Source organism: Coptis chinensis, chromosome 2, assembly GCF_015680905.1.
Source record: "Coptis chinensis isolate HL-2020 chromosome 2, ASM1568090v1, whole genome shotgun sequence".
Lineage (NCBI taxonomy): Eukaryota > Viridiplantae > Streptophyta > Magnoliopsida > Ranunculales > Ranunculaceae > Coptis > Coptis chinensis.
In genome coordinates this window covers 91,061,210-91,205,388 of record NC_141457.1, presented here as the reverse complement: position 1 = coordinate 91,205,388, position 144,179 = coordinate 91,061,210, and the positions used below count along the sequence as shown (strand labels likewise).

The 144,179-nt window shown below is 36.3% G+C and overlaps 5 protein-coding genes, 5 long non-coding RNA genes and 1 pseudogene across 17 annotated transcripts; 5 read left to right on the top strand and 6 right to left on the bottom strand.

Moving 5' to 3' along the window:
- Nucleotides 1-14,189: 14,189 nt before the first annotated feature.
- Nucleotides 14,190-14,798, bottom strand: LOC147518889 (uncharacterized). Its single transcript, XR_015214150.1, has 3 exons — nucleotides 14,702-14,798; nucleotides 14,403-14,486; nucleotides 14,190-14,267 (listed from the first exon to the last, which is right to left on the bottom strand). It is a non-coding gene; the product is annotated as an uncharacterized LOC147518889 (long non-coding RNA).
- A 15,579-nt stretch (nucleotides 14,799-30,377) lies between these two features.
- On the top strand, nucleotides 30,378-35,773 carry LOC147518888 (uncharacterized). Its single transcript, XR_015214149.1, has 6 exons — nucleotides 30,378-30,429; nucleotides 31,536-31,620; nucleotides 32,257-32,300; nucleotides 34,047-34,142; nucleotides 35,121-35,377; nucleotides 35,538-35,773. It is a non-coding gene; the product is annotated as an uncharacterized LOC147518888 (long non-coding RNA).
- A 7,729-nt stretch (nucleotides 35,774-43,502) lies between these two features.
- On the top strand, nucleotides 43,503-44,773 carry LOC147518887 (uncharacterized). The gene is made up of 3 exons (XR_015214148.1): nucleotides 43,503-43,643; nucleotides 43,734-43,927; nucleotides 44,623-44,773. It is a non-coding gene; the product is annotated as an uncharacterized LOC147518887 (long non-coding RNA).
- A 16,003-nt stretch (nucleotides 44,774-60,776) lies between these two features.
- On the top strand, nucleotides 60,777-62,448 carry LOC147518886 (uncharacterized). Its single transcript, XR_015214147.1, has 3 exons — nucleotides 60,777-61,146; nucleotides 61,306-61,383; nucleotides 62,237-62,448. It is a non-coding gene; the product is annotated as an uncharacterized LOC147518886 (long non-coding RNA).
- Nucleotides 62,449-67,596: 5,148 nt separating this feature from the next.
- On the top strand, nucleotides 67,597-68,359 carry LOC147518885 (uncharacterized). The gene is made up of 2 exons (XM_086594034.1): nucleotides 67,597-67,883; nucleotides 67,969-68,359. Exons 1-2 carry the CDS (start codon nucleotides 67,597-67,599, stop codon nucleotides 68,357-68,359), a joined length of 678 nt encoding a protein of 225 aa, XP_086450160.1.
- A 12,238-nt stretch (nucleotides 68,360-80,597) lies between these two features.
- On the bottom strand, nucleotides 80,598-81,383 carry LOC147518884 (protein PHR1-LIKE 3-like). Its single transcript, XM_086594033.1, has 2 exons — nucleotides 81,345-81,383; nucleotides 80,598-80,981 (listed from the first exon to the last, which is right to left on the bottom strand). Exons 1-2 carry the CDS (start codon nucleotides 81,381-81,383, stop codon nucleotides 80,598-80,600), a joined length of 423 nt encoding a protein of 140 aa, XP_086450159.1.
- Nucleotides 81,384-81,700: 317 nt separating this feature from the next.
- On the top strand, nucleotides 81,701-82,017 carry LOC147518883 (small ribosomal subunit protein eS27y pseudogene; annotated as a pseudogene).
- Nucleotides 82,018-89,020: 7,003 nt separating this feature from the next.
- Nucleotides 89,021-90,512, bottom strand: LOC147518882 (uncharacterized). 2 transcript variants are annotated; one of them, XR_015214146.1, is made up of 7 exons: nucleotides 90,419-90,512; nucleotides 90,232-90,340; nucleotides 90,036-90,138; nucleotides 89,738-89,888; nucleotides 89,523-89,654; nucleotides 89,180-89,250; nucleotides 89,021-89,063 (listed from the first exon to the last, which is right to left on the bottom strand). It is a non-coding gene; the product is annotated as an uncharacterized LOC147518882 (long non-coding RNA). The 2 variants fall into 2 exon arrangements; XR_015214145.1 differs by lacking the exon at nucleotides 89,021-89,063 and having other exon boundaries at nucleotides 89,124-89,250.
- Nucleotides 90,513-110,108: 19,596 nt separating this feature from the next.
- Nucleotides 110,109-113,574, bottom strand: LOC147518881 (galactinol--sucrose galactosyltransferase-like). The gene is made up of 5 exons (XM_086590597.1): nucleotides 112,946-113,574; nucleotides 112,067-112,843; nucleotides 111,537-111,714; nucleotides 111,069-111,436; nucleotides 110,109-110,794 (listed from the first exon to the last, which is right to left on the bottom strand). The coding sequence occupies exons 1-5, from the start codon at nucleotides 113,444-113,446 to the stop codon at nucleotides 110,231-110,233; spliced, it is 2,388 nt and encodes a 795-aa protein (XP_086446723.1). The 5' UTR covers nucleotides 113,447-113,574; the 3' UTR covers nucleotides 110,109-110,230.
- A 1,972-nt stretch (nucleotides 113,575-115,546) lies between these two features.
- On the bottom strand, nucleotides 115,547-130,401 carry LOC147518880 (alpha,alpha-trehalose-phosphate synthase [UDP-forming] 1-like). Of its 3 annotated transcripts, none has more exons than XM_086590594.1 (19): nucleotides 130,262-130,401; nucleotides 130,064-130,135; nucleotides 125,920-126,357; nucleotides 125,730-125,827; nucleotides 125,268-125,656; nucleotides 124,405-124,519; nucleotides 124,117-124,218; nucleotides 123,500-123,650; nucleotides 123,277-123,365; nucleotides 122,618-122,666; nucleotides 121,068-121,168; nucleotides 120,122-120,309; nucleotides 119,349-119,466; nucleotides 117,937-118,116; nucleotides 117,659-117,781; nucleotides 117,389-117,512; nucleotides 117,163-117,293; nucleotides 116,958-117,056; nucleotides 115,547-116,082 (listed from the first exon to the last, which is right to left on the bottom strand). In XM_086590594.1, the coding sequence occupies exons 3-19, from the start codon at nucleotides 126,290-126,292 to the stop codon at nucleotides 115,681-115,683; spliced, it is 2,832 nt and encodes a 943-aa protein (XP_086446720.1). In that variant the 5' UTR covers nucleotides 126,293-126,357; nucleotides 130,064-130,135; nucleotides 130,262-130,401; the 3' UTR covers nucleotides 115,547-115,680. The 3 variants fall into 3 exon arrangements, with proteins under 3 accessions (XP_086446720.1, XP_086446722.1, XP_086446721.1); XM_086590596.1 differs by having other exon boundaries at nucleotides 117,389-117,476; XM_086590595.1 differs by lacking the exons at nucleotides 130,064-130,135; nucleotides 130,262-130,401 and adding an exon at nucleotides 128,978-129,303.
- A 2,623-nt stretch (nucleotides 130,402-133,024) lies between these two features.
- LOC147518879 (agamous-like MADS-box protein MADS1) lies at nucleotides 133,025-142,178 on the bottom strand. 5 transcript variants are annotated; one of them, XM_086590589.1, is made up of 9 exons: nucleotides 141,760-142,178; nucleotides 141,150-141,386; nucleotides 135,479-135,560; nucleotides 135,103-135,164; nucleotides 134,908-135,013; nucleotides 134,764-134,805; nucleotides 134,312-134,353; nucleotides 133,570-133,736; nucleotides 133,025-133,365 (listed from the first exon to the last, which is right to left on the bottom strand). In XM_086590589.1, exons 1-9 carry the CDS (start codon nucleotides 141,789-141,791, stop codon nucleotides 133,362-133,364), a joined length of 774 nt encoding a protein of 257 aa, XP_086446715.1. In that variant the 5' UTR covers nucleotides 141,792-142,178; the 3' UTR covers nucleotides 133,025-133,361. The 5 variants fall into 5 exon arrangements, with proteins under 5 accessions (XP_086446715.1, XP_086446716.1, XP_086446718.1 ...); XM_086590590.1 differs by having other exon boundaries at nucleotides 134,908-135,007; nucleotides 141,760-141,935; XM_086590592.1 differs by having other exon boundaries at nucleotides 141,671-141,773.
- Nucleotides 142,179-144,179: the final 2,001 nt, after the last annotated feature.

The following is a 144,179-nucleotide window of genomic DNA, read 5'->3' as shown; positions in this document are numbered from 1 at the left end:
AAATTCGCTACCATCATTTACGTTTTTCACAGAGATAGCCCCATAAGGGGTGACAGCAGAGACAGTGAAAGGACCAGACCATCGAGTTTTTAATTTTCCTGGAAAAATGTGTAATCTTGAGTTGTACATCAAAACTTTTTGACCGACTTTGAATTCTTTTCTCAATATGTGCTTGTCATGCACTTTTTTCATGTTAGTTTTATAGGATTTCGAGAGATCATAGGCATCACTCCGAATTTCCTCAAGCTCATTTAACTGCAATTTTCTCTTTTCGCTTGCCACGTTAGTGTTATAATTGAGGCTTTTGATGGCCCATAGAGCACGGTGCTCAAGTTCAACCGGCAGATGACAAGGTTTTCCAAAAACGAGGCGATACGGAGACATCCCTATAGGTGTCTTAAAAGCTGTTCTGTATGCCCACAAGGCATCAGATAATCGTAGAGACCAGTCTTTCCTAGATGGATTGACAGTTTTTTCTAAAATGGATTTGATTTCTCGATTAGAGACTTCTACTTGACCACTGGTTTAAGGATGATACGGAGTTGCCACTTTGTGCGTGACTCCATATTTCTTTACTAATGATTCAAAAATTTTATTGCAGAAATGTTTTCCCCCGTCACTAATTATAGCTTTTGGAACACCAAATCGAGAGAAAATATTTTCTTTTACGAACAAAACGACCGTTTTATGATCGTTAGCACGACATGCCAATGCCTCAATCCATTTTGACACATAGTCAACTGCTACAAGTATGTATAGGAAGCCATGAGAATTTGGAAATGGACCCATGAAGTCGATGCCCCATACATTAAAGATTTCCACAATTAGAATGGGATTTAAGGGCATCATATTGCGTTGAGTAATGCGACCTAACTGCTGGCAGCGATTGCATGCTTTGCAATGCTCATGTGCATCTCTAAACAGTGTTGGCCAATAAAAACCACATTGTAGAACCTTGGCCGCAGTTTTCTTACCACTAAAATGACCACCACAAGATTGTTCATGGTAGAAGGATAACACATCGTTGTGTTCCCGGTCGAGGAATGCTGGCGGATTAGTTGGTCTAAACAATACTTGAAAAGGTAGGGATCATCGAAATAGAATTTCACAGTGGATAAAACTTTTTCCGGTCATTACGAGACCAAGATAAAGGGACTTCCTCGGTAACTAAGTAATTTACTATGTCGGTAGCCAAGGGGCGAAAAATAGAATACAAGTGTTCATCCGGAAAGGAATCACAGATAGGTTCGGTATCGATATCAACATCACGACAAGTCTTGATAAATGGTGCGCAACCACATTTTTGCTACCTTTTTATCTCTAATTTCGAGAGTAAACTCTTGCAAAAGGAGAATCCATCGGATCAACCTTTGTTTTGCATCTTTTTCGCTAATAGATAACGAAGCGCCGCATGGTCGATTGTAGACAATAGTTGGAGAACCCACTAGGTAAGGACGAAACTTATCTAACGCATATACAACGGCGAGAAACTCTTTCTCAGTGGTGGTATAGTTACGTTGAGCTTCATTAAGGGTTTTACTCGCATAGTAAATGACAACCGGCTTATCTTCTCGGCGTTGCCCTAGTACAGCTCCTATAGCATAGTCGCTCGCATCACACATTAATTCAAAAGGTTTAGACCAATCAGGTGGTTGAATTATGGGAGCGGTAGTTAATGCGGTTTTTAATATCTCAAAGGCTTGTTTGCAACTGAAACTGAAATAAAAAACGGCATCTTTAAGCAGGAGATTGGTTAAAGGTCTAGCAACCTTTGAGAAATCTTGAATAAATCTCCTATAGAAACCTGCGTGTCCTAAGAATGCGCGAATGTCTCGAACTGTTTTTGGTATAGGAAGTGAAGCAATTTTTTCTATCTTAGCTTTGTCGACTTCGATTCCGTCCTTTGAAACGATGTGTCCTAAAACTATTCCTTTAGTAACCATGAAATGGCATTTTTCCCAATTAAGAACAAGGTTTTTCTCTTCACTGGCGTGTAAAGACCTTTTCAAGATTTGATAGACGACTATCGAAAAAATCCTCCATAAATTGAGAAGTCGTCCATGAATACTTCCATAAACCGTTCAACCATATCACTGAAAATATGAAGCATGCAGCGTTGGAAAGTACCGGTGCATTGCAAAGGCCCGAAAGCCATTGGTCTATATGCAAATGTACCAAATGGACAGGTGAACGTTGTCTTTTCTTGATCGGCCAGGTCTATGACTATCTGAAAATAACCCGAATAACCATCAAGAAAAGTAATAGGCATGACCGGCTAAACGCGTTCAAGCATCCGATCGATGAATGGAAGTGGAAAGTGATCCTTACGAGTGACGGCATTAAGTTTGCGATAGTCAATGCATATTCGCCATTTTACTGGGATACGAGCGGAAATGCATTCATCTTTATCATTTCGCACAACTGTAATGCCAGATTTCTTTGGAACTACGTGTACAGGACTCACCTAAACACTATCAGAGATATGGTAAATAATACCCGCATCTAGTAATTTTAACACTTCCTCTCGGACCACATCTTTCATGGTAAGGTTTAGGCGACGCTGTGGTTCACGCGATATCTTAGCATTTTCTTCCAAGTGTATGCGATGGGTGCACACATTAGGTTCAATGCCTTTAATGTCATCAAGGGACCATCCAATAGCAGAACGATGTTGTTGAATGACATTAATTAAACGAGCTTCCTGATCGTCAGTCAATTGTGAAGAAATAATAACTGGGTGACGACCATCGGCATCAAGACGTATTTTAATTCCGAAGGAAGAGGTTTTAATTCAGGGGTGGGCGGAGTGGGTATTAAAGATTCTTGAGGAAGGTCATCATCCATATAGTAAACATATTAATGATCATCCAAGTTACTTGACATCACTGTTGTAGGGTCAAATAGTGGTACTAACTCTAATAACTCATTTACTTCTTGTGTATAATCATCATCCTCAAACTCGGATTCACTAAAGGAAAGAAATTGGTACACTTCATCTTCAGGAAAAGAGTTTGTGAAATACTCTTTCGGAATGCTGTCAACCCTGTTGACCTCACCATCAATGTCAGGCTTTGGAAGTTGTTTCATCAACTTGAACACATTTACTTCGACCGAAAGATTTCCGAAGGACATGGTCATGGAACCATCTCTACAGTTAATAAGAGCATTAGCAGTGGCGAGGAACGGACGTCCTAAGATGATAGGAATGGAATCACATGCAACTTCGTCAGATCCAAAATAACAAAGTCTACGGGATAGAAGAAATCTTGGACTTTTACAAGGACGTTAACCACAATTCCTTTTGGATACTTTATGGAACGATCTGCTAACTGTAGAGTCATGGTGGTAGGTTTTAGCTCATGAAGACCTAGTTGTTTAAATAAATAATATGGAAGTAAGTTCACACTAGCTCCTAGGTCTAGTAGTAAAGAGTAGCGTGTATTTGTCACCTAAGGTGCATGGAACCGTTGGTCTACCAGGGTCCTTGTATTTTACTATACCATTGTGTTCGGTGATGGAGGGAAACTGTTCAGTGAGGAACGCTTGTTGAGGAACATTAGTTCTCCTTTTTGTGGTGCACATATCTTTTAGAAATTTTGCATGTTTTGGTAATAGTTTGAAGGCAGCATCGAGAAAAGGTAAGTTGATTGTTAAATTTTGAAAAGTCTCTCGAATTTTAGCAAAATTCTCATCAGGTTTATTCTTTGCCAAGTGTGCAGGAAACGGTGCCTTAATGGAATTTGGCAAAGGGATCTACTTGCTTGTTTCCTACATTGAGGAGGTGTTGACTTTGTTGAATCACGGGGAATCTTCCGTAGGTTCATTATTAGAAATAGATTCCTTGGAACCCTCTCTTTTCCTTTGGTTGATCATCCGCATAATGATTTGATTGTTTACAGTTTTTCGGTTAGTAGAGTAGTGATTGCATGCACCTCACCTTGGTTGGGGGTGCTTGTACCAAGGGCATTGGTGAGTTCAAAGGTCGTGGTTTTCTTTGGTTTAGGGTTTGGAACGCTTGTGCGAGGAAACACGCTTTCTCGACTCTTTTCTTTGCGCCAATTGTTGAAGTGATTGTTGGATAGACGCGTTAAAATTTTGAGACTGTTGGTTCATGTAAGCTAAGAAAGTCTCGTTTGTCCTATTCGAAATGGGTTGCGCAGGTTGTGCACTTGTGTAGTAGTTCAGCGCGATTATTCTTTGAGAAGTTGTTGATTATAGTTGGGATCCGGATTAAAATTTGGAACAAGGCTGCGGTTGGTTTGATAATTAGCATTGGAATTATTTTGAAATTGACCTTGTTGGTATTGTTGATTATTTCCTTGGCGGTATGGAATAAAATTGTTGGTAGGTCAAACAGGTGGATTAGCGAAACCAGGAGGAGCCCCCATTTGTTGGTTATTTTGGCGCCAAGCGAAATTCGGATGTTGTCTCCACGGTGCATTGGGAATGTTGAATGCACATGCCTCCTCCGATTGTTGAGTAGGGGAAGCATATAACAAGGGACAATATGCATCAGGATGGTCAGGACTAAGACAAAGGACACAAGGGGCGGTGTCAACGTTCATGACTGGTTTTGGTAGTTGATCGTTTACTTGAACCGCAAGGGCATCTACTTTTTAGTTAGGGATTCTATCAAATTTTTATTTCGGGATCGGGTTTTACTCAAAAATAGATGTGGCCTTTGTAACATTGTCCTTTGATGACCGAGGCGACTTCGGTGTTACCCCAAGTGTGTACCTTTTTTCGCTTGTTTTTCAAGAAAAGTATAAGCTTCGTAGCTCCTTTGTCCATGAAGCAACCGCCGTTCATTATATCAAGAGTTTCTTTTGATGATCGAAAGACCATTAAAGAATGAGCGAACAAGGACGACTTTGTCGGTTGGTGATGAGGACATTCTAACGTAAGATCGAAAAAACGACTCCATGCTTACGTAAAAAGGATTCATGAGGATTTTGACGAAAGAACTGAATTTTCTCAAGCATTTGGTTGTTTTCTTCGAGTGTAAAATTGAAGCATGAAAGCTTGAACTAGTTTATTCCATGTATCTATGGACTATGGCTGTTGTCCCCGCTAGCCGATTGACGCTTTTTCCGCTAAAAGTGAATGGAAACAGTCGAAGCAAGAGTTGTTCCTTAGAGACTGCTGGATGGTGAAATGTTGTTGCCACTTGTTGAAGCATACGAAGATGATTGTAAGGTTTTTCGTACTCCAAACCATGATATATAGGTAACAAACTGAAAACGTTTGGTGGCATACGAAAATCACCGACAATGTCCTCAAGTTTGATGCAGGAGGAAGGTCCTTCCTGTAATGCAGTATAGAAATCCGAGAGGGGCTTCTCTGCTGGTGGAGGATCGTCGGCCATAATGACAGAAGTTGATGGCAACGAAGGATTGTGATGAAGGTAATTAGCAGTAGAAGAACAATTTCTAGGTGAGAACTTACGCAATTGCTTATCGTATTTTTTTCGACGATAGGTATGTTCAAATTCTTTAGTGGAACCAGACCTTAATCTCATGCAAGCATAAAATTAGATCTAACTTACAGAAGGAATTTAGTAGGACTCGAATTTTATTATTATCTTAAGCATTAGAGTTTAACAACATATGCCTAAGCTGCTGCTAACGTAGCAGTGAAGCTAGGAATATGTGTGCATAAACCAACAGCCAGGTCACAAGAGAGATATGAGGGAGGCTTACCGTGCTTTCTAATTAAGTAACCTCAATCTTTCAAGTTTCCTAGACACCATTGGAATATGATTAAGATTTATGGAATTAAAATTTATGCAAAGGCGGTATTAATTTTAATTTAATTTAATTAATTAATTTATTTATTTTTTAAGATTAATGCAAGGGTTAAACTACAAACATGCAAATACGATCTACTCAGACAATACTTGGTGTAGTAGCATGTGAAGATACTCTACTCATACGTATAGTTATACGAATAGGCAAGCTTGTGTCATCGATAAATATTTCCATACGTATAGGCAAATATACATCAAGAATAATGATATGTACGCTAATTTGTAAATTGATATTACGTAAACGATATCAACAAGAATGAGCAAATTTGAATCACTCATACTTATCTAAATACATTAGCATGCGTAGATAGTATACATACGCAGATAAATACGACAAAACTAAACATGCAAGGTATTATACATAAACTAAAATACGACTCTTGTATTGCATAATAATTCGATTTCGACAATACTCATTGAGATTGCGATTGTCATATAGAGAGCAGCTTTACCCCGTAGGGTTTAGAAACGACTTACCCAACTCAGATTTTAACCCTCGTTGGAATGTTCTCCTCTTTCTTGACAAAATCGACTTATTAGACAATACCGTGTACGTATACGTAGAGAAATATTAAACATGTAACAAGAAACATTTATACATAGAAAGACATATACCCATGCAAAACAGTACCATTAATATGTAAATATACATTAATATGCAATTCATGTCCGTGTAATCGTATATAAATATTTATCGGTGTACGAACTTGATTCATGCATAATTCTAGGCTAAAACGTAAATAATAATCCATAAATTTTTCCTATTACTATATACATGGCATACATGCAGAAAAAAACATAAAAAAAATTACAATAATAATGAAAATTTGGAACCTGTAGCTTCCCGCTTTTCCGCCCTTGAACTGAAACAAACGTTTCAATTCGTCGACGCTATTAATCCCAAAGGATTATCGAATTTTTCAGGTATAGGGCCAGATATTTAGGCCTGGAAATGGATCAAGGTAGATCAGGAGATGCTGGTGGTTGAACAGGAGCATCAAACAAGAAAATGACTCGCGGACGCGGGTCACACCTGCGCGAGCGACTCGACAAAGCGCACACGCGTGTCACTTAATTCAGAATGATTTCAAATTTTTACAGCACTCTTATAATCGCCTGCAGTGATGTTTCCCAGTCCTAACTTTTGGTACCTGGAAGTGGAACGAAAAATTTGTGAGTTTAACAGGTCTATTCATGAGGTAAAAATACGAATTTGAACAAAAAAAAACGTAAACGAACGAAAAGGAAAGGAAGGAAGAGAATGGGGGTTCCCCCTTGATGCAACTTCCGATCTGTAGCACAAGGTCTATGGCTTTAGAACAGCAGCGGCGCCATTTGATATAAGCTTCTTTACTACTACTTAGAGGTTTGAACTCTCTAAATTGATGCAAAAGCAACTCAAAGTCCTTACTCACGATCTTCGATTTCGTAGAGTTGGAATAAGGATTCGAACCAACCTAAAGTCTAGGACAACTACAAATTGGTTGTTACAATAAAGGGAACTAAGGAGTAAGGTTATAATACTAATGCTAGGTTTTCTTTCCTACACAACATTTAGAAAAACATTAAAGTTTGAAATTATGCACTTAAACAAAATACAAATTACTAAGAAAAAGGTGGAGAGTTAATCCTCCTCATGTGAAACTAACATTTAGTTGTTGATTTGAAAAGGTTTATTGATTCTTCCTAGACTCATAGACAAGTCCCTAATGAAAAAAAAGATTTGATCCCTAGCATGTATGGCTCACTAAAGAGCTCATACATGCTAGCAAGTGAAACCAAGCAATGACTTATCTCTAAGCTCATTGTTTGATTCCTAACTAGACTCTACACCAACTATCATTTTGGGATAGGATGTAGAGTTAGTTGTTCATCCTAAAAACCTACTAAACCAACAACAATTGTTTTTCCCTCACATGAGTTGGATTAACTCCCCAAAAGGGAAGTTAGCTCATGATCCTTGAGACAAGGAATTTAAACTAGAGAAACAAAGAAAGAGAGAAAAAGGAAGAAGATAAACAATCAAACTCACTTCTATTTATTTTCTAGAAGAAAACAAGTGTTTCCTCCATTAAAACTATTACAAGCTTCTTACCAAAACTAAAAACTAACTTATGTTTTTTTTCACTAAGGAACTAAAATAATGCCATGTGAGGAAAATAAATCAAGGGAGTAAATGGAGTGTCCCCCACCCTTGTCTAATTTCTTCTCCATTTGAGAGAAATCTCATTTCCTCCCACGTGAATCATCAAACCACATTAATTCATTTTTATCCACCACATTAAAACAAAGTGACACCTTGCCTTTTTTTTTCACTATTAACACCTAATCTAATTTATTACATGCAAGGTGTCAACTTTGCACCAATAATTTGTTATTTTTGTCTTGACATGCTCCATGATTGATGACTCATCCAATCTTGTGGCCCCAAGATAGTGGGTCCATGTGATCCATGGCGGTCCGTATTTTGGCAGTTTTACAACTTCCGGCTATCGCGTAGAGTTCATCATACGATTGTCCGAGCAGCTCTCTTGTCGATTCGAGTCCCGGGTTCGAGAGGTAGGAGCTTTGGAAGTTTGATGCTTCGTATGGCGGATTTGGAAGAATTCATATATACTGTTCCTCGTGCTTTATTGCAGGTTTAACCAATATTTCCATGTTTACTGCAAATACCTGCAAAAGTATGAAAACATATTTATTTCATGATTATTACATAATTAACCAAATTTATATGTCTCAGTGGGGTTTCATAATACACTTTTGGGTGCTTATCAACCACTATAAGAATGTTTCTATAACCACCATGGAAATATAGCCAACATAGAATATGATATGTTCATTGAACAGCCGACTAAAAGACTCCAGTGAAATTGACTACCAACATATATTGCATATTGGAAAGACAATTGACAAAGTATGTTTGTTGCAGTAAGCTTCATCACAAATAGTTTAAATGAAAAACAATGACCAAAGAGTGAGCTTAATGTAGGTATATTATCCCTTGGAATAACAAAAATATTTAATAAAAGTAACTTTCAACATATAACTTGAGCATTTTTTTTGTATGTCTACAACGTAAATTTTTTGGCGCACTTCGTTGTATATGTCAGGAGTCCATTGATGAGTCAATCGCAATCTGTCCTGCAATAAGAATAATTTTAAGTGTCAATTATTTATTATTTCAATATTTTATTTATGACTATTATTGAATGAGTAAATTACCTGAATTCCTAGACATTATTTCTTGGCATTTGGTTCTTCATCCTCTTGTTTGATTTTAATGCGTTGTTTTTCAAGATAATAATAGAATATGTGAGATGTGTACCAAAACGTAGCAAAAACATTTTACAGGCAAAACTAAGATAAACCTATGCAAATGTTCCCTGATAGATACATATATTAATATAAAAGAATAATACTACAACCTTAACACAACAATATCAAGAGGCGAGTATGAATTTAAACTAACTAATATAAGAATGTTTTCTACTATGTATTTTATTTTCCCCAAGCAATGTGTTCATTCCACTTCTTTCTTTATAGTTGAATGTGTTCCGCAGTTGTTGGCTTGTTGGCTTCAGTACTGCCAAAGAAACTTGAAGTTTCCTTCAATGTCATGTCTTGCAGCAATCAGTGGCCAATACCACCCGTATCTGGTTTCAACTTCTCTCCATTTTGAAGGGAAATCGATCAATTACAGAGTATCTCCAACATGCCAAGTCCTTGGATGATTCCCACTTCGAATCAACCAACCAAAGCAATTGACTTTGAAAAAAGGCAACTATGATAAAATCCCCCACATTCAAATTTTCTTCAAATAGACCTAATAGAAAAACAAAGCAATTAAAAAAATTCATTGTAGATCTATATACCATCGAGTCACTACCAACAATGCACATCAATCTTCACATCTCTTTTATAAAGAAGCAAGTTCAACACTACCACACAACATGTACATATAACCGTAAAAATCCATGTGAGAAAACTATAAGTTGAAGAGATTGCCTATACCATGTTAGAATATAATACAACATAAAAATGTGAATAATCTAGGAACAATGCTAAGCAAGTGCACACACCTGCTCGATATATTATCATCCTCATGCATCATCAGTATCTTGTTTTTCCTTCAATATTGTAGACTGACTATCTTTGTCAAGCTCTTGTGTGTAACAAAAATGATTCCAATTTAGATTTAAATGAGAAGTCATAAACTAATTAATATAAGGGATATGCAAAAATCAAAATATAGACTATGCATACATTAAAGAAAGAAACACAAATGTCTATATATGTCTATATTTGGCAAGTAAATATAGACAAAACATTGTATATATGTAAACCAAATAAATTATGTTACGTTGTAATTCACTAGGATAGATTTCATATTGGGAAATTCCATTGTAAATGATGTTCATAACTACATATGTTTAGACACTAAATTTTGCTATTGCCCAAAATAATTCAATGAATGCATCAATGCATCATGCACTTGAAGCGACTTAGAAAAATACTGCAAAACCATATGTCATTCTGGGATATGACATGCAATACAACCACTACTAATAATGCCATGATTTACATACTAATTGTCCAGTTTGTTTGTTTTTTTTTTTCTTTTTTTTTTCCTTTTCCTTCTTTTTAATCAATTTGAAGAAATAAAATAGAATAATGTCATAGCAAATGTTCCTCCCTTTGAAATCCTAACAAAACTTTTTGACACAATTGTATGAAGACTTCATATATATCACTAAATAGTGGAGTTTTAAAATGGTCTCAATTACAAAAGAATAAGATAATAATAATAATATCATTCTAGAAAGATTTGATATGTGATATAATTCCAATGGTCGCGAACTTGAAAATATAGTGATTACTGATGGCATGTCAAGTATTTCTTAGCGTTACAGACTCTCAATTGCTAGACAACAACTCTTCATAAAAACAGTTTGAGTGGTCTTTGTTGGCCAAAAATTCCTCAACTTTAAAGTCAGCAGGATCCATCTCATATATTTGACTTGGAAATTTATAGTTGAAGAAATCAATAATTTGAGTTTTTCATCGCTTTGAGGGTATCAATGTATCATCTCAACATTAACAAAAAGTAATATAAAATAGAAGAACAAAGAGCTGAAACCCTATTACAGAGACAAAATTTTGGAAAAAGATATATGACAACCAAATAGGGAAAAAAAAAGCAAAAGAAAAAAAAGTTTAAGAAAAAGTAAAAGAATAGGGAACCAGGTGGTAGCCCCTCATCTTCAATGCTAAGCAAAGATAAAATATCATGATACTGTTGAAAGGACCATCGGTCTAACAAATTCAACAAATGTTGTTATTCTATATTTTACCTATTTGTCAAACATTTGTTAGCTTTTACCTTTCTTCAAACATGGAGAGAAATCATGAAAAACCATCAGATAAGGTTTTGCAATAGTGATTGTTCAGCTTAAATACTATAAAGTAATGTTAGATTAACATAGATAGGTTCAAGTACCTCAAACTGGTGCAATTATGAAATTCTTAGTGTGATGATGTTCTTTTGCATAATGGAGTCATGATGGTTAAAACAAAAGCACATTCTTGTGTGACCGCTGAAGTACTTCCCATGAGATATCTTTTGGTGAGAACCATGCATGTTCTTTTCCATTGTACGGTGTCGCTTGCGTTATTAGGTAAAAATGAACATGCATTGAGCTATTTTGAGCAGACCTGAGGACACAGGACCATTAAAACAAAGAAACGTATTCAGATAGACTTGAGGACACATGACCATCGAAACAAAGAAACGTTTTCAGATAGACCTTTGCAGAAAAGGTGTCAATCCACAAAAGTTCTTCAGTATATATATAAAGTCACTCGGTAGAGTGAGTAAATAGAAGTTTAACAATAAAAAAAGAGTAGAAATGGAATGAGCAGTTTATAGAATCCCCCGTGAACCAATTTGCAATATAATCACTCAAAAACTTTAGCCAATATACCTCATCACCAAAACATATAGGAACTTTGGACATTAAATGTGCCAAAATATAGGTAGAGAGGAACACCTTGTCAGCTGCATTCAATGACTTGTATCATGCATAAATACCCCAGAGAGTTTTTCCACTATACATTCAGTGGAGGGGCAAAGTTCAAAATAACATCATCAACCACATTCAAAAACATTGCTAGCAAGTCTAGCTACTGCTTGATTCGTTACCCCCTAACCCATGATGAATCATGTAACTCCTATCTTCCTACTTATATATTTTACCATATTAAGACAATACCAAGGTGCATGTCATCTGCCATCAACTATGTCATGCCCTAAATTTTATAATGACTGATTACCAAAGACACATGGCATCTTCAGTCATTATGAAACTCGAGACGTGATCGGACCAACTAAGCAAAACCCAAACTAAACAAAGACAGAATAATCTTACAAAAATTTCGGCAGTCTCCTCTATATTTTCAACACTTCATAAACTTAAATCCTGTCATAACCTGAAAATCATAGCAATATAGATATCTCATTGTTTAATCCAGTTACTTATCCGTCTCGACGAATGCCAGAACAGTTAAATAACCATTACGCCTCGAAACAATTTAGTTCCTTCCCTAAGAAGGCATTAGTTTCTCTAGCGTGTCTAAAATGTACTAAAAACATTGTATAATTTACATCATGACTGTTAGTTCCTCTTTACATTGTGAGGCGTCCTTTTATCAAAGTTATTCAACAAATAAAATAGATTTACCTTGTCCAAAAATCTTTATATGGTAATCCACTCCTACAAAAAGGTTAGTATACTTACCATCCTGCAAAGCATATTTATATTGAGTCTGAACTAACCTCCACATTAGTGCAAATCACCTTCAAACAACCATTAGTGCCTGCTTCCCTTGCTTATAGTTCTCCAAGTGAAAGCATGAATTTCATGAATCCTTGTCAATCTGAAGAAGCCTATATACTTAAGGTCATAGGATCAAAATCACAACCATCTACATGTATGCAATTTCAAATTGGAACCAAAATAAATGTAAATGATCGAAATAGCAGATGAAAATGGTGAAGGAAAATTATCACAGGAAAATATTTAGAAAGGTAACTTTCAAGCGAAAGCAAAGTACTTAAACATTTAAGTTAAAGAAATTAAAGTTGGTGTGAAGAATTCAACCCCAATGACAATTAAACAAAACTTCTTGTTCCATGATAGCTATATACATTCCAAATAAAAAAAAACCATGTGTTCAAAAATGCAAGTGCTACTTTCTTCTTGGATACACGGTGCATATCTAGCACATTGGGAAATAATTAGTTGTCATTATTTAAGTCCAAGAATCCAACACTGTAAAAGGCCTTATATGAAGCACCAATGGATATACTTAGCAGAGTAGCTATGTTCACTTTTCATCATAATGATAGAATTCAAGTTTAACATAATTATATTAACAGAATAAAATATAATAAGAAAATAAATTAAAACTTTGCTTAAAACTATCATCTCAACGTCAATAAGAAGAAAACAATTACTTAGATAAGTACATTTAAAAAATAAAAATAAAAGGATGATACGATTCCATTGTCTGATATGATGGGTGCTACTATTGGATACTAATGGAGAATTTAGAAATGATGTAGCGAGATATGGAGGACTAATTTGGTACTACATTGTTTAAATTTACATGCCTATTGTGCTGGTTCTTTCAAGCATTTTAGTTCTTACAACAAAACAAAGTGAGATTGCAAATACATAGTGATTATATTGCGATAACAGATAGTAAGGCTTTGATTTTTTTTTTCCTCATTTGACAGTATATTCATGATCCAAAAAATTTTAATCAGCATCCATTCTTAAAATTGAAGGGCAGGCATTGTAATACTTTTACTGAGTAAGTAAATGTGTACATGTAAAATCATTGGCGGAGCCAGGAATTCCCATAATGTGGGACACTTGCATGAACCAAATTTTTTTTCCCAAAACAATTAGTTAATCAAAAATTGAAGTAAGTAAGAAAACTCATTGAAAGGGTTGCCTAACAGAGAGATAAACACGTTGAGTAGCATGTATTAATGGGTCAATAGTGACATGAAATATGCAACTAATTGTAGCCATGAAAAACTTTTCTGCACATGAATATCCCACCCTCAAAAGTTCTCTAGAAGATGAGTTGATATGACCGCCTAGATTGATTATGTCGTTTACAGTATCTGAATAATCTGTTCATCTTCATAATGTTGGTTAATGTTTTCTTAAGCTGATTACTTGGTGTTCCTTAGATTTTGCAATAAACTATGGTCTATGGGAAGCATCTTATTTGCATAGTGATAAGGTCTTTGTATTTATAGGCAAAATCACATTTTTCTTAATCAAACATGGCTATTACGGCAAATACAGCACTAACCTGATATTTGCTGGCTCATCGGCCCTATAACTGCCTTGAGTAGCAACTGTGCCAGAGGACTCACACTCTTTTAAACCTGTAAACAAAAGTAGTGGTGGTTATAACTATCTGGAAGAATGGAGGCCAAGGGGGTATCTCATGCACCTGAGTGAGGAATTGAGACTGTATCTAGACTTAGAGCAAGAAGTGAAAAAGTGAGATTCAATCCGGCCTCAGGCTAGCGATTGATAATGCAGCCATCGATTAAACATTAATTGAAAATTTGTTGTCCATATACACAGCGATGCTGTGCTGCCTGACATTAAATACACAGCAGATGATTTAACCGATTTGTGGAAGATCAACAGTGTAAATATATGGGATTTCAGGCATATGGTGGGAAGCGTTGTGTTCAACTTCTTTAAATAAATGAGTATTTTTCTAGCTGCTTTAGCACCATATAATGACGTAACTAATATATGTCTATGCATATGTGTCCACATGGTTTCCTCAACGAATAGTAGACAATACCTTTAAAGTTCATATGAACCAAATCGATCTCCACAATCTCGGAATTTATCTCAACCCACCAGCAAGAAAATCTGAGTAATGCATTGTCACCAAGAGCTAGAAAATGAAAGACAAATTGTTTGAATAAGGTTTATATTTAACACCACATAAAAGACTATGTATTATCAAAACAACCATATATAGTGCACCAAATATAAAGCTTAGTTCGATAAAAAAAAAACGTTAGCACCTCGCCTATCTATCTATTATATATATATATATATAAAGCTCACGCACATTCTCTCTCCTCACCATATCGCTCTATTTTACACCCCGAGCAATATTAGTGGCTCCTAAAAAAGAGGAGGTGCTAATAATTAGAAACACCTCCCCATATTTGTTTAAATCTCCCTCATCTATTCTCAAATTATAATCACTTCCCCCAACGTGGTTAAAAGTGGAAATTTCGCTAAAACTAATTTGTTTTTACATAAACTCTTACGTCTAGAAAAAAAAAAGGGTTGATTTCTCCTAATTCACTTCTTCCCCTCCGCCACTCCAAACCCTTTTTCATTATGTAGGAAAAAAAAATTAAAAATCTGTAAAGGGGCGTTTTGGTTTTCCTTTACATACAAGGGAGGAAGGAGAATGGGATTGGATTTGGGAAAGACCGAGTTCACTGATGAGCGAGCTGCCTACGTATCTTCTTTTGATTATGGGGGGAGAGAAGAATCAGGTCTCACGTAGTTCATGTAGGTGGTATTTATAGACATTGGGAGGTGTACATCCACGAGACACGTGAACTGACACATACATATGTAGAGTGGAGATTTAGAATGAGTGTTAGGTTGGTTTTGGTAGGAATTGTGTGATAATTGAGAGTGAGTGTAGTAGTTCATATATCACGGTGATTGGAAGTACATGTATGGCTTTAGTGATGATTATATCTAGATAAGGGATGGTGTAATCACTCGAAGTGTTCTGCCTGAGGTCGTCTATACGACTTGAAGTACTCTAGAGCGAGCTTACGTGTACCACCTACATTAAGCGAGCTGCTTGCAAATCGATCTTGGCGGACAATGATATGAGTTCGCTGCAATCTTTGCTTATGCTCAATGCGTGCTTAATATTCCTTAATGAGAATATTACTCCCTTACACAGCCCCCTCTCAGTAGATTGTGTTGTTCATAGAAGCGATCTGCTGAGAGAAAACGGTAATACGTGTTGAGCATGAGTGGAAGAGCGGGCTAGTGTGAACAGATCTAACTGTCAGACCGTAAGGCTCGAGTTGTGTTGTACGACGACTTGATGGGAAGTGAAAGTTGGCACGTGGGTGGCACGTGACAGAATCATAGCAGTTGGTAAGGAAACGTGTTGCCGCATTTTCTGAAAACTTGAAAAGACAGGTCCTTAAGACACATTAATGCGGCTAGGGAGCGGGGTCATAATCATAACTCCTTGGTAACTGAACGGGCGGTTGCACAAAATCAAATTTGGGACAACTGAAAAGTTATTTCCTATTTTCTTCTTCAGCAAAACCGTAAGCTAGGGTTTCTCAGGTGAGTGTTTCTGCTGCCGCTGCCTTTCCATTTTCAGTTTTCTTTCTTCTTGTTCTAGTGTTGTGTGTTTAGTAGGTAGGTCGGTGTTAGGTTTTATCGCTTAGGCTTGTGTATTTGATAAGAAGAAAATACAACAATGTCTGATTATGACGATACTCGATCTGAAGAGGTTCGGGAGGTATCTTTAAGTTGTGGTGAGTATGAGGAAGATAAGGAAAAGTCGGTGAGTCTTGGCAGTCATTCTGAGCATGGTGAGGTTGAAGTTAAGGAAGATGAGGGTAGTATAGGATCTGGCTCTAGCACGTCAGGTCGTGATGAGGGGTCGTCTTCAAGTGGGTTGCCCCCTAGGACGGTGGATCGTCTTGCAGCGAGTGCATTCCCCGAACTGAGGGCAGCTTACAGGATAGATATACCCGACCTGGAGATATACGAACCAGGGACGCGTGAAAATGTGCGGAGTGAGGAATACAACCCTCCAAACGGTGGGGTTATAATCTGCGAGGGTTAGCTGAGAGCGCATATGCGAATACCATTCTCGAAGCTGGTTTGTGATTTTTTAGCTGAATGTTGGAAATCCCCTTGTCAGTTTATTGGTAACACCTAGCGGCTATTTAGGGTGTTCGATTTACTGAATGCTAGTGGTGAGTACCATATAGGGGTATCTGATATTATGGAACATTTCGTTGTAAAACGATCTCGCAATTTCAACTTTAGCTTGCAAACTATGACTGGGCATTCTAGTGTGATGGATGGTGTAAGCAATGAGGCTTGGAAGAAGAGGTCGTTGCTGTTATTTGGAAACTACTGTGCTGGAGGATGTAGGTTGCAAACTAGGATTTGCAACATCTCCGGTGGGTGGAGTGCGTTCGTTTATAATTTTGATAACTCGGTTATTGTTATTCTGATTGACATGAGTTTTTGTTGTGCTTGCAGATTACGCTGCCAAGAAGCAAACTAATCGGAAGGAAATAGAGAAGTTTGCGAGGTTGACTCGGTCTGAGAAACGAGCGAAACTGCCTGAAGTTGCTCATTTCTTTGCGGAAAAAGGAGGTCCGGTGATCAGGGAGAAGAGGAGAGTTCAGAAGAAAAGGGCTCAGGGTCAAGCTAGTGAAGAAGTGATGGAGAAACGAACGAGCGACTTGGTAACCATGGAAGAAAGGAACTGAAGCCGCGCTGCTGATAAACGACCCTTCGGAGGTGCTGGTGGGTCGGGTTAGCGACCTGAAGGGGGGTCGATTGACGCGCCTGTGGAACTAGAGAGGGTGGTCTTCAACCCTCGTGTGCAGAGCAGCTCGCTGAAGAGGACAACCGACTCGTCCGGGCAGGACGTAGCCAGGCCTGCCAAAGCTGCGAAGCATGTACTTGGGGAGAGTTCCAGTACGGGGGGCGGGTCTGGTGATGGTCGAGTTCGGGTAAAGCCACTCGCAGTACCCGGACGAGGTCGGAAGCAGTTATGGACTTGGCAACTTTTGGGGCTAGACAAAGCTCGTCTCTTGTGCTTCGAGAACCTACTCCGCTGGCTATGGCGAAGGGTCCAAGTAAGGCTAGTAGGAAGTCGACTGTGGCTGCTGATAACTTGGAGTCGCAACTAGTGTACTTGGATGAGCAGAGGGTGCAGCAGACTGTGAAGCGAACTGATGTCAGCTTCAAGTCGAGTAAGGTATCGGGCTGCTTGAATGAACATATAGCTCTGGACGGCAACAGTAAGGAGTTGGATGCCAAAGGGCTGGCTGATAACCTGAAGCAAATGGAGATAGTGCAATGCCTGGTAAGTAAAATTGTCCAGAGTTGGTTTGCTTGTTCATTTCTTAGAATTGTTGCGAACTGATTGCTATTGTATGTGTGTGATTGTAGCTTGTGAGTGGATTTCATAAGCTAAAGGAGATCGCCCAGTTCGCTGAATCGGATAGAGAAACTGTGATGAAGTTGAAAGAAGAGTTGAAGAATGTTCAGGATGCCTCAAGCATGGAACGCAAGGAGTTTGAGGAGTTGAAGAAAATGCATCAGGTTCTTATTTTGGCAAAGATGCTGAAGGATACTGAGGCAGATGAACTGAGGCTAAAACTGCAGGATGCTGAAAAGAACGTTGACGCTGCTACTGTAGAAATTGGTAGGTTGAATGACTACGCCAAGAACTGCAGGGGAGTTGCTCAGGACGCTACTAAAGCTTATGACGTTTTGGATGCTGATTTTGTTGAGCTGGAGGCCGCTTATAATGCCTTGAAAGAGGAGCATGAACTCGGGGCTCCTCGTCCCTCTGTGGTACAGGTACATGAAAATGCAAGTGATGCTCTTACTCCTGCGGTCGTTGCACAAGAGGTTGCTGAACCTCGAACTGAAGCTGTTATGTCAGATGTATTTGTGAATCTAGATGTGGACGGTGTGTCAATTGTGGTCGAGGGGAGGGATGCCGAAGTTGAGGACTCGCTGGCAGCTGAAAATTTGGTTGTTCTACCTGGAGCTGGCGAGTTGTGAGAGTGATTTGTTGATTTTGATGTTTGTAAGATGTGATACAATAGAGATGGTTTCCTGGGGTAACCTGGGCAGTTCGTCTTTCTTTTTGTTTGTGATACTGATAAACGACTTGGCCTCCTTAAATGTGTTAGGGAGTTCAAGTAGTGATGACTGGTGGCTAACTGGGCTGGATTTCCTGAGTAGACTCAGCAGCTCGGTTAGTCTGTGACCTACGGCTTTACTATGGTCGTCAGTTCGCTCATTTGCTTGTATGGAAAGCATGACGCTTTACTTTGTTCAATTAGCATGGCACTTTACTTTGTTCAATTAGCATTGCGTATGATATGTCTGATTGCATTTTGTAAGCGTGTGAATGTTGTTGCAAGCTGTGGTAAGAATGATACAGGCTAAATGACCTGTGAGCTTGTTGACATGCCATGCTTGTTATTCGATTTTAGCGTTGTAGGTTGCCCATATCTTGAGGACGCATGAAGCGTTCTGCACTGTGGAGTCAACCGGGCTACAGTACGTGCGTGGCACGTGTAGGAATATGAGCGGTCGGGAGATATGAAATGATGGCTGCCAGGTGGCCTGCCGTTTGGCGTCTCGATGCCATTATGACGTGCCTTGGGAAGGTACGTTACTTGGGCATAAATAGAACTGTTTCGAGAATCTGAAGAGCATTTGCTCATCTTCTTCTTCAAGTTGCTCTGTTCTTTTAGATAGTGTTTGCATTCTTCCCTCTGCGGATCACCTCAGGTATGTGCTTTTGCTGCTTGGTAGTTTGTTTGATCTAAAAAGTTTTGTCCGAGTAGTAGCTCGCTGATCATTGGCTTTGTTTGTAGATTTAATAATGGATGGACGACGTGAAAACACTGCTGGTGATGAAGGGGAGAGGGAACCCTCTCTCCTTGTGATGGAGGAGATGGCATTTAGACCCCATCCTTATGGGAATCATGGTAAGCGCAAAGCTTCTGATTCTGGTTCGAAAAAAGGCAAGCATGCCAAGGTGGATGGGTGTGGGCAACCTGGGGGAATCGTGTTCCAGTCTCCGAGTCGTGGAGGGGGTGACAATCTGGATCAAGAAGAACATGGCAACCTGGAGCGAGGTCACAATGCGGCAGCTGGCAGCTCGTCCCCGCGTCCTGGTGATGTGGGGCACGACTTCTTCTATATTGGGAAGACGGGGAAGAAGCGCATGGTGAAGCGTTCTGATTGTAGCTTCCATTCGGCCTCTATAGAGAGCTGCCTCCTGGAAGGAATAGTGCTAGATGGTGATAAAGACGAGCTGGAGAATGAAAGTTTGGAAACGACTCTGAAGACCACAGACGCGGCTTGTTGTTTGGTGAGTTTTCTAGTTGTATTGATTTATTGTGACATGAGTGAGGACTATTAACAGTAGCATTCTCATTGCAGTTTTTGGCGGGGTACGATAGATTGAAGCGAACTGTGCAGCGTCATGGTAGTGGTGATGGTGGTGTGGTTGAGCTGGCTAGGATGCGTACTGCTTGGGTAGCGGATAAGAAGAAGATGAGGGCCCTGAGGAAAAAGCATCAGGACGTACTGGACGAGAAGGCGGTATTGGTGAAGTCAATGATGGACCTACAGAAATAGCTGGCGTCCGTGACTGAGTACGCCAAGCAGCGTCAAGTGGTGGCGCGCAAAGCACAAAGGGAGTATGATCGAACTTGTGAAGATCATCTTTGTCCGGGCGAATCGACACGTTGAGCTACCGGAGAAGCGAGGATCGAAGTCGGAAGAAAACGGCAAGACTCGTCGATCACGCGACGCGAAGTCGTCTCCCTTCTACGGTAGCGGCTCCCTCTACGATAAGCATGTGGTTGGTGATGATTGACTTGTTTACTTGAAAGTGAAGAGAAATTTTTGAATGTTCGACTAGTTGTTCTCTCTGTGAGAAAGTTTAAACAATAGAACTGGTTTCTCAGACTTGCCTGAGCAGTTCGCTTTTTGATACTGATACTCAACGAGTTGGTTTCCACGAAAGTGGTAGTTCGATACTTTTGCACCACTTGTACGAAATACCAATCTGGATTTCCTGGGTAAACCCAGCAGGTCGGTGAATTCGTGAACTGGTGTCCTGGCCTTGGGACGGCAGTTCTATTGATGAATGTCTATGGAGTGTATGTTTTTGCTTGTGTCTGATTGCTTGTAGCTAGTGTTTTGGTTATGATGTTTGTGGTGTATAGTGACTAGGGAACCTGAGATTTTAGCTTAAGAAAGCATTTTTCTCGTTAAGTATTGCTCAAGGGAGCGTTCTGCGCACGGAGAGTGTATATAGCTTATTAAAGCGTACTGCTCACTAAGAGTGTTCTCCCTGAGTTGATCTTAGGTTTATAGGTCCTCGACTAATGAGAATTAGAGAGGCGCTGGGGCCTGTGAGCTCAAGAGAGCGTGCTGCTCGCGAAGAGCGTGGTGGCTTATGAAAGCGTATGGCTCACGCAGAGCGTTCTCACAGAGTTGATCTTAGGTTTATAGGTTCTCAACTGATGAGAATCGGAGAGGCGCTGGGGCCTGTGAGCTCAAGAGAGTGTTCTGCTCGCGGAGAACGTATTTAGCTTATGAAAGCGTACTGCTCACTGAGAGCGTTGAAGCTGATGACATCACTGGCAGTGCGCGAATACAGGTGAATCTTTTGGTGCAAGTTCGGAGTGTTGTTAATGAGATTTCGCGGATTAAGTAGTAATTCAACATAATTATACTAACTTTGCATTTATAGTTAATAAAACATGGCATGTACAATAAGGCATTTTTATTGGTAAAATTTCTTTAACAAAAAAGTGTTCCATGGTCGTGGCAACGGTTTCCCCTCTTGGGTCTTGATCCAATACGCTCCATTGCCTACAACTCGTTCCACTATGTATGGTCCTTCCCATGTCGGTGCCAGCTTGGAGTCATCCTGGGTCTTCTTCAGAACTAGATCACCAGGTTGGAAAGATCGAGGATGTACTCGTTTGTTGTAGGACTTCTTCAGAGTTTGATGATATGATGCCACTCTGATGGCGGCTAGGTCGCGTTTTTCTTCTAGTAAGTCGACCTCTCGGGCTAGGATGGAATCATTGTGTCCCGACTCGATGAGTTCTGAGCGAGTCGTAGTGACTGTCAGCTCGGTGGGGATAACTGCTTATGTGCCATAGCATAAGGAGAATGGTGACTCGCCTGTGCTGGAATGAGCTGTGGTATGGTGGGCCCATAGAATGTTCTCTAACTGATTTGGCCATTGGTTCTTGTTCTTTTCAATCTTTTTCTTCAAATTTTCCAATATTGCTTTGTTGCTAGCTTCTGCTTGGCCATTGCTTTGAGCGTACTGAGGAGTGGAAAATGCATGAACGATCTTCCACTTGGCCAGAAACTCATTGACTATTTTTCCCTTGAATTGGGAACCATTATCCATCACCAATGTGTGTGGTAAGCCAAATCGGGTGATGATGTGAGTCCAGATGAAGTTTCTGACGTTTGATTCCTTAACATGTGCTAACGGAATTGCTTCGACCCACTTAGTGAAGTAATCAGTTGCAGCTAAGACGAAGCGAAAACCGGTACTTTTTTATGGGATGAACGGTCCCATGATGTCCATGCCCCACATGTGGAATGGTAAGGGCTGGCAATGTTGATTAATTCGCGAGCTGGTTGGATGATGTTGTGGCCAAAGGTCTGGCACTTGATGCACTTGAGGACATATGTTTTGGGAGATCGCTTTGTGAGCCAAAGAGCGACCTCCAGCATGGTTTCCACATTCTCCTTCATGAATCTCAGCAAAAATCAATTGACCTTGTTCTGGGCTTATGCACCTCAAGTGAGGTCCGCCAGCGGATTTTCTAAATAACTTGGTATTGACCAAGCAGTAACGGCGTGCCTGATATGGGATTTGTCTGGCCTTGGTACGCTCTTCTGGGAGTGTGCCGTGTTGGATGTATTCTATGATGGGTTGCATCCATGTTTGACTCATTTGATTGTCAAAGAGTGGGCACAGGTCGCTGATTTCTAGGAGGTGTTCCACTTGGTAGGCAGGTTGGTCAACTACCTCAATAAGTAATTGTCTAGAGGTGCAGCTCGGTGTTTGAGTGGCTAAGTAAGCTAAACTGTCTGCGTGACGAGAATCGTCACACAAGAAATGGTGTATGGTGGCTTTCTTAAAAGAGGGCAGTAAATGATAAACGACTTCGAGGTACTTAGAAAGGTTACCTTCATGGGTAGTGTACTCTTTTGCAATCTGGCGAACAACCAGTTGCGAGTCACTAAAGACTTGAAGTTCTTTTACACCGAGCTGTAGCGCCATTTGAAGTCCCATGATTAATGACTCATACTCTGCCTCGTTGTTGGAGGTCGCAAAGTCGATATGAACTGATTTCTCTACCATAGCTCTATCTGGGGACACTAAGACGACTCCGATGCCACTTCCTCCCGGGTTACTAGAACCGTTGACGAAGAGAGACCAGACTGACTTGATGCTTTCCTTTGTGGGTGTGACTTCTGTTTCTGCTTCCCAATTTGGGTCGTCGACAGGGAAATCTGCTAGGAAATCTGCAACGACCTGACCCTTTTGAGAGGTTCGAGGGGCGAACTCCATGTGGTGTTCTCCGAGTTCTTCAGCCCATACTGCCATGCGAGTTGTCTTGTTCTCCTTACGATGGATTTTCTTCAATGGGAGGTCGGTGAGTACCTTGATTGGATGTGCTTGAAAGTAAGGCCTGAACTTCCTTGCAGAATATAATAATGCAAGTACTACTCTTTCAATGTAAGAGTAGTTCTTCTCAGCTGGCGTCAGCGTCTTACTTGTAAAGTAGATCGGTTTCTCTGAGTTGGAGTCTTCTTTGAAGAGAACCGAACTGATAGCAAAGTCTGATATTGTTAGATAAAGCCCCAGCGTTTCTCTATCGGTTGGTTTTGCCAGAATGGGAGGTGTTGTCAGATATTCTTTGAGGGTTGAGAACGCTTGGTGGCACTGGTCGTTCCAAGAGAACTGCTCACCATTTTTGAGGAGTTGTAGGAACGGTCGACACTTGTCTGATGCCCTTGATATGAATCAGTTGAGTGCTGCGACCATTCCTGACAACTTCTGTATTTGCTTCTTTGTCTGTGGATCGGGCATGTCCAAGAACGCTCGAATTTGGTCTGGGTTAGCTTCGATCCCGCGTTGTGATACTTGGTATCCAAGGAACTTCCCGGAAGACGCTCTAAAAAGGCACTTTTCTGGATTTAGTTTCATTCGAGTTCGGCGTAATCTGGAGAACGCTTGTTCCAGATAGGTGAGGTGGTCCCCTGCTTTCTTGCTCTTGACTACCATATCATCGATGTAGATTTCCATGGTGTCACCCAACATGTCCTGGAACATGTCAGTAACGAGCCGCTGATAAGTTGCTCCAGCGTTCTTAAGGCCGAACGGGAGAACGTTGTAACAATAGATTCCTTGCTCGGTGATGAATGATGTTTTCTCTTGATCTTCTTCAGTGAGTGGGATTTGGTTGTACCCACTATACGTATCCATGAAGGAGAGGAGCTCGTGGCCACAGGTCTGGTCCACAAGTCGATCGATGCGTGGTAAAGGGAAGCTATCCTTCAGAGTTTCTTGATTGACATTCGTGAAGTCGACACAAAGGCAAACTGTGCCATTTTTCTTTGGAATTGCTACGATGTTAGCGATCCAGTCTGGATAGTCTACTTTTCTGATGAAACCGACTTGCTTGAGTTTATCGACCTCATCATTGATGGCTTTCTGAAATCGCAAGGATAACCTTCGAGGTCGCTGACAAACTGGCCTAGCGCTAGGGTTCACATTGAGTTTATGACACGCTACACTAGGATCTATTCTGGGCACATCGACATACGACCAAGCGAAAACATCTTTATTCATGGACAAAAAGTTTACAAGATGGGCCCTGAGTGTAGGGTTAAGGTTCGTCCCAACATAGACAAATTTAGGTTTTCAGTTCCAAAGTTCACTCGCACTTTTTCTACAGGTGGGGGTGCTGCTTCTGAAGATGATGCGTCCTCAGGTGGATTGATCTCTGGAGATGCTTTGTCGACCTAAGAGGGAGTTGAGTTGGCAGCAGGAGTTGGAGCGATCTCTGTGGTTATGACAACAGGGGCTGATGTGGCCTCTGTGGTTATGACAACAGGAGCTGGTGTGATCTCTGGAATCTGTGTTGGCTGTCTGACATATGCTGGAGCGGTCTTTGAAGTGCTGATGAGTGGAGCAGCAAATACTGGATTGACCTCTAGGGCTGATTGGTGGAGCAACAACGGCTTGAGTGACCTTTGGGGTCTGAATAGATGAATAGACCTTCTTGTTGGAGCCCCCAGCATTCTGTGTTGGTGCTTTGACTCTGACTTCAGCGACCAAATCTTTCGCCATTGTAAAGCTAGTAGGCTCGTTCCTTGTGTGGACAAGTAGGTCAGTGGTCTTGTTCACTGAGAGAATTTGATTACAATGATAAGCCTCGAGCTGATTGCTTCAAAGCTCCATCATGCCTCTAGGGCCTGGAAAGTAGAGAATTTGATGCAATGTTGATGGTATAGCTTGCATTTGATGAATCCACCGTCGTCCTAGTATGGCGTTGTAAAATGACTTGATGTCTAGGATGTTGAAGCGCGTGTTGACACTTACTTTATCTTCGCGTGATCCCACAGAAACTGGGAGTACGATTTAACAATTGGGTCGGCTCTGGAGCCATTGAACTCGTAAAGAGGAGCAATCGGATCTATAAAGACTGACTTAGGTAACTTCATCTCTTGGATGGTATGGTAGAACAAAATGTCGCACAAACTACCAGGGTCTATCAGAACGCGTTTGATTGTCCAGTCACTGATCTTGACGTGAACTACTAGTGCATCGTTGTGTGGGAGGCAGACCTTGTTGAGGTCGGCCTCTGTGAAAGTGATATCCCCTGTATTGGGACCTAAACTTAGCGGGGCATGTGCTGCCTGTGAAGAAAAATGATAAACTTCTTGAAGGGCGCCGACACGCATTCGTTTCTCTCTGGATGATGTCACGGAATCATCTGGGAAGGTGATCATGTGAATGGTTCTGGCATTGTCGCGATCTGATGAGTGCTGACGTCGCTCATGGCGAGAACTGTCTCTGGGACGTCCTCTGCTGCGGGAGCGAGCTCGAACATTGTGGCGGTCATGGCGAGGTGGAGATCTACTGCGCACTCTGCGAGCCATGAGTTTATGGTGCAAATCGCCATCAGCAATGTTGGTGTACTGTTTAATATGTCCTGCTTTAATGAGGTCCTGGAAGTAGTGTTTTAGCCGCCAGCATGCGTCGGTCTCGTGACATTTGGCTCGGTGGAATGCACAGTACGGTTTGTCAGGTCGATCTGCTGGTTGCCGCACATCAGGTCATAAATATGAAGCTCGTTTGATTTTCTCCAATATGTAACTGGGAGAGCATATCAGAATAGCGAACTCGCGATTGTTGTTTATTCTATTCCTCGACTTTCGTTCTTGCTATCGAGGATGTTTCTTGGAAGGTGGGCCATCATTGGATACTGCGGCGACCTCTTGCTCTTCTAATAGGTGTTGACACTTCTGGCCTTCCTGCAGCTTGATGTACTTGTCAACGCGAGTGTACAGCTCAGACAATGTTTCAAGACGTTCCTTCATCAACGACCTGGAGAGATCTATGTTGCGCACTCGGCAGGCGTTGGAGAAGGCCAACGTGGCAAAAGATTCTTTTAGACCGCTCTCCATGCCTAGCAGTTCGGCTTTGAATCGTCCTAAGAATTGGCGAATGGTTTCGTCCTCGCTAAAGGAAAGTTGGAAGGGTGAGTCTAGGTCAGCTTTTTTACGTCTGTTGTGGACGTACTGACTAGCGAATAGGTCGGTGAGTTGCTCGAAGTTTTTTATCAAGTCTGACTAGAGTGAAAAGAACCAATCTAATGAGCCATCCTTGAGACTGGCAGGAAACAAGCGGCAATGGAGATGGTCAAACTCTGGGGCACTGTAAAGCGCGAGACTTTGGATGTAGCGGGCTACATGCTGGCCAGGACATGTACTGCCGTCGTACATCAGGAATCATGGCTGGATGAAATCTGGAGGAGAAGCTTTGTTAAGTACTTCAGTAGCGAACGGGGATGCACGGTATGTCTTCAGCATCTTCTAAACGATCTGAGATGCGTCCTTTTTCACAGCACTTTGGTCGATCTGTTGGGACAGTTCGTTAATCTGTTGATTAACCTCGTTGATGTCGTCCTCTCCTAAAGCAACTGGTAAAGTTTTTCTTGTCTACTTGCGTACGCAAAGCCACATTCTCCTGCCTGAGCAGGGTAATGTGTTCATTCATCATTCCTAGCTGACCTGCTAGGCTATGGATTTGAACTTTGAGGCTTGCCATGCTTCGTGGGCTTGAGGATTTTTCTTTTGGTTTGGGATTTGTTAAGTGTATCTCAAGAAATCGAGACCACAGACGGCGCCAATATAAAGGGGCGTTTTGGTTTTCCTTTACATACAAGGGAGGAAGGAGAATGGGATTGGATTTGGGAAAGACCGAGTTCGCTGATGAGCGAGCTGCCTACGTATCTTCTCTTGATTCTGGGGGGGAGAGAAGAATAAGGTCTCACGTAGTTCATGTAGGTGCTATTTATAGACATTGGGAGGTGTACATCCACGAGACACGTGTACTGACGCGTACATATGTAGGGTGGAGATTTAGAATGAGTGTTAGGTTGGTTTTGGTAGGAATTGTGTGATGATTGAGAGTGAGTGTAGTAGTTCATATATCACGGTGATTGGAAGTACTGGTATGGCTTTAGTGATGATTATATCTGGATAAGGGATGGTGTAATCACTCGAAACGTTCTGCATGAGGTTGTCTATACGACTTGAAGTACTCTAGAGCGAGCTTACGTGTACCACCTACATTAAGCGAGCTGCTTGCGAATCGATCTTGGCGGACAATGATATGAGTTCGCTGCAATCTCTGCTTATGCTCAATGCGTGCTTAATATTTCTTAATGAGAATATTACTCCCTTACAAAATCCCAACAAGCAAATAAAACAATTCTACAGGGAGCAAAAGCAAACATACTTTCACCAATCAGGCAAATGAAAATGTAAGTTATTTCTATTCGGTTTAAATACAGAAATATGCAACGTACTTAGGTCCTATTAACACTTGTATCAACATAGAATTTTTTTTCACAAACGATACAATGTACTATGCCCGATTTCACAAAAATAGCAATCTGTTAGGTTTCGTCAGTTAAGTGATAATGTGTCATTGTTTTTTCATTTTCGTTTTATTTGTATTTTCCACTTGGCATGCCACATCAGCATTTTCTACCAACTCAACATTTCCACATCAAAGCATTTTTTTTTTTTTTTTTTTTTTTTTTTTTTTTCAAGTTTTGAAAAATAAATTAATAATTTTTTGAATTAATAAATATATAAAAAGAATAAATTAATAATTATATAATAATAATAAAATAATTATAAAAAAAATAAATATATAAAAAATATATTATTTTATTTATTATATATATTTGAAAATTATCAAAAACTATAAATAATAATAAAAAATATATAAAAAATATATGATTTTATTTATTATATATATTTGAAAATTATAAAAAAATATTATAATATAAAAAAAAATAAATAAAAAATATAAATAAAAAAAAAAAATATAAATAAAAAATATATAAACAATTTTATTTTATTTATTATATATATTTGAAAATTATAAAAAAAAACTATAAATAAAAAAAAAATTGTAATATAAAAAATATATATATTTGTATATATATATATAAAAAAAAAAAAAAAAATATTATTTATATATTTCTTTATTTATATATTTTTTTTATATTATAATATTTTTTTATAATTTATAGTTTTTTTTATAATTTTCAAATATATATAATAAATAAAATATATATATATATATATATATATATATATATATATATATATATATATATATTTATATATATATATTATATTTGAAAAAAAAATAAATATTCAAAAATATATAAAAAAAAAATATATTATTTTTTTATTATTATATAAATAAAAAATAATTTTCAAATATATATTTTTATATTAAAATATTTTTTTATTATTTATATTTTTTTTTTTATTAATTTTCAAATATATATAAAATAAAAAATAATATATTTTTTATATTTTTTTTATATTATAATTTTTTTTTATAATTTTCAAATATATATAATAAATAAAATCATATATTTTTTATATATTTTTTTATTATAAAATAATATATTTTTTTTATTATTATTTATAGTTTTTTGATAATTTTCAAATATATATAATAAATAAAATAATATATTTTTATATATTTATTTATTTTTTATATAATTATTTTATTATTATTATATAATTATTAATTTATTCTTTTTTATATATTTATTAATTCAAAAAAAATTATTAATTTATTTTTCAGTCACTTGAAAAAAAAAAAAGGAAACGAAAATGTTGAGTTGGCAGTGCTGAGTTGGCAATGCTGATGTGGAAATGCTGAGTTGGTAGAAAATGCTGATGTGGCATGCCAAGTGGAAAATACAAATAAAACGAAAATGAAAAAACAATGACACGTCATCACTTAACTGACGGAACCTAACAGATTGCTATTTTTGTGAAATCGGACATAGTACATTGTATCGTTTGTGAAAAAAAATTCTATGTTGATACAAGTGTTAATAGGACCTAAGTACGTTGCATATTTCTGTATTTAAACATTTCTATTCCTATTTATCTTTTGCTCATATTCCTTAAGAGCCTTTTATCTTAGTATTTTCTCATTTGGACATGGCAATTAAGGGGCGGAGTTTACTGTATGAGTTTGAAAAGTGTAAGTGAACCAAAAAACGTCCACTACTCTTTCAATCAAATAATCAATCGTTATCAAAATTTTGTTTTCTTATTACTACTACGTCACTTTATTATGATTTATTGGGGTAAATTATTACGAATATCTTGATATTATGTTTTGGTCTGATTGACTTGGGGTGTTTATGTCCCTTTTGTTTATTATTATTATTTTGTGTTTGTTTGAATGTTGTGATATAGTTTTTATGATGGATATTGATCCGGATACTTACAACTCAACTGTCAAAGAACCTGTCGTTATGCAAATGGACTTGCCATAATCCTCAAACACCCAGGTATACATACACATATTTTTTTTCCATCTTTTTTTTTCGTTTATTTTTTTGTTAGTATATTTACTTTGGTTTTTTTGTAGTCTAAAGATAAGGAAGGGGATCTTGCTACGTCAATGGAAAATCTACATATGGGGAGGCGTCTAAGTTTAAGATAAAACCTGTGATTATTATTGTCGTTGGAATGGCAGGTGTGTTAATAGCCTTATATTATAGTGTGTTTACTTATGTTTTATAACTTCGTAGTTGTAACTTTGTGTGTTTCTTTTAGGTTGTGGAAAAACAACTTTTCTTCATAGGTTGGTATGTCATACGCAAGCTTCAAACATTCGGGGATATGTGGTTAATCTCGACCCGGCGGTTATGACCCTTCCATTTGGTTCCAACATTGGCATAAGAGACACTGTTCGCTATAAAGAAGTAATGAAAGAGTTCAATCTTGGACCCAATGGTGGACTTTGGTAATTATTTAAGGTTGGTATATTTGCATTTGATATCGACATAATTTTGCGATATGATTTTTTTCCCCTTGCTTTGATAAACAGGAATGGTTACTGTATCATGGTCATTCCAATCTAGAACTTCTAATTAGCAGGTATGTACTGATCATTGTATAATTTTATCATCATTGAGATCATTTTTAGCTTTAATATTTGTATAGTTTTTTTTCTTTGATTTTTTCCCATTAACACTACTTACTGTGATTATGCCAAGGTTTAATAGATTTTTCATGTTTGACAACTTTCGTTGATTTGATAACATCATATCAAGAGGGTTACATTCTAACAAGGATAATCGTTGTAAAATTCATTTTTGCCTAAGCTGATTGGTGGGCATATGCCAAACGATAGTTAAATTAGGTAAATAATTATGTTAGAAATTGATGTTTAGCATACACTATCATGCAAAATTTGTATTCATCAGCTTATGTGTTTTGCTAAAGAGCATTATGGATATGTCTACCTCTAAGATTTGGACTTTGTTTGCTTCGTGAGAGATAAAGAAGGTGCAATGGCAATACAAATTTATGCAGGTATATGGTATTGACTTCATTTTGTGTTTTGTGAGGTTGTTCATGTTATTATTCATATCAAGCTTTCACAATTTTTTTATTCTTTGCATTTTAGGCAAATATGAGTACAAAGAGTAAAATAGAAAGAGTCAGTTTTACCAAGTATGAGTACAGGGGGCCTTTTTTAAAAGAAAAAAAAATCTACAAGCTTTTGCTGAAACTGACTCCAAGAAATGTGAGATATTTATCATTCATCACTATCTCTTACTGGAAAGTATTCCAAGAGGATGTGACTTTTGTTAAAGATGGGTATTTGTTTTTCAATAATGGTGGGGAAGCGAGTACCAAAACTGCATCCGGAGTAATTGGTTTGAAAGAAATTTTAGTTTTATAGATATGTAAGGGTTTAGTGGTAACTTTGTAATCCCTTGATTTTCACTTTCATGCCCGTTTAAGTGTTGTTGATTTCGACGTGAAGTGTTGTTGATTCGGCTATAAAGCCCTTTTGGTCATATAATTAATTACTATAGCGACGTCTTCCCATATATATATATTGCTTCGTACTATTTTGTAGCATATGTAATTGTTTGCAGGTTTGCAGTTTCTACTATTTCTAATAAGTCAGTAAGAGTAGTATATATGATATAATTATCGGGCTTGAAAACACTTATTTTGTAGTTCTTTTTCAGGATCTAGAGTGTCTCTAGATTGAAAGACTCTTCTCCACCAATAGCCAGTTTAGTGCACCTCACACAAAGCTCATAGCACTGATAGGTAACTTACACATCCTCTCCATCTTCCCTCTATCTAATAATATCATTAAACTTTTATCAAGCCGGTGTGATACTAACCAACAAAAAAATTACTAACTGAACTTTTCGGATCCAAGCAATTTAATTAGTAATTTGGAGGAAGTGGAGGTTTATGAGTTGTACGCTATTTTAGGCACTTTTGGTAGTCTTTAGCATGAGATTGTACGAATATGAACAAAGAATTTCAAAAATACAATCTATTAGTCTTGGGTAGTCTTTAGCATGAGATTGTACGAATATGAACAAAGAATTTCAAAAATACAATCTATTAGTCTTAGGTAGTCTTGGGTACCAATAGTACAATATGCGCTTTCTTTGATGAACAAGTACACTCTTTATAGGAGAGTCATGAAATAGGGGGACAGCATGTTGCCCACCCTATACCAAAATCCTTTTGTATTTCCGTTAAAGTTTTAATATATTCAAACTTATCAAAGAAAAAAAAAAATACACTCTTTATTCGATCTATTTCTTCACTCGATCTATTAGATCCATATTGTTTTAAATAAAAATCAGTGACAATAATGGTGTGAACTAGAAATGATTAATTAATTAAATAATTTGTTTATTTTGTTTTTTGGTTGGTTTGTGCAGGTAGTGGATTATGGTGTTCATAAGCTATGGGAGCACAACAATATCGGGGTATTAATTCTACTATAATTTAGTTTGTTTGTTTATCAAATCATATAGCTCGCACTTTTAAGAACAATTTAACCATGATATCCTCGACCACCCAAACTTAGGTTTGCAAGCAATTACTTGCTAACGAGTAAGAATGTTTGTTCTTCTATTTAGTAAGACTTACTAGGAGTACCTTACAATGTGAAGTTATGATGATTTTTTGCACTTAGTAGGAAGCATGTGGACTAGACCAAAATTTGGATCATACAATAATTAAAAAAAGGTTTGGTATTTGTATTCAAGCCAATAAATATGGTGAATGTTCTTTAGTAACATTGCAATATAGTTGTTCAATCTATGTCTCTATAGATGTTAAAGCAGAAATATGTGTGGGATATGTGTGGGTCGACTGTTTTTCACCTCGAAGTTTTAAGTCGTTTGTTAAAGAGCAAGTTGAAAGAGTCCCAATAAAATATGGGAAACTAGAATTTATTTTAAATTAGTAACAAATTTTCTTTTTCCACATTGTTTGCATAATGAAATCATTGGGTCAAAGGTCTAAGAATAGGTGTTTTTTTTATTTTATTTTTTTTTTTAAAAAAATATATTATCATTTGTAATTGTTATTATCATAGTTTAGTGCTTCAGTTACTTGAAAGTAAACAAAGTATCTAACACTGAATATCCAGTGTTTGATCCTTCTAACCATGTATTCCAAGACTATTCCCATAAGAGACCTCAAGTTTATAGAAAACCTGCGGATTTGCAATACTTGCGAGCAAGGAATAGTGAGAGTTTCGATTACAGAAAACGAAAGAGTGAATCCCCCAATTTTTTAAGTTGGATCAGGAAGGACTCTTGGCCAACGAAAATTTGTTTATCTTAGTGCCTAACTATTCACTGATCTCTGAACTTCATGCTTTAATTAACGTGTAATGATTTCAAAATGGTGACGATATGTCCACAAGAGAATGTTCCGTGGGGTTGTCATTCCGAAAAAGATCCTTCAGTAAATTTTACTCTGTTCAGTTAAGCATTTTTGATAATTTGGTTCATTATCATTTTTTTTTCTTTTTTTTTAGTGAAGGTAAACCAGCTTTCTTAATTGTAAGAAGAATGCGACTTCCCATTTCCCAACTGATGCAAGAAAAGGAAAAATATGGAGTTTCAAACCATAAATCAAGGTGACGAAACAAATCAGCATCTGTAGTAAGTTTTCATGAAGTCCACCTTTTCCAGCGTCTCCAAGGCAGCCTTGGGCTGGCCCATTTGGACCTGTTTGTAGTCACACAAATTAGTATCATAATATTGCCTATATTAAGGGAAATACGTTAGGAAAAATGCGAGTAGTAATAGCTAAGATTTTAAGGGTAAAATGTGGAACTTTAGGAAACTGACAGGAGTTTTGCTTTTCAACTGTCCGGCTTCGCACCATGAACTAGAATTGGAATAGAGTGATCCGTAAAAAAACTCTTTCGATTAGACTATACATGATGCATCTGAATAAATTAGATAATCAATCGAGGAGCCAACCTTGGGCCGAAGAAAAAATCTTACCAAGCCGAGTTGCATATGTGCTAATACTCTCAAAGATATAGGAACATTTTGATTCCATTCTCAAGGAGGCGGGGGATCCCGACTTCTAGATTCCTCTTCCTGTACATCATCATGGTTTCATAGTTTAAGTTTATGCACAGTAGGGGTACAAGATATGAAATCTACTCCATTAGCATATATTGATGGATTTTTATTTGTTTGTTAATTAAGGTTTCTCGATTGTTCGGATTTGAAGAGGTTGATTTCCCTGTACTTGAATCTGAGGCGCTTTTTATTCGCAAAGTCTGGGAAGAGATTAGAGACCAGGTATGCATTCTTCTTTTGTAGTAATGCAGTTTGTACTTATATATGTATATGAGTTCTGGGGTTGAATTAAAGAGATTGTAAATTCTTGACTGAATTAAAGAGATTGTGAACTCGCAAAGTGAAAAATACCACGTTGTTACTTGGAAACATAATTATCTTAATAAGCTTTACCGATTATTGAGTTCTTCTCAACTGGTTGAAATTTGTCTTTTTCTCGGCATTGATGAACTTTTACCCTTAACAGATATCTCATGTCATGTATTGTAGGTGGGGATCTCAGTATACTCTTACTTCATTTTGTTCTTCCAAATCTTTCATTTTAAAAAGTGTATTTAGCATCTGAAACTTTTAGAACTCCCAAGATCACGACTCATGGTTTCTTGGGCTGGGTCGTAAACTATCATGCAGCATACCTTTTTTTTTTTAATAAATAAGCAAGGGTTAGATAGACCCCTACCTGTATTCATTAAGATAATTTTACATATTGAGTCCCAATTGCATCCTCCTCTATTAGTACATCGAGATCACTATCTAGAAGAGGACCAAAAAGCAACAAAGATGGAACATATTATATCACAAGGTCTATCTAACCCTTGCTTATTTCTGATAAATTGACCACCCTGCTGATCTTTCAAAGTGTTTATATCATTTAAGGAGAAGTTCATCTTCTTCCAGCTCAAAATTTCAGTGAGTCGGGTATTTAGGGGACTTCATTTAAGGAGGGTATTTTGCCAATGAGGAAGCTCTTTTCAGTAGATGCTGCTGCAGCTCATGGTATTTAGGGGACACTAGCATACATTTTTATTCATACCATATTACCATGAGACAAGCCAACTACAACTTATTTTTAATCGACAGGTTTTGGTGTTTCTCTTTTTCATTTTAGTTCTAATCAATTGAATCCCGATGTTTTGTTTTGTTTTATTAGGTTCCATTATGATAAGTTTCTTTCACTAATTAATCTCTTTATCAAATCAGAATGAAGAAGCCCAAAATCAGCTGGCACGTAGCCATTTGGTGCAAGTACATACTACATTACTACATACACCCTAAGGTATCAGCTATATCCCAGAAACAATAACATGGATGTACCGCAACAGATTACATGATCAAGAGAAGGGTCTTAGGTTGGCTGCTGGCATCTAAGTTTGTTGTGTGTGGTGAAAACAAAGAAAACTTGCACCACCTTCTTTGGGAGGGTAGATTCACAAGGTCTGTTTCGAACTGGTTGGCAGGTAAGTTCAAGTTCAGACTTGATTTCCACATGTCGAGATATGCTCTTAAGCTCTCCCAGTGAAGCTGACCACTAACTTTGGGGCGGTTGTTGTTGGCACCATTAAACGTAATGTATTAGCAGCAGAAAACTCTCTGAAGCTACTTCCTACCGATCGCGAGGCATGAAGATGAGATCTCAGTTCTTGGGGCATTAGTTCTAGATATGCTCAGCCCAAACCACCTTTTCAGGGAACTTGGCTACCTTCCACAACCCAACAAGTAAAGATAAATACTTATGGTTGCAGGGAAAGGACTAGGCTATGGAAATTTGCAACAAATCACCGGCAGAATGTTTTGCTATTTTGGAAAGTGTTGAACATGCAGTGACTCATGGATGGCTACACTTATGGGTGGAGCCCGATCTTTGCCACAGCATCCTTCGCTTTCAAAACACAATCAGTACCTTGGAAGCTACAGGGCAGATGGAATTTTTTCTAACAAAAGATGCAAACTGTTTGCATTACCCACATTTGGAGGGAAGCAAATATATTTGCAGAGATTGTCGTTAATCTGAGTTACAAACTCTAATGATACTCCATCCAGAAAAAAATACTAACTTATTGTATCTTATTTTATAAATATGGGCAACTGTGCACATTTAGTATATGAGGTACAATACTGATTTGCAGATATAGATTTAGAACAAAACAAACAGTAAAACGACACCTAAACAGAAGTTTCAAAGACAAAAACATGCTAGGTTACCTTAGTGAAATAGATAAATTTTGTATTCAAACAATTTGTTTCATTCAATTTGAGCCCTCTTTTTAGTTCTTACTTTTGTTATTTGCCTACTTTTTATTCTATTGAGAGCGTGTCAATGTTTGGTCGCTGATTATATTATTCCCAAGATACAAATATGTTGGATAACGCATTCAAGTGTTGTTATTAGGGGGACATTGTGCATTAAGGATTCGAAAAGAGAACAACAGTATGTTGCTTTAAGTAATTGTGTGTATAGGTAGTGGATTCACTTAAGTCGCTTGCATCCATATCCAATATATCTACTGGGTTGAACATGGAATTGAAATAAAGTTGTTTCGAATTTTGTCAAACTGATAAATTTTGGTCATTTGATTTGTTTGATATATATATATATATATTTCAAATGTTCATATATTACAATAATAGTCTTTGTGGATTTTTTTTTGCATAATCATACCATCAATTGCTTCTATGCAGGCCATTTGTACATTGCATTCTTTTAGAAATAGATTTCATTTAGAAATGAAGTCTTAGTACTTAAACCTACCAAATCTTATGGGCAAAAAAAAATAAAAAATCACTAAACCCATATTTCTTCTCTTTGAAAAAAGAGTTTTCTTTCTCATGCTCTACAACCAAAACCCACAAAAACTCCATTTGCCAACCAAAAAACAAACAACGAAGCCATTCTTTTCAGTCCCTCGGTCTCCATTCTCAAGCCAATCTCTTTCACTTTACGTCGAATATATATGGGTATTTTTTTTTTAATCTCCTTCACTTGATTTACTACAGTTCTGAGTTTCAACTAACAGCAGCTATCTTCTCTCTTGATCACAACTTTAAGAACTAACAAGAGGAAAGATTCGCCAGGTGTGAAATCTCATTGTATTCGAAAATAGTTTGGACTTTTGACAGCCTTGATTCGAGATTTTGTAATGATATGATGACTGTAATCGATGATATCTCATCATGATTTTTATTTTTTGTGTTGTTTCAGTGATTTTTTATTTGGTTTTCGTAGAAAAAGGGATTATTATACATTAATCAATTCGTTCAAGAGGTGGGTTTTCTTGGTCTGATTTTTCTGGGAAGCTCAGCCTCTTCTTCGTCACCAGGTATTCATGCATATCAACCTATCATGTCTTCCTATTCTATCAAGTAAGATGTCTTCATTGTCTTCTTATCTCTTCATGGTTGATAAGCTTTTTTGCACGAAATGTTCATTGTTTTCTTATCTATTTTGTTTAAATAATTTTATTTATTTTTTGATAATATATGGGGGTTCTTATTTTCTGAATTTGTTGAACTGAGTTATTTTCAACATGATGAAAATAAGTATGTGAATGGTGAAGAAATTTACTAGCCCGTCCAAGTGATTGATGGTAAGGACTCAATTGTTTGTTGGATTATTTACGTTGGTGCAAGAAGAAAAAGGGAAAAACAACATCACTATCAGTTTTGTTGGTCGTTGGTATTGTTGTACTTATTTAAGCTTAACTCGAGTGATGGAAAAAGCTTTGTATTATTTTTCAGTTTCAAAATTGAATATCCAATGCTAGAACCACTAATGGCTTCTAGCGCATGTAATTTTGGTTTGCGCCAGGGCATTTGTGTACCTTGATTAATTTCAGTGATTGTCAGGTATAGGCAAAAAATCGAAAGTGGGTAACGTAGTAAAAGCCACTTTAAATGGATATGTATGACAAATCAAGATTAAGTTTTTTTCTGTACAAATGATTCCTTCTTTTTGATATTAGGTTTTACATGCAATCATGTTGTAATTGAATGACACCCATTTTAATAACTGTTGAGAATGTATGTCAGATCCAAGTGAAACTCTTATTAGTTTTGTGTTTTTATGTTTCACTGTTTAGAATTTTTATGATTGGAGCTTACCTAAATCACGTGTAACCAAAATCATGTGTAGTATAATCACTTAGAATTATATGTTGATTTCTTCAACGGTCACTTATTTTATTCTCTTTACTGTTCTTCTTATCTTTCATTTGTTAAGCTTAGATTAAAAATTATTTTGCTTTCTGCCTGGGTAGGGGAATTCCTTTGCAATGGATAGTAAGATCTTTCAATCTAAGCATGACCAAGTTGAGAGTAGCTTAGTGTTGGTCAGTAATTATCATTGTTGATCAATAATTTTTGAAGGGTCACAAGAAGTATGTAATCCCTTTCGACGGATTGGTTTTACTTTGTAATAAGGTTATTTGGTTTCATCTCAATCGACACTATGCTAAGTTGACGCTGAAAGTGTAACACTATGCTTCTTTCTTCTTTTAGGCATGTGTTCAACTGTTATTTGCTGCTTTCCCTTTTAGGCATTATGTTCTGTGGGAAAAGATATCGTGGTGCATATCCATCTATTAGTGTTCTCAAATTCAGGGGAATACTGTGTGGTGCATATCTATGTAATAGGGAAATTATCACTCACACATGTTAGTATATCATTTGTTGTCCTAGACGTACTCTTTGATAAGTGATACCTCTTCTGCAAATAATGATACTGATAGATTAGATTTGACAGTGCTACTCATACATGGAAACAGGTTTTGGTTGTCTTGATTTCTATATATTTGAATAGGCCATTGATTGTATTGTGGCCGGGCTCTTATTTGGAGGAACCATTTTTTTATTTAAGAAGGTTCATTTGATTTAAGGTTTTATTTATTTTTTTGTTTCCAGTTAAAGATGTGCCTTTGCAGAGTTATTCAAATGTGAAGGATCAATGGCATCCACTATTGTTTAGGTATTTTCTCACTTATTGCATACATAACTACACCAGTTTTTCTTTTTTCGTAGTCAAGAAGAAAACTGAAAAACAAAAACAAAAAAAACAAAAATCTCAACTCACGATTATTGCTTCTTTCTCCTATTCATTCCATGTACCGGCCATTTTTTTTTTCTATATATCTTATTTTTAATATTACTAAAACTCTTAATGGTACTAGCTAAGCTAGGTTTTTTTTTTTTAAATAAGAAAAGGCACTAATAGCCACTTATATCAATTTTAATAGCCATATATTAAACTATTATCTATGAATTTATTGTCGCCCTAAGTGAGATTTGAACAACTTTCAGAAAAGTAGAACTTCATTGTAATTTTTTATCTCTGCAAAATCAAGTATAATTGAAATCAGGTTGTTAAATTTGTTTTTCCTTCTTTTTGGTAAATCAATAATGCCCAGTTTGGAAATTTTGAGAAGTTTCTCATATTTAGTCAAAGAAAACACCTATGCAGGAGAGGAGTCCTTCGCTGATTATCAAAATTTAAATTGTATGCTGGGGGTAAATAGGTAATTAAAAACCCAAAGAAGAAACAAAACCTCAACCATGGCGGCAATATCATATCTATCAAATCTATCTGAAGAAGAATAATTTCCAATAACCGAAACACCTCGCTCACTGCTCTAAACATTTTATTTTGATCGAATGTTTCTTGGGTTTAGGAGCATTACAAAAATAAGTTTTGGAGCTAATACTGAATGCAAAGGATGTAACAATAACTCATGAAGAGCCACTGCTAGGTTCGTTCTTAGCTTCGAAGAAACCTTCTTATGAACAAGTTATTTGTTATGTTATGTCCTCTTATATGACATTATTAAGTTGATGTTGACGCCTACTGATTAAATGACACAAAGACAATTGATTTTATAAGGTCTTCGAAGTGAGGATAAGGTAGTTAGGTGCCTGATTGTTGTATGACATGTTGCAAAAAGAGGTGATTGCTTTGAGAAAATCCAAGCACAAAAAAGACCAAAGCCTTGAAGACAATATTATCATTCAACCTACTCATTTTAAGTTATAACTTCACTGTACTTCCTAATTATAACTATACCTTGCAACTCATGGTGTTATAGATGTTAGCCAAGAAGGTAGAGAGTACAATAACAAAAGCAATGGACGTTGAAACTAAGAAGATGAGATTGGAAGTAGCTGCTATGGAGAAGAAGGTAGCTTCCATACGTGTGGAGAAAGACGATGAAAAGAGAGCTATACGACTAGGTAGTTTGAAGCGGCCTACAAACAGTTCTCACTTGCTTCCAGTAAGAGGTAGGATATATAATATATATGCATTATTTCTTTTTGGTTAGTCTTCCTTTAGTTGTCTCTTTCTAGCATTAATTAGTTTCTTTAGTTGTCTCTACCTTTAGCATCAATTAGTTGAAGGATATTGTGATTATTGTCATATGTTTGAATTCTGATAATATGCATGGAACTCGAATTATGATCCAATAAACATATTGTAATCCAATGATCCATAATATGTAGTTATCCTGTATTCATTTGCCAAGATTTTAGAAATCAATTGAAGTGGAAATATTTGAATATAGATGTCCATTATATATAGACAATATAGTTTGAATCCAGTGTAAACTACATATATAGTTCATAGGCTTTCGAATGATATTGAGTTGTAAATTTGAATTGTTGAGGCAAAGTCAGATTAGGTTGAGATTTTGTTAGAGGGGAGACAAGTGTACGTTGAGTATTGAAACACCTTTGCGGAGTCGAGCACATTAAAACCAAAATAATGGAGGTGTTCCATTTCACTTTGTGACTCTTGGTCTACTAAACATCTTATTATTCTTGCCAAATGTATGTATTAATATTTAGTTGCTCTTTGATATTGAATTTTGTCCAAGAGCTCTTATCTTGCTAGGAAATACAAAGACTCCACCTTCCGTTGAAGATCCCCTTCTACACAAAAGCTTATCTTTAGTCAGTCTCACATGCATGCTTTTGTTGTTTTGCCAAATCAAAAGTTCGTTTATAAAGTGTTCCCTTTCTCTTCATTTTTTTCCTTTTTCTTTCTTTCTTTCTTTCTTTAGTTTTCCCCAGGACCAAGGATTATATATTAAACAAATGGATTTAGTATCTGCATTAAAACTGCATTATATGTGGGCATCAAAGTTCAGACACAATTTAAAAAAACCGCAACTTTCTAGATTACACCCACTTCTCTCCGCGACTCTTACATTTTCATTTTTTCCAAAAAAGATGAACTGATAACTCCCATCTCTTTCCATTGCTGCAATGATTTTAATATTCTCTCCCCAAACAGGTTTGACTACTTCACTAGACCTCTTATTTTGGTCTTCTACTCTGACTCTCTATTTCCTTTATTGAATATATGGTTAATCACTTCAACGCTACCTGCCTACTTTTGTTGTTTAATATATGTTTATGTGTTTATTTCTTGGTTTTGTTGATTTCTCAATTTTCAACCATTATTTATTTTTGAGTGTTGGAAATTGATGTGAACAAGTTATTCTATTTGCAAATTGTTGTTTTCCTCATAGACTCATAGTCTTATTTTGGATGATGATGGATAATAATAATATTAGACTCTTTCTTGAACTAACCCTCTCTGTCTCATGAATGCATCTATTTTGTTCGATTGAGTCATTAAGTAACTTAACTGTTTTTAGTAAGGTTTTGTTCCACACTAATGAAAATAATTAGTCATTTCATGTGATTTGTTGGTTAACGAGTAAATGGTCCATTTGCATTTCGTATTATTTGACCTATAGATTGGACTTATACATATCAAAGTTTAGTCGTTGGGTTGTTGTTCGCCTATTTGCTAGCCTATTTGATTTTTGTGTGTAGTGAAACATTGCAGGGGGAAAATGTTTCTAAAGTGATTTTTGGCTTTAGTACTTTAAGATTTAGGATTTATTACCTAATAATTGTCTACCCTTTTTGCAGAGAGAGAATGACGAGTACTTTATGCTAGCATTATCAAACTCCAAGACGCGATCTCCTTACTTCTCTTAGAGGCTTTAGGTATTAGTCGTGATTATCTTTGATCACATTGAATGGATGAAAAGTGGGTCATTGCTTGGTAACTACTATATATCCTGCACGCTCAGAGCATGATCCTACATTAATCACTATTCTTCTACAGTTCTACAAATTCATCATTAAAGTCAATCGGTGGATGTTCCTCCTAGGTAAGGAACTCTAATAGTGAATATTGGGGATCTTCTACAGGTATATGATTGTACATAGATTCCTGGAACCTTTACATTCCAAAACTTACCTGTTTGTTGTTTGTGAATTATGTACTTAATTAAAAATGACAAGTTCAAAAGTGTGGAGCATAGAGTAGTAGTTGGATACTTTGTTCAAGGTTTTTAGTGACATCTTTTTCTTTCCAATGGCACTTGAATCACATTATGGGGATATATATGGGCAGCAGGCCAATAAAGGAATCTCTTTCATAATATAATCCATCAGAATTTATCACCTCCTATATTTTTATTGAATACCTATTGCCTATTGTAAAAGTGTGCAGTGTTTATGTTCCTTGCTTGATATGTTGCTTTGTTTATTTCCTTAATACATTTTGTTTTTGTTTTTTGTTGTTCATAGTGCTACCGAATAAAATGCGGAGAGCTTCCATTGGTCAAATAACTGGATTGAAGAGGTGATCAAGTAAGCTTTCTCCTTGGATATGTTACTGGAATGTTGTTGATCATGTTAGTATTTTTTTAGATGTTCTTTTGATCCATATTTAATTGGGTTTTAATGATTGGGTCATTTTTTAAAGATAACACATTAGTTACCACATATTTTATTAATTATATAATTCATAATTATGATATGGATTGCCTAACTAAAGGACTGGCCAACATGGTCGTATGCTTTTCATGTTGTAAATGTTTTTCTTTAAGTTGGAGAGTTATTATTCAAGTTGTATGTACCAAATTTCTGGAAAAGCCTTATATGCTTCAGGGTACTACTGCAATATAATTATATATGAATTTGTAGAAATTTTGGCGTTCGTGACATGTCGGCTGCGCATTGGCATACTTAGTACACCCATAAAGAGTTGTATTCAGTGAACGTTACATAACCATGTGATGGCCTTGATTGGGTGGGCAGTCCTTGGTTAAAACCAATTTAGGGTATCATTGTACTCCCTTGCATTTTTAAGTTTTCGTTGACATGACTTTTTAAGTTTTTCAATAGGATTAATTTTTCACTTTTCACATCTGGTTATTATAGTATATGACTTCTACGTGAATTTTAAATTGTAATTGGATTAAGCATGTTAATTTTTATAGCCAGTAGCCCAGTAACCCATGAGTTTTTTTTACCACCTAATAACAATGTTTGTTAAAAAACACACACACACACATGCTTCAAGTTGAGTTTGTGAATGTGTTCCTACCTAAGAGACTTCTAAGCAGTGAGTGTTAACTTTTTATTTTTATGATTCCTTCATCTCTATTTATTTATTTTATTTTATTAAAAAAAAAATCATTCAAGTGTTAAGTTGGAACTCGATGTCACTAAACGACTTCTTTTCAAATGCAGTTGTAAGAACTCATATGGAAAGTTATTATATTTTGATATGTGGGTAAACACTCTACCTTATTTACTTAAGTGTCATTTTACTTGACTGATTAAAATTAATAAAGTGTTTCTTCTTATGTAGCGTCACAACTGCTCTGAGGAAGCTGAGGAGGAGGATTTCGCTTCTTTGTAGTTGATAAAATCTTGGTACCTAGATACTATTGATCCTCTTTTATTAATTTAACTAATTATTGTTGAATTGTTTTGGAGTTTAATGTGTAGTGTATTTATGCACAGAATGGCAGACTTGGCAAATATGGACAGAATCATTGCATCTAGATTTTACGTCAAGATCTGTTGAACAAGCTTTTGATCTCTGTTTTTGGAAGTTCCGCAATTTTTTTTTAGGAAAGTACAGACCTCCGCGAATGAAATTGTCAAAGGAAGCTATTGCCCTGTCACCCAAGCTAAAAACAAAAATGGCTAAGCAGGTAAACCCGTATGAATTATAAATAAACAAATTCCTTTTTTATATAAGAGACACCACTTTGAGCTTTTGTTCCTTTATTGATACGATTTGATAGTAAAGATTTTAGTTACATAAGTGTAGTAGAAGTATATGAATAGGTTTTCATCCGCGCTTCCCAATATCACATCAGTGAAAACAACTCCTATAACACTGGAAACTGTTGGTGGATTTCAAAGGTCACCGATGGTGAAGCCTCCACTTGATATTCTTTATTAAGTGGTATATATGCAACTAGAAAATCAATTGCCTAATTTGCACAACTCTGCCTAATTCATAAGATGGTTAGTAGATAAACCAATAGCTTTTCAAGTGGTGGTAGGAGTTACCAACACTTTGGCATGCCATGGCTGTCCATGCACGTGCAAATTGCATTGTGAAGGCCATTGCATAACTGAGAAGGCAAAGAGCTCTCCTACAAAGGTCCTCATCAACATGTTATGGAAATACTAATAGCCAATTCTCCCTTTTGTTGTTTGTGTGATTGTTTGGTTTGTATTACAAAGTGTGTTCCTTGGGTGGCCCAAAAGTTTAACCAACGGATCTCTGACAATCTACTGATAGTGATAAGTTAATTAAAGGGATTGAAGCTTCACTAAAAGCTATATTGTTTTAACTATGAGTTGGTTTACACACCAACAAATTCTTTTTTTGATGCAGGAGGTTTTGAAGGGAATACATGGAAGGAACACGAGCCAGTAGACTTAAGACGACACCAAGTACGCTTAAAGGATTAAGAATCAATAGAGATGGTGATCATAGAGATAATAAAGCAAATGATATGGTGCATAATTATTATTTTTTAAATGAGGGGGCTGGCCGCTAATTAGAATTCAAGTTGGAATTGTAAAATTAAATATTATAGTAGTGTAGTATATATTGTAGTCCATTATGTTGTATCGAAGGCAGCTGTAATGATATTGATTTTGTTGGAAGAGGTTAAATGTGGATACCTGAAGTCATGAACTATAAGTCCGTATAATTTTTTCTTAATCTTGTTTTTTTCTTCTTTATGCTAAGTGAGCCAACCAAGATATCAAGTAGTGCGTATTTCATTGACACAACAATTTTCAAACATCTACAGAACTAATGTTATTCATTTAATTACAAATAGGTACAAGTCTTTTAACAAAAAAAAAAAATTATTCATTTAACGGCACCCTTCCAAGTATGAGAACACATCATTAATGAATAGTAGAAAAATAAACAAACACTCAAGAAACCCCTCAGAATACGTCAATACTTTGACAGATTTAACTCTTTGCGTAGCCATTCCCAGCGCAAATGCTTTAGAAATCAATCAAGAGATGAAAAACCTATAAATTTACTCACCAACAATCTATAAATTTCAACATTGGATTTCCATTTCGTGACAGATGAAAAACCTTATTTTACACATTACATGTACATCAGTAAGCTTATCATGAACTTGGCAATGAACTAACGATAGAAAATTAGGAAACTATAAAAAATGAGAGCGAGTTCAAGGGATATTGGGAAAAATAAAGTATCTTTAAGAGCGACTAAATTTACTTCTTCGCTAAAGTCAACTGAAGATAGACACTTGAGAGAGATTAACCCATTTGCTTTCTTAAAAAAATGAGAGTGAGAATACACGTGTGGAAATTAGAGATACAAGTGGTGAAAGTGAGACCACGTGTTAAAGATACTAATGGGCTAAGAATTAAGCCAACATTTATCATAAAACTCATTTAAAAAAATGAAAATTAAAAGACAATCCAAAATTTGGATATTTTAATACACTATAAGGCCCATTGATACAAAAAAGAAAATCCTTTTCGTCTAACAAAGTATTGGCGCTCGGAACTTTGATCAATTAATTTACTTTCTAAGTTTCAATATAGTTTGAAAGTAAGATTTTTGATACATAATAATAAAATTAAATAAAGGTCCCCGTTCATTGAACGGGTCCAAAAATCTAGTCTATATATATATATATATATATATATAAAAGCTCGCGCACATTCTCTCTCCTCACTATATCACTGCATTTTGCACTTCAATCAATATGATTGGTTCCTAAAAAATTGGATGGAATAATAATTAGTCACACCTCCCTAGATTTGTTTAAATCTCCTTTGTCTATTCTCAAATTATATTTACCTCCCTATCCCATAGAAATTTCGCCCAATTTCAAAACAATAATATTAAAAGCACCAAATTTTTGGAAAAACAAAAACCCTACGATCCTACATCTCACTTTTATCTTCTTCCCTACCAAGCCAGAGTTCTATCCAAATAAAAATAAAAATAAAAAACTAAAGCTTTAAAACCCCCAATTACAACGAAGATAAAAAGACACCAATGCCGTTCCAGGCAGTTCAATCAATTACACATTTTTTTAATCTTCAATTTCGGTGGTTGTATGTTACAATTTAAGTTTGAAGGTTGTCCTTATCATACTTAACATGTTTGCACTTCTGTAAAATGTTAGTGCATAAGTGTGGAAGATACAAAGTGGTAATTAAATTGATGTATTTTGGATTTTAAACAACATAGAATGTGCTGCGAACGGTTTACTTCAGTTGGAAGGGTAGCACCGGTGCAACCCTTTAAAACCCATCGATCATATGTGTCCCTCTGCCTGTCTGTTGGGTTTGTTTAGGGCTCAGTTTCACATTTTTAGAGAGGATTATGAAGAACAGGCATGAATGGAAACCTATTCTGTAAGTGTCAACTAAACTTACTTTTATACAATGTTCCATCAATTTCATTATGTATGCAGAAATATTGTTAGAGATTCAAGACCGAAAGTTAGCCATTGTTTGTATTTGTTCCAAAAACCATCACCATTCAGATTCCCAAAACCCAATGATGAGGAGGAGAAAGCAAGTTTCACAGTAGATTACCTCATAAATAAGTGTGGGTTAACCTTAGAATCAGCTCTCAAAGCTTCCAAAAAAGTTGTTATCAAGAAATCCACAATTACTAAACCTAACTTTGTTCTGTCTCTCTTCAAATCCTATGGTTTCATTGATGCCCACATCTCAAAACTCATTGCCTACCACCCTCGACTCCTCCTAGCCTCTCCCGAGAAAACGTTGAAACCCAAGCTTGAATGTTACAGTAACATTGGCATTTCAGGACCCAATCTGGGTAAACTCCTATCCACGGACTCAAATTTGTTGACATCAAGCTTACAGAAGAGAATTGTCCCATCTGTCGATTTCTTTAAGAGCCTCACACCCACAGATGATAGATTCACCATCATTCTTAGTCGGGTTGCTCGGGTGCTCTATAATATAGAAAGGGTATTGGGACCGAACATCGCCATCCTGCGATACCATGGTGTCCCTAAGTCCAATATCTCAATGTCCTTGATGACAAGCCCTCGAGCTTTGTGTAATAAATCTGCCCATTTTCATGAATTGTTGTTAGAGATAAAGAAAATGGGATTTAGTCCCTCCACTAAATTTTTCCTGAAAAGCCTAAGTATCCATTTGCAAATGAGTTTTTGAGAACCATTTGAAAATTCTGGTGGCATATCTAGGTATATGAGTGACGAAAAGTCACTAATTTCAAAAGTTGTGTATTATGTTAACGAAACAATTTTTCAAGTCCAAATCACCGTTTAAAAGCTAAATGAGATCGAGACATGGTATTTCTCCCCTTTCCCGCCAAAAAACAATGATCGACTCTCTAAAGTTGTATTTCTGTGAATTTTTTTCTCAATTTCATGAAGCGCCCCTTAAAGTTTGGCAGGTTTTGTGATTTTCAACCACGGTTTGCTTGAAATGATATAGTGTGTGGATCTCTAAAACTTAAAGCAGGTTCATTACACAAAGAACAAGGTGTATGGCCAGAATATGTGTTGTTTGGCAAAATTGTTTCTTGATCACAAGACTCTTTATTATGATGTCGATTTGTTTCTCCTTAATGTTTTATGTGAATGTGATGAGCGAGGATGCCACATAGTTGGATACTTTTCCAAGGTAATACATTGTGTTTTAAGTTAGTCGCCTGCTAAATAAATGAAAAAATATACATCAGGCCCTGCTGTATGTTTATCTTTATTTTATTTTCCCAGGTGTTTGCAGTATATATAATCTCAGTACATGATTTGATGAAAAATAGGTTGAACAAGCTACTAGAGAAGCAATGTATATACTTAAGATGATCTAACTCTAATTATTTTTTTGATCTCTTTATAAATGTTATAGTTGTTTTTGTTTGGTAATGATGCTTCAATATGTGGTGATGATAAACAGAAACAACAAGGGATAAAACATTTATCAATTGTTAATACTGTGTTAGGTACCTCACAGGCTCACACCCCTGAATTCATCCACAGACAATACCAAACCGAAAACCTATCCGCTATAGTTTCATTTAATGGTTATTGAGTTCGCGGAACACAAACTGAACCTTAATAACAAAAATTGGTATATTGAAGTAGGTTTAGCTTTGGTTTCTGTTTGTTTGGTTGAAATTGGTGTTTTTTTGTTTGATTTCAGTGTTAGAGATTCTTTTTTTTTCGTGCTGGAATTCCTAATATTTGCTCAATCTCTTGCACCAATATCGGATGCAGTGACTTGCTTCCACTTCTCTCCTTCTTCAATCGCTCTATTGCAAGGTATGCTTTTCTTGCAATAGTTTTTTTTCAATCGCTCAACTGTTTTTATATGATTTTTCATGAAATTATTACCCCACTGTTGTTCCTATGTTCAGCAACAAACTGACGTGAAAGTGCGTCAGTGTCAGGACCAGGGTTTTGTTGTTGAGCACCAACCTGTGGGGTGGTTATTTCGGATGCAGATACACTATTATGGTCAATCTGTCGTAGAGCATTCACCAGGATGTCATATTCCTCATTATCAACATCTGCAACAGTTGCACATACTTGCAGGTATGATTTTAATCCGATGTTCTAATTACAACCACCCCTGTAAATCAGATTCTATCTCCTTCACGATCGATGCATCCGATGCTAGCTTATGATAAGGCATCATGACTCCATTGTGGACTATTAGATTTTGATGCATCATGTAAAACTTTTCACTTTGAAAATAAAATGTGTGTTTATTTTGTGAACTATTTACAAGTTCTTAACTCCAAGCGTGGGAAACATCTTTCTGCAGCCTGATAGACCAGATGAAATGGAAGGAGTAGAAGCCGCTGGTGGAAGAGTCATAAATTGGAATGGTTATAGAGTACTAGGAATGCTTGCTACTTCTCGATCCATAGGTATGTCCAATGATTTATCCTTTAAGAAATGGAATTAGTCTTACTTCCTGCTGTTTATGCTATCTTCTGAACGTAACTAAGATCTAAATATGATGAATGTTGGCGATCAGTACCTTAAATTGTATGTGATTTCTGTACCAGAGATCAGTGTAACAGAGCATACGGAGAAAGACGAGTTTGTCATATTAGCAAGCGACGGTTTATGGGATGCTATGTCAAATGAGATGGCTTGCCAGGTTGTAAGGCGTTGTCTAAATAGTCAAATTGGGAGAACATTTGCAAATTCCACCAAGGGAAGTGATGCTGCTGAAGCAGCAGTCCTGGCTAAGTAGGTCTCTTTAAATAGATGAGAATACGTCCAAGAATATCACTAATTTCATTCACATACGCATAGCAGCAGACTTCAATTCTGAAGAACCATTGCCTACACAACAAAATTAAGCAGGCTCATTGTTCCGCATCCAGTGCAGCTAATCTATGGGCTCATACATCGTGAGCTCCCCTATTAGAGATATGCCAGGGCCTAGAATGTATACCGCAGAGGCACAGAGTTGCTACAAAATGTTCAATTAAGATTTCAGTAACTTCCTATCACCACGAGACCAGACCAAAAATTAATATGCATACCATTGAGTAGTTAATCATGTATATGCTTTCACCCCCTCATGAAGGCAAACATAGGTAGACATGGGCTGCTCGGACAAAACCTGTTACTGCCGAGATAACAAAGGTTCAGTTTGCTCATCTCAATGTTCGTCAAAACATATGTTATTTTCTATGGGCATCGAGAAAATTAAAGTGTATGATATATCTGTGCCCATGAAAAACTTGATCAAGATTACCTTCTCTTATAGTCAATATATAGCTATCAATTCTAAAATCTATAAAAGAATGTATGGTTTACGTCCATTGCTCATTTAAAATTTATTTTTACGAGTTGTATATAGTTACTAACTTACTATAGTTGCTCTATACCCAATGAAAATTATATATAGACCAAGAAGTGGCCTCCTTTTGGAATACAATAACTTCTAGCTAATTGAAAAAAAAAAATCTAATTTAAGATATATACAAATCACTTAATAATTGAGCCTCCTACGAAATCATACCTTATCTCCTATCTATATACAAATCACGTAGTAATTGAACGACTCCTAAAAAAAATGCTAATTATAAATGCCTCCCTAGATTTGCTTAATCTCCCTAATCTAATATTCATTTATACACATTCAACCAAAACACCTCCTTACCGTCTCTATACTCAACCAAAACCTGTACATTGTTCACCAAATCAGGTTCTCTTCTTACTGTTTATATTATGTTTGATTCGATTTTTTTTTTGCTTGGAGATGGGGACTTAGAAATGCCACAATGCCGTCCTACTACCATCGCTCCAGCTCAAAAACCGTAGTTTCACAATTTTGAAGGAGATTCGCTTACAAAGCATGCTCTTCTAAATTAGAAATCGCGCTCTACTATTTTCCAAACTGCATTCTGTCATTATCAAATCGCAATCCAATAGTTTGTACTTGAATTTTGATTCTAATTGGTACCAAGATTGTCACAATATTGATAATCGGATTAAAAGTGAACCACAATCGAACAATTCAAACATTTTCTAACAGCAAGATTTTAGTTTTCAGAGAGAAACAAGAGACACTCTTTGTTCTTTGAATGTATCCCATTACTGATTGTGATATGCCATCAAGGGTAGATAGTAGGACTAAAGCCTCTTTGCCATTATTTTGTTGCTTTGGGTCAGATATAACATAGCCTGTTCAACATGTACAAACATACAAAACTAATAGATAATGCTTTTATTGATAGCTATTATATTTGGTTTAGTAAATTTTAGTAGTTCTTATAATAATTTTATGTCTTATGCAACTTACAGTTCTAATATGGTTGCAAGAGGGACAACAAAGCGTACTACAAATAGTGTCAAAGCAGCACATAGTACAACTAAACCTAGAGCTGCAAGAAGATCAAGAACAAATGTATTTGACCCTGAAAATTGTTCGGCAAAAAAACCAATTCTTAGTACTCCAGTACTAAGTAAAGAAGAATGTAAATTTAATCGATCTAATCGGATGTCTTCTTTAGCAAAAAAGAGGAATAGACCTCTAGGTGTTGGTGATTTGCAAAATCAACTAAAGAAGGATTTAATGAAAGAAATTCCAATTAAAAAAAAAAAAAACAGACCTCAAGAGAAAAAGAAATTGTTTTGATTCTCTTAGAGATGATGATTACTATTCACAAATCAGTGGATGTGAATCAGATGGTGATGAAGATAGCAATTCATATGAAGACATGATGCTTGGAGAAAGTGAACATACAAGTAAGAATCTAAATATATGTTATTTTGATATTTAGAATGTAAAAATTTTAATTGTGTGTTATTTTGTTATTTTTTCACACAGAAAATTTTCAAGAAGCATGGAATTTTGGAGAACCAAACTGTGTGTGTTCGTTTTGTGGAGCAATATTATGGTATGAAGAAAGGGTTGGGCGAACAAGACAAACCAAAAAACCAAAGTTTGGAATATGTTGCCTACATGGAAAAGTTCAACTTCCTGTTCTGGCTGATGCACCTCCATTCCTAAACCAACTACTAGATTATGAAAATGGTACAAGATCAGTAAATTATAGAGAAAATATACGGGTGTATAACTCGATGTTTGCTTTCACATCAACTGGAGGAGTGGTTGATAAAAAAATAAACAACGGAAAGGGGCCATATGTTTATAAGATCAGTGGGCAGAATCATCACAAAATTGGAACCTTGCTACCAATTCCAGGTTAGCCTTTTAAATTTGGTCAGTTATACATGTATACAACAAATAAAGTGCAAAATATTATATTGTTTTAGTATGTATAATTTTCTTTAATGAACAATGGAGAAAATAATTTGACATTTGATTTTTCTTAATAATTTTGTCATTACATGTCCTTTACGTGTTTATTTCGTTTTTCTTCTTTATGCCAGGTCAGATTCCTAAATTTGGCCAATTATACGTATATGATACATCCAATGAAGTGCAAAACAGATTGAACTCTTTTAGTAAAAAGATTGAAAAGAAAAAACCGTTGGATCCAAACATTATAGCATGACTCATTGAAATGTTAAATGAAAACAACAGAATAGCTAAGAGTTACAGAATGGCCAGAGATAGATTTACAGAATCTGAAATCGCTGATGTTAGTATAAGACTGATTAGTACAAGACAGACTGATGGAAGAGTATACAACTTGCCAACTTCTAATGAGGTAGCTGGTCTCATTGTTGGTAATGGAGATGAATCTCAAGGTCACCGTGACGTTGTTGTTGACAAGAAAGGATACGGCTTGAAGAGAATCAATGAGACTTTTCCAAGTTTTATGTCAATGCAATACCCTCTCTTATTTCCTGATGGAGCTGATGGGTATAAGCCTGAAATCAAATACAGAAATGGTAGTAAAGTTGGTAATAGACAACATGTTACCATGAGAGAGTATTATGCTTTTAGAATGCAAATGAGAGCAAATGAAGGACTAACAATATTTATAGGTGGTTGATTGAAGCAACAATTTTGGGTTGATGCATACACTGCTGCTGAGGAAATAAGGCTTTCGTGGGTTAGAAATAACCAACATACGATTCGTGCTGAACTATACCAAGGGTTGGTTGATCTTTGTTGTTTCGGGGACACTAAACGCGCGATCTGTTGGTAGGCGATTAGTTTTACCATCATCTTTTACAGGTAAGTTAAATTAAATCCCAAATACTCACTTGCAACCTTTGAAAATGAATATATAATGACAAATTATTAGTTTTACCATCATCTATAGGTGGTCCAAGATATATGGTTCAAAATTATCAGGATGCCATAGCCATTTCCAGATGGGCTAGAACTCCTTATATTTTCACCACATTTACTTGCAACCCCAAGTGGCCTGAAATTCAAATTGCATTGGACAAGGTTTCTAAGGGACTAAAACTTGTGTTTATAAGATCAATAACAATTTTATTGTTCAACTTTCGATGTTGATTATGACCGCTGTCACTCTTTTTTTTTTTTTTTTTTTTTTTTGAAATAAGTTGTTGATTATATTTGATTGTTGGAATTTTTGGTTGAATATGATTTGGAGTCACTGCAGTTATCTTCTTCATCGCCATAGATCGAGATCACACGGCATATGCAATCGGCGGCATGGGTAATCTCCATTTTGTCATTGTTTGTGTTTCTCTTTATATACACTTAAGTTGCAGTGTTAAGTGTATAAAATGTTAACTAATCTCTAGATTTTTTTTTAAATAAAAAATATAAATCGACGAAAGGTCGAATATGAGGATTCTCTACTCATATAATCTTTTTCTTAACCACGTGTGTATGGAAACATTGTGTCACGAATCTGATTATCTAATATGTAGATGATGATCATCTATTGGCTTTGATATATTATATGAATATAATGTTAATTATTAAGTGTGTCCATGCATATGCATCTAATTGTTACTAACACCCCCTTTTTTTTTTTACAATATAATGTAACACTATAATGGGATGCTTCTGCATGAAATAAGAATTTTGTTATCTGATGAATATATTTGTAACTCAAATTGTAAGTGTTGATTCCTATTGTTCGTTATCGTGGTTGCAAAATTTTTGGAGCAGTTCAAACTGATGGAAATCATATTTGCAATCCTACCAGGCCATTACAAATGTAAGCATTCTACATTTATCGTGTATAATAAATGAAATATCGGTATATGGTTTTTATGAACCTTCTTACAAATGGTTTCACCTTCTATATCTGGAAGTGAGTATTGACAAAACCATATTTTGAAGTGGTTCAATATTTTGGATGCTACTGACTTAATTACCCAAGGAAATTAAAGATAAAACACAACTGAGTCATTTGTTAGGTTTAATGGTTTTACTTCTTGAGAGTGAAATTAACTTATGACCGTTGTAACTCAAATTCACAATGTTTTAGTTAACCCACTTGGTCAAAGGTGTTGTAGTTGTAAGAAAGGGATCCTTATATAGGGTGCTTTTATAGTATGTTACACAATTTGATAAAATTGTGATAATCATGACCAGTCTTATCAAATAAAAAAAATGTAAAAAGAGTCTCTTCGATATAAACTTCATTTTCAGGCAAGTTTTGTTCTTATGAATTTATTGTTTCTCATGGTTTTGATCTATGTGTCGATTGAATTGATTTAATTGTTTAATTAAAAAAATCAATTTTAATGTTAGTTTAGTTACTGCTTACCCTTCCTTAATCATGCACATCATGTAAGTGAGATGAAGAACGTCCACTAGCAGGATTGAATGGGAGATAGATGTTATGCTTCCAAAAAGAGAGCACATAATGGAATATTGGATTCTCACACTTCATCTCCATGAGGATTTTAAACTTTGTACTACGTACTTCAGCGTTGCCTCTTAATTCACTTTGTGGATAATCTCAAGTAGTATCCATTTATAAAGTTCCTGGGATAAAGAATACTATATACATACCAGATATTCGCAAATATCATCGGAATAAACTATTTAAGTTGTGAAGGACCTGAGGTAGTTAAGGAATACATGTGGAGTTTAAACCGAACTCTTAATTGAAGCTTATTGATAAGCTAGATATGGTTATGGGTTAGTAAATTGCTTACTGACGTGAACATATTTATTATCAAAATGTTTATAGGAATGTCGCGTGGTATGTCAGGCTCTGTGGAGAATTAACACATGCATAACATTGTAAAGGCTATCGTATATAGATCACTATAGCATCTCAGCAAAATGGCCATCCAAACACTGTTTGATTAAGGTACATAAAAATGGCATTAGTATTCTTTCCTTCACTTTTTCTTTGTGGTTCAGGCCACATTCCTCATATTTGTCTTTGACGGACTTCAAATATAAGTCCATTAGTGGAGTTCCTGAATTCTTTGGGAAAATGGATCTTTGAACAATCTTGATTTATTAAGGTACTATTCATATTGAATGTCATTATGATCTTAAAATTTTTTATATGAACTAATCATGCTTCAATTATCACTTGCATCATCATTGTTAAGCTGTTAAAAGGCTCTACTTGTCTACCCCTCTTCTCAATGTTCTCACGGCGTGCCAAGTCCTTTCTGGACCTATTGTGTGTCAATGCATACCATTCACTAATTAAATTCTTTGGTGATGCAGGAAGATTCAATTCACTTCAGGGGGAACATTGAGAAGTGTGGAGCAAGGTTGCATATTGATTTTTAGAGCAATGAATTCAACAACCATAGCATAAGAGTGATATATAGGGCGGCCTTTAGATATTTGTTTTATACTATGTTGGCATTTAGTATGTTTGTTTTTCTTTCTAAACTACAATAACTACTATCACAACATAGCTCATTGCACAAAACTACGTGCACCTTTCAGTTGAAGCAATGCAGTGCAACGTTCGACAAGTACCCATGCCATCGAGCAAGTTCTTTGGTTGGAATTGTCTGCAAAGTTCAAACATAAAAGAATAGTTGGTCTTTACATATACTTGAGGCCTTCAGGTGAGTAATTCATTTTTAATAGGCTAAATGTGACTTTCTTTAAATATTAATTTGCATGTCCGTAGGTCAATGAGATTGGAGAACTATACGTCTTTGATACCAATTTAAGTGATTATATATACATTTTTCCCCCAATAATTAGTGATTATATATGACTTTCTCATATTTTTATTTTATGATTCCATAGGTATGGTATTCCTTTTTGTATATCTATTGATCGGAGGAAATATTTTCCTTTTGTAGTAAATTGCTTATGTTTTAAGTGATTTGATCATCTCAACTTTTCAATCTACAGTTGAACTTGAGATTTTTCGCTAACGACACTGTGCACAGTCAACATGTCAATAAATCATGAGCGAAAGATATTTTTTACACACATGAGGGTCAAAGAGATGAGTATTGTACCAGGAACTCAAAACAATGGAGATAGGACTTAATATCTATGTGGGTAGCAAAGCATCAATAAAGTCTCTGTCTATTCAAACACTTTTAAGAAAATTCAAAATCTCAAAGGGCTTAGAGGACGCACCATGGCATTGCAGAAACTTGCTTGCAGCCATAAAAATATCTACAGGGATCAAACTCTCAACTACAACCATGTGTGCCAAGAAGTAAATAGTGCACCCGATGTAATGGCTAGCTTATCTCATTCCATAAAGGTTCTCATGTATGTACTATTCTTCCACTAGATAAAAGTCTAATTGATATTGTAACAAACAAGTTTATCGAATGATTTACATAAGGTTCTTCCACTATTATCTTTGTTTTTTTTTCTTCCTGTTTTAGTTAGTTGGTATAAAATTGGATAATACAAAATGAGATGTATATAATTGATTAGCACAGATCCAATTGGAGAAAGCCGAAAGGGCTATATAATAATCAACATAGATGACAACTTGATCAAGGTAGATGACTATATTTGAAGTCATTGGACTTCAATGTACTTGCAAAAAATTGCTTTTAGTGTTATTAATCTTAATTGTTGGTTTAGGTTTTTATTTCCTACTTTTATTGAAAGTGTATGTCATTCTGTTGTAGTTAGTGGCATTCTGTTGTAGTTAGAGAAGTTTGCACCTGTAAATCATCTCTTACTTTTCACAAATATGTGAAAGTATATCAAATTTTTAACTCTCTCGAATCATTTCATTGAGCGTGGCCTAAGCTTCGTGCACTGACTTCATAATGAAACTTATGTTGAGTAAGTAGATATTGACTCAAGATTTTTAGAGTTCATGCAAGCCATGTATAGACTGTAAATTGTTTATGATTTCGTAAATAAATGAAATTTTTATTAAAGGAAAAGTATATAATCTACTGATTAATGGCTAATGTATCATGTTTATAGCTTAACTACAAATACTTGCAAGTCTTTTAACAAATACTTGCAAAAAATTATTTCATTTAATGGCACCCGTTCAGTAAATTCCAAGAGAACTTATAAAACAATAAATAAATAAAAATACATATAAGACATAGGAAAAAACTTTACTAAAATTTGACAAAAAGACCTTCAAACAAAACATTCTTCAAATGTAAAGATATCTCTAATAACTAGAAACAATTAGTATATCAAAAACACTAAGAATATGATATGATTTAAATATCCAAGTACACTACAGCTATATGGTATACAAACTTTCACTAAATGAAGAAAGCATAGGATGTTTAAGTAGCCGTTTCTTATCTACAAAACCTTCATGATCAATTCCCAATTTACCCACCAACAACCTATATGTTTCAGCATTGAATTTCTTTTTCGTGACAGATGAAAAAAGGAAAGCTTCACATACACATTCTATGTACAGCAGCAAGTTTATCATGAACTTGGCAACGAATAACTAATGATAAGATCTTCGTTTTATGAGCACCACAAATGTCTATAAAATCCAGGGTTTTCATTTCCAAAAACATGATCAAGCCTTGAGCACAAAAGACATGGAATTTTCAATTGACATAAATGAGCAAATTTTGTAACCAAGTATGAGAACACAACATTAATTAATAGTAGAAAAATAAACAACTACTTAAGGACACCAGCAGATAAACCAGCCATAAACCCCTTATAAATCGTCAATACTTTGACAGATTTAACTCTTCGTGATAGCCATTCCCACAATAAAATGCTTTAGAAACCAATCAAGAGATAAAAAACTTATAAATTTACCCACCAACAACTTATAAATTTTAGCATTGGATTTCTTTTTAAAGTGACGGATGAAAAACCTTACTTTACACATTATGTGTACATCGGTAAGCTTATCATGAACTTGGCAACAAACTAACGATAGAAAATTATGAAACTATAAAAAGCGAGAGCGAAGTTCAAAGGATATTGGGAAAAATAAAAGTACATTTAAGAGCGATGAATTTACTTCATCGCTAAAGTCAACTGAAGATAGATACTCGAGAGATAGGTTAACCCATTTCCTTTCTTAAAAAAATGAGAGTGAGAATACACGTGTGGAAATTAGACATACAAGTAGTGAAAGTGAGACCACGTGCTAATTAAGTATACTAATGGGCTAAGAAGTAAGCCAACATTTATCATAAAACCCATTAAAAAAATGAAAATTAAAAGACAGCCCAAAATTTGGATATCTTAATACACTATAAGGCCTATTGATAAAAAAAAAAAAGTCATTTAGTCTAACAAATTATTGGCGCTGGAAACTTCGATCAATTAATTTACTTTCCGAGTTTTAATATAGTTTGGAAATAAGATTTTTGATACATAATAAATAAAATAAAATAAAAAATAAAATAATATATATATATATATATATATATATATATATATATATATAAACGGTCCCCGTTCGTTGAACGGGTCCAAAAATCTAGTCTTATATATAAAACGGATACCAGATTTCCCAATTAGTTCCCGTATTTCCGGTTTTACACCAAAGTTTTTAATGGGAAGGGTACCGGAAAGTTGGACAATCACTTTCTTTTTTCTTCACGCTGAAAGGGTAAATTGGTAATGTAAAGCATTCCCAGGACTATAAAACTCAACGTCTTCAAAAAGAGACCGTTTTTCCCAATTAAAAAAAAAGTAAACCGTTCGTTCTTCTTCTCCGTTCCTGAAACAATAACTCGACGCACCGTTTCGCTAATTTTTTCATGAATAAACGATAATTCACTTTCTTTTCGTCTCTCTTCATCCATAACACTACCGGTGAAGAAACAAATACTCTATTCAAATTTTCTGATTTTGATTTGCAAGCAATCGCAAAAAAAAAACATTTCTTTTTCGCGGAGAGGTTCTTTCCTCCCGTTTCTCTGTGCCTTCTTCACCACCTTCATCTTCTAAATGATTTTTTGTTGTTTGAGAAAAGCTTGATAAGATTTAACTGCCTTAACATATAAGATTTACTATTTTTGTTTTTTTGGGTCTAATGATTTTGTCAAACACAGGTTGGCAAAAGGAATAATGCTTCATTACAATGTCAATCGAATTGGGTTTATGGGCTTCTTTAAGGTATGCTTAGAAGAACTCGCTTTGGTAGGTTTCGTTCCTTTATGTACTTTTGTTTGAGAGTACTCATGCTTTAGATTCTTGTGTTTCCACAGTTTACAACTTTGGTTTGGTACAATTTATTTCTCCTTTTTCCAAGGCTTATTTAAGTGCTTTTTACTTTTACAGTCTACACTTCGTTATATGTTGTCTTGCAATAGGGTGACTTTATAACTTAAACACGTTATAACTTAGACATTTCTTTGCTTATTGTTTTTTTCCTTTCATTGTTGACTCATCAGATGGTTACTAATAACTAATTAAGTTATTAAGTTATATAATAATGCATTCTTGTGTTGTTGATGGTACAAAGCCTAGATAAAGGAGGATGGAAAGAGTTATACTGATGTTGTATAACGTACTATATTATATTACTATTCCGCCGCAGCTTTCACGAGGTCTACTAACTTAGGAAAATATGCCCTTTTACAGGTGTTTAGTAATTGTTAGGAATGTATTTATCATATTTGTTATTATGGGGAATGTATTTATCATATTTGTACATATTAATGTACATAGGGTATAAATGAGTTATTCAATGAATCTAATATTTGTTTATCCTAACACTGGAAAATGCCCAGTTCTTTTCATCCCACGAAGCGCTTTTAATAGATCTCATGAGTAGAACCATGTTTATATCCATGTGTTCCTGCAATAGTTGTTTACATGTTTGTAGTAGTCAAGTTCCGTTTAGAGTTTAGGTGACTAACTTCATTTAACATATTGACTTTGAATGCCTCCAAACTAATGTTATGGCTGTGAATGGTCTGCGCTTGGGGCATGTATATATTCCAGAATAGAAACTCCATCTTTTCTGAGTCCCCTGTGATCTTATGCCGTCAAAGAAACTTATTGAAAGGTCCAGGACCTGCTTATGATACGCATGTTACATTGGGCTTTTAATGCCTGACACAAATCTTATAAAAACTTGTTGAAGGAGAGAAAACTGGCTAATGATTTTTGAGAAAATCAATGGCAGAGAATCGTACCTTGCAAAGCAACCATTAGGATTCCTTCTTGCTTTAATCCTTTTCATTTCCACACAATAGCTCACGAATCGATAGTAGTCCCCCCGCTACTCGAGGTAAAAGTCGTGAAGTGTGAGGAGCTACCTATTTCGTACTTACTATTTACTACTTAGAGATGTTTTGCAAATTACTTTAGCCTGGTGTTGGTTGGGCAATCTGTATGAAGGCTTGATACACTTTCCTTTGTTGTCAATTGTCATTTGATGTAGTATTTTGTTCGTTTTATCTCCAAAAAACTCACATGGTCTTTTCCACTGCATTGTTTTCATGCACTAGACTCCCAATGAAAAGCCTATATGGTTCAAGTCCTCAACTGCGATAAAAAAAAAAAGGGTGTTGACATTGAACTCGAGTAACATGTCTCTGGTAGAGCATTTTAGTAGCTCCCTAAGACAGTGATCTCTGAAGCGGGTCATGCCTCATTCATAAATCAATGGAGCACTCATCCATGTTGTAGGACTTACCATACGCTGAATTTTGAATGTTTTTTGGTGTTATGGGTAATCAATTAGCATCTTTTTAATAACAAAAAAAATATTGTCGTACTCTTATTATAGTATAAAATAGTATAAAAGCTCCTCCATGTCAGGCACTAGATCTTTGTGCCTAGGAGGATTATATCTAGCGGAAGAGCTTTGGTGGAAATGATTGAAGTCGACAAAACAGTTAAATTAGGCAGAGCATTTCAATTGCAATTGCTTATGTGTTTTGCAAGCATGGACTTATGGAGAAAGCCTCCAAGGTATTCAAGGAAGGGGACTACCATATCTACAAACCGAATGCAATAACTCATTGTCATTTCACATGAAACGGGGTGAATGGATGAAACCTTGATGACATGGAAGGTGGGGATGGATCAGAATATTACAACCATTGTTAACATCTTAATAGATCTACACAAGGTTGGTTCACTAGGAAGAGGTTTCTTCAATTTTCCTCTTTCTAATTTCACTATTTTATCTAAGTGATTACAGATAACATGACTTATTTTTAGTACATTTACTTTCTATTAGTTTGGTAGCATTCTATCGTTCTACTTATAAATTTCTTTATTTCTACAGTGATAGCAATCATTGTACATTTGCGCGCCATATCAATTACTAATAGTGTTCTCCTTAGTTCAGCGATCATTTACCAAGGTATGTATGACACAATTCAGAATTTATGTTTAATTTCATTTTTAGTTTCTTCCTTTTGTTGTGAATGATTTTATTGCGCTAGCTCCATGAAAATTTTCGTCTCTGGGAATCTACCAGTCTTTTGTGGGTCTGTGTTTCGCGTTCATGTTTCATGTTGTCATAAGACATCTCTTTCCATCTCCAAAAAAAAAAAAAAAAAAAAAAAAAAAAAAAATCCTCTTGCACTATGGATGCATTCCATTGAAGGGTCAGATTAGTGTTCATACTATCAGATATTAGTGTTTAATTTACTTTTTCAGTTTAACCTATGGACAAATGGTGTTATGTAAATCTTACAAATTTTCAGATATCCAATTGTTGTTTCATTTCAATTAGCTTCAAAGTTTAATCCACTTTCAGTCGCCCTCTTTTAGTTTTTTCCTACCATTCTTATGTGGATTTGCATGACCATTTGACTAGGAACAAACTTAAAATTTATCAACTTCTGATCTCGGTTAAGTGTTTTCATTTCCTGTATTGACTGCATTCTTTTTTGGTTTTGTCCGTTATGGTTCCTGTTGCGTATAATGCAATTCTAAGGATGACTTTTCTTCTTCCTAGAACAATCGTTCCAATGTATTTTTTTAGTTAAAGTCACTGATTCTCTAGGTATCAAGATGATGTAGAATGGACAAGAGGATCAGAGTTAATGTTATAATTACCATCTGTTTATTGAGAATTTTTAGTTTTATTTACTCCTCAGTATGTGGTATTTTCCCAACATAAGTTGCCGTCTGAAATCTGAATGCATTCAAATTCATACCTGTCAAGATAATTTCTCAAGTTTTAAATGTATGCTATTATCTTATTTCAGTTTTAAATGTATGCTATTCTCTCATCAATCATATCCTGTCGTTACACCGTTCTGTAAAGAGGTATCATTCTTTTCCCATCTACCCTTTTCCTTAACAGTTTCATTGCTTCCTAATCCCCGATGTACATCGCCATTGAAATCAGCATTTTTGTGGACGTAAATTAGTTCTAATATGGCTCTTCTTTTTAAAGGATTATTATAGTTTTTTTTTTTTTTTTCCTCTCTAATATGCATTTTATGTTTAATGCATCATTATAGATGTAAACTAATAACCATGGATAGCCTTGGACAAAATGTAAACTTGGATAGCATAAATTGACAGCACAGATATAAAATTAATGTTTGTTGCTGGCCGGGCTTCAATACTTCTGTAGAAAAAAATTAGTAGTGATCCTTTTGATGTTGGATTTGATGTGACCGTACGGAAAGTATTTTTGGGGGTTCATAGTCACTTACTGAACCTGTATATAGAGACTAATAAGACGTCTATATTGTAACTAAACAAGAAGTATAGTCCATAGCAAATAAAGTAACGTACTAATGTTTCCCACTCTTTTTGACCCTTATACACAAGTTTAGTTTTCCTCCATTGCTTTCGTTTTAATATATGTACATCCTTGAGAGTAATATGTTGATTTTGTACTCTTATTTGTATTATGGTTATTGTTGACAGTATTATCATAATAATCTGTGTCGGCTTCCTTTCAAAGAACTTCACTAGACTCTTTACAGGTCACCCTGACAGGACCTTTAAGGCTTATTGTTGATAATGATAGTGCCAAAGTAATGGTAGCCCTATATGAGATCGAACTCATTGGTTACCAACTGCCCTGAGGGTGAGAACATATGTTGTATTATGTCCAACGGCCATGTTGTACGAAGTCTTAAGAAGCTTTGCATTGTTCAGGAGATATCTGCTAAGAAGGTTATAACTGGCAATGTTGCATTTGAACTCTACGAAGGTTTCAATTGTGGCAAGTGTGGTGTTGCAATCTTTGTGCAGAACAAGTCCCTCTAGATTTTAGGCTCTCAGAACATCTCCGAGATGGAAAATGTTTGAAAATTGATTCAGCGTATGTCTAGATTGAATTGTATAATTGATTTACTTGGCATTTAAGACTGTTTTTGTTTCATTTGGTCAGGGGAAAAGGGAAATCCACTAACTCTGATAACAAGTACCTTCTGTGAATATGCAAGACTTAATTTCATATTACAATATGGAAAGAACAAGTTTACAATTACACATTTACACATATTTCTCCCATATTTCTTTGCTGTTTTTGTATAATTGTAAATTATGCTACATTTATTTAGGAACTATTAATTAGTAAAGGCTTTGATTTATGCTCTTACTGTTAGCATTAAAAGTCTCCAACACCTTTGAAATATTGTGGATCCTGTGATTCCTGGCATGGGGTTCAGTGGTAAATTGACAATAAAACTAGGAAGAACATTGTCGTGCATGGTTGTTATTGATGCCAGGTATCGATTAATGGTTAGATCGAAGAGACATTACTTCTAACTAGCAATTGTCTTCGTTCATATCCATAGTAGTTTAATTGTTTGCAATCTAAGAGTGATGCGGAGACTGAAGAAAATTTATGTTTCTGAGCTGGAGCAAACGAGGGTATGTCAGATCATGTAGCCTTCATAGAGCTCATGTCAAGGCCAAAACTATTGCTCAGGAGCTCCTGAGGAAAATGCTTCTTGGAGGAGTCTAGCCATTTGCTGGGACATACATTCTCATGAAACTTGCTAGCAGAGTAGTTTTCGACTTGGCCTATGTTTTGGAGTTTTACAAAATCAAGTTACCTGCTCGTGATAGAGAAAACGCCTAACAATAATGCATGAAAATTGAAGATTAGTTACATGTAATTTGTTGCACATTGTCAGCATTATATCTACATTGTTAATATATTATTACGTTTACATGCCATGAATCCTATGTCTATTTATTTTCTTCTCTTACAAACCATGTTACTCAATGCGATTAAACCTGTACTAGATTTAGCATATAGCAAAGTTGTGTACCTTAAATATTTTTGAAACTAGAACAAGTAACTAAAAAGCTATCAACTAACAAAAAACTTGAAAACGAATAGTACGATATTTTAGGAAATTGATAGGACAATTCAATTTTCATCAGAAGAACTTTAATCAAATCAAATGGCTATCACGTGCATTACACGTGCCCGTTTGCTAGTTATTTATAAAAGAACTATAGGTGCCCGCTTATAAAGAAGCGATAGGCACCCTGCCTGTCAAATGCCAATAAACCATAGGCGCCCACCTATATTGCATCACTCCCCCCACCAAGAGATGATTGATATGAGAATAAAACTTCGAGGTTTTACTGTCGATAAATTAACTAATTGGAGGAGTGTTATCTGCCAACTCAATGAGTTGCATACATTTCACCTGAGTAATTTTCATCATGAGATTCCAATAAATTACATAGTATTTCGAATTTCAAGACAAAAAAGTGTCCTTTACTTAAGGTATGTAACTCACAAAGTGGGTTGTCAAGTTTTCTAGGACGCTTGTCGGTAAAAAGTTTAAGCAAGATTAAGATTTTGCACCTATAGTAACACACTAAAATAGAATTTACAATAGAACAAATAACAAACAATGGAATGCAGAACAATATCCTTACGCCACAAATAGGTTGGTGACTCAATAAACATATATAACTCAACTACGTAAGATCTAACGTGCAACTTAGTATGTTAAAATATTAAATTATCTAATTTGCTTAGGTCCGCTGAGCTAGATATATTGTCAAGTTGCATACTTTAGGCTCTTTTGGAATAGAAGCAGCTTGTAACAAAGACTTGCAAGAAAACAGTATCCAAACATTTGACGTAATCAAAATATGAAAGCAAACTGAGACAGTAATTCCTTTATGCTAAAAATGTGAATTACCTTAATGTTGTCTTCCACATTTCTCATCCTCTTCTCAATTAGATTGGCAAACTGTAGATAAACATCAATAAATTAGAGTCTCAAACTCTCGACTATACATTGAGATGACCAAAACGGCAAAAACTAATAAAAACACAACCGGCATCAAACCAATCTCGCAATATCTGCCACCTTTCTAAATTCTTAGTTAGTTTGTTTGTTTGCTTGCTGGAAATTCTTTTTGACTTCCTCATCAATCTAATAACACACAAACTGATTATGTTATTGTTATCTACCAATAATGAGTTAGCTCTCTATAGAATTAGCTGGGCCTCAACTTCGTGGATGAAGGTTTGGGAGGGGGATTTGGAACCCTAGCCACTTTCGGTTAGTTGAACGAAACTTATTAATAATAACAAAAGTGTTAAAAAAAAAAAAAAAAAAAAAAAAAAAAAAAAAAAAAAGAAAGAAATAGTAGGTACCTCAGAAATACCAGTGACGACAAAGTGGAGAACATTGGAAGTGAGAGCAGTTTGAATGAGTTGAGGAGCTACATTGTAGACTCTTGAGTCCGGAAGGTGACCGTGTGAGTCTAACAGAACGAAGGGTTTTTTTGATGAAGCGTATGATTTAGATTAGGAAACCTTTAGGGTTTAACTTTCGTGGGTTATTACTTTTGTCTAATATTGCAGCTTTCCTTTTTTTTTTTTCTCCTAACTTTTTGTAACACCCGTGGGACTTAATCAATTGGCCAGTTTTTTCTCCTATTTTCATCCTTGCTATCCTCCAATTCCCTTTCCTCTCTATCATCAAGGGAATCTGTGTCAAACGGATACTTGAGGTCTGTGTTGTCACTCCTAGTAGAGCACCTACCCTTACTATCCTCTTCCTCACGTGCCTTCTTTACTCTTCAAGTAGATACATAATTTTTGAGAATGTTCACTTTTCTCATACCAGCTTTAAGAGCCAAAAGTTTATCTTTCTCTGATGAGAGCGCTTCTGACCTGGGAGATATTGGAATTAGTGATACTACTCTCTGCACTGTCTCAGAATTTTCTTGTGTGGTTCTTAGTTCCAATAACCTGAAAATAACTGCCAAAAAATAAAGCACAATGTCATAACAGAAAACTCAAGAAACGCAGTCATGAAAAAAAAACAATAAATATATCAGGAGGAGTCACATACGCATATAGAAGGATGAGGTTCAGCGTCACCACTCGCGACTCAGAGGCACGCTAACTTCAAATTCATCTTTCCCAGCTTTTGATGCATATTCTGCAATATGTAACAGTGCTATTCTAAAAATTGTTGTCTTAATTTTTGTCCCTGGCTCAAGACCTGAATAATAACGAAAAATAGATAGAGAAGTTGAATAACTTTAAAAAGAAGAAAACACCATAATATAAGAACCAAATTGATAGTAACCTGAGATATACACATAAAACACCAATTATTAATTAAAATAGAAAGGAACGCCTAATATAAACATAAAACACAATATTCCCATGAATTACATATCAATGTTTAAAATAGTTGTGACTTTGGATATAAAGTTCATGTTGGTAGAGCTCTAAAATTTCAACACATCACTCATCACAATTACTCAACGGGAATCAACCATTCCCTATTAGAATTGTTGGAGGATACAGAATATACTCATGTTGATTTCTTTCCATATGCAAATTATATGATTTTGTATTGTAGGAAAGTGTAATCTCTATGAATCAATAAATATGGCTACTGTCTATTAACAAGACAAGCCTTTCTACCAAATCTAATTGGTATCAGAGTCATCTCTATTCCAAAACACAGCCGCCACCACCACCATTTCCTTCCTTAACACACCACCTCCATTTCCTAACCACAACACATCAACCACTTTTCCATTTTTTTTGCTTCGACAGTTTTTTTTGGTGTTCGGTTCTTTGTAATGTGTTAGGCGAGTTTTCTATTTAAACTCGTTCTATTCTATGTTGGGGCTACTGTGGTGATCCAAAAGCGTGTTTTTTTTTGTGGCTGGATTTGTTTTCCGTCCCGCCGGTTCTTCGTGCAGCACTATTTTTGGGCATCTTGTTTCAAGATAGTCTTATTTCGGGTTCCTCCCTCTTATTGTATTTTTTGGTTGTTGCACAGTTTTTCGCCTTTGGTAATACAGTAGCTTCTTTCGGTGGCTAATCTTCTTACTGATTCTTAGTACAGCAGGATTCATATTTTTTCGGTTCATAATGGCCGGTGAGACTGTATCTGGATGGTCTAATTCGTCAATGCATCATCGCATTACTAATCCATTGCTTAGTGGCAGTAATTTTCCTGCTTGGTCACGCTCAGTTAATTTATTCCTTGGTGCTCGAGGGAAGACTGGTTGATTGCAAGGGAAGGTACCAAAACCAACAAAGGCTACCAAATTGGCAAAATGGGACACTGACCGATGTAAGATCTTAACCTGGTTATTTAATTCTATGGAGCCTGATGTTTATGAATTATTTATGTTTTATGATACGGTTGATGGGTTATGGACTGGGTTGAATGAGATGTATGCACATTCTCGTAACCAAATCCGTAAGTACGAAATTTGTGGGCATGTCACTCATGCTAGTCAAAAGAATGACTCGGTGAAGGTTTATTATGGAAATTTGAAGAAGGGATGGGACGAGTTAGCTCATTACAAGTCTCAATTTCTGGCCAGTATTTCTGGTATGACTCCTGCTATTGCTAGGAACTCCACAAAGCGTTGGAAGATGAGCAGGTATACCAATTTCTTTTGGTCTTCGAGATGAGTATGAGACCCTTCACTGTCAGATTTTGGGTACGTTTTCACTACCTTCTCCGAGTGAGGCTTATGCTATGGTAGAAAGTGATGAATGTCGCCGATGTTTAAAAGTCACACCATCTTCAGAGACACCTACTCCCATTGATCAGATGGCATTTGCTGTTAATTATGGATCTCGGTTTCAGGCTTCTTTTGCTGGAACTCGCAAAAAGGAGCCATTCGTTTGTAATCACTGTGGGAATACGGGACACACTAAAGACCGTTGTTTTAAACTGTATCCAGAGTTGAGATTTAAGACTAGTTCTCAGAACTATTCTAAGAACCATGCTCCTTGTACTGTTGTAGTGGCTGAAGCATCTTTTGAGACTCCATCAGATGCACCTGCAGACATTAATCAGCTGAGTTCTAGGATTGATCAGCTTTTCACTATAGTTCAGAATTCTCGTGTCTAGAATTCTACTATCCCTACAGCTATGACTGCCTCAGGTACTCCTACTGCTCTTCATGTTAGATTGGATCCTGCTAAACCCATATAGGTTCTTGATTCAGGGGCTAATGACCATATGACTAGTGAGTCTAATCTTTTTACATCCACTATATCTACTATCCATCAGTCTGTATGCCTTGCTGATGGGTCATCTACCCCTATTCTAAGTAAGGGGGAGGTTTGTCTTTCACCATCTATTACGCTTCAGTCTGTCATGCATGTGCCAAACCTTTCCCTTAATTTGTTATCTGTTAGTCAGTTAGCCAAAAATCTCAATTGTGCTGTCATTTTTCTTTCTGACCGATGTTTTATCCAGGACTGGAGTACGAGGATGATTTTTGGCATGGGGTATGAGCATGATGAACTTTACTATTTTGGGGATTTTGGGGAACCTCCACCGGTCACTGCCTTGCAAGGCTCTGTGTTGCCAACTTCTGGCTCTTATGTTTTCTCTTTACAGTCTTTGAACTTATGGCATGCTCGCTTAGGACATGTTAACTTCTAGTATCTTTGTTTGTTATTTCCCGAATTAATAAAAGCTTGCAAGTCTCATAAGTTTCATTGTCACATTTGTGCTTTGTCTAAGCATACTCGTTCTAGTTATATTTCTAGAATGCATCGTACTCCGTGTGCATTTGATCTTGTTCATTCTAATGTTTGGGGACCGTCTCCAGTAACATCCTGGTCAGGACACCGCTACTATGTCACTTTTATTGATGATCATACTAGGTTTCCTTGGGTTTATCTGCTCAAGCAAAAATCTGAGGTTCTCTCTTCATTTACCAATTTTCTCAGAATGGTTAAGACCCAGTATAATGTTACCGTTAGGGGTATTCGATCTGACAATGCCAAAGAGTATGTTTCAAATGCCTTTGTGTCTCAACTTAATCAACAAGGCATTCTTCAACAACTTTCCAACACCTACACACCTGAACAAAATGGGGTTGTTGAAAGACAAAATCAGAGTCTTATGGCAATCGTTCGCTGCCTTTTACGAGGAATGAATGTTCCAAATATTATTGGCATATGGCTGTTTTGACTGCTGGTTATCTTCTTAACTGTACACCGAGTCGTGTTTTGCATAATAAAACCCCCTTCCGTCTTCTTCATCTGGATAGTCTTATTCTCGATAGCTCCCAAGGTGTTTGGATGTACTTGCTATGTCCAAAATTGTAGTCCAAGTCGAACAAAGTTGGATGATAAAGCAATTAGGTGTATATTTCTGGGATATGCTGTCTTCTCAAAAGGATATCGTTGTTATGATCCCCACACTCGTAAGTTGTATCAAACCATGGATGTGACTTTTTTGGAGGATACACCATTCTTTGTTCAAAAACTCTATTTTCAAGAACAAGATACCTTTATGGACTCTTCTTTTCCACTTGGAAATGAAAACTCTATCCCTATTTGTCCTTTACCAGTTTTTTATACTAATTCACAGGTACTTGAGTAGCCTTTACAGGAGGATGTTCGTCATTCCCATGTTCCATCCCTGCCAAACTCCTCTGCTCCTGGTGCCTCTTTCCCAGGTAACTCTAGTCCTGTTTCTGAGTTTATTACATTATCTGGTCCACATGTTACTCCACCACCACCACTTCGTAAGTCTTCATAGGATAGGCATCCAACTGACCGTCTCATTGTTACCTGTTGCACTCACCATCATATTAGCAAGTTTGTTTCTTACCAGGGACTATCTGGCTCTTATCGGGCTTTTCTGGCTGCAACGTCTTCGGTTTCAATTTCGAGATCAGTTTCTGAGGCCTTGTGTGATCCCCACTGGATTACTGCAATGCACTGTGAAATGGAGGCCATGGAACGGAGCCATACATGGGATATGGTTTTCCTGCCACTTGGTGAGAAAACAGTTCAATGCAAATGGGTGTTTTCTATTAAGTATTTGGCAGACGGTACTGTGGATCGTTACAAGGCTTGATTAGTTGCCAAGGGGTTTACCCAGGTTCCTGGCCAAGATTTCGGTGATACATTTGCTCCAGTGGCAAAACTCTCTTCTGTACGGCTTTTGATCTCATTAGTATCTTCGTATTCTTGGCCTCTATATCAATTGGATATCAAGAATTCTTTCCTTCATGGTGATCTAACAGAAACTATTTATATGGATCCTCCACCTAGTTTTCGCGGTGAGGGGGCATTTGCTAGGAAAGTGTGTTGTCTTCGGAAATCTCTATATGGTTTGAAACAGTCACCGCGTGCCTGGTTTTCTAGTTTTAGCCAGGTGGTGTTGTCTCTTGGTTTCCGCCGCTGCCAATCTGATCACACTTGCTTCATTCGAATGAACAAGTTTGGCCATCGTGTCCTCCTTCTTGTGTATGTTGATGATATTATAGTTACAGGTGATGATATATCTGGTATTGCTCAGGTAAAATCTGATTTGAGTAAGGCATTTGATGTGAAAGATTTGGGGCTCCTTCGCTACTTCTTAGGTATTGAGGTAGCACGTTCCCGACATGGGATTTCTCTATCTCAGAGGAAGTATATTCTAGACTTGCTGAAGGATACAAGCATGTTAGGATGTAGGCCAGCTTTGTCACCTATGGATCCTAATGTAAAACTCTCTTCTGAGTCTGGAGAATTACTTTCTGATCCATCTCAGTAACAGCGTTTGGTTGGGAGATTGATTTACTTGACTAACACCAGGCTTGATGTAGCCTTTGCGGTTAGTGTTGTTAGTCAATTTATGCATGCTCCCCGTACATCTCACATAGATGTTGTTTATCATATCCTGAGGTATCTCAAGTCATGCCCAGGACTTGGTTTGTTCTAGGCATCAGGTAGACAATCAGGACTGTCTTGTTATACAGATACAGATTATGCTGGTTCCAAGACAGATAGAAGGTCAACATCTGGTTTATGTACTTTCTTTGGGTCACACCTAATATCTTGGAAAAGTAAGAAACAAAATGTTACCTCCAAATCTTCTTGGCTCAGGGAACTTGTGAGCTTCTTTGGTTACGTTCTCTGTATGATGAGTTAGGATTTCCAGTGGGGCCTTCTTTGAAGTTGTTTTGCGATAACAACTCAGCTATCATGCTTGCTTCCGATTCCGTACTTCATGAGCGGATGAAACATATTGAGGTAGATATATATTTCATACGAGAGAAGGTCAAAGCTGCTATTATCGTTCCAGTGTTTGTTCGATCTGTAGAACAAACGGCTGATATGTTCACCAAGCCAGTTGGACCCTCATTGCTCAAGAGTCCCATTGTCAAGCTGGGCTTGATAGATATCTTCGCTCCAGCTTGAGGGGTCGTGTTGGAAGATACAGAATATACTCATGTTGATTTCTTTCCATATGCAGATTATATGATTTTGTATTGTAGGAAAGTGTAATCTCTATGAATCAATAAATATGGCTACTGTCTATTAACAAGACAAGCCTTTCTACCAAATCTACTAGAATAAATCCTAATGGTAAAAGCTTAATCAACCCAATAGACAGTTATGTAATTGAAATCATAGTCATGGATGGTCAAACTCACACTTCAGCACATGTGCTATATCAATACCAGGAAGGTAAAAGCTAAAAGAAAAGGGGGTTGAGTGCATTCAAAATAATGAACATACAATAGCTGAGTAAGTTGACGGCTTTCATGATTGCCACGCAAAAAGAGTTATATTCGCCCATGATATGTATTAACAGTTAAAACACCGTGGATCAACATCTTACAAAGATTACCAAGCAAAAAAAAAAACATCTTACAAAGATTCAATAGAAAAAAAAAAAAAAAAAAAAAAAAAAAAAAAAAAAAAAAAAGGATTACTGTAAATACCTTGCTTTAAGAAGTAAAAGAATTGTAAAAACTTCAAGACAATTGTATCCACGATTGACAAAATCACCCTTTGACATATTAAGGAAGAATTATTAATTTGAGGAATAAAAGAAAGACATAGAGATAGCACAATAAGAGATATACCATAAAAATGTAATTTGTCTCTGGTACATGTCTACCTGTTTGAAAGAGCTTGATAAGATCATTAAACTGGCCATGGATGTCACCGCAAACAGCGACTGGACTGTGGACAGGTTGCACATTTGACTCTTCAATGAGAATCTCTTTCACCTGAGAAATTAGGGTTTGGGGATTATTATTATTACTATTAACGAAATTGGAGAAGATAATAAATTGGAGATTATTATTACGTATTCGCAGAGAAGCTGGAGCTCATCTTCCATTAGATGCTGGGCCTCTTTACCCTTTGAAATCCATAGATCTAGATCCATTAAATTGCCCCGGAGACCAATGACGATGACAGATAGATACTACTTCTGATGAAAGAAGCGATTTGGAGTTTTAAGGAAGGGCTTTGTTGAGAATGGAAGCGGACTCAGGAGGTTTTGCTAAGATTTCACTTGATTGATTTTTTTTATAGGAGATTTAGATTTAAATCTCAACTCTTAAATAATCTGAAGAGTTAAGATTTTACCTGATTCCCCTCAGATATCTGTGCGGAGACCATTTTAGATTATGTTTTTTTCGTGAAGGTATATCTGTTCTCTTTCTCGGGGTTTTGTTTTTTTATCTTTTTGTTTGTTTGGGTTACGAACAATTGAAACTAGGAAAAATAATTGGGAAAAAAGGCATAGATTTACCTTTTTTATGCCGAATTATTGTAAAATCTGATGTGTCAGTCTCAGAGAAAAAAGGGGGGCTGACGTGGGTTCCTGGGAGCATTCTTAACTACTCAATATTCATGGTCTTTGATTAGTATTCTTCCCTCAAATTTACTAAATTTTAAATCCTAAGCTGCTATAAGTTGTCCCCAGGACACTACAGGTCGCTGCAGGCCAATACAGGTTAGGCCGCCACAGGCTGTTCCTCAGGCTGTTGCAGGACACTAATAGGTCGTCCCCAGGCCATTGTAGGCTGTCACCATGCCATCACAAGGCCGTTACAGGTCACTTCCAGACCATTTTCAGTTCTAACATATATCAATCAACAATAGTTTGTGTTATTCTCTTCCTATACATCAAACAACCATATACAACTGTCCAACAATAACTTAAGCACCACAACCCTTAGTAATTCAAATTCTCATATTTGATCAAATGAAAGGTTTACATGTTTCACTTCAAATAAGGAAACATGTTAGACAATGACCACTTGACAACTTCAAATATTCAACTGATTAATTCAAAATTGGGTGAAAACCATATAACTAATTAAGTGTATAGTAGTTATTTCTCTACATAAAGAAGAAGTAAAATAACACAACTCTTATTTTATAATAAAATGATGTCAGATCCTCCAAGAGTGCTCCTGAATTTCTACCCAATCGATACTTAGCTTCAAACACGATATCGTCATTGACCTATTATCCTCTTCTAAAAGATTTCCAGCACACATGCAGGCTATGATTTGGTACCAATGGTATAAGAGAAATAAGCGAAGGGTTATAGTTCCCAGGGCCCTCATTTTAAATTTCAAAGTTTATCTTATTAGTGACTAGTTACTTTAAGTATTGTGTCTTTTTATCATTAGTTCTGTCGAGTAGATATTGTTTCATGTTTAGTTTATGCTTATTTTTTTTGTTCAGTTATGATCAGATCAATGTTTGTTATGTGTGAATCTTCCTTATTTGATGTTTATGTAACGTGGATGAAAACAGGAATAAGATTTTAACTACGGCAAAATCTGGAGAATCTTTTCAAAGTGAGCATTTGGTGGAATGGGCCGGCAAAGACAGACAATCGTTGATTCCTACATGCTGTGTATCGAGTGTTTACTAATTTATCATTATTGTGTTTTTGTTATAGGTATTGAATGTCAAGCTAATCAAGCTAGTGCTACAACTTATGAGTGCACTTGTCACACCCCTAAATTTCCAGACAATATTTAAAACAATTATATTCAATTATCTGGAAATCCAGGGTTAAACAAAACCCAAAACCCTGTTATCAAACACGATATATACAAAACGAAAATCAAAAGAAAACTAAAAGGAATAATCCTTAAATCACATTATTAAACTACAAAGAAACTAACCAACTCTATTACATCTGTATCAAAACAAAACCGTACCATTCAGAAAATCTTAAACCAGAAGACTCCAAGAGCAACTCCAAATCACGTGTCCTTATCCACTGCACTCCACCATCTATGTTCCCAAGAACACACCCACGTTGCAAAACAAAACAAACATGGGGCAGCAAATTGAATTTGCTGGTATGAGTAGACTAACAACAAAATATATATAATAATCTTTCAAATTAATAAATATAACATTACCAACCATTTCAACTTAGAAGACAATATAGTTCCGTTTTCCAAAACGGCGTGTAGTTTCTTCCCAAGTAAGATTTCATCCCCAATATACAAATTCTAAGAATCTCATATAATAGTATTCAGCATTCCCACTTTCCAAAACAACTCACAACATAAATACCACTTACATTCCATTTATTAAATGCACATATGATAACCTAATTAAATATGAGTTTGGTATACCTTACCTTTAAGCCAAAACGTAGTCTTAGGGTAGGATATTTATGTCCCTGCAGAAAAGATTAATAGATCCTACCCTCCTGCAAAACAGAGTTAGACATCACAATAAAATGATTTATCTCAGTCAGTCAAATTTCCATTCATAACCAAACCTCATTTAAGACATTTAAGTATAATTGATATAACCTGGTTCGTCCCGCATATTCGGGGAATACCACTTATCATAATACCTATATCAAGGGTAGTCATTCATATGACATCATAAAGTTTCTGCATGCATAACCATAGATCTCAGACTATCACAAGTCATTAATTAATATTTTTGTAATAACATATCACGTTATAGTCATTTCGCAGTCATATAGATACCACAATCATTTGCTAATATTATTCACAGTCACACTTCACATTCATAACATCACACAATTCATATACTTTTACTTAAAACCCACTCGTCTACTTATGAGAACGGGAAAATATCATACCCAAGGAGTACATTGACCCTTGTGAGTATCAACTCATACAAACCACATAACCATTTCTCATAAGAAATCATATACATCATATGCAATAACTCCATCACACGTAAAATCAATATTTTACTTTGCTTATTAATTATCTCGTTGACTCATTTATTAAAAGACACAGCCCAACCTTTAGTTCCTACTCCACGATTTGCACTACACACATTTGCCAAATCACACATATCCGTGTGCCTCACTCACACCGAGTACCACTACAAAACATATGTCCCAAACGGGATATCGCCTCCAGAAAACATACTTTTATCTTGTAAACTCGTAACTTGTGAGTCACAGCCATCTCTGGGCTTTCCATACACATAATCACCAAGCCTCCTTTGGGCATAACAAAATATCAGGTCATTCATGGCACATTCAATGAATACTTTGGGTCTTTCCCGCCACATTCAAGGAATACCCATCATAACACTAACAAGTCATTCATGGCACATTCAATGAATACCTTGGGTTATCCCGCCACATTCAAGGAATACCCACCTGCATTCCCGTACATTCAAGGAATACAGCCAACATGCAAGGCGAATGCCGTAGTTCCTCTCTAAGGCAGCTTTTCACATGACATCATTAGTCATAAATATTTTATTTCATTTTTTTTTCATCAAAGAAGCGTGGAGAGATCTAAAGATGTGGGCGACATATTAAATTTTCACCGGACACTTTTACACCGAATTTTAACACTCAAGTGTTCTCATTTATTATAATATTTTCATTACAAAACAAACATCGTTTCAAGCAATATAATCATTACTAAATATTCCAAATACAATAACTAATCAACTCACCTCATTATCAATTATATAAATCATAGATATCAAAAGGTTCAATCAGGAATAACACATTAGTTAAATGTCTCGTGAATACATTTTAAACAACCACAATCACGTACACAATTAAGTACTAACATTGTTCACATATAGTTATCACAATAACTAATAACTAATATATAATATATAATATAGTGTAGTGGCTGCACTTTTGGTCAAAGATGCCTACGTATCCAAATCTTTCAAGATTGGAATCAAGCCTTCGTAGTTCTTATCAGCCACATAGTCAATGCTATAGTTTTTCTTACATTCATCCCAATGACATGTAACTTAAATATTTAGAAACTAGGGTATGTAGACATACTTTTTCATGTAGAACTCGAAGTCCCAACCTCAGCCCATCTAGAAGAAAACTTAAGTTGAAAACGGTAAAATCCTAATTTCAGCAAATTGGATTTCTGACGGACTATCTTCCGAATGACACAACTCTTTCCACAGGTATCCAAATACATCGAGGCTTTTTGTTTTGAAAAGCTAACACACAGAACTTACTTTTTTTATGTTTTACAAAAATACTCAATCTCATTCTAAGTGTACGAAAACTAGGTTAGAACACAGTGCACAGAAACTGATTTCTGATGCACAGTTTTCTACTAGTCAAACTTCCAAACGTCATAATTAATTCCACGGGCCTTCGAATGCGATGAGGCCAATTGGAATAGAAAGCAGACTTCCAGATCTTATTATTTTATGTTTTATAAAAATTCTAACTCTCACTCTAACTATTTTAAAACTGGACTTGAACACAGTGCACAGAAACTGATTTCTGACGCACTGTTTTCTGTCAACCAAACTTCCAGACCTTATATCTATCTCCACAGACCTCGGAATGCAACGAGGACAATTGGGTTGGAAAGCAGACACATAAAACTTATTTTTTCATGTTTTGACGAGAGTTTGAATCTGACTCTAACTATGTGAAAACTCGATTCCAAACCAGGCACAGACCGGATTTCTGCAGTCATAAAATTCTAACATGCTAACTTCCGAACACCGTAACAATATCCACAAACCTCGGAATGCAACTAGGTCAATTGGTTTGGAAACCAGACTTTCAGACTTTACTTTTTCATGTTTAGAGGAAAATCTAACTTAAACTCGAAGTATAAGAAAATCAGCTCCAAAACAGGACATAAGTATAAGTGTTCTAGTTTTCAGTTTCATGAAATCAATATATGTATGAACCCCAACAATTAAACCCACTAAGCAATATTCATTGATTCAAATACCATCTCCACCTCAGTCCACGTTTCAGTACGACAGTAACCATATATAAGTAAAGGCAAATGATATATGTAAACCCAAAATTTCAAATTTCAAAATCCACAAGAAATTGGTAAAATGATTACTCACAACTTCACCAGCGCCATTCTACCATATGGTGTGTCAAAACAAAAGAGACAACATTGAATAAATTCATGGAACGGGATAAAATACATGTACATCAGTAAATCATTTATACTCATGATCACATATCATTAATTGAAATAGTATTCGGTAAGGTTTGCACCTGTAGCCATCTCATGCATAGCATTCATATCAATCATTACCACTTATACAATTCATTAATAGTTCCAAGTTCCAACAGTAGCTATAGTCGAAGCCTTACAAAAGAAATCTAAACTTCTCACATATATAATGAAATACTTAAAAGCAACCAATAGCCTACAGAACACCCATGGCTACAACAACATACCCAAGAATATCTAGATATAGCAGAAGTAAATCTTGAGTCAGTAACTCAGTACGCCATTTATCACTTTTGATCAAATTAATAATTTTTCATCCCAAAATTCAAATTAATAAATTAAGTAAATAACTAAAAGAAGTTATATGCTCATCAATCAAATAAAGTTGTAAAGAAAAGATTTAGACTACTCACTCGTGATACGCTCCTGTTGCCAGTAACTCCCCAGCAAGAAACCTCCATTTTCTTCTTTGAGTAAAACTCTCTCTCTCTCCACTGTTAAAAACACTCCGTGTAAACTCCTATGTAAACACCCTTTTTTTTTCAAAAACCCCTTAAAAATAGGGAATGGGGTTTATCCTCTTTACCCTATCTCTTTCAAATCTTTATCCTTTTTTATTTTTATCTATTATTATTATTATTTAACTTTATATATATTTAATTAAAAAAGAGAATAAAAATAGGGTGTTATAGCACTGTTGCGTGGGGTATGTTTCTTCTTTTGGTTCTTATTTTATTTACTTATACTTGAGCTGGGTCTAAGTTTTGCTCTTTATGTTTGGTTCTTTTGAGGTTAATGTTTGGGTGTTGATATGTTTTAAATGGTACTTTTAATACGTGCTCGCTTGTTCGTTGTCTTAGTGCTTATGTATGGTATTACTTTGTTGAGTTTTGACATTAATAGAGCATCACTAGGGGAGAAGTGTTAGTTTTTCATATTGCATCCGAATATATTGCACAGTGGGGACTAATTGATGTATCTTGTTGGCGGAAGCTTCAACAATGGATGAACATCAATAAGATTTAATAAAACAAACACCTAAATCTATGGTTTAAACCTTCAAACATGAAGAACAATTCACAAAGAATTAATAATCAATAACAACCAACCTAACAATGAAGGCCTAGATGCCTTTATATAAGAAAACAACTACTAAACCTAATTAGAAACCAAATAGGAAACTATTCTAAATCCTTATCCTAATTCAATTAGGAAACCAAATAAAATATAAACTACTAATTAATTAATAAGTCATGCTCATGCATCATACTCCCCCGCTTGAAAGAAACTCGTCCTCGAGTTTGTTGTCTTGAAAATCTTCAAACCCGCAAAAGTTCTTCATAATCAAATACGGCCCCTCCCCGGGTTGCAGAAAATTCGTCCTCGAATTTTGCCCAAGTAATGACTCGCAAAAAGAACCAAGTACCATGCATTCTTTCCCCAATTCACTGAATGAACAGACTTTGTTACCTGGCTGAGTGTTAATGCCTCATCTCTGCCGCTTGGCTGACCAATACAATAACCAAAAAAGTGATATTTAGAGTAAACAAAAATACCAGGATAAAAAAGAACTTCGGATTCTTCTTTTTTAATATTTTTCGCTGCCCCCGGTGAAAGTTGCACCATTGTAGAATCCAATAGGGGTTTCTCATCTTCAATTGATAATAGTTGTTGACGAGAAGGGAATAGATGATGCTTTACAGCAGTATCATATGCTGAAAGTTGGTTGGATTTGTCCTCACTTACCAAGATACTATTCCGAACCACATGAGCTGCTTGGGATTTTGTATCATCTTCAGTTGGTGTAGAAGTAGAATCTTTTAAAGCATTCCTTGGATCATTCGGTTGGTGGTCAGTGTGTTTGTCTGTCGTGGGATCAATGGCAGCACAAGCTTGTCGTTCACAAGAGCTTATAGAGGCTGCTCGAAACAAAAGGTGTTGGCGTTGTCGTTCACTTTCATAGGATTGAGGTGGAGGAATTTCCCAAGCAGGTTCATCACAATGGCGAGGTTTTCTTACTTTAGATGACTTACTAAGTTGATCAAGAAGAGAAGGTGAGGGAGTTCGCTTGACCAACAAAGGTAATTTTTTTTTGTGGTGGTGGTAGTGACAATTTTTAAGAGGAGAAACACCATCCCTCTTTGTGTGGCCAAAATCGAAATCATACATCGATTCGTGGGAGGAAAATTCGCATCCCTTCTCTGACTTGAATTTTCGTCGCAAACTAACAACCGGTGATGGAGGAGGGGAAGGAAGTTCATACCTTCTTGAAGGAGTACAACTCTCGCGGCGGCTGCAATCCATATCGTAAGTTCTCCCATAATTGTGATCGGCATAGTACTTCGACCCATGGAAACTTCGATGATCGGGCGGCGGCGGTGACTCTCTTCTACTTCTCCTACGATACTCCATGACAATTAACCAAAAAAATTGAAGAAAGTTTTTTTTTCCCCCAGTGAATAGTGTTCTGTGAACAACCCACGATGAACAGTGGCCCGGCAAACAGTACTCGTGAACAGTGTTTCCTTAAAAAAAAATCCCAAAAATCAATTGGCTCTGATACCAAATTTGATGTATCTTGTTGGCGGAAGCTTCAACAATGGATGAACATCAATAAGATTTAATAAAACAAACACCTAAATCTAGGGTTTAAACCTTCAAACATGAAGAACAATTCACAAATAATTAATAATCAATAATAACCAACCTAACAATGAAAGCCTAGATGCCTTTATATAAGAAAACAACTACTAAACCTAATTGGAAACCAAATAGAAAACTATTCTAAATCCTTATCCTAATTCAATTAGGAAACCAAATAAAATATAAACTACTAATTAATTAATAAGCCATGCTCATGCATCACTAATGGAGTCTGATCTTTCCTGTACTCTCCCAAGTCAGTTACTAGCCACTTGCAAACATAGGCCTCGGCCTTTTCTTAATTGTTGCAGACTGCAGCCCCACACCCAATGGAGATAATGGGCTTCCAGTTGAAGTCAGGTAACTATCAGAGCAGTCCCCAATCCTAGCTTCTCCATTTGAAAGGAACTTCTCATCTAGACAACCAGCTGCAGTCTCTGCCAAAGAAGGGACTTTTAGGGAGTCGAGTGGAACTGCACCTAGACAGTCGTTGGTGACTTTGATTGCCAGTTCAGAGAGCTCTTGCCTTACTTCCTCAAACCCAACTGATGCCACGGGCTGCTCATTCAGAGCTTTGCACGCTTTCTCGAGTATGGACTGTGGGTACTTTCCTTGTGCTTCAATACGAAGATGAAGGTGACGCTGGACCTAATCACAGGGTTACAAGAAAACGTACTTATTGATCATCAATATTAAGCAATTAAGTGCATCAGTCGTTGGCTCAAAACCTGTCAAGTGTGCCGATTAGGTATGTTCTCCTCTCTTCTAAACTCCGTCTTTTTTTTATCTTTTTTTTTGCAAGCGCATGAATTTTAATTATCACTGTGGTTATACGAATTGCAGATAGCAGTGAGTGGGTGTTTCAAAAGTATGGGCACTAGGATTGATACAGGCAAGGAACTTGGCGTTTTGGCTTGTTTATTGAAGACTACTGAAGTAGAAGTGTTGAGCGTGATACGCCTTTGGTTTTTTCTTTAACTATTCCTATTATTCCTATTCTTAATGAAGTACTTGAGACGTTTTAGCATGTGCTATGTAGATGTAAATCATGTAATACCCTCTCCAGTCTTGTCTTGTTAAATACATTTGATGACTATATTGGCGGAGGCATTGGTATGCATTGCTAGGCAACTTTGCAATTTATTCCAAAGATCTTATTACTTTTGGATCTTTTTATAGTGTGTTTTCATTATGAGTGTATATTTGGGGCTGCTCGATGAGATTAGTTTCAGTTGGATTTGCACGACTAGGATTTACATGAAATTATTGTTTGAATTGTTCAGTTAAGTTTATATTTGCACTTGTAGCATTCGAGTGGGAACCTGCAAGAATGTAATTGGTGCATATAATTTGTTTTCCAGCGGCGCTACGGCAAACTTGTGTGATTTAACAAGACCTAATAAGTTATCAAACTTCCAGACAAGATGGTGCTACCAAATGATGTGGATCTTCTTAACCCACCAGCTGAGCATGAAAATAGGAAGCATAAGCTCAAACGTCTTGTTCAATCCCCAAACTCCTTTTTCATGGATGTCAAGTGCCAGGGTTGCTTCAATATAACTACTGTCTTCAGCCACTCTCAAACTGTTGTGGTCTGTGGGAACTGCCAGACTGTTTTGTGCCAACCAACAGGTGGCCGCGCTAGACTTACTAGGGATGCTCATTCAGGAGAAAGGGGGATTAAGGCCCGCTTCATTGCTTTTCTGTTGCTTGGGTTGATATTGGGTTAGCTTTGTGACGAAATGTTTTTGGTTCTGATAAATATAGATTTGGTAGGGGTGGTACTACTTTATCGTTTCTATCTGTGACTTCGTATGTTGAATTATGTTCTAGCTCTCTTGAGTACCTTTTTGTTTCGGTATTGTCTATGAATTATTATCTTTGAGTTGGTTTTCTAAGTTCAGTATTTGCCTTTGTTAAAAAAAAATGTTGGGATACCTGCAATATTTTTTTTTAAATGAAAAAACTAATACCCGACGGATAAAAAAATGTCTAATAGTAAACTAACCCGACGGCCAATAATCCGACGGTCAGTGACAGCTGTACTATCTGACGGCTTATGACTGCTGAAATACCGACGTCTTCCGAGTAATATAATCCGTCGGAACCCTTTGCCGACCGAGCATTTTCCGTCCGTCTTGCAGTAGTTTTTAGTTGTCATATAATACATTTGGCGACTGTTTTTATCCGTTGGTTAAAGTTTCTTTTATAGTGATTTGTGTATGCACACTTTATATTAGTTGAATGAATATCAATTACAACATACAAACACAATGAATAACAAAGAGAACTACAACCATTGGCGACCTCATTTCTATAGCACCTTCATTTCCATAACACCCTAACTACAACATACAAGCACAATAAATATATAAGAGGTTTAAACAATCAAAAGCCTATATTTTTCGCAAACATAGCACCCTCATTTCCGACTTCTTTCATTGGTACAATGCATCAATCGGATCTCTATAATTTGCATAAATAATAACCTCAGTTTTCTAGAGACGCTACAACCATATAGGGGTGCCAACGGGTCGGGTTTTAGTGGTTTTGGTTTGGGTTTTACTATTTGTAGTTTTATCGGTTTCGGTTCTCAACGGTTTTAGTATGAGAATTATAGAACCCAACCCAAAACCATCAAAACTCACGGTTTTTTATCGGTTTCAGTTCTAATTCGGGTCTTTATTATTTATTATGATTATTAAACAATTTCAATCATTTAAACACTAACACTTATTTTTATTTTTTTCTTTTTCTACATGCTAATATTTTATGTATAATTAGTAATGTATCAACAATCATATTTACATCAATCTATAAACATATATCAATCATACACGTTAAAACATTTACTATTCATATGATAATTTCAAGTTTTGATATAGAAATTAAAATAATCAAATATCTAACCCCAAAAATTTGATTGTTTTTTTATGTGCATACACATATATTTGTTTCCTTGTATTAACTCGATCGTATACACGTACAATCACATATATTTGTTACCTTGATATATTTTACGTACATACACATATATTTGTACACGTGTATTAACTCACATTTTAAATCGAACATGCGAGTACATATATCTTACAATTACATCTCATCACTAATTTTTAACATGAACAATACATATTGGTTTATAATAAGTGTGTGTACCACAAAATATCAAACATGTGTATCCTATTTAAATATACACGTGCATAAGTTAATAAATATAAAATGTATTAGTTAATTCATAATATACACGTTGACATTATTATTAACACTAGCAAGATGCACGTGCTATGCACGCGATGTCAAACAAAACTTACCAAAGAGTGTAAACATAATTTGGGTGAGCACACTTACAATTAACATATTGCCTGAGCAGACACACTGGCAGCCATTTAAAATTTTAATTGAATGGAACTCCATTCCTATTTGATTTTCAGACATACGTAAGTAATAAACTTTTAAGTATAGCTCCAAATCACATGTACTTTAAGCTTCTCATCCTAGCAAGTGCATGTTGCAAACGACAAAGATAAAAGGTTAGTGCATCATATCAAAAGCATCTATGTAACTTTATTCACTGAAATCAGTATCCAAACCTTAGGTAAATATGTAGTATGCAACCGCAGGTATTGAATTGGAAGAATGGGACATACCCTCCATAGTTGAGTCATTTGGTTTGTTAATCAATCATCCAAAATGGAGTTACAATGGCATATGCAGCACAACAGCATACTCAGTCTACATGGGATATTACATCAATATAAGAATTAAAGTATACCAATAACAAAAAGAAGTAGGTCGTTCTGATTTGTCCTCCACTATAATAGCTGATATGTTGTAACCATTTACTCGCAAGCAGCTATTCGCAGGTAGAGTGAAATGGGTGGGGAATCTAGGGAAGCACGTTCTTTTATGAGTGTTCATGCATTGGCGCTATTTGAAACCGGGTCCCGTGATCGACCATAAACTTAGCAATTGTCAAAGGGAATGATTCTCAGATAGTAACTGTGATTATGAAATGGAATGCATCATACTCACATATATGCAAGAAATCATCAAGAATAGAACCCATTGGATCCATTGATACTCCAATATTAACCGAGTATCTTAGGGATGAACATAATTCAATTAGAAAATATTTCATTACTTATTTAAAGAGATTAAATTTCAGATTGTTATAGTTATCTAGAATTATAATTGGATGGCCTTTTTATAATTCATTGAATTAGATATTTCCTATTCTAACATGGATATTTTAGGTGTTGGATTTATCGCCAATTTTCTCCAATAAGCACCACCAAATATAGTAATATACCATAATTGTTTTTTTATTGTACATTATTCACGAAGATTATACATGAAGATTAGTTAAGGGAGGTGAAAAACGATAAATACAAAAGAGTTGATTAAACGATATATATATATATATATATATATATATATATATATATATATATATATATATATATAGAGAGAGAGAGAGAGAGAGAGAGAGAGAGAGAGAGAGAGAGAGAGAGAGAGAGAGAGTGTAAAGAACACATAAATTTACTCCAAAAATTTATAAGTTTCTTTGAGAAATATTCTTGACATAATCATATTGCTATACAGACATCATTCATAACCTCTTCCCCAAGGCATATTTTACTAACTACCAACTTGGTTTATAACTGATTTAGTCTTTATTCTCATTCCTAATGAACTAAAGAAGAAAAATATCAGAAAATTTAAACCGCCAAAGCAGTTCCAGAATGACCCCTATAATTCCATAAAGGATGGACTCTCACAAGGTTAAACCCTTTGCTTGCTTTACCAAAAAAAAAAAAAACCCTTTGATTGCCATTAAGTCGCTTAGAGCATTCCCAATACAGGTGGTTTTGGGGGGTTTGTGACTATAGTCACCGGTTTTTGTTCAAAAGGGTTGTTCAATGCAGAGGTGAAAAACTGGTGACTATTCTCCCAAGTCAAAAACCAAATGAAACCTTCAACCGAGATAGTGGCTGACTTGTGAACTTCGGATGAAATGTTGGATTCTATCTCGTGTGTTTTTTTCAATTTTTTTTCGGACGGAATGTTTCATTCCGTCTCGCGTGTTTTTTCGGTTTTTTTTAACTTCAGACAAAATACGGACGGGATGTTACATTCCGTCTCAATCAAAATGCCTCTAGACGGAATCCAACATCCCGTCCGGGATTATTTACCACCTTTGCATTGGGCAGCCTCACCTTGCTTTTCGCCAAAATGGTGAAAATTTTGGGAAAATACTGCCTATGTGGCAGTGATAAGAGGGGAAATAAATCCACCAGCATTGGGAATGCTCTTAGCTTGGATCCACTTTCTTTCACGTATATTGCAGCCCCTGCCATGAGTAAAAACAAATTTTGGGCTAAACTTGGGGCTTGATAAAAACACCTTTACAAAATTCGCACCTAATTAGTGGAAGTCGTCATTCATTGATCTTGGTTCGAATAAACTCAATGGTCTACTTCCTGATAGTCTCTCCTCTTGTCTAGCACTGAGAGCTATTAATTTTGGTAGGAATAATCTCAACAGTCAAATTCCCGAAAGCTTCAAGAATTTGCAGTCCCTCTCTTACCTCTCGCTTTCTAACACCAGCATTCACAATATTTCAATTGCTCTTGCTGGTTTGCAGCAATGCGAGAACCTAAAAACACTTGTGCTCACCCAGAACTTCCAATCTAAAGTGATGCCAGCGGTTGAAGATCTAAAGTTTGAGAACCTTACAACTCTTGTAATTGCATATTGTGGCCTAACCGGATCTATTCCATAATGTGTGGCTAAGAAATTCCACCAAATTGCAGTTGTTGGATATATCGTTGAATCACTTGAGTGGAACCATTCCAAATTGGTTAGGCGGGATGCAATCCCTATTTTACTTGGATTTGTCGAACAATTCTCTTTCTGGAGAAATCCCAAGTAGCTTGACCAAATTGGAAAGCCTCATTGACCATAACATCTCGTTAGAAGAACCGTCTCCTGACATCCCATTTTTCCTTAGACAAAACCAGAGCAGTGCTAGGGTGCAGCAGATAATCCGATTTTGAGCTTCCCACCATCTTTGGATCTTAGTTGTAACAACCTCACTGGACCTGTTTGGCCAGAGTTTGGGAATCTAATTTGATTTTCAACTTATACTTACGATTAATTTCTATGGATTCATTGTTGATTGTTAGACTGTACACTCTTACGCCAATTTAGTTCTTTCTAAAAGTGGTTCCCTTAAAATTAAAGAGCATGAGATATATATTGTCCTGCTTCTTGATCGTAGTAGTTAATATTCTTCACAACAGTACACAATACACAAATGATAATTTCATGAAAACAAAAAGTACACAGTACGTATGATATGCTTAATGCCGTTAATGGTGATGAATCAATCAAAATGCATGGATGTTGGTGGAGTTGCATTGGTTTCTTGCCCCACGAGCGGATCTTTGAATCGATCAAGTATTAGCTTGCCCTTGTATCAATCAAAAGCAGCCTTCGCTAAGACCCTTTGACAAATCCCGTGTAGTCCAGTCGAGGAAATCACCTTTTTATGTAGGATAAACGGTGCAAAATAAATCATCCTTTGCCTCCAAATTGTTTTAGTAACTTTGATGTGTAAGCCATTTGGAAATACTATCCCTGGAGTCTTGACTACTTCTCCTCCCCTGATTTTAGTCCACCTGAAATAATTTCATAGTGTTAAACCTGTAATACGCGGTAATGCATTATGCATTTCTTATCCACATACACACAATTTTTTATTATTATAAAAATGGCTTGAATGATAATTACCTATATTTCGTTACCAATGAATGGAGAACAACAGACATTTGCAACTTTGCAAATTCTGCTCCAGCGCATAATCTCATTCCTCCACCGAAAGCCATGAAACTCTTGCTACAAGTCCTTACATGATTACAATCTTTAGGTGGAGCAAAATTGGGTGGATATACTATCTAGCAGTGGAACAGAAAAAGAATTGCTGGTATCAGAAAGGCAACCTCAGAAACCTGCAATGTTATACTCCTCGCAGTCTCAGGGCTAACAGGTCCAAATGCTGAAAAAGGAGTGATTGCCCCACTCCTACCCGATCTAGAACTGTTTTCAACAGATAAAAATTGAAGCATTCAAGTAAGTAAGAGTTGAATCAAAACAGGAGCAGATCTATTGGGGAAAAAAAATTGACTAAAATATGCACCTTCCGGCAAATACACACGAACCATGACCGCATATCGACAAAAAAATATAAAAAAAAAGCTCAAATGGCGGGATTTCCAATAGAGCAAGATAATCAGTAATATTAACACTGAATGAATGGGTGCTTATGTTGGATACTAAATGATGGTTTTATTATTGTTATCTTTTTCATGTTGTACACATAGATTTTCTCAACCTATTTTGCATTTACTAATGAATATCTACTTGCACCAAGCAAATAAAAAATAACAATAAGAAAGTTAAAAATAAATTAATATAAATCAGGAATGAATATACGCGAAAAATGTACTGAAAAATAAAAGGTGTATGGTTGTCGATAATCTCGTGATTCAAAGATTCACTTAAATTTCTAACAACCCGAACTGAGTACATTACACCTGAAGTTTGCCAAAAATCAAATATAAAGAATACAGAATTTGGCCTTTCCAGTTATTTAAGACACAGCAGCAAGTCAACAATTTCAAGTGTTGAGTGCAAGGTGCAAGTGTTGAGGATCTCTTACTTTCACCTCCATACCAATCAAAACAGTTAATAACTTAATATTTTTAAGACATTATAGACATCACCTTTGATGCTTAACGTAGAGCAAATAACATGAAAACTCTTCAAGGTTTTTGAAGGACCCCAGCCTTTGCCTTTCTAAAAGATTTCTAATAAGCATGCACATTATGACGGAGAATGTTTTTTGGGACAATCTAACCAGAATTACAGCCTGGGCAACATCTTCGTTTCTTCGTGTTTTTTCAGAAGACTGAGACATGGCAGCCCGTGCAACTAAATCAACACATCTGTAAGAACTATAAATATTCCTGCTTTTCATAATAGATTCTAACGGATGCTAGCCCGATTGTGCAACACACCAGTCCGGGGAGGGTGGGATGTACGCAGGCTTAACCCCCGCAGTTGGAGATGTTGTTACGGGACTCAATCTCGTGGTCGGGCCACGACGGGATTGGTTTTAGATTCTAATTATTAGCAACCATAGTGAACTTGCTGCTCCAAAAATCACAGACTCAACTTCCACTTTTTCTTTTCTTCCTTATTTCTACATCTTACATAATCGAGCTATGCGTATATTACTTCAACCATACACAATAAAATAGGGTACATACTACCAAACAAAGTCACGATCTAAATAAACAGATGAAAAAAAAAAAAGGAGGACACTACTGTAGCATCATATCACAAAGGATATCGGTCGGTACCATCGCTGACCAAGTAGTCTCCTCTATAATGTCATTCATCTCAGAAATTGTTGGTGGGATCAAAATCACTTAAAGAACAAATCGCGGATGACAGAAGTTAACAAACTTTTAGAAAATAGGGTACATAATACTAAACAAAGTGATGATCAAAATAAAATAAATGAACAAACAAAAAATTTAAAAAAAAAAAAAAAAAAACAACAGAGGGCACTACTGTATAATGAATCAAATCATAAAAGGATATCGGTCGGACTCATCAGATGAAGTAGTCTCCTCTATAATGCCATTCAACTGAGGACAATGCCTGCGAGAGCCCATGAAAGTGGTCCAATTGGAGTCAACAAAACCTTAAACCTGACGCTAGTATTAATGCAAACAACAAATGATTTTTATGTAGAGATGATAGAAGAATAATGTCACCTTAAGATGCTTCAACCTTATACCGTCGTACTTGTCATGCTGAAGCCAGTTCACAGCGGATGTGACATGGCCTATAAAAATAGAAAAAGGATAAGCAACCATAAGATCTAATAATAAGATGAAAGCGGATATTCAATTTTACCAACCGGATTCATCAAGTGGTTGAGGAGCCTTAATATGTAAAAAATTTTAATATTTTCCTGTTCTTCTTCGTTACCAAGTCCAGAGTTCAAAAGAAGCACATCGTGCCCCCTAAAAAGTTTAGATAAGCTAAGAGTGATGTTCCTCAAGTAGCTGCAAATACAGTTGGTAAGCTAAAAGTAGAAACAACAGACAGACTCACATAGAGGCTGCCAAGATTCTTAGCTCGGTACTGGGTTCCAGGCAACATAATGGACAGCTTCACCAACTTCCCAAATTCTAACACATCGACCAGTTTCAACCTCCCATACGCGTACAATTCCATCACTCGAACCTTTAATCAGATTGGAGACGAATGTGTAATTTAAGACATGGAAAACCAAATGAAGAGAAGAACTAAAGTATAGCTTTCCTTACCAGAGGCTAGCCATTAGCCTGACACTTGAACGGAAATTGACATGACAGTGTCCTTATGACCTTTATATTCAAGATAGCATGTGGAAGGATAAGGCTTTAGATCTTTCTTACTTGGTAACTTGGGCTTCAAAGATTCAGGATCAATGTTGATCTGGGCACAAACATGCCAAATTAGCTATCATTGAATATATATTTCTTTATGTGGAAGAAAAGAAATTGGCTATCACCTGCTTTATATAGATACATATGGAATAAGTCTATAGTTTTAGAAAATAAACCACACGAGACATTCACTTACACGTTTCTTCCGGGTTCTAGGACATAAGTACAAATCCAAACAACGATCAAAGGCTTCCTTGAGAGAATTAAGATAAGCTGGAACAGTTCTCAGAGACTCAAACCTAATACAAACAACATTGCCCAAAATGATTAAGAAGCCCACTATGAAAGAAGATACAAAACAAATCATACAAGCAGAGAAATGAGTTGCTTACCTTTTTGGGATAAACTTAGGACGATCCTCTTCATACAACAACTGATATTTATCAACCTCTTCTTGAGTAGGGATATATTCAAGTGAAGGATTCTAAGATTCCTTGTGACCTGAAAGAGAAAAGTTGTTAGTTTTAACTCGAAATTTTTGTTTAACAAAAGGAAGAAGGAATAAGAAGAAGATAATACCTGGTAATTTTGAAGGATCTAGAAAACAGACAAAGTGTGGATTAGATACCATTTTCTTCAGATTCTGAAGCTCATCAAATATGTATTCAACTATCAATCTAACAAAACAGAGCGGTTTCCTGACTCGCGGCTGGGATTGAGTTTCAGGGGGTATAAATCGACGATATTATACACTCCATACCTGCTGGTGCCTGTTCTTTTCTCTTTGTTGGTCCATTTGTTTGTTTGTTCTTATTAACCACCTGCAAGGTATAAGCTAATTAGACTTCCATGTGAATAATTTGACTTATTAAGTGTGCAAATTACTTACGTGTGCAAATTAATTTTCAAGGCTATTGCATTCGTCCTTCCCTCTAACGTGACTCCAAACTTATAAACCTTGTTATAAGCTCTTTTCTTTTGCTAGAGGATTTTCAAAAACAATACTTCTGAGTAGCGTACTATGACCTCAAACTACATAGCTACTCGTCTCAACACCAATTGGATTATGTTATAAGGCCATCATACAAATATCCAATTCAAGATAAGCACAATATTACAATATGAACTTTGGCCTGAGGCATACATTTGTCATTAGAATTTAAATAACAGCTAAATCATAGTTTACCCTCCAATTCCAATCCAATTATTTTTCGGAAAAATCGCGCGGATATCGGAACACAAATATCATGGCCGAATTCGGGAAAATATCGAATCGGAATTTGGAAAATTGGGTTTTCGGAAAAAAGTGGCACCCCCAATCGTAGGTCCTAGCGTATTTTTGAAGAAGATACATACAATGGTTACAGAAAGCCAAAACAATGTACTCACTATAGGTCCATTGCTCAGAGCATACTCCTTTGCAAACTTGCATGCCTGCTTCACTGCGAGAGCATCCATACCGTCCACCTGTTACAGTACATTCACATGTGAGAATCCATTGGTAACAAAAATAATCTAAAAATAATTACTTAAAAACCACTATAACTAATTAATCTTTCTGTGTCCGGTAAGTCTTCTAGTTTGAATTGAAATAAAGTTTCAAATACTTACTGAATATAACGAAACAAACATGGCCATGAATTGTCAGACCATGACGAAAATTATGCCTTTCCACCTAAGTAGTAGCACCTATGACGCTTAATCAAAACTATTACCAGAAAGGTACACACAATCTAGGTTCCGGCTTACTTGAATAAAGTCTGATCAAGCATTGAGGTTTAGATTCACTGACGCGCTCAATGGCATATAGTATGTAGATACAAATAAAGTAAAGCAAAATAAGGGAAGAAAAAAAGGTTGGAAGGAATGATGTACATGTGACAGAGCTAGAGAATTAACCTTGTACTATTAACTTTACAAATCTGAAATGCAACCACTTTTCACCTACAAGCGTTATGGTGTTATGACACATGCATCACATAGCATGTGATTCGGTTTTCAGAAGTTCATAGGATGAAGAAACTCATATTGCTAGGTGATATTCACCTTTTGCGTACTTTAGAGATTTGAATCTCTTCTTTGTCGAAAGTGCGAATTCAAAGATTACCTTACTCACGATCTTCGTGTTCGTATAGTTGGAGTAAGGATTCGAACTAACCTAAAGTTCAGGACAAACTATAACTTGGTTTTTACTCTTAGGGAACTAGTGAGTAAGTTTAAATATGATTATATTAATTCTAAATAATTGGTTTAGATTTTTACTACACAAAAATTAAAAACACATTAAGTTTCAAAATCATGCAACTAAGACACAATACAATTTACTAAAAGAAAAGGTGGAGAGTTAATCCTCCTCATGTGAAGATAACTTTTGTTGTTTGATTTTAATAAGTTCATTTTATTCTTCCTAGACTCATAGACAAGTCCTAATAGAAGAAAACTTGATCCCTAACATGTATGGCTCATCTCTAAGCTCATACATGCTAGCAAGTGGAACCAAAGCAATAACTTATCTCTAAGCTCATCACTTTGATCCCTAACTAGACACTACACCAACTATCATTTTGGGATAGGATGTAGGTCTAGTTGTTCTTCCTAACAACTTACCAAACCAACAACAATGATTTTCCCTCACATGAGTTTTATTAACTCCCCAAAAGGGAAGTTAGCTCATGATCCTTGGGATAATGGATTACAAGTGAGAAAGTAACAAAAAGAGAGAGAGAAAAATGAAGAAGAAAGCTAACTATCTAAACTCACTTGCTTTTTATTTATTTTCCACTAGAAGAAAACCAAAGTTTCCTCCATTAAAACTATTACAAGCTATTTCTTACCAACTAAAACTTAAACTAAAAATCCAAGACTAAGGAACTAAAATAATACAATGTAGGGAAAAGAAGTCAAGGGAGTAAATGGAGTGTCCCCCTTGTCTTGTTTTCTTCTCCATTTGAGAGAAATCTAATTTCCTCCCACGTGAAACATCAAACCACATTTACTTCATTTTTATCCACCACATTAAAACAAAGTGACATCTTGCCTTTTTTCACTATTAACACCTAATCTAATTAATTACATGCAAGGTGTCAACTTTGCACCAATAATTTGGCATTTTTGTCTTGACATGCTCCATGATTGATGACTCATCCAATCTTGCGGGTCCGCATAATGGGTCCATGTGCAGTCCAGTGGTGGTCCGGTCTTTGGGCAATTTTACAACTTCCCGCCTATGCATAGAGTTCATTGCCCTGATTGTCTGAGCAGCTCACTTGTCACATTCGGAGTCCTGGTTCAAGAGGTAGGAGCTTCGGAAGTTTGATGCTTCTGTGCAGATTTGGAAGAATTCATATATACGTCATTCCTCGTGCTTTATCGCAGGTTTAACCAATATTTTCCATGTTTACTGCGAATACCTACAAAAGTATGAAAACATATTTATTTCATGATTATTAAACACATCATTAACCAAATTTATATATCCCAATGGGGTTTCATAATACACTTTTGGGTGCTTATCACTAGGACGTGCTATAAGGATTTTCAACTTACAAGAATAACATCAACCTTCAGAAACTTGGAAGCTGTATAAAGGATTAAGAGTAACTTCAATCAAATGCAGCAACTAATATTGCTTTCCTTGAAACAACCATGTTAATGTACAAGAAGTATTCGTGTCTTAAAGGTAAAACCAATTCCGAGTTGTCGCAAAAGTTATCATTCGTTTTAGTTTGGCAAAACATATCCTTCTTTTATGTAAATCCTAAGAGCTACTTGACTCCACCTCGCCTGCCCTAACATGGTACTAAGGAAGGACATTACCCTGAACCCACACATGTTAGAACATCATCAATTATCCAAAATTCTCCAATTACAAAAAAGTCCTTGGAAAATCAAAATTCTAAAATATGAGCACGCACCCCATAGCCAAATCATAAAAAGGCCTCTTTATGTCGAGAACAACCTTTGGCACTCTCAAATCATCACTTTTGGAGTTTTGGGAAATGACAAAACCTCAAAATGCATTATGTTCCTGTACTCCCACCTTTGAAATAGTACTAAACATACTAACACTAAATGCACATCAAGACCAAAATGATAATTACAGTTTTTTATGAGCAAACTATCTGTTAAACAATGCATGGACGTATGTCCCTAACACAAGGAACCAAAGCGATAAAACATCTTGCAAAGGCAGATTTGTAGAGGAATAACTCACACAAGGGCGGGTAAAACAGCAGAGGCTCATGCTGTGTTAGTTCCAACTTCCAAGTCACAAAATCTAATTATTTTAAATTAGCAGTTAAAGTTGGAGAGGATCTCATTGCAGAATCCCAATTACAAACAAAACCTTGGAACTTCAATCTTCTAAAAGATAAGGTCCTAATAGCACAATCATACAAGACCTCTTTTACATCAAGAACGACCCTTTGGCACTACCAAATGACCTCCCGAATGTACATTGGTAACCAAAACAGCATAGAAACGCAGAGTCGTAGATGGTATAGCTTACATAATGGAAGGTAAAACAAAAGAGACTATGGATTTCTGATGAAATTATCAGTTAAAGTTAAATAAGATCTCATTATTATCAGCAACCATAGATTTAGTGCATAATGCTAGACATCGCACAAAGAGGCTCAAAAAATGAGTGAAAAATGAGGTGTAGAAAGGTTTAGCTATTATATTTTAGTTTCTTCCTATTTCTCCGTAAACCAAATTTTGTTAAAATAGATGCATGCAAGCATCACAGATCACAACCTTGTAACTATTTACACCATCTACTTAGTAGCCGATATGAAGCTTCATCAAATTTATTACCAAGACAACTACAACTAATCCACAAATTTGCTACCGACCACCCAATCCTACCAGTTCTTATACACTCATAGAGGCACATGAAGTCCAAAAGTGTGATACACAAACAACCATCACACTTGCAACTTCCATACAATGAGAACTACAATGCACAAATGCACCTCATTTCACCAGACAAACAAATGCCTATTAAACCAAATCTTAATTGTAGACAGTTTTATACGTGATAAAACTTTAGCAAAACAAATACGATGTAAATAACAGAATAACCACAATAAAATAAATTTCCCCTCACCTTCAATCCAAGTACATAATCACCGCGCTTATAATAAGCCAGACTCTTAGCAGCTCTCCATTCCGCAGTCCCCATTCCATCTACAAAACAAAGACAAACCCAAATAAAAAACACATAAACCACAATGAAACAATCCAAAAACCATCCAAACTAATACTAACAATGATTATTCTCGCAAACCAAAATCACAGGCAAATCCCAAAGAGTGTTTTAGTTATTAGCCAAATAATTACTATCTGTCTGTCAACCCCTTAGTTCTTAACTAATATTTCCAAATAACCTTAAAACACTCAACCATATAACCAAATCCTAGTTTAGTAAAAGCACAACCATAAAAGAAAAAAATGTTCCTTATATCACAAGAACTAATATTTGAATCATACCAACAGATCTGTAAGTATTTGTATCCTCGGGCAATGGTCGTAATTCTTCCAGTGTTTAAAAAGCACGTTTTTTCTCCGTCTCTTTGTTTCGCATTTGAGCCACCACCTGAAAAATACATTTAGTGTAAATTAAAATATAATATAATATAAATGAATACAATTTGAGTACACTAATTTATTTTCAGAGTAATACCTGTTTCAACTTGTCAATAGCTTCTATCATACGGCCTTGAATCTCCACAAATGCCTGAACCCGAATGGGTTAGTTTGTTTCGACTAAATTTATTTTCCGAAAGAACGAGTTTATAAAAAAAAAATCTTACTGCTCTGGTTATCGCTTCGATGTCTGCCATTTTCTGAGTGAATGGGAACACACGCTTTGGAAGACAAAAATATAGTTTGCAATAGAATGAGAGTAGTAGTTTCATTCTGAGAAAAAAAATCATGAGAAACAGAAGAGATGGGAGAGAAGGGAAAAGAATCGGTTCCTATTCTCTTATTAAACTTTTCCTTTTCTTAACCTCTTATTAAATAACTCAATTATTGCTAATTAAATAGCATTTATAGTGCGTACAATTGAGAATTGCGTGGATTTGGTTTTCTAATATACTGCCACATGAAAAGACTGATTGCTCCTATTTAAAGGTGTTAAGCAATATTTTTATTTAAGGACAATATCGGTACTGAAAATTTATAAGGGCATTAAAAGACAAAATAGTCCTCATTAATAAATATCTATGCATCTGATTTTATTATTCATCAAGGGCATTATGCGTCAAAAAAAGACCCGGATGAATTTAAGAGGCCAAGATCATTATAGGATATACTACTAGTAGAGATTTATGATACACTTGTTTAACGTATTGTTATAAAATATACATTTAACAACACACATTTACTATTATGCTATATATATTTAATAGACTTTTACACGTAAAAAACATATTTTTATATTATAATATAATACTAAATTTTATATATCGAAATCATAATAATCGGTACTGGTTTCGGTTCGGGTACTTACGGGTTTTTTACTATTCGGTTCTACGGTTTCAATTCTTTATCGATTCGGTGGAAGTAGTCCGTTGCAGCTAGGATGAACCGAAAGCCTATGCTTTTCTATGGAATGAATGGACCCATGATGTCCAAGCCCCACATGTGAAATGGCCAAGGGCTGGCAATGTTGATGAGTTCTCGAGCTGGCTGGATGATATTGTGGCAAAATGTTTACCACTTGATGCATTTGAGTACATACTTTTTTGCATCGATCTACATTCTTGGCCAGAAGTAGCCTTGTGAGCCAAAGAGCGACCTCCTATGTGATTGCCACATTCTCCCTCGTGGATCTCTGCAAAAATCATCTGACCCTGTTCTCGGCTTATGCACCTCAGATGGGGTCCTCCAGCGGATTTCCTTAAAAGTTTGTCGTTTACAAGGCAATAGCGACTTGACTGATATTGAATCTATCTGGCCTTGGCTCGATCTTCTGGTGTTTTGCCGAGGTGGATATAATCTATGATAGGTTGCATCCATATTTGACTCATCTGAGTGTTAAAGAGTGGGCATAGGTCGGTAACTTTTAGGACGCTCTCACTTTGGTAAGCAGGTCGATCGACTACTTCGATAAGTAGTTTCCTAGGGTCACAGTTCGGTGTTTGGGTCGCGAGGTACGCCAAGCTGTCAACGAGGCGATTCTCTTCCCATAGGAAATGGTGTATGGTGACTTTTTTGAAAGAAGGCAGCAATTGATTTACAACTTGGAGATATTTAGAAAGGTTACCTTCATTGGTAGTATACTCATGGGCGACCTGATGAACGACCAGTTGGGAATCCCTAAAGACCTTGAGCTCCTAAACACCGAGCTCTAGTGCCATACGAAGTCCCATTATCAGGGCTTCGTACTCCACTTGTTGTTGGAAGTCGCAAAATCGATGCGAATTGACTTTTCCACCATAGAACCATCTGGTGACATTAGGAGTACTCCGACTCCACTGCCCCCTGGATTGATAGCTCCATCCACGAAGAGTGACCATACTGACAGGTCTAGTTATTTAGAGGTCGGGGTGTTGTCTTCTGGTTCCCAGTTCAGGTCGTCCACTGGAAAATCTGCTAAGAAATCGGCAACGACCTGACCTTTTTGAGATGTTCTTGGGGCAAACTCAATGTGGTGTTCAACGAGTTCTTCAGCCCATATTGACATGCGAGTTTTCTTATTGGCTTTAAGAAGGATCTTCTTAAGTGGCAGGTCGGTGAGCACTTTGATTGGATGTGCTTGGAAGTAGGGCCTAAACTTTCTTACTGAATAAAGTAGTGCTAGTGATGCCCTTTCAATGTGGGAGTAGTTCTTCTCAGCTGGCAACAAAGTCTTGCTTGTGAAGTAGATCGGTTTCTCTACTTTCTGGGCCTCCTTGAAGAGAACTGAACTGATGGCGAAGTCAAACACGGCTAAGTACAGCATCGGCATCTCACCATCAATTGGTTTTGCCAACACAGGTGGTGTTGTCAAATAGTCCTTGAGAGTAGAGAACGCATGGCGGCATTGCTCGTTCCAGGAGAATTGTTCACCCTTTTTGAGAATTTGTAGGAAGGGTCGGCATTTGTCAGATGCTCTCGATATGAATCGGTTTAGAGCTGCCACCATCCCAGACAATTTTTGTATCTGTTGCTTTGTTTTTGGATCTAGCATATCCAAGAATGCTCGAATATGGTCTGGGTTTGCTTCTATCCCTCGTTGAGATACCTGATATCCAAGAAATTTCCCGGAGGATGCTCCAAAGAGGCATTTCTCGGGGTTGAGCTTCATCTGAGTTCGCCTCAGCCTGGAGAACGCTTGTTCGAGATGACCCAAGTGATCTCCAGATTTCTTGCTTTTTACCACCATGTCATCTATGTAGACTTCCATGGTATCTCCCAACATGTCCTAGAACATATCAGTGACCAATCGTTGGTAGGTCAATCCAGAGTTCTTTAGGCCGAACGGGAGGACGTTGTAGCAGTAGATGCCTTGCTCTGTTACGAATGAAGTTTTCTCTTGGTCTTCTTCTACCAGTGGGATATGGTTGTAGCCACTGTACGCGTCCATAAATGAAAGGAGTTCATGGCCAGCAATTTGGTCCACGAGTTGGTCTATTCTTAGTAAGGGGGATCCATCTTTGGGGGTTTCTTGATTGACATTGGTGAAGTCGACACATAGGTGAACTGTGCCGTTATTTTTTGAGACTGCTACAATGTTAGCGATCCACTCGGGGTATTCTACTTTTCTAATGAAGCCTACTTTTTTGAGGTTCTCGATCTCCTCGTTTATTGCTTTTTTGAACCTAAGAGATAGTTTTCTAGGTCGTTGAACTGGCTTAGCATTAGAGTTGACATTTAGTTTGTGACATACAATGTTAGGGTCAATTCCAGGTACATCGATGTACGACCAAGCAAAAATATCTTTATTTAATGGTAAAAAGCTTACAAGTTGTGCCTTGAGAGTAGGATCAAGGTTAGCTCCTACATAAACGAACTTGGGGTTGTCCTCAGTTACTAGGTTGACCTTTTCCTTCTGCTCGGTCTGATTAGCCACCTCAGCGGGCTGAGTGACCTCTGGGGTCTTGGTCTTTGGCGGTGTCTGCTTGACCGGAAGGGATGGGGCGGCGACCTCTGGGGTCTGAGCTTCTGGAGGGGCGTTTTGGACTGAGCCCCCAGTGTTCTCCTTGTCAGTTTTCTAAGGGGGGTCGTGGTCAATTTCTTGACCTCAGAGATGAAGTCGTCTGCCAGCTTGGCTTTGGCGATCTCTCCTTTGTTTTTGAGTAAAGCCCCAGCGGGCATGCTAACTGAGTGGATCGACATGCCAGAGCGTTGAGTCGGTTGTTTCGAGCTCCATTATACCTTGAGATGGCAAAACTCGGGGCCGGGAAATGCAGCACTTGATGGAGTGTTGATGGGCCTACTTGCATCTTGTGGATCCAACGCCCCTAGTATAGATAAAGATAGACGAAGTTGACATCCGCACTCGGCGTGTGTTGATGCTGGCCTTGTCTTCATGTGACCCCACTGAGACAGGTAGAATGATGTCACCTATTGGGTCGGCTCTTGATCTGTTGAAGCCATAGAGGGGGGCTATTGGATCGACCATGACTGATTTGGGCATGTTCATCTCCTTTAGAGTTCGATAGAATAGGATATCGCACGAACTACCTAGATCTATCAGAACGCATTTGACAGTTGCTGATTTTGACGTGGACTACCAAGGCATCATTATGTAGGAGGCACACTTTATTGAGGTCGGCTTCAGTGAAGGGTGATGTTTCCCGAAATGGCGCCATTCGTATGGATGGGGTCGCTTTTGTGGAGAACCGGTAGACTTTGGAGGAGGTTTCTACCCGCCTCCTTTTCTCCCTGTGGACGGATGTAGTCGCCTTGGAAAGTGATCATGTTGATGGTTCTGTTGTTGTCTCGCCGAGGAGTGCGGGCGACGCCGTGGACGCTGATCGCCATTTGAACGCCCTTTGCATGAGAACGAGCTCGCTGCCAAGGGAAGGTGGAGTTCGGCTTCGCTCTCTACGAGCCATGAGTTTGTGACGCAAATCACCATCGAGTATATCAGTATAATGTTTGATATGCCTTGCCTTGACGAGGTCTTGAAGGTAGTACTTGAGCCCGCGGCATTCATTTGTCTCATGACACTTTGCTTTGTGGAAAGCGCAGTATGGCTTTCCTGGTGTGTCTTCTGGCCGTTTTACCTCAAGTCGGTAATAGGCCGCTGTCTTTATTAAATCCAGTATGTAACTTGGAGATTTCGTAAGCACATCGAACTCTCTTTTGGTTTGGGTTCGGGTGCTCGTCTGCTGATCCTGTTATTAACCGTTTGAGAACCCCTCAAGAAATCCAGGATCCGAGTCCGAATGGGCGAATGGGAATCTTGATGGGTTTGGGTATGGGTGAATATTGGATTGGGCCGAGAGTATATATATATATATATATATGTGCGTAGAGAAAGAGGCAAAACGAGAAAAGAAGTAAACATAAGCTAGGGTTAGGGTAAAGAGTGCCTATTTTCTTTCTTCGATCAAAAATCTTGGATCATGGGTGATTCTGTTGGCTGTGGCGCTATTGTTAAACAAGATCCGTCCCTGGGCGGTGCTTTTATTGTTAAACAAGATCCGTCCTCTATTGTTCAACAAGATCCGTCCTAGGGCGGTGCTTCTACTGTTCAACAAGATCCGTCGCTGGGCAGTGCTGTCATCAGTGGTACTTGTTCTTATCTAACAAAGGAGGAGGAGGAGCTCTACGAGATGTACGCACGTCTCCCTTCAAGCTACTTATCATTCGTCGAGGATATCCCCCAACTATTGGTACTGGATTTTCGGCGACATGTTAATATGATATTGTTTTTCCCTTTCTTCTGCTAGGTTTAGATCAAAGTGTGTACACAATGAGAGTCTGGATGGCACTCATGACCTTCATGTCATTATAAGATGTATTATGCTAGCACAGTCTATAGTTAGAGGGAGTAGCTGGTCATGTTCAATCTTACGTGGTTGGCCTCATGACTCCGAATGGGGTCTGTGGAAGATCCCTAAAATTTGGATTGTGAACTGCTTGTAGGACCTGGGATTTGTTGTTATTTTTCATACAAGTAGTTGTTTTTGTTGTCTTGGGGCAAGTTGTTGTTAAAGGGAGTTTGAACTATGGTGTCTGGGACAATGTGAGGCGCAGCCAGGTATTAGTGCTGCTTTATCGGCAACTTGTTCATATGATTATGTTTTTTTTCTTTTTTCTGCTAGGTAAGTTAGAACTTGTTAGATCAAAAGTCTGTGTACAATGAGAGTCTGGAACACACTCAAACCATCAGGTTGTTACAATACGTATTCTCCTAGAAGAATCTATTGTAGAGTGTGGTGCTGTCCATTTGTGGAGTCAGAGACTTTCCTTCAAAAGTGACTTCCCAATCTAGTTGTCCTTGCAGCAATCAGCTGAGAAGTTGGCTTCTACATGAGTTTTCAATGGGTAATAAAACTCTTTTGCCCGGCATTCCCTTCCCAACAGGCCTGAAGATCCAAAGGGATCGGACCTTCCCTGAAGCAAAAGCTGATATAGCTGCAGATTTTATCAGCTTCAAGCCAAAGATTATACCAGCCTTTCCTTAGTACAACACGTCGACACCTGCTCTTTGAACTAGCGCATATAATTCGTTGAAGCTTGTTGTCAGATCCATGTTTTTTGCCCACTACAGTGCTTCTCTGTTTGCATTACCTGCAGACTATTCCTCCCTAATTAGAATCACCATGGGAGAATTGTAACTGTTCTGGTTAAAGCAATGCAGGTTCTTAGATTATATCTGCTGCTTTTGTAGCCGATTATTTTGCATCCTTGGCCTAATTTGGTTTTGTTGCTATGCACTAGTAAAGTACATGGGATCTTTTTCTTTATGAATCTAGGAACGTATGAGTTCCTAGTGTTGATTTTGCTGTAGGAATTCATTTGAACACTGTTAATTCAGGGCGCCAAAGTAAACATGTTTTCCAGTTGAACTTCATTCATGGGTTTGGTGTGCAGAATCTGTTTTACTGCTGCATAATTGTGAAAATTCGTTTACTTCACTATGTCAGTTGGAATATAACAACCGAGTTGCAAATTCATAGCCTGTATTTCTCATGGCATTGGTAAACTCTGTTTGTCCAAATGTACAAGTAACTTGGAAACCATATCAAAGCTAAGATCTAATTAGAACTCTTATTTCCGAAGTTGTACCTTCTCTCCCAGCATAAGCAATTCATCAAAGACCATTAATACTGAACAGTTGAGAATGCTTTCAGTGAAACACGTTAGTCCCTTTTTTTTTTATCTTAGATGGACACCTCAGCTTTTACAATGATTTGGAAAAAAAACAAACAAACTCACGCCCAGTTTTGGGAATTGTTGGCGTAACAATCCGATGGGAACTGTTGGCATAACAATCCGAAGTAAAAGAAAAAGAGAAATAAATCTTTCGTCAAAACTCAAAACCCCACCCCTAACCTTTACCAAAGGGTCGCGCCCATAAATGGGACTAGCATCCCTTTGACCAATTCAAAGGTACTAGCAGTCTAGCATCTCTCCATTAAATACACAAAAAACACTAACAACAAGCAGCTGCTACGGGATTACACAATCCATGGCATTGGGTTGCCGCGAGATCTCATATCCCACGAAAAGTGGTTGTCGTTTTTTTTTTTTTTTTTTTGTTAAATTTTTTTTAATAGCTACCATAAAAAAAGTTAGTTACCGCGAGATGATTTTGTTTACTAAAATGGAATCTTTGTTTGTGTTAATAATCAAAACTCTTCTTCATTAATTTGATCACAAAATTTTCTTATAGCATATGAAAATATTTGCTGCGAGATAGCAAAATTATGGTTTGATTGTACATTTTTTTTGTCATAGTTTTGGTGTTGTTTTTGGAGTGTATAAAGAAACTTTAAAGAAAAAAATGAGGTATTCATATGTCGTGTGTGTTCAATACGAAAAAATTTCAAAAGTGAAAAAAAAAAAACAAAAAAAAAAATGCCAAGCAACTAGGGGTGTAATACTGGGGTCGGGCGGGTCAATCGGTCAGTCAAATAGTGATGGGTCGAGGCGGGCGGTCTAGGGGATACAAATCCAAAATGGTCCCCGACGGGCGGGCAGTATGGTCAAGTGTCATGTCTTAAGCATTCATCACCCACCGTGGGTTGGGTCACTTTTACGGGCGGGTTTTGGGCAGGTCATCTGGGTCCGGTGAAAATTATCATTTTAACCCAATTTCACCCAAAAAAACTTTCTAATTCTGCAAGTAATATATTTCTAATTCACAACATAGAGAAAAAAATAGAATCAATCAATTAAAAATAAACAAAAATAAAAAAAATTGAACTTGAACCTAAAACCATATCTGTAAATTTGAAATTTATTTCTCGTGATTTACCATTTATAAATTGATTATTTTCTATAACATGATAAAATGAAGATGGGAGCGAGGATCTATGGTACAAAACAATAAAATATAAGCTAAAAGAATTCGAAATTAATATAAGGATGAATGATTCATCTTCTCCAAAATTCAAAAGTTGAATTTGAACTTTTGATATATGTCCAATGTTCAAATTTGAATATTTGAAATTGATGTTGAACTCATAAGTCTGTGTTCATATCGATCTCCCAAATTCCTATAAAAGTAAAAAAATATATATAAACATAATACAAAAATATTAGAGTAAAGTCTTGAAATTATGCGGATCAACGGCTTTTGACACGGTGCGGGTCGGGCGGCTTGACGGGTCGGTTTTGAACATAGAACCTACACCTATAGCCCGACCGCGTAAAAATGGTGGCGGGGCGGGGCGGGGCGGGTCTGCTTTCGGGTCGGTACGGGTTTGGGTGGCGGGTGAAGACCGAATACCCTACCGGATGATGGGTTAACGGTTTTTTTTTTACACTCCTAGCGGCAACTGCCTGCCGTGGGATATGGGATCTCGCGGCAACCCGATGCCGTGGATTGTGCGATCTCGCGGCAACTGCCTGCCGTGGGATATGAGATCTCGCATCAACTGCCTGCCGTAGAACTATGGGCATGTGGGGTGTAAAATAACATATAAGGAATAACCATTATTGTTTTACTTTTTGTCAAAGGGGTGCTAGTCCCATTTATGGGGGTGCCAATACCGCGCCCCTTACCAAAAAAACCTAGCTTGATAAAGATGAGTCAGTCAACCCAACAGGCAATTCATTCCTTCCAAGTATCTCTCTCTCTCGCTCCCACTAACCCCATTTCATTCTCTAATCGAATCAGAAGACGAACTTTGAAGATCTGGAGAAAAAGAACGAACTTTGAAGAAATTATACAAAGCGAACGTTGTTGTCTGTTCTTAAATCAGGCACTCTCTCTCTTCAAATATAATCAAATTATCTCCCTCAAATTCTCTGTTAGCAGTTTTAGGTGTTCAAATTTTTAATCATCTCTCTTTCTCTCTCTTATGTTATCAATGGCCGAAACAATCTTCAATTTCATGCTTCCATTTTCTTCAGTAGCTAGAGGTTGTTATTGGCCGGAACAAGCTTTAATTTCACAGGTTTGTATCTTCCGTCAAAAAAAGATGCTTCTTTCATTTAATTAGTATATTGGTTGATGCATTTTTCGTATGAATTTTTATTGGCGATGCTAAGGGTTTGTTTCTGATATGCGTGTATTAAAAAAAAAGTTTTGTGAATATTTCATTAACATAACACCAAATTAAAAAAATTCACAACTCTGTGTAAAGTGAGGGACTTCTCATCGTTCACCCTCGCACAATGCTGCTTGATTGTGCCTAATGAGACTGCTAGGTTTGCCAAAGAAACTAATAAAAGGGTATATTCTTAGCTCATTTTTTTGTCTTATCTTGCTATTCACCCGATTATGTATGCACTATGTTAACCTTAAGAGGGCGCATCCGTTACATAGTGTCTTGATCTGTTTTCATTTAGTATATGTTATTGTTATTTGCGAACTATGTAATGCCATTAACTTGGGAACTGTTTGGTGTCTAACATGGTGTCTCTACAATATTATTATATTGATATCAATATATCAAATTAACAAAGTTTTCCTTTCCGCTTCAGTGCTTGCTTCCCTTAATCCCTAGGCTTTGACACTTCAATTTTTAATCGGTTAAGGCTATTGTTCCAAGCCATCTCTCCACCCAGTCTCCCAATAGGCCTTTTCTTCGTTACTCTATTCTCTTTTTTAAAAAATGTCTTGCGAATAAGTGCATCCAATCTATGTAAGGTACGCATGTTGATGTCGATACTATTTTATATCATTAGGCTTACTCGGAGATTGTGTTAATTTATCTGGCATTGAACTTTTATATCCTTTTCTTCTTAACTTTATCATGTTCTCAACGAGTTGGGCATCTATGATCGTCTTCAGTGGTATTAAATGTTAGTAGCATAATCAGTGTGAGTAAATAGTTATACAAGTTTTGTGTATGAAATTTCTAATTACTTTAGCTTTAAGCATTCAAATAATCCAAAAAATATGTGTACTCGCTAACAACAACCCTTATATTTTTAGTTGCAAGTGCAATTTTAAAATTTTCCCTTTGACATACACCTTTTGAAAGTAAATGCTTATACAGTTACACTACTACAATGACGAAACCAGCAAGTACCTAAAGTAATAACTATTACTCTCGACATCCAAAGAAAAATAAATACAAATACTAACCACTAATTTAAATTCATCAAAACTTGAAGCACTAATGTGTTGCATGTTGAATTTCCTAGCGTCCTTTTTTATTGTGTCCAGTACAGCGATATCGTATCTATCCACTTTCGTGTTTGTCATTATGTTATGTTTTTTTCCCCTTGACTTTATTTATTGGTTTGTCTTGCTGATTTTGATTTCAGGCTATGATTGTTTTATTTTCTATCATTTTCCCCCACACAGCAACTGTGTCTATGGAGCATGGAAGCATTAACTTTGGTTAGAGCACTCTGGCCGAGCTCTAAAAGGGCTAGTACAATGAGCTAGGTCATTAATATATTCTCACTCATATTTTAAGAGAAAGGTCGAGTTTTATTGCGGTTTCTACTACTCAGCATGTTTTATATCATTCCTGTTAGATTTATGTGCATGTTATATATGTTGTGTGTATAGCATTTTGATTGGTAGTTGTCTTTGATATGATTGCCCAAGCATTTGCAACAATGGTGATTCGCATGTAAGTCCTTGGCTCCCATTTGATTGCGATTCGAGCCAATGCTTTGTAGTAGATTTCGGTTTTAAACAATTAATATATTTGCTACGTATTACTTCTGGCCCTGTCCTTCAATTCGTTTATGGTGCTGATATGGGAATGCCACCTAATGAGCTTAGTTAGGTGGTTTTGCTCATGGTACGAGAGGAATGGACATCGAGTGTTAATAATCAGCTTACACAAAGGGATTCATCTGAAGATGCTTACACAATTTTTTTTTTACTGCCGCTATCATACGTCCTTCGCTCCCATTTTATGGGGAATTGAGCCAATCATCTGTAGTAGATTTCGGTTTTAAACAATTAATATATTTTCTACGTATTACTCCTAGCCCTGTCCTCCAATTCGTTTATGATGTTGATATGGGAATGCCACCTAATGAGCTTCCTTAGGTGCATCCCACTGCACCCTTCTCTGGATGCAAGGTTGCCTTTCACGCTCATTAGGAAACAATTTCCTATCAAGCTGAGCTTTGCTCTCACAATTAACAAATCGCAAGGTCAAACCATTCCAAATGTTAGAGTGTATTTGCCGGATCATGTTTTCTCCCATGGCCAGCTCTATGTTGCTTTATCAAGAGGAATATCGCAATCTTCTACCAAAGTTTTAGTCAAGAAAGGACCAATACGGGGTCGCTCTGAAACTTACACTAGAAATGTTGTCTACAATGATGTCCTCCATTCTTGCAATGTACGATAGTCATTGGGTATGTATTGTTCTTCTCCGAATTTGTATATATATTATTTGTATCTTGCTTATTTCTGCCATACGATTCTAACTACATTTTGTGTACACAAAAATTTGCAGCAAAAGCCAACACAGATGTTCTCCCGTTTAACAAAAAAAGCTAAGGAGTTGAATGTTGCAGTCTACATGACTAAACAAGGTAAAACTATCAGTATAAAACTTGGATGTCTATTGATATTATGTGCTTATAATTTAAATAATGCATGTAACTCAATCACATAATGTTAGAAATTACATATTTGAATGGTCATAGTCATTGCTGACCAATGTAGTGGTATGTTCATATCTGATCCAAAGAAACCAGAAAAGGTGCGCGTCCTAGCTCATGCTGCCCATAGTTAGGTTAATGTTTCTTAGAAAGGGCAAAGGCGAACAACGTGACGCAAGGTGTTCGATTCTCCAAATCTACCTGAGTCCGAAGCTATATCCTCAGACTTGCATTATTCATCCTAAAATTTATAAGCTTACCATCATGACCGGACCAATAGGAACACCAAATGCAACTATTAATTGAAATCATTGTGCTTAGAGGTGGTGGCCTTGGTGATCCTGTTTGATGATCTAATTATGCTAATCAAGAGTTATATTACATATTTATTTTCAATAACTTTCCCATACTAACTCCCAACCCTCTAATTGTATCAATATACTATTTTTTAAGCTTGCATGACTGAAACAGGGCAGGGTTATAGCTATAAACTCTTATGCGATTTTTTTTTCTTTACCAGAAGCATGTCTTCCAGATAGCTGCAGGAGGCATTATGGATGGAAAGGGCTGAAAGTAGGAGTCTCATCTTCTGTATATGCAGATAGAGCAAAGAGACATGGGAATCCCACTTTCCCATTTGTGTTTGATTGCTTTTGAGAATGAACTAATATAAATAAGTAGCCACGAGTAAGTGCCAAGATATTATGCTAATCTATTAGTTAATATTGGAACTTTGAATACTAGGTTTGTAAAAGTAGCATTTCTTCCTGTTTTTAGAAAGTGTAACCATGCCATGCCAATTGACGATCATATTATGAGCTAGATTTTCTTTTTGTGGTAAACATATGAATTAAGCTTGGAGAATGATTTACCACCTTACCAAATTTTGTAGACATTGGGGGTGTGATTAAATTGAGGAATTGGAGGTTTTTATCTGATTTAATTGCTTTGCTATTTTGATTATAAAATATGTGTTCCTTGATGTTGTTGCCTAATCATTTTACTATCCTATATCCAAGTCGATTGAAGGTTCGTAAGTGTCTTCTTCTATAAAGAGTCTTTTGTTATATTTGTTCAGTATCCATTTATTAAGATTGGTTCTTTGATCTGGATTTAGTACCATTGTCTACATACGTTTTTTACTTAAAAAATTTATAATATGTTTTTACCTATTTTTTTTCACATGAACCAAACAAACACACCATTTTTAAGGTGGATGACTCATGTACACGGGATATTGCACGCGAGGGGTATTATTGTCATTTCAAAAATACAAGCTGATTGACCACAGTCAACTCAGTTGACTGGCAGTCAAAAACCAAAACTAGGACTAAACCCTAATATTCAAGTTTTTCTTGATCAAACCCTAATAAACCAACTATTATTAGGACCAGACCTAAATATCCTATCTTAAAACTATACGGAGTTAACAACATGATTATAATCATCTCCTGATTCTGATATCAATGGGGTTACTTTTGCAAGCACAAACTTAACCACAAAAAGAATAAGGTTGATTACTACCCTGTAAGGAAACCAATGTCATATTCAACCCAATTGCTCTCATCTCATCTTTCCAACGCACTAATTAATGAGGAACTTAAAGACCCAAACAACCCAAATCCAATGTCTAAGTCACTTATAGGTGGGAGCATGAATGTTTGTAAGACACGAGCATTAACATTCTTGCAGACAGAACGGAGAGTACAAGGTTTGTTGTGCTTTTGGCTAGCTAATGCTTCCATTTTATTCCCATTTAGACCATTTTCCTTTGACTCCAACTTCGAACTCTACAGAAAATGTTTCCAAGGCAAGGAACAGACTCATGATGTCCGAAAAGCAGAATGATGGCACAGTAGCAATGCAATATGGAGATATAGATGATAATGATTTTCAATTTCTAGATGATCATATGCCTACATTACCAAATATAGTGAGTTTCCTTTACAAATTAGATATAGTGTTTCCTGACGTCCCTCACGGCATAGACTCACTATTTTATTCTCCCTGTCACATCAGTACTATTATGGATTTGCTCGTATGCAATTCATTTCAATCGGTAAGTGTATATTTTATTAGGGATGCAAACATTTCCATTCTTTTTCTTCAATCATGTGTTCTATCTGCATTTTATTTGCTATGACTACTTTGTTTTTGTAGATGATACGTGAAGGATATCAACATACCGATGATCAAGTCCGACCAAAACCAACTGCCAGTCTCGCCTCTAATACTCAATCCAATGCTTTGGCCGTCCCTTCAAGTGCATGACAAAAGAGATGCAGCAGTACCCAGAAACTAATACGGTCAGCCCTTTTTTTCTCTTACCATGTATATCACCATTTTCTTTAATTTGCTGTCATATATTTGAGATACACACATAAATTATTTTGTTTAAATATTCAAAATTTTCGTTGTCTACGTTCTACAACACATGGCATCGTGCCAACCGACATTGCGAAATACCAGAGCCAATGTCCTCGGTTAAATAGAAGCAATTACTCAAGACTACCTCTCCAGTTTAGGCTCATCGAGCATGCCCAATTTACGTAAGGGTTGGATACTGATTTCAATGAATAGCATTACATAGATTCTTTTGATGTACTAACATTTTATCTTTGTCGTTTGCAACGTGTACTTGTTAGGATGAGAGGCTCAAAGTACATGTTATTTGGAGCTATACTTAAAAGTTTATTGCTTAGGTATGTCCGGAAATCAAGTAGAAATGGAGTTCCATTCAATTCAAAATTTAAACGGCTGCCCCAGTGTGTCTGCTCATACATAATGTCAATTGTAAGTGTGCTCACCCAAATATGTTTAGACTTTTTGGCAAGTTTTGTTGCGTACATAACACGTGCATCTTGCTAGTATTACATAATGCACAAACATGAAGTAAATCCTATATCATAGGACTGAAATTTGGAACCTGTACTCTTAAAACGTCAGAAGTAACTATACGTGAAGGATATATCTTTATTGCACGACCAGACTTGTACCAGCATCCTCTTTGGTTAGAGACTTCGGTGCGATTATGCAATTCAATAAGAATATAAGATGCAATTAGTATGTAGCTCCAGATGCATTTTAACAAATTATGTACCTGTTAAACAGTGAAAGAAATCCTTGATATATACATCATATCTGTGTTCACCCTAGTGTATATACTCGCACAAGTCTGTTAAGTAGCAAAGAAAATTTTCAAAACTAAAAGTAGTAGTCAATCAGAGAGCACTTTGAAGAACTTGGCCACGGAACATGAATCACCACCATGTACTCGTCATGCGTGAAAGATACTTCCTCGCCATTGATTTTACAAACTTTTGGCCTTCCTGTTGAGAATACTCTCATTTCCCCTGTTCCCGTAACCTCAATCTGTACCAAATTCTCATTGCTGTCAAAGCTTAGTGTTTGTATCGCCCCGCCAGTATTAAGCATGTTAACTAATCCAATAGGTGCAAAAAGAATTCCTTTGTTCAATATCATCTTCACAGGAGAAACTGTAAAAAGCTCAAAAGTAAACGGCTCCAATGATAGTTCAATATCTTCGGATGCCTTTAAGAGCATCAACTTCTTCGAGCGGAATGCATAAACAGCAAAGGCTTCAACTCCGTCAATCCGCATAGGATACTTTCCATTTCCCCATTCTACATTATTTGGATTTATTGTGGAGGTAATGACACGAGAAAATTCGAAACTGCATATGTTCTTTCTGTCTTGGCGAGACCATCCTCCCCCTTGACAGTTAAATGCTCCAATAACTCCAGTATACTGTTGCAAAGAAAAATTTAAGCACATTACTAGCTGCAAATAAATACACTCATGAAGGGAAGTAGATCGTGTTCTCTAGTTATGTTTCTGAGGCTACAGGGCAAAAAAATTGAGCTTATTAGCAAGTGCATACATTCTGATAATGAATTGGCATAGTTCCATAGGCCTCAAATGATCATATCATGTGGTGAATAAGTATGAGTAGAGAATAAGTGATTGTCTCTAGGCTACAAATACGTAACAGAAATTGAAAGCTATTGATGCAGGACGTTACCTTGTTGAGGTTCCATATCTTGAGCATTGTCTTGCCATCATGCAACGGATCTTCAAAGAGACAATCTCTAGTTGGAAGTGCATAATACTCACATCTCAAAATCGATCCATCAGGTAATACTAGACTTTTGAGTAGTTGAAAGTTGTGTTTTCCAACATTATCACTAACGTAAATAGGCCCTCCAGATATAGCCCTAGAGGCAGCATGGAATTCTGCACAAGGATGAGAAGACTGAAACATGTCCCAGTCAGGCTGAATGAAGTTCCCCATCCATAAGCTATTGTAGGCACAATGCACCATGTGACACCCTTGCAGCCAGAATGCGCCATTTGGATCACCTGATGTTTCAGTAGACCAAAAATCATCTCCTGCCAGGATTAATTAATACAGATAAGTTAACAGATCATTTCAGAATAGAACAAAATATCAGCCTAAGTAACAAGAAGAAAATGTTTATGAATCACTTACCAACTCGACCAAGTGATATAGCTTCAGTGCCAAGGAGCATGAAGTCGTTGCAATGCTCCATACTAGCAATGACACCATTGCCTTTGAAATGGTTTTTCACAGAGGCAGTTAGGGCCTTATAATAAGCCTTAGCAAGCTCTACTCGCCCACCATAGTCTTCACACAACATCTCAAGTAACTGTAATCAAACCAAAATAAGTTTAAACCACGCATTCTTGAATCAGGGATAAGCTGCTCTACTATGTCTCCATAACCACCTCGAGTTTTAATATTTATTTACATACTCGATTTATGAGTTTCTTTAATTTTTCGGTAGTAGATTAGTAAATGACTTAAGGCTTGGACACGCAGCCAAACCTCTGGTTGCGTTGCAAACTTGCAAAGCCCGACAATTTAGGACCATCACTTTCTTTATATCCAAGTATCCATACCACTCTCAATTCAGTATTATGTGGAGCCCAAATACATGTTTTCAAGGACCCTTACGTGTCCAAAGAATAAAGAGGCCGTGAGTTAGTTAGAGAACTTACATGAATGACATCAACCTTGACTCCATCAATCCCAGCAGCTTCAAGATGTGAGTGGAGCCCTTCATACAAATGGTGAACCTTCTCTGGTGGGACCAATCCAATGCCATTACTCACAATCTGGTCTACGGCCATATCTTCCATAGTTATTTTCAATCCAGGGGATAACTTTGGTGCTATGACCCTTGAATTCGGCATCCCCGACACGTTGGGTCTCACACCACCCCAATAACCTGACAAAGCATGCCATACATAGACATATTCTATGCTCTTGAAGGACTCCTTCAAGTCCTTAACAAAGGCACCCATGCCCTTTTTTTCTGACCCTATGCAATTTCCATTGCCCATTGTGGATGCGGTGGTTTTATTCGTGAACTTGCTCTTGTAGTTCTTGAATTTTTTATTTTCCTGGAAATCTATGAGCCTACATGGCATTTGTTCACCAGCTGAAGTATGACTCATGGGATCTTGATCACTTATGGGCACAGCATCTGGGCAAATGGTTTGCCACCCATCATCAATGAGAACTAGGCCAGGTGGGCACCCACCTTCAACTAGACCCTTCACTCCTTCCCATACTCCTTCAGGATTCACTTTAAGGTAAAATGCATCCCAAGTGCACCAACCAAATTTGTCTACAATACCTGGAGGGGTTTTCTCTTCTAATAGCTTGAAGGTGCCTAGATGTTCTCTCACTACCTTCATGGCTTCTTTAATGAGTTTATAAGGATCATCTCCAACATGCATATACATAGCACTTCTAAAGCTTGAACTTGTCACCTAATACAGGGAAAAAAAACATGAAAAGGCAAAATAAGCAACTGTATATATATATGTGATTGCACGAAATTATATGTCCTAATAAGAGTAGCAAGTAAATACCTTAGTTGACCCACTTTCGACGCATATATCAATGTTGTCGTCGACGCCTGGCTGGAGAGAAGCTCTAAATGAACCATCAATGATGGGCAGGAGGAGGACATAAGGTCTCCCAGAGTCTGAACTATCCAACATCATCATTTGAGTCTCATTTTCAATATCACTACCTTTGTTTCCCACCCAATGGGTAGTCCACCAAACTTTGAACCTAAATATGCTCATGAACCTTATGTCCTTGAGCTTACCTAAGGACACAACATGCCTAGAACTGGAGTCTTCTGAGCTGAACCCCACAAAACTGCCACTTATACCTGCAGTATTCTTGTTTTTCAACAAAATGGATGATGATGTTGCTATGATATTTGAAGGTACCTCAGAAAGGATCATGTGACCATTGGCCTTGAATTTTGATCCTTCCAAGGTAATGGAAGAATGCTTGGTTTCACTATCAACAAGCTCCATTTTGAGAACTTGGGTTTCAGATTTGCTTAAACAAGGTGCCATTGTCAAAAACTTGAACAACAACAAAATTTGCAGTAGAGATTTGACAAGCAGGGAAATAAAGAAACAAGGACTTGAATAAATGCAATAACTAAGAAGAGGTCTGGTGTGGTTTGATTATGCTCGAAGTGACCTTGGGTGAAGCAATTTATAGATATCACTAGTTAGACCCACCAGTGATAACGTGGCTTGTGATCTTTTATCCTAAAATTCTGTAATGGTGATACTGAGGAGTGTCACGGGATGTGGGGTTGAGACTCGTATGCTGTGCACCGTCTAATATAATAGAACCAATAAGTCAAATCCAAGGAATTTGCTAGATCATATCCTCGTATTCTGGACGCACAATTTATATTCCTTTTACTTGGTTCTTTCTTCCTAGTCTCTTCTATTATCTTCTCGCATTTGTATCTTTATATTATATATATACAATATACTCCAACTTAGATTTTATCTCAGAATCTTAAGCGGATAACATAAACAAGTCTTATTAAATGCTAGTTTGAGTATAATAAGATGGCATCTGTACCCAGTAAGATCTAGTCCTCATTTCAACCGACCCTATCTTTTGGAAGTTGAATGATATAAGAGACTGCCAAGTACCAACAAAGATGTAAACAGATGATGTTGGTCAGATATACAGACTACGTGGGTTATAAGAAATTTGACTGATGGGCAACATATCGTGTTAGACTTAAAATGAAACAATCGTTTCTCGGTATGGTTGACTCAGAGGCATGAGTCCTGGTCAAGTTTTTGTCGGTAAATGTAATTTATTATTTATACCAGCGCGGAAGCGAAGTTATGAGACCTCACTTACTGCTGACAAAATCCAATCTAACAAGTTCAAAACTTGAAACCAACTATAACTAACCACTTTGAGAGAAAAACAACATACATTGGATTAACTAGAAACCGCTACCGTTACAAAATCTTTAAAGTACTTTAGACTTTTCTAAAGGATAACGTAGAAAAAGCAAGCATAACTAAAAATATTAGTCGGCTAGAACTAGTGGTTGGTTGGTTGTTATTATCTATGTTAAAACAACATAAAAATATTATTCTCTCAGTCTACGTGGGACACTGTGGTAGTGACAAGTTGCAGAGGTGGAGTGCCGACCATTGTCTCTCTCACATAGATAAATCCCCTGATTCCCAGTAGGAGAGCAAATGTGTTGACCCTCACGAAAGTGTACGTGTATAAAGCTTACTTACTAGATTAATTCACTTGAGAAATCTGGCTACTTAATTTATGCTACGACTGTAACAACTAACAACTCGACGACAATATGCATCCCATTAAAAGTACAGTGAACAGTAGTAGAGGGACAACATTTCACTACCCATTTCCCACCCAAAGGCTTGCTTCAAGCATAAACAGTAACAGATCTTATGAATCAATCACAGAAATAGCCAGATGCTCAATGAAATGTATGATTATCGTCTCTCATTATATCTCAACTGGACTGAAAGAGCACAAGTCATGGCAACCTGGAAGTGAAAAAAAAAATGTACGACCCAGAAGCAGTGGAGGAAGTTAATTACTATATTTTAGAATTGGATCGGTATGCTTCATTCTTATAACAATCTAAACACATGAAAGAAAATGTAACTCGCAAAGAGTGAAAAAGGCTCTGAAACACTGGTCCTCAAATTCATACTAAGGATGAAATTAGAAAACATTGAAAAGGTTTCCACCTTCCACCCTGGGTTGGGCGGTAGATATGAAGCCGCCGTTTCACGCTTACTTTCAAGGAAAAAGTACATTTTATAATTTTAAAAAGAGTGTCATCTGAAGCTCTTTTCTTTTTATAGCATTCAGTTTTAGGAGTTCCTGATATTTCTTTATCGCATCACTGGCCTCAATTCACAAGTACAACCTTAGAGTTGTGGCTTATTTGTCTCTATTCATCCGAAACCAGTTCCAATTGAGGTCTACCAGAAGGTATCAAACTAACCAACTGGATCATTTATGTTCCTAGGTAATAGTATTTTGCAGCTTTTCTTTATATTTCGTTTTGGGTCCACAGGTAAACCAACCAGTTCCTAACAAGTGCACTACGACCCCTAGCATGCATTAACAAGCTACTGCAAGTTCAAAGATTACCAAAACATCTAGCATGGATGATATGGAATTCATGACTAGAATTTTTTCATGTGAGCACGTACTGCATCATTTATGGCTCAGGGTTCATGATTTTGGATTTACAGCACCACTTAGAAAGATATATAGCTTTTCAAGTCCTTGATGCTGCTGCTAGTAACTTCAGGAATGTGATAACTTCCTCGGCCGAACCAAGGAGATATCGTGCATTTGAGCGTTTTCTTCCCACAGCAACAGAGAAGTAATTATCTCCCCTAAGATCGAGCACTGACGAACCTTCATTCCATGTGATATTTTCCTGTGGAGACCGCCAATTACTCCCACCAATGTGATTGTTTCTTCCCTTATCCAGGTTTTCAGAAGAAGATCTATGAGTTTTACTATGAGATGTCTTCGACCCATTTCTGTTCAGTGTTAGATCTTCTGAAGACCATCTTTCTATAGGAGCCTTGACAGCTTCTGTCGCCTTGGCTCTCGAAGAAGCTGCTGATTCAGCTGGAAGCTCTGGTTCGAAGAATGTAAAAATGTCTTCATCCTGTAGGACAAATTACAAAATTACCATATTTGGCACTGTAGCAGCTTAATCATGCTGCTATCATATAGATAATCCAGTACCTAAAAAGCATGCTATTTCAGTTGCTCCAGAAGCTAAGTAACAATAAGACAGGTATATGTTTCATCAGTATCCAGACAAATAAAAGGTGTCAGACACAGAGCACCAAAATACTGATAGGGTAAAATTTGATATGGCACTGGGAGGATTAAAATGCACGTCTTTTGCAAGAATTTCCACAATGTTTACCAGCTAAGCTAAATTGGATAAGGCTTAACGCTGTTGTAATTCAAAATTTCAATATACATATCCACTATACCCCAACCTTTATACGTGTAAACAAGGTTGTACTTGTAGAACATGATAATAACTACGATGTACCGTTTTTAGATAGCCTAGATGTAAGAAAACAAGGTATAAAATTGGGTAATACGCTCTACTCTATTGTTGAAGCTACATGGTCTGTTGCAGGATTCTTGTAGGAGTTACAGCCATGTGAACATTGTCTTACAGGTAATGTATGACACTGATATTGAACAGCGACTAGTTAATGAAAGAATATTCACATTATGATTTGGCATGCAGAGAAAGTGAAGAAAATAGTTTACCATCAAAGTGGATGCTAAAGGATTGTGCAACACTAGAAACAAAATATCTAAAGTTTCGAACAGCAAAAACAAACCCCAACTGAAGTTTTGTCATGCAAGTTAAGCTTCATCTGTAATAACAATACTTTTTACAAAATGCAGGATAAGGCAACAAATGATAGTGTTGCATTTCTTAATCTGGGGAGTAATTTTTCAAAACTCTTAACATATTTAAATGGTGTGGTACTTTAAAAGAAAATAGCAACATACCTTCCCTAAAAAGTGTCCTATGCACAAGACATAATCAATGGGAGAAATTATGCTTCTGCTATGAACGATTTCGCCCAATATACGATCAACTGCTGCACCCTAATTGAACATGGAAACATCAAAGGAGTAAGTGGAATGCCTCTTTTCTAGTCCTTCGGAGAACATACATATGATATCAATTTTATGGATGGAATTCATTCCACACCTTTGTAACACCAACAGATCGAACTTCAACTGACCGGCTTCCTTGGACAACATCAACAGCTGCATTAGAAATTGGACCTGTCCAAAGATGCTGTAGCAGATCCCTTGCTTGCAACCTCCCAAACTCCACATCTACAATTATAGCAAAATTAGGAAAGTTTCGATACACAAAAAACAACCCACAAATGAAGTTACAAAGAGAGTACATTATCATTTGAAAAAAATACCTGCATACTTGTAATTCCAAACGAGTGAAGTCTCGCGGAGTTCGAAATGAGATCGAGGTGTTCTTTCAGTGAAGTATTCAAAAACATGCTGAAAATTTGTTACAAGCATCCGTTTTTTAGCAGCCTGAAAGGCCCATAAATGAAAAGACTCGTGCTTCAAAAAATCAAGGATACAAAACAATACAAGATAACACTGACTGCAGAAGTAACCCGAACAAAAGGGATGGGACAGAAAAAGGTTTTGACGATGAACTAGGACACAATAAGCACCTTCACACTGTCAACCCAATCCATGTTTAGATGTTCTGGCATGGTTGTCATCCACTCTCCCTTTGTAGGACGCAGAAACATTCCATTTTCTGCTGCCAGCCAAATGTTATATTCCCCAAAGTTCTGAAGAAGACAAGAAACAGTGAATATGTTAGAATGTTATAGATACCACAAGAAATGAAAGAAGATTATGCAGGGAAGAACATCTAAATCACTTAAACAGTTAGGAACTAAAGATACTAGAGAAAGGAAAAGGATTGAAAAACTATATGACTCACATCATCCAGGACAGTTCGGTCACTTCCACTAACTACAACAACCGTTGTCCTAGGATCACTGCAAAGAATTTTCAAGGGCTCTTTCAAATCTGGGTGCAACTTAAGCTCCATCTCTTTGATTTGATCACCCCCTCGTCTCCCAGGAGTGTCCACTGGTTCTGTTAATGTTGAATTGAATCCCTGTAATTTTGAGAAACATGCACAGTGAATAAAAAAAGGACCAACATTTTTCCATGTTAATTGGAATTCCAGTCAAATTCAACAACGATGATGAGTGAAACTTTTTTGACAACCCATCAAACCTGAAAAAGGGAAGAAAAGGGTGGGGGGTGGGTTGGGGTTGGGGTTGGGGGTTTCCAACAATAAGCGCTTATGTATCTTACAACCTGTGTTGCATGGGTACGGGACGGAGTGTCTGGTTTGGACACGGGTACGATGATTTGGACATGGAGAGATCTGAGAATTAGGGAACTGTTTTGCTTGTGTCCGGGTGTCCGTATCCATGTCCGCACAACACGGGTACGCGATACAGAGGAAATTAGGGCGTACCCATGCAACATAGCTTACAACACTTTAATATATTTTGGTTAAGTAATTAAAGTCATTCGAATGTATGTAGTATTTTTCTACACCACCGAGAGGGTGCTATATGTTTTGAATCTTTTGTGAGCTGACTTTTCATCAATTGGGTATTATCAGATTATGATATTTAAGTGAGAGCATAATGGAATATAGTAGGCTTTACATTTTAAATATTTGAAAGTCATTTCTTACTTCACTAACTATGAATTTCATACAAAGATTAATGATCAAGTTTATAATCAATTATACCCATCCAACATGCAGTTTTAGAGCACGTCTATATGAAAGCATGTATGTATACAAGAAAGTGAAAAGCAATCCGTAGGTGCATGGCCAAGTAAAGAGATAAAGTATGATGTTGGCACATAAAGCATCAAAGAAGATACCCTTGTGGGCTTGACGCTTAAGATTCAAAGCTTCATAAGATAATTTTAACACCTTTCAATATTAAGAAAGAAAATATGGAACCCATCATACTTGAATGACTAACTAAAAAAAAGGATATCTAATCTACTACCAAGGATCAAGATTAATGACATTGATCATCCAAAAGCTAAGAAACTGGCATACAAGAGGCTGGCTAACACGCTCAAGCTTAAGCATAATCAACATTCACTGACTGTTCCCAAAACTTCTTCACTCTCAATTTTTTTTTGACTTTTTAAGTACCAATAGAGGATGAAATGCCAGAACAAAATTAATATTGGGGTTACCCCTTTCATTGAACGTAAAAAAATAATAGGAAATAATAATAATAAAATGTTTTCATACTATAAAATTCTATTTTGAATTTTTGATATTTTAACTACAAGACATTGGAAAGAGCATACCAGTATGAGTAAACGATTCCTAGAGTGTAAATAGCGTCCAACTGCTACTTCAACTGGAAGTGGAGGTGGAACTTGCCTCATCCTCAGCTGAGCTTCTACAATGGTGTCATTTAATTCACTACACAATACAACAACAACAAATTACACAGTCTCAGATAAATGTCCAACAGTCCAATTTATTTTTTAATTTTTCTGAGTAACACAAACAAAGCTTAAACAAATAATGTTGGAATGCAATTAGTAAGTGTTTCAGGCTGCAGACAATGCCTTCACGCGACTTCATAAAAGTTACAATAAAGGAAGTAATGACAATAAACGGTTAATTCGAAACGTATACAAGCTATCCAAAATATAACTACAACTTGTATTCATAATACAACAAGTGTACAAGCTATCCAAAACATAATTACAACTAGCAAGCAAGCTAAATAAAAACAATATCCATCACAGTTCGGAAGGATGAGTTCAATTTTAATTCTCATGATGGGTGCTCATTTTTCCATCATTTAGGTACCCATCCTCCAAACTACACTATGCAATATGTTTTTTCAGAATCTATTATTCCAAATTTGTAGAATAAAGCCCAACTTATTTGTGTCTGAACCTGTGAGACAATAACCATTTTCTTCTAACAATTACTATAAATGAGGCAACACTAAAGCCTAGATCACTGCATAACAGTGAAATGTATATAAAATAATGAACTTAAACAACAAGGCAGAATATAAAATACTAAAATAGCATTATTCCTTGAGAAGACTACTCAGCAGTACCTCACAAAGGTTTCTGCCCAATCTTGAGCAGTGTGTGTGGTCACATGCATGAAGTTGTGATGGTGTCGTTTTTCCCGCTCTTCAGCATGCATATTTAAAGCATAACCAATTGAGGAAGCAACTTCTGTTATGTTCCATGGGTTCACAAGGATAGCCCCAGCACCAAGAGATTGTGCAGCTCCTGCAAACTAGAAAACAAAATTGAATCATTAAAACACGAGACTGATACTGATACAATCTCTACTCAAAGTAAAGAACACAGTACAAAATAAATGAGATACGCTCAACTTATCAGGAGCATTAGAAGCAGACTGGGATTTATATTTTTAATTTTTATGTTTGCTCTTTTGTTGAAGTCTTGAAGAGGGAAGTAAGTTAAAAATAGAAAATTTTATGAAATTTGGAAATCAAACAGCTATTTGAAACATCAAATGAATTGCTCTAACTACTTGGCTTCTAATTTCCCATGAATACACCAAGGATCCTTGAACTGGAGAAACCACATTCAAGAAGATATACACAAACCAACTGTGCAGTAACTCCTATCAGTAAAGACTCAAAACAAGTCTTACTCCTCAAACCTACTCCATAATAAATTCTGAGGGTATAAGTTCCTGATTCCTGTTCATTTTCTAGCATTTAGCTATCATAATTATTTAAATATAAATTTGCTTCATCTAGACAATTATTGTCTATTGATGCATTAGCTTTTGTCTAGAAGACCTGTAACATATGATTCATATCATAATTGTTATTATATATGCTTCTTTTTCTTTGACAAGTAAATATAAATTTTCCCAACGGAAGCTACAAAAAACACATTTTAAAAACACATTTTAGTCATTGTTCCAGACGATCACTCTTTTAAAGTGACCAAGAAACACTGATATGCATATTTCTTATAAACATGAATTTTGACAGGAACAAACTGAAGATTGATTATGACCTCACTCAGAATGAGGACTCCCTTTTTTGAATCTTGGCATGCAACAAACTCATAGCTGACAAGATTCATGCCATCCCTCAAAGATGTCACAAGAGCTACATCTGAAGAGAAAGAGGAATATTAGCAGTTCAAAATATTTAGAAAAAACAAGAAAAAAAATCAACTATTTATAGGATTCAAACCAAAGAATGCCTACAGAGAAAACATGACACTGAGTCTTAACTGAACTTGAATTATTTTAAAAGATATACGAGAAGAAGAGAACTTTCCACATCATAACTTGATTTAAGTTATAACTATCGCATGAGTGATCGAATACATCAATCCTTTTCTGGAAGTGAATCTGCGTTGAGACAACTGGCATTACCAAATGCTTTAGGGTATTTCAGCTATTCTCAAGATGCCACAAGGTATCTGACACAAGTAAGGACTCAAATGTGGTTTGTCCTTATAAAAAGATTAAATTTAAAGACATGCATAGTACAAACATTCTCAAGATGCTATCTTGACAGTAGAACGGAATGATTTTATCAAGGCATTACTTCCAAATTTGGTTACTCTTCAGAACAGAACTGCGTACACTGGGTTTTACCCAAGTTTAGGTATTGCCAAAAATTGTACAATATACTTTTCAACTAATTTAATTTGCCAACAGATTCTTAGTTACTTTGCAGATGACCATTTCACTCCCTATCTTTCTGTAACATTGTACACTCTATATTAATCATGAAACTGGACTTACAATAGTAAGATAAACCCATAATTTCTTAAGTAATTGTAGTTTATTAGTATATTACAATATACAACAATAAGAAATCCCGGTGATGAAGAGGATTCTCAAGTCACATTATCAATTTGGAAGCTTTCTCTGAGTAAAGGAGATGTACAGTACTGTATTCATGGAATCATGGCATTAAATAATTAATGGGTGACATGTATAGAATACATGTGACAAGTACATCTGCAGATCCAGCAGGTCCACATGATCATGACACTTTGTGATAGCATACAATGTAATGACAAGTCACAACTGATTTCTCACTGCAAAGGTGCATATACATATTGAATTCTGTGTCATGTTTCCTTTGCTCTTCAGCATCCACATACCTTGTTCTTGTTTCTTCTTTTTCTATTTTCGTTAAGATCTTCACATGCCTTGTATTTCAAAATTATGCCAATATATTAAGTGAGTGAAAGACAACCACAACCCTGACATCTTCGAAATGACATGATGGAAAATTTGAAGAAAACCACAAAATTAAAACCATTTGTTTTATATGTATTTTCTTATTAAAATAACTTCCGTGTTCCACAGAAGTGTACCCTTCTAGATCGAGCATACGCCAACATATAAAAAAAATTGGCTTAAAGAGAGCATACCCTAAAACTAAACGGTAGATTAGTTCCTGACTTCCTGTTGAACAAAAACTCATTTTCCTTCAGGATGGAGTTTTGTTCTTCTCCGAAAAATAGGTTTAAAATAAGTGCAAACACAATGCATATATATTTTGACCAATAACAAAAAATAAGAGAAAATCTAAGAATCATACCAGTGACTGCGTACAGCGCACATAATGCGTGAAAGTCAAGAGATCGATCCTACAAAAAAAAACAATTTGGCACAAGTATTAATTAGTATCTACAGAAATAGTGTGTACTGTTTATTAAAATATGAGACTGACGACACACTACTCATAAACTTGAACATCTGTCAATGCACAAATATACCCAGGTTTGGCTCATGCATTCAATGTATTATACAATTTCTGGCAACTACACACCATATAGGCTTGATCTAACCAGACAAAGACGATTAATTCCATGACGTGGCGATGAACTAATTCACAATGTTAGAATGTTTGACCAATTGATAAGAAAAAGAGGGATATATATATATAAGTGGTGAAAAAAACCACAACTCCAAAAGCCACGGCTCCTTCCCATCACCATGTGGTGGAAGAGGCTAAAATATTTGAAACTGGAGACTCTAGTACAATCTTTACTGAAATTAAGAAAATTAAAGGAACCTACATAGTGAGAATTCTAGGAGACACAGTCCTGAGGTGAAAGCAAAGTATACAGCAAGCACCCCAACGGAGCCTTCTATATAGAATTCCATAATTCTTGGTCGAGAATATCATAAAATTTCAGTTTCAATTATGTTGTCTCTACAGAAATATATTTTAGAGATATAAGAGATGAAAATTACCAAATGATGTATTGGAACGGCAGTCAAAGTTCCAAATCTTCCATTAATACGCCCCACAATTTCGTGAACCTGGCTTGTTAGTTTTTGATCTGTGAAGCAGGGAAATGTGAAAGGAAAGTTATTTACACTAATGTTCTAAAATGCAGTGAAACCCTATTGTGTGTGTTACATTCAATAGAGTATATCATTAACAATCTCAACCAGTACAAGTGAAGGAAAATACATTCAGGAACATCTGTTCTTGTTGGTACAGCAATTTGCAGTAACACAACTTTATCCTGCCAACTTGGGTTTTCTTCGAGGAATTTCTCAAATGCCAAAATCTTCTGTGGGATCCCCTTAATCATATCAAGACGATCTACACCTAGCATCACCTGCCCACAATGGAACACGCAAACTGTAAACAAAAACATTAATGACTTCAATTTAAGGAAAAATTTAGATAAAAAATCACATCTGCCCACAACAGGAAAAAGGAAACAAGAAAAAAAAAAAAAAATGCTTTTGTGAAATTCGGAAAGATGTTATTATCAAAAAATAAGAGACTTCATGTCTGACGAAAAAAATTCAAAGGAATAAAGACATAAGGACAAGTGCTCTAAAAAGTACAATAACCATAACAACTAACAAAACAGTACAATAATTATAACAACAAGTATGAGGGCAAAACAGATCAAAAACAAAACAAGGTGTACATACCTATGTACCATAAGCGCATAGAAAATATACATTTTTGTAATGGGTAAATGCATTTAGGAAAACAGTAATTTGAAGACCATTTCAATTATACTAACTTAAATTCTTAATGGAATAAGAAACTAACAAACAGAGACAAGGTACCTTTCGGCCAGCAAATCTTTCCTTCAATTCTTTGATGTGGTCTTGGACTCTGGGAAGCTCAAGTGCCCGAATAAACCGGTCAGAATCTATACCAATAGGGAACTGAAATATCCAAACCAAGAAAACACACGAATACAATAGTTAGCATCATGAAATATAGTTTATAATTTAGTTTGTCAGCATTTAGGGACTTGGGGCTAATATATTAGCACAAAGTCACAACTGAAGAACTCAAATTACAGGGAAGTAACCAGAATCAAGGAAAACTTCAGTGAATATATTTCATACCGCAGCAACCCTGGTTAGTTTCCCCTGATCCTCAACACCCTCGGGTGTGCCCTCAAGCCCAAGAATACGAGTGCAAGCACTAACAAAGTGCCTTGCATAATCATATGTGTGGAAACTGAAAAAAGAAGGTCCATTGATATAGTAACAAGATATGGCAAGCTCAAAACATGTTAAAATTTGTAAAACAAAACAGAACAACACAAATTATAACTATGAACCTAAGAGATGGTAAGGGATCCAAGGACAAAAGCTTTTTTCGACTCAACATTTCACCAGACAACCCGATCATTTGCAGTGACCACTGCATTTGACATCCAGTAGTTTGTTCAGTGTTACTTTGGTCTGGGGTAAATAAAAGGGACTTTTTATTAACAAACTACGGCATTTGATATAGGAGCGGGATTTTTAGCATCCAACAGATTGAACAAGCCAATTTTTTTTTGTTAAATAAGTAGAAGTTTGTGTGATTGTAATTGAGACTAGATTTGTACTAGTATGGCACCACACTACATTATAATTGGACATAGGTCCTCTAATTTATAACTGAGTAAGATTACTCACAAATAACAATTTTGAGATCAGGACAGAAAATTCACGCTAATGAAGGTGTATGATTACTAGATCAGAACTAAGGTACATTGAAGAAACAAACACGTTTCAAGAGAGAGTATCACTGCATAGCACATTTCATGTTGCATCGCATGCTTAAGTTATCCTACTGATACTTCCAGGTTCCAATTAATGCCAAACAATACAAATCAAGAGACTTTATCAATGTGAGTAAACACAAACTTAAACCTTATTACACATTTTACCCAAGGAATGTGATTAAAAAATAACTAATAAATATTTCAGTTCCTTACCCAACCAAATCAGCAGCAAGAACTGATCTCAGAAGTTCTGACCGAGACGGCAATGTCCTGTGTATTTCTGAGGAAGGGAAGGGTGTGTGGAGAAACCAACCAACTTTCATCTTACTGTTATACTCCTTTAGGCATTTCGGAAGAAACATAAGATGATAATCATGGCACCAGACAACATCACCCTCTTCATAATGCTGACTTACCACATCAGCAAACATTTGGTTTGCTTTCTTATACGCATCAAATTGTGACTGGAAACTGCGTGTTGTTGCAAGACGATCCTCTTGCGGAAGGCCAAGATAATGAAAGAGAGGCCATAAGATGTTGTTACAGTATCCATTATAATATTGGTGAACTATCTCTTCATCAAGGAATACAGGAATGCACCTCTGAAGTTAAGTAAAAACACATTTCAGCATGTAACCAAGAGGCGAATGTAATATAAATTTTAGACAACTTTACCTTCTCAGCTAAGGCACTAGAAAGTGCTCTTTGCCCAATCTCATCTGGTACATTAACCCCAGCCCATCCTATCCATTTTGCTTCAAATTCCTTTACACCTATAAAAAAAAACACATACACTGAGCTCAACCAATGGGTAGAAGAAGCCAAACTGAAGAAACAAAAAAGAAAAAAACACAAGTGAACATACCAAGAAGAGCACTAACAAGACCCCCAGCACTTATCTCCAAAGACCAAGAATCCTCACCCCTCCTAACAGCAGAAACTGGCAGTCTATTAGCAACCACTAACAAACGTTGTTTCGAAAGCCTTCCATTATTATTCCTATCTTCACCAAGAGCTCTAACTGCTTCATCAACGTCGAAAAACTCTTCACCAGCTGGAATATCCCAGTTATTGATGTCATTGTCACCCAGTTGTTCAGTCTCTCTATTACCGCCATCTTGTAAATCTTCTATGGAATGAAAAGTTCTGTTGAGTCTTCTCAACTCTCTTTCTCTTAGTAACCTTTCTACTCTATTTGGCACTATAGAAGCATGACCATTATACTTGTTCCCAGGCATTTTTTTTTTTTTTATTATTAGCTTTAGCTTACTGTTCTTCACACTTGTGTGTTTTTCCCCTACAGCTTTTATACACCAAAACAAGATTAAGTCATCAGCATGTGTCATCAACCACAGGAACAAGTGTCATCACAATCATATATATTTCTTATAAAAAATAGCTGACAACGACATATATATTTCTATTTTTTTACTGCGGTAAATTTCTATTCATAGACAGTCACTCATTTTATGGCAATAGGAGGATAAGAAACAAAAAGCAATAGTAAGAGGGGTACAGCTAAGAATATAATGAACGACTAGAAATCAACCAATGTGTACATAAAAAAAACAAGACAAGAGGAATTGGTAAAATTTAACAGTTTACCTGATTTCAGTCAAAACTGAATTTTTATATATATAAGATATAAGATATAAGAAGAGTTTGACACCGTCTTGATTTGTGGGGACGAGGAGCAAGTTGGCGAAGGGATATAATTTTGGGGTGATGTGGGTCAGGATTTATAAAGAAGAATCTCATGAGTCCCGGATATGGAGGGTAGGGTGCCTACATATATGGACAAGTGTGAGACAGATGAAAAGATTGAACCACATTGAAACCTACAGTGAAACCACCTCTCTGGGCTAGTGGGGTATGTGTAATGCAATCTGTTCGAGAATCTGTAAAGTGTTGGTGAAAAATCAGAAAAGAGAGAAAAATGTGTATTATTATGTTTCCTAAAGTTTACTTTTAATTTCTTTTGTTTCATGCACGGATCGCTTATGATATACACAACGTACTCGTGCTTGACAGAAAAAGATTTGATGTGGGCATGTGCGTGTTTTTTGTGATTTTTCAATAACGTCATGATGGACCGACCAGATTCTGCTATTGAGCACAATATTGACATTTTTGCAAAGTGAAATCAGGTAATATTTTTATTTCATTTTGCTTCCATTTGCATGTGGAAGTGGGGTGGACCTTGCGGCAACCTTGAGCACAATCATGACTTAAGGTCACTTGGTCACTGGTTGGTATTCTTGTAACCTCATTAAGAGTCAGGGATTAGTTTTTGTTATTCTGCTTACTGTGCCTGATTAAATTCAAATTTCCAATACAGGTAACAGGTGCCACTTTAATATTTTCTAGGACTACAAATTCCCAGTGACCCGGCCATTTTAATATATCTTTTTATAATTGCTATTGATTCAGAATTTGTTTTTTTTCTCGAGAATAACATTCTCCTCCTCTCATTGTGTTTACTACTTTCGCGAAAATATTTTTCCAAGAATCAAAATTCTAGATTCACTGATTCACATGTGAGAATGATTTGCACTAAAAAAAAAAAAAAAAAAAAAAGGGATTCACATGTGAGCTTTGACTGGTCAGATAAATTGTGCAACTAGGTCATTCAGATAAAATAACACGTGAAGTAACCCCTGAGCAATGTGTTAAGTAATGGCATATGATATATGCAACCAAAGAATCCAAAATTCCTCTCCTGTGCATAATGACATTAAATTTAGAATAGTAGATGAACTACTCTAGGACGGGCCAATTGGGGGTGGACTTGGGCGGGTTGAGGTCTTTAAATTTTCAACTCAAGTCCTAGTCCAACCAATTCGGGTTGGTTTCGGTTATATCGGATTGGTCAAAATTTTCGGATTTTTTTTGAAATTATGAAGTACAAAACACCTGAAATTGAAATCTTCTAATTAAATCAAAGAGATTTAATTGTTTGAAAGTAAAACTAACTTTGATTACAGTATTATTTCTAAAATAGAGATTCTTAACCTATGTATATGCTCCAGTTTTTTGGTTTTTTGATATTTAAACCCAAGCCCAATCCAAAACCGAGTCGGGGTTTGATTTTACAAAATTAAACCCGAACCACAGATCTGACATATTAGCCCACGACCAACAAAAATCGGGTTTTAGTCCATCAGGCTTGGACAAACCCGACCCAAATTCCACCCATAGGGCCAATATCAGCTATATAGCAATTGATTAGTTCTCAGACTCCAGTTGGCGTCTTGAAAAGATGAGAAGAAACAACAATATCTAGCTATCAAATAAACAGTGATTATTAGTTGGTAATGTGATAAAGGGAGGGGATCCAAGATAGCAGCAAACATCAGGTTCTATGAATGCTAGCAATATCAATATCGATAAACCAGGTCAACCACGAACTTTATGCTCAGTTGAGCAGCTGATACGTTGGATAATCTTTCAAATGAGGGGACATGCATTATGCATATTGAATGAAAAAGATCAAATGCTTAACTTGTTCAAGCAAAAACAATCAAGTTATGCATCTGTATGCATATTAACATTGTTAATTTGTTATATGTCACTCGTCAGATGTATCAAGCACTCTTGAATTACCAGCAGGTCTTACTTAAGTTCTAAACAGCATGATAAACAAAACAAAAAGAGGAGATAGAAAGATCTTCCATCTGGAAACTTTTGGTGAATGAAAACAGAACCAAGTGTTAGTTCAAGCCAAGGATGCTAAAGTACTGTTGTAATTCTACAAAAAGCAGTTCTAAGAGAAAATGTGATAGCTACTCCAAGACCAACAACATCATTTTACATGTTAACTGCTTAGATTTTAACGAAACAAGAAGGAAAATAAAAAGATAATACTCACTGAACGTTGGAAACTTGAATCCAGACACAGTATAATAAAGGGATAGGGAAGTCACCTTCAATGGTTTCCTCCTCACGACAGGAAAATTGAGAACCCCTTCACCCTCACTGTATTGATCTCTCTAAACATAGATAACCAGAAATGGTAGATATTTTTCAACCTTATCGGTCTCAAGAGAGAAAGAAATATGAGCCCAACTCTTAAAATTATAAACGCTGTAAATGGACCGACTAGGGAAGCACAGGGCAGTCGAAAAGGAGAATGAAGTAATGACAGACCTGGCTCGGTTATGGATGTTTCCGCTGCTATGAAAGCCAATTATATTAGAGTTATGAATGGTTATCACCGCACATTTTTCCTTCACCATCACCCCTCTCAAGTGAGAGAGAATAATGAGCCAGGCCCCAACTCTTATAGGTTAAATATCGTATAGCGACTGGATTGGACTAGAAAGGCAAAAAAAGCTGGGAAGGATAGGAACTTAATAGCATGTTTGGCTACGTTCTGGTTGTTTCCACCGCTACAAAAGGAAATTAGATTATGAATAGTTATCACCACACATTTGCCTTCCGGGTTTAAAATGAATAACAATCCAAAATTCTTTAAATGTGGTCACGGAATCTGGACGGGAATGATAAGAAACTGATGATAGACTGTTAGTTTCAGACACATTTTTCTTGTTTTTGCCACTACATAACTACACATTTGGCTTCAAAAATATACAACTTGTCAAAATAGTAAAATATATAAGTTGAATGAGAACAGAATAGATATAGACTGTCCCCTTTATGATTGCAGTAAAATTGGTATCATATGCAAATACAAACATAAACATATGTCTGGTACTTTATGAATAAATTTTTTTTTCTCTTATTATGGTTAATTTTTGTATAATGTATATTTGCACAATAGAAGGCACAGGAGAATACTAATTAAATTTTTGTGGCTTTTTAAAGGTGTCATCAGATACCTTGCACTAACTACTCCCAGAGACCAAGAAATGTGTCCAAGGCATGCATGAGTAGTTGATTATCTATTAAAATTACTACACAGAACGCATTATTCCTAATTAAAAAATATACTCAATCCAAACTGAATACAATGCGAAACCACGTATGCAATTAAAAAAAAAAAATCCTACCTCTGAGTTATCATTTATCAATCTGAGCATCAACGTTTCATCTTTTGCCGCTTTTCTTGCAGAACTGATAAACTGATATTTAATATACGATATTTCAAAATCAATCAAAATATCGGAATAAAAATAGAAAACAGTAGTTTAACAGCAAATTTGAAGAAAAGAAACAAAAAATTGTACTAATATTTGAAGCTATCTTACCTCCTTGTTTGAGTGGAAGACGGGTAAACGAGAGACAGATATTTTTTTTGTTCTGTGGTGATTTGAGGAGTAAGTGAAGAAGCAATCATGAAGATCGAACAAGGGAGAGAATGTCATTTGCACTAGTGGGAGGCTCTTTTCTGAAAGGTGGTGGTGGTGGAATGTGGAATATAGAATCAAAGTGGCAAAGCAGAGTGTGATGGTTTCTTTTATTTGTTTGCTTGGGTGTTGGCCAATCATTTGGAGGGAATTTGTCTTTCTTTTGAAATTTTATGATTTTTTTGGACTTAAATGCCCATCGATTCGATTTTGGGAAAACAAAGTAGAAAGACCACGGCAAAAAAGAACAACTCTTTCATAAAGTTTCACTCAACTAGCCTACTTCTGCTAAATGACAGAAAATTTGTAGAACCTGGTCCCCCAAAGGAGAAAAGTATGGTTCGACAACACTTTTTTTAGGAGGAGAGATACCTACTACATGGCTACATTGATATTATGTCTATGTCACTGTGGTACGATCATTGTTGAATATTTTGATTTTTGAGCAAATCCAAATTGAAATAATAATGTAAGAATCAAAAATTACAATTTCCGAATTTTTAAATGGCCTGGGCTACCCACGAGAATATCTTTATAGAGATAACGGTTTCAAAACCGTTGGATCACACATCCATCGGTCTCGGATCTCGTCATTATAAAGATATTTTCAGGTAAACGAAAATATGTGCCTATATGGAGTCGAACTCTTTTGAAATCCCGAACTAGGAGTACGAGATGTGCCTACATGGAGTCGAACTGAACCTATACAGCCCGTGTGTGTGAAGCGTCTATTTCACTATAACACGAGGAATGCTATTTTTTTGCTTAAAGGTAATAGCATTGCTAGAAAAGAATAGTGTTACAGGGAAAGTTACATCATGTTAGGTATGGTGGAAGCCTACACAAGCCTAGATACATCATTGGATAAATCTGTAGTAAGTTAACTCATGATGTTCAATTTTTTTAAGAAAATGTGGTGTTGAGCACCACCACTCCTTGACTCCTTCACATCCTGCCTTGCATGATCGGCTCCGAAGTTTACCTCTCGCCAGAAATTAAACACGAGGAATGCTAGTAGGCCAAGCACTTTGCTAGTTGTAGACTTGTAGAGGCCAGTTGCCACTTGATAACAGGCCCAATTTTGCCTTGGGGATTCTAGAGTACGTTCGTGAGGAAGAAGTTCGAGCGTGAACAATGAGTCAATGAAGAGAAGAGAAAAAAGTACGAATATTTTAAGAGCACTTTTTCAGTGCGCGAGATGTATGGTGCGCAGATAATATGGACCTTTGGATCAATACTTTTGCCATGGTGCGATTTTGGTATAATATTGGACCTTTGGATCAATTTAGCCATATTTTGCCTTAAATACAATCTTATTTGTGAAATCGCATCCTTTGGTATGAGTGGCCCAGAATTTGAATCCAACAGCCCAGATAACCTGCGCGACAATACATAGATTTAGCCATATTTTAAACGTTTGAAGGCTGTGTTGGAGACTTGGAGTGGTGTTGAGCGAAAAAAACAAAGTTTGAAGGCTGTGTTCCTTATCTAGGGGTCAATGGACATGTCCATGGTTTCCCAAATATTCATTAAACCCTAGATCCAAGCCCAGTTCTTGTTATGTAAGAAACTAAGAATATTGACGAAATAAAGGTCCAAGTCCAGTTCACGTCCACATATGAGTATATGACCTGTCAATGGTCTGGGCTCTGGCCTCTGGGCTTAAACTGCATACCGCTTAGATTTCTAAATAACTTTAGGACCTCACTTCACTATCTAGAAAATATTTCTTAGAGATCTGAGACATCGCCGGGGATGTTATAAAAGTGTCCATCCATGAGGTTGTGTCACTACTTGACGTGATGTTTCATGCATGCAACTGTGGCCTGTGGCATTGCCTGATGCGGATAAACCAGCATACTGTCTTAACCACTTGTGGTGGTGAATGTGAATCGGTTCAACCGTTCAAGCATGCTGCTGTTGCTAAGCTTGATGAAGTCATATTATCACACGCAAATATGAATACAGATTTTGATGAAGCTGGCATGAATTCGTATTAACAATACACTCATTTGGGTGATGTAACCAGATTTTATACACTATTGGCTGTTGCTACAGTAACTTGTTGACCTCCGAGTATAATGGGATCTTTTTAGGATACTGTTTGATTCCTACTTCGTACATCTGTGGGCTCCTATCTCGCATTGAGGACGTAGTTTTAAGTTTTCATAAAATCAAAGAATAAACATTCTACTTGTCATTGCCAAACTGAATGGAGCTATTGGCAAGCTCCACAGCTCCTATTTTAAGCTTGCCTATTATTAATTGTTTATTTACTACCACATTATATTACTTCATTGCACTAGCAAGCTTCGACGCATAGCTTTAAGTTAACCTTCTCCATTACTCGAGCAGACTTTCAAATCATTCAAGAGTTAGAGTGTATCCTGCATTCCTAATGTACAACAAGATAAAGCCTTCGAGACATTTTTAATATAGAAAAATTAATCAGTTATCATCTACTTTCCCATTGATCGATACCTGATTGAAACCAATTAAAACAGACCCTCTATTGAGGTCGAACAACCATTGTGATCCGAGCGTTGGCCCTAAACATGAGTAATGTCAAGTTATCGATACTTCCGATCAGACAGGTTAAGTTTGAGATATTAGACCCCATGCTACGCTTCAGAAATTTAATCATGCATATGCAACACAAACAAGAAACTACACACACATTCATATCATTATCAATGTCAACAAATCCAGATTTTCATTCAGTCTGTCATGCAATCACACATTACGACACCAAGGGTGGAAGACAACGAGATTAATTATATAATAGAAGTTTCAAATTCTCATATGTATAAATAAGAGCAAGACCAGTTACAGACAAGGTTTTTGAATATTATCTGAGAGGATAAAATGCTGAGGCACTAGCGTGGTCCTTGGCATAATCAAGGTACCTCTTAATCTTTAGGTGGGGATAGTAGAAGTAGACTTGATCTCAAAATAAATAGAAGCCACATACAACAAGCCAGCAGCAAAAGCACACGGTATATCACCTGCACAGAAAGTAAAACGTACTCAAGAATATACATGATGCACTTAGGATAGTATAACCTTTATAACCATTAATTCAGTTTTTATATTACATGGAAATTTTTACACAACATGAGATCAATGTCATAGATTCAGGATAATGACACTGACTATGATGCCTGTTGTCTACTTAAACACTATGATGTACTTAGTATGAGGAGACTTACCCAAGTTGGAGAGCTGTTTGGTCTGAACGAGAGTAATTATTATTGGATCCCAGTAGGTTTACTTGGAGGCCGTAGTTCCGAGAATCGTAAGGTGCAGAAGGCATGACCTCATACTCATTCCCTGGCATCAGGCTCATATGCTGTTGGGCTCGATCAGTCTCAGCTATCTATATGCATCTCAAAAAATGCATGTGTTACGACCATATATACATAAAAATGCATACAAAACATTCAATTTACTATAGCTGATCGACTTGGTTATTCTGTGTATCAGGTGGTTTCTCTACTGCAGTAACAAATTAAACCAGATTGGCAAAGCCTGTAACTTGTAAGTAGTATTTTGAACCTTCCTTTGGTATACAATTTCCATGTCTGGTGTCAACTGGGAACTCCTGTTCTAGCAGTTTATGGTATTTCACAGGAGGCATCCAAATACTCGAGGGAAAAGCTCTCCGGAATTTAGTGACAGAGTGTTTGTTGAAGGGCTTCAATGTTGCTAAATTCATTGTTTATCTGATATATTCATGTGATTTTCCTTTTTTTTTTTTTTTTTTTTTTTTTTTTTCTTTTATCTATTTCCACTTTCCCATATACCTCAATTTCTAACAGGAATTCGAAAGTTCAGTGCGACTAGCAATACCTCATGGCACTATTAGGTATGTATCATATGCAGTGAGAATCTACATAAAAAGTGACAACCGTACCCCAAATTTTTATAGAGGTCAAAAACAGAAATATATACCTTTGCTCTGAGATACATATTGTCAGTCTGCAAGTCCATCTCCTGCAAAATGCACATTTTTAGGGACAATTTTAAGAAATTTACAGATTAGTAAATTTAAAGTATAAAGATCCTAAAGAAATACATATTTTTTTACAAACAACTCAAATGATCTATGTTCCATTAAGTCAATTATATTAAAGAAACTTTTAGCTGATAACATTGATATTTAAGTATGTATAATTGACGAAGTGTAACCTTGTTGCCAAATCTGAAAGATCACTCAAGAATCCTTGGTTTGTAATAGGCAAAGACTAGATCTAAACTCGTATTACTAACACAAAGTCTATGAGATGATTTTCCCACAGAAATTGTCAATACATAAATGGTCCATCAACATTTACACTGAGAAATTAGATTGTTGCTCAGACAATCAGATTATGAATATACGAAGAACTAGAAACTATACTTACTCTCTTCTGCATATACTCGATCTCAGCAAACAACAGTTCATTCTGGTACAATGTAGGCATTGTTAGTAAGAAGCAATTTTCCGCATACATTTTTAGTGTTATTGAAAATTCAACAAGAAAATATAAAACTGATCAACTAGTTACCTTTTTGGATCGGATTTTACCGATGCCTGTCTCTAGCTTTTTCTCCAGACACTTGAGCTCCCTAATACTTAGATTGCTAAGAGCCTCACCCATTAAGTTTCTGGACCTTATGAGAAGATTGTTATATCTCAAAACCCATCAGTAATTATCATGAAATTGGTAATTGTAGAACTAGTACCATAAAGATCAGATTACCTGTTTGAGTTTTGCAAGTTTGCTATATGATTGCGCAGTTTGACCGCTTCTTGTTGGTAGAACTGAGATGAATGAGTAAGGCCAGAAAATTAGGATTCCGATACACAGGTAAACTGATTAGACAAAACTCCCCACCACTGTTGGAGAAGAGGGATCCAGATCTGCGTCAGATGGACTAAATCCCCAGTGGTCTTAAAAGGCCTATTGGTCTTGGTGATAAGCTCTTATTAGGAAGCTAAATCACAGGGCTTATATATCCAACGCAAGAATTTTAATTAAGCGCACCCCAAATGTGTGAAATGGCTTTCCTGCTTATTGCTTTATTGCTTATTTTCCAAACACCCCCGTAGAATTATTAAGTTTGGAAGAATCTTACCTGAACATTAGCTTCGGACACTGATCCAGTGTTGGAGGAATCCGTGCTAGCCTTCTTGTACCTCTCAATTGTTCTCTTCACACTGCATTACAATAAAGAGTAGCATAAAACTTACTATAAAGGCCTTCTAGATCAATGCAACTAACGGTCGATTTACCAACATGTAATCAATGTACATCCATGAAAACATAGACGCAAAAAACAAGGTTTTTGTTGTGGATTTTAGAAGAACCTTATAATTACCAGTAACTATGAAGAGACATACCTTGGGTCGGTACTGTAAACCTAACCCTAGACTACTAAGTAAGTAAGCACAGACCAAAACATAATTATTTGAATTATGAGTAATCACCAAAACAACCATCTTTTGGAATCTGATTTTTCCTTACATTCCAGGAGGATTTTATAAGCCCATAAATAGGGGATTCTAGAACAAATTTATTTTACAAAATGAGCCTAAGAAAAGGCGATGTGGATATGAATCTGCAGATGCAATATCATGGATAAGAAATCAACCAATGCTACTTCAAAGCCTGAGGCAGACAACTAATTATTTAACCTAGGATCCTAAAAATCTCTCTCATGGGGTTTCTTGGTTGGGGTTTTATTTCTTCTCTAGGTTATTGAATAATTTAGTATGGGTTTGAGAGTTGTCCCAATAAGGTTATCTTTAATCTCTATATTAGGCAACAGAGGTTTTTTGTGTTTGTCAATTGGGAGGAGGAAGCAAAAGAGAATGAGGTAAATACACTCTATGGAGATAGGTTATAGTGGACATTGGCAACGCCACTGCTGTGGTTTTCCTTTTGTCTTGTGTGTTGTCTTCAATATAAACTTTTGACATATATTTCTCCGAGCCTCCTCTAATATATTAATAGAATTGACCATTCAAATAAGTTCGAGCTTAAAAGAAATTGACAATTTAACAGGGTATTAGAGCCTAAACTAGAGAGGTCTTGGGTTCAACTCATGTCAAGTGAAAATGTCCAGTCCATAGGCGAGCAACCAATTCTCGAGGTGAAAGTCATAGATTTGAGCAACTTCCACAATCCTTGTGGAATCTTCAAGCACAACATCTTTCACCAATTCCGAATAAGTAAAATTACACTTCATAAAGCCACAATTTCATAGTGATTGTCAACATGTTTGTAGACTTCCCATAAAAGTTTTCCAGTTCTTGTGTGAACCTTATTCAGCCTAGTGTGATAGTGTCTTGTAGAGGTGACACTATGTTTAGGTAAAAACAGGTCTAGTTTTCGCAATGGCATGGGAATGGATATGTATGTGAGCCTAGGAGTGGAACTTGGGTCGGGTTAGCCCAAGCCCAATGGACTAAAATTCAATTTTTGTTGGTCTTAGGCTAACATGTCGATCCGTGGTCCGGACTTGTTTTTGTAAAATCAAAACCAGACTCGGTTTTGGGTTGGGCTCGGGTTAAAATATCAAAAAATCGAAAAACCCGAGCCCGTGTGCTTATATATGTACATATATCTTTCAATCATTCTAATTTTTATTAAAAATAAGGTTGAGAATCTCTATTTTAGAGAGAATAATGTAATTAACAAGATTAGTTTCCCTTTCAAATAATCAAATCTCTTTGATTTCAATTTTAGTGTTTTTTATCTCATAATTTTAAAAAAAAAATGAGAAATTTGACCAGCCTGACCCAAATTGGTCGGAATAGGGTTTGGGCTGAAAATTTAAAGACCGACTAGGACTTGGTCCTAGGCTCGAGTTGAAACATTTGAAACTCGGGTTGAACTCGGGTTATACCTCAACCCGACCCAACCCGCCTGAGTTCCACCCCTATGTGAGCCTCTCTCTATTTACTGTGTATACATATCCTACCTATATTAATATCCGTTTCTCCCAAGATGCTCATAGTGAGCCACATCAGCAAAGTTTTTAAAACAGTCCCTATTTGAAAAATAATTACTTGCCTTCTTACCAAACTAACCCTGAATTTGGCCTGCTCTCTAATTTAATATAAATTAAAATTGTCCTTTCATGTGTTATGCTAAAACAAAAAACAAAGCTACTCATTATTTCATTATTTCAAATGTACGCATGGGATAAAAAAAAAAAAAAAAATCTAAAAAACAATGGATTAGTTAATTGATATGTATTAGTTATTGGATATGGATATGTATTAGTTAATATATATAGATATGTATTAGTTAATAGATATGGATATGGATTACTTATTGGATATGGATATGTTAAACTTCCAAGTGCTTCCCTTAAATATAGGCCCAGACATGATGGGTTTAAGAATAACAGGCCCGGCCACAGGTCGCTGCATGGCTAGTATCACTTATTGCATGGCTAGTATCACTTATAAAGATGGACCTACACAATGAATTACAGGGCTGTAAATTGTGTATTTTACAAAAAACAAAAAAAATACAAAATACAAAATGATCAACTCATTTGACAATTTCTAAAAAAGGAAAATTGTAAATTGTGGAAGAGTTGATTTGTTGTTGCATTGGATGGCTTCAAAGGGAGAAATGCTTCAAAGTTTAATTAAAAGTAACTGTTATAGAGATGTTGTGTCAACTTCTACAATCTAGCTAATTGTAGCATTTATTTAACAATATTCACATTTGAAGGAGGTACACAAATTTTTATTATCTCACATTTATATATAAAAATTATTAAAATAGTATATTTTTTGGTGTCATATAAAATATATGGAATATCTAAATTAAGACCCAAATCCAAATAGGTCAGATGTGGTAAAGAATTTTGGTTCCGAATAAATATGGATATATCCTGATTCAACCCGAACCCAAGCCATTTCAAGCCCTAGCTAGTTTTAAGGATTTTACAAACCCTTCAACTTGTTCATAGAAGGATGAGATCATTTGGTAAACACAAATTCACCGAGTACAGAAGTACAGTATAGCTAAGTTGTGCAACACAAACAATAAAATGTATCTATTTATTTACCAATTTGACTAAATATGCATCAAAATATCATATATTGTACTATGTATTCTTGCCTAATAATTTAATAATTGGTAAATATTTAAGTTAATTTCTATAAGAGAAAATACAAGATTTCAAAACTATTTAGTTTTCCTTAGATTACCCCAGCTCTCATTTTCTAATCAAACGATCATTAAGATTGAGAAAAGAGTGTCCTCATTGGAGAACAACAACAATAATAGAATTTGTCTATCCTGAGGATATCCTCATAGTGACGAGATCCGAGAGACCGTTAGATATGTGATCCAACTGTCCGAAAATCAAAAATAAAAAGGAAAAGAGAAAATGTAAGTTTGTTTTTGATTTTCGAACCGTTGGATCACATATCCAACGGTCTCGAAACCCTGATCCCTAAGAGAATATTTTTGTGGTAGCCCAGGCCTAATAATAATATAATTGTAATATAATTGAGCTAAATCGTTGTGTTATTATATGTTTATCTCTGATTGTCTGATTAACGGTGGTCCAGATTCGTCCACCGCAAAATAATGTCATACTCAAGAACTCAACCCATTAAACACACATTTTTAGTTGATCATAAACGGAAAAGAGGCCATGTGTATTCATTCGTTCTCGAGTCTCAACGTGTGCAGGTACAGACGTACAGTGTTTCAAAATACAAAACAAATACACAAAAAAAGTTCCATCTTTGTCGACAGGATGTTACCTTAATTTCGTCGAGAATTGATTGGTTCCCTTCTGCCAAGCTGGCACAAGAACCCGCAATATCATTGGACGAGCTATTTTTACCCTTAAATGTCTGACACGTTTACACAGACCCATTTACCCGACGGTTAATTTCACAAACGACACTCTATTATCTACCTCGTAAGTTAAAGATATCTACAAAACAACCTTTTCCCAGAACTTTAACAGCTGTGTGTCTACCTCAACGTTTGCACACTCCCCATGCATGAAATGAAAGATCTGACTTCAAGTACATGTTTTCTATTGGCTTGCTGGCTGCCCTTTTGTACATCCTATATTTCTCTCTCCTTTAAACTTAGTATTGCTAAATGCCTAGGTTTTTTCATCTTCTTGTTTAACATCTTTTTTGGTTTTTGGTAGATGCTATATGTTCAACTACAATTACAAGGAACCTTTTTTTTTTTTTTTTTTTTTTCCTGTACATTTTATTTTGAGCTGTACTACGTGTATTGTGGACTTGTGGTTGGTGTAGGGTTCATCATTACACTGAAATTCCTATTTTCTCATTGGTTCATCTTCCTTTTTATCTCATTGGCTTAAAACTCTCTTCTATCTCTCTCCTGCATGATGGTGCAGCTCCAGCAGCTCAGACCAGAGTTCACAAGGCTGGTTGTTTAAGAGGAGAAAGTGAGAGAAAAAAGCGGGCCCAATAAAAAGAACCCACACAAGTGTACTTTCACTAAAGTAGTGCTACATACTTGTCACTCCTTGTGCTCTTCTGAAAAACCCCAAATGCCCAAACCATGGATTTTGGCAGTTTGCCCAGTGACACTCTAAAAACACCCCATTGGTTTTTATTTATTTTTCCTCATTTTTCTTTTGGATATTAACTCGGGACTAATGACAAGAAATGAATTATTGGTCGGCTTGGGTTAGTTTAATTTCACTGGAAAAAGAAAAAGAAAAAGAAATTTGAAGAGAGAAAGGGATGAATCATGATAGCTTTGTTGTCAGAAAAACTGAAAAATCGTGTGTGACGTGACCAAAAGATTCGTAACTAAGGAGTCTCTTGAAAGTTGAAACCTAACCCTTTAAAAGAACAAACAAATTCAGGAAGACATAAGGGTAAAATTGTCCAAAAAAGGAAAATTAAGGACTATCCAATGTTGCAAAAAAAACAGCCCTAACCTGTAATTTGATTGGTTGAAACCTTGAACATGTGTATTTTAACAACCTCATTCCTCATTCAAACTTAAAGCCCTAAAATTCCATTTTTTTTTTTTTTTTTTTGGAAAAACAAAATTTTCTGACACCTTATTAAGGTAGTGTCAAATGATGTAAAAAAAAAAAGGGCTAATGAGAGCATGACAGCTTTGGTGCAGGTTTTTTCTAAGAGTGAAGCAGGGTGACATGAGTTAGTGAGAGAAAGATGAAGAGAGAGGAGAGAGAAAGAAGGGTAGGGAATAAAGAAAGAAAAGAGAGAAGAAATAGAAAGAGGGATTGAAGGGTGAGAGAGTGTGTGTGAAGAATGAAAAAGGAAGGAAAGAAAGAAAATGGCAAAGCTAAAAACAGTTGTGGAGATGTTGCATACTTAAGATATATGGAAAGAAGGTTGATTTTCCCAGACCAGAAACCTTCCTAACTCCCTACTTGTTACTGCTAACACTTCCATTTCCATCTATTACAAACAGATCTATCTATCAATCTAACCAAACAAACAAGTAAAAAAGAAGAGCACTATAACTCATACAAGGCAAAAAAACAGAAGAGATGATAAGAAAGACAAGTGAATCTTTGTTACATACTTACATCTACAATATAAAACTGCACCATATGATTAGGCTTTTATAGTTAAATTCCTGTAAGATCTAACAAAGAGGCTGATTCTCAAGTCTAAACATTAAAATAACACTGTACTTCAATTATAAAACTAATTACTACTGTATATATTATTATTAAAATATAAGCTAACACACACACACATATTGCAAAAGAGTGAGAGGGGATTTTTAGACATGATATAAGGCCATACCTGTTATTGTTTGAGTACTCATAAAGGCGACCGCGGCTGGAGAAGACGATGAGGGCTACTTCAGCATCGCATAGCACGGATAATTCATAAGCCTTCTTGAGTAGCCCATTGCGACGCTTACAGAAGGTAACCTGTCTGTTAGTCGTGTTTTCGATCCTCTTAATTTCAATCTTTCCCCTACCCATTCTTCTCTGGGGAGAATCTCCCGTTGCTAGACTCGGAAACTCCGTGATTACGCTGAAACAATAAGCAACATCAAAATGACAATCATCTCAGTACACAAGCACAATTTGTGACTAAAACTAGAAATTCATCTTAGGGAAAAGGCGTAAAACATAGAATATAAGCTGGTCTTTTCGCCTTTTCTTTAAGTTATCTCTCCGAATCAGAGAGATGCATAAAATGGAATTATGGAATGAGGGATTGCTTGTTATAACAAATGAGTTATAAACATGAAATAGACTTTGCAACTATAAACATTTAACCATATTTTTACTATGTTATGCTGTTATGGCTCTTACTCAGCTCTTAAGTGGAAGTAGAGAAAAAAGTTATAAAGAAATGATGATCGAAAAGCGTTTTAAGAAATAGAGAGAAAAGAGATGATTACCATCCATTGGATGTGTGTGATGGACGAGGCATTGTGAGAGGAAGAAGGGAAAGTGACTGGTGGAGAGAAAGAAAGAGTAAAAGAGTTTAATGGAGTGAATAAGACGTTTTGAACTGAGTTGCACTCAAAGTTAATAGGAGCAGAAGAGAAAAACAAAGATGGACCTCTCAAGAATTTGTTTTTATGGATTTCAAGCTTCTATTTATTTAAGATTTTGTTTCTGATCTCACTGTTGGAAGATAAATTCATTGCAGACTATGACGTTTCCCTTATTGCACACACATAGTATACACCCTCTCACTTTTTTTTTTTTTTTTTTTGGGGTCATACTGATACTGTACTATTGTGTTTCTTCTACTATCTAGTATCTACGATATATCTACTACGCCATGTGACAACCTGCACTTCTTTTCCCCATTATTTGCTTCATTTATGGTACGGTGTGAAATAGAGAAGAACTAGGATTATTGGTAGGATCCTCTAAGCAATTTTAAGCCTCATTGTTTTTGAAGGATCATTGGTAGGATCCTCTAAGCAACTTCGATAATCACCAGTTTGTTTGTTGTCCACCTTGGCAGTACTCCTTGACTTCTTGTTCATATGAAATTTGGTGCACCTTACACTGCAATTATGGGCTAATCCGACTCAATTCGTCTATTTGGTCCATTAAATAGTCACCATAATTGTTGATATGAGAACAATTTGCATTAACTCGTTGATTGTGTAGCAAGTAGAGAACATAACATAAATAGGAATTTCCTATGGTAACTAAGTGTAGAAAATTTAGCTGATCATGGTAGTTTGAGTTATGAGATTGAAAACTTAAACAGTTAGACTTGTTTTTCAAGAGAATAAATTCGCTCCTAGGCGCTTAGGAGCAAAAAAAATCCTAAGCACCTATCCACCACACATCCACCATCTTTTTTATCTAGTGATTCACTCTAGTTATTTAAAATATAAACAAATATTTATTGTATTCCCTCTCCAAAGCATTCTGTTTTAATTTTTTTTTTATCCACAAACATTTTATTTCTTTGTGTTTCCATTAAAATAATAATAAAATATTATTATTATTATTATTAACTAAAATTAAAATTTAAAAATTTGCAAATAAATTTTTAATTTTTTGTTGTAGATTTTTCAAGGGGTTCTCCTTCATTCAATTATAGTGCAAATTTCTCAATTTTATTTTGTATTAGCTATTATCGTAAATATTTTGGGTTGTAATAAAGTAGCAATTTGTAATTACATTTATGTTTCTTTAAGAATTATGATAAAATTTAAGATTCTTTTCATAAATGTTAGTGTAGCTTTCAATTTATTATATAATGTTTATTATTATTATTTATTATAAAAAAATAGAATGATTTGGAGAGAGAATAAAATAAATATTTGGTTAGATTTTAATTAGCTAGAATTAATCAATAGTTAAAAAGTAGTGGATGGGTGCTTAGCTAGGAATTTTTTCACTCCTAAGCCCCTAGGAGCAAAAAATTTATCGCTTTTCAATTATGGTCCAAGAAAATACTGTAAAATTTGTTGACATATATAGCAAGGTAGAATAGGGATGCTAAGAGATGTTGGGTAGGAAAAATTAAAGTAAAACAAGGTAATAGGTGGAATTAGGTGTGACGACATAAGTAGAAAAACTGAAGGTAATTCTTTGAACATGATTAGTCAATCTTCAATGAAGACCAATGCAAAAGAACTACTTATTGCAAACTGAAATTCTTACTAGAGAGAAATATAATGTTGGACCCTACAGTGGATAATGGGGAGCGAGGGATAGAGCCACATTATTTATATGCAAATTGTGCCCACATTTTCGACATACAAATGAATAAAGATCTGGTTTTTTGTAGAGATGATTTCCAACCATGGAAATCATTCTCACCAAAAATAATAATAATAATAATAATAATTTTGGATATGTTTAACTATGTGAAAATTAGTGGTCATTTTTAAACTCTTCATCTAACGATCTAGAATTTTTGTGAGCATGTTCTAAGTTCAGATTTCTTTGAATGTCCTAAATTTTTGTGAGCATGTTCTCCATGGTGGAAGATCGTATCTACAAAAATTTAGCCTTTAATTCAATTTTTAAGTCCACAATTTTGGTTGGATTCGTTTACAATGTGGCTCTATCCCTGCCATGAATAATGTGTAACTAATTATTTCAAGAATGTCGGAGGCTATATCAGTATATGGTTTGGAAGGAAAATGAGATTCATTTTGCCAATGATCAATGTAATTATGTAAGTTACCAAGCAAAAGGAAAAAAGAAAAGAAAAAATATCGATGTATGTATTATGTAAGTGGGCAATGAAACTATTGGAACTTTGTTCAATTGGTTTAAAAAGGAACATTTTTTTAGCTTTATCACACACACACACTTAAAAGATCATGACACATCGAAGTCA

Bases quoted from the DNA above. Each gene is read 5' to 3' on its own strand.
- LOC147518884 (XM_086594033.1), bottom strand. From the start codon at position 81,383: ATGATTTACATCTACATAGCACATGCTAAAACGTCTCAA. The intron at 80,982-81,344 runs GTACTTCATTAA...CCCTGTGATTAG, and splicing joins CACATGCTAAAACGTCTCAA to GTCCAGCGTCACCTTCATCT.
- LOC147518881 (XM_086590597.1), bottom strand. From the start codon at position 113,446: ATGGCACCTTGTTTAAGCAAATCTGAAACCCAAGTTCTCAAAATGGAG. The intron at 111,437-111,536 runs GTAAGTGATTCA...TAATCCTGGCAG, and splicing joins TATATCACTTGGTCGAGTTG to GAGATGATTTTTGGTCTACT. The intron at 110,795-111,068 runs GTAACGTCCTGC...TCTTTGCAACAG, and splicing joins AGATATGGAACCTCAACAAG to TATACTGGAGTTATTGGAGC.
- LOC147518885 (XM_086594034.1), top strand. From the start codon at position 67,597: ATGGAGCCTGATGTTTATGAATTATTTATGTTTTATGATACGGTTGAT. The intron at 67,884-67,968 runs GTATACCAATTT...ACCTTCTCCGAG, and splicing joins AAGCGTTGGAAGATGAGCAG to TGAGGCTTATGCTATGGTAG.
- LOC147518880 (XM_086590594.1), bottom strand. From the start codon at position 126,292: ATGCCTGGGAACAAGTATAATGGTCATGCTTCTATAGTGCCAAATAGA. The intron at 117,513-117,658 runs GTGCTTATTGTG...TGGGCCTTTCAG, and splicing joins ATTGGGTTGACAGTGTGAAG to GCTGCTAAAAAACGGATGCT. The intron at 117,294-117,388 runs GTATTTTTTTCA...CTATAATTGTAG, and splicing joins TTGGAATTACAAGTATGCAG to ATGTGGAGTTTGGGAGGTTG.
- LOC147518879 (XM_086590589.1), bottom strand. From the start codon at position 141,791: ATGCCTCGTCCATCACACACATCCAATGGATG. The intron at 141,387-141,759 runs GTAATCATCTCT...TTATTGTTTCAG, and splicing joins TCACACACATCCAATGGATG to CGTAATCACGGAGTTTCCGA. The intron at 135,165-135,478 runs GTAAGATTCTTC...CATTCATCTCAG, and splicing joins TGTCCGAAGCTAATGTTCAG to TTCTACCAACAAGAAGCGGT.